General features: G+C 42.7%; 15 protein-coding genes across 18 annotated transcripts in view; 7 read left to right on the top strand and 8 right to left on the bottom strand.

The window, feature by feature from the left end:
• Positions 1-19,561: 19,561 nt before the first annotated feature.
• On the bottom strand, positions 19,562-22,494 carry en1b (engrailed homeobox 1b). Its single transcript, XM_069675576.1, has 2 exons — positions 21,957-22,494; positions 19,562-19,952 (listed from the first exon to the last, which is right to left on the bottom strand). Exons 1-2 carry the CDS (start codon positions 22,492-22,494, stop codon positions 19,633-19,635), a joined length of 858 nt encoding a protein of 285 aa, XP_069531677.1. The 3' UTR covers positions 19,562-19,632.
• Positions 22,495-42,083: 19,589 nt separating this feature from the next.
• LOC138603563 (complement C1q-like protein 2) lies at positions 42,084-43,423 on the bottom strand. Of its 2 annotated transcripts, XM_069675413.1 has the most exons (3): positions 43,190-43,336; positions 42,737-43,156; positions 42,084-42,263 (listed from the first exon to the last, which is right to left on the bottom strand). In XM_069675413.1, exons 1-3 carry the CDS (start codon positions 43,334-43,336, stop codon positions 42,084-42,086), a joined length of 747 nt encoding a protein of 248 aa, XP_069531514.1. The 2 variants fall into 2 exon arrangements, with proteins under 2 accessions (XP_069531514.1, XP_069531515.1); XM_069675414.1 differs by having other exon boundaries at positions 42,737-43,423.
• Positions 43,424-47,561: 4,138 nt separating this feature from the next.
• Positions 47,562-54,724, top strand: LOC138603593 (metalloreductase STEAP3-like). 2 transcript variants are annotated; one of them, XM_069675461.1, is made up of 7 exons: positions 47,562-47,585; positions 48,226-48,269; positions 48,365-48,606; positions 50,184-50,450; positions 50,531-51,058; positions 51,151-51,315; positions 53,172-54,724. In XM_069675461.1, exons 3-7 carry the CDS (start codon positions 48,379-48,381, stop codon positions 53,457-53,459), a joined length of 1,476 nt encoding a protein of 491 aa, XP_069531562.1. In that variant the 5' UTR covers positions 47,562-47,585; positions 48,226-48,269; positions 48,365-48,378; the 3' UTR covers positions 53,460-54,724. The 2 variants fall into 2 exon arrangements, with proteins under 2 accessions (XP_069531562.1, XP_069531561.1); XM_069675460.1 differs by having other exon boundaries at positions 47,569-47,591.
• A 161-nt stretch (positions 54,725-54,885) lies between these two features.
• Positions 54,886-57,239, top strand: LOC138603594 (acyl-CoA-binding protein-like). The gene is made up of 4 exons (XM_069675462.1): positions 54,886-54,982; positions 55,253-55,370; positions 56,709-56,771; positions 56,996-57,239. The coding sequence occupies exons 1-4, from the start codon at positions 54,977-54,979 to the stop codon at positions 57,067-57,069; spliced, it is 261 nt and encodes an 86-aa protein (XP_069531563.1). The 5' UTR covers positions 54,886-54,976; the 3' UTR covers positions 57,070-57,239.
• Positions 57,240-58,286: 1,047 nt separating this feature from the next.
• Positions 58,287-63,260, bottom strand: LOC138603713 (secretin receptor-like). The gene is made up of 13 exons (XM_069675607.1): positions 63,192-63,260; positions 63,016-63,115; positions 62,635-62,754; positions 62,298-62,408; positions 60,746-60,848; positions 60,508-60,640; positions 60,199-60,352; positions 60,052-60,112; positions 59,902-59,971; positions 59,166-59,257; positions 58,681-58,819; positions 58,557-58,598; positions 58,287-58,472 (listed from the first exon to the last, which is right to left on the bottom strand). Exons 1-13 carry the CDS (start codon positions 63,258-63,260, stop codon positions 58,287-58,289), a joined length of 1,380 nt encoding a protein of 459 aa, XP_069531708.1.
• A 995-nt stretch (positions 63,261-64,255) lies between these two features.
• cfap221 (cilia and flagella associated protein 221) lies at positions 64,256-78,582 on the top strand. The gene is made up of 23 exons (XM_069675696.1): positions 64,256-64,382; positions 64,523-64,623; positions 64,797-64,883; positions 64,976-65,071; positions 65,213-65,313; positions 65,406-65,509; positions 66,900-67,059; positions 67,689-67,927; positions 68,114-68,225; positions 69,866-69,953; positions 71,778-71,864; positions 71,987-72,082; positions 72,255-72,342; positions 72,482-72,567; positions 72,659-72,739; positions 73,634-73,741; positions 73,850-74,002; positions 74,763-74,848; positions 74,954-75,032; positions 75,117-75,217; positions 76,729-76,818; positions 76,918-77,010; positions 78,417-78,582. The coding sequence occupies exons 1-23, from the start codon at positions 64,256-64,258 to the stop codon at positions 78,580-78,582; spliced, it is 2,529 nt and encodes an 842-aa protein (XP_069531797.1).
• A 3,182-nt stretch (positions 78,583-81,764) lies between these two features.
• On the top strand, positions 81,765-88,065 carry LOC138603634 (gamma-crystallin M3-like). Its single transcript, XM_069675508.1, has 4 exons — positions 81,765-81,796; positions 87,150-87,168; positions 87,319-87,585; positions 87,787-88,065. Exons 2-4 carry the CDS (start codon positions 87,160-87,162, stop codon positions 88,063-88,065), a joined length of 555 nt encoding a protein of 184 aa, XP_069531609.1. The 5' UTR covers positions 81,765-81,796; positions 87,150-87,159.
• On the bottom strand, positions 82,944-83,802 carry LOC138603785 (gamma-crystallin M2-like). The gene is made up of 3 exons (XM_069675695.1): positions 83,781-83,802; positions 83,394-83,653; positions 82,944-83,219 (listed from the first exon to the last, which is right to left on the bottom strand). The coding sequence occupies exons 1-3, from the start codon at positions 83,800-83,802 to the stop codon at positions 82,944-82,946; spliced, it is 558 nt and encodes a 185-aa protein (XP_069531796.1).
• On the bottom strand, positions 84,360-86,552 carry LOC138603631 (gamma-crystallin M3-like). The gene is made up of 3 exons (XM_069675503.1): positions 86,538-86,552; positions 86,187-86,435; positions 84,360-84,638 (listed from the first exon to the last, which is right to left on the bottom strand). Exons 1-3 carry the CDS (start codon positions 86,550-86,552, stop codon positions 84,360-84,362), a joined length of 543 nt encoding a protein of 180 aa, XP_069531604.1.
• A 1,952-nt stretch (positions 88,066-90,017) lies between the features above and the next one.
• Positions 90,018-90,963, top strand: LOC138603635 (gamma-crystallin M3-like). Its single transcript, XM_069675509.1, has 3 exons — positions 90,018-90,032; positions 90,234-90,476; positions 90,688-90,963. Exons 1-3 carry the CDS (start codon positions 90,021-90,023, stop codon positions 90,961-90,963), a joined length of 531 nt encoding a protein of 176 aa, XP_069531610.1. The 5' UTR covers positions 90,018-90,020.
• Positions 90,964-93,428: 2,465 nt separating this feature from the next.
• LOC138603633 (gamma-crystallin M2-like) lies at positions 93,429-94,124 on the top strand. The gene is made up of 3 exons (XM_069675507.1): positions 93,429-93,437; positions 93,518-93,760; positions 93,855-94,124. The coding sequence occupies exons 1-3, from the start codon at positions 93,429-93,431 to the stop codon at positions 94,122-94,124; spliced, it is 522 nt and encodes a 173-aa protein (XP_069531608.1).
• Positions 94,125-94,507: 383 nt separating this feature from the next.
• On the bottom strand, positions 94,508-99,660 carry LOC138603632 (gamma-crystallin M2-like). 2 transcript variants are annotated; one of them, XM_069675505.1, is made up of 4 exons: positions 99,635-99,660; positions 95,485-95,497; positions 95,102-95,344; positions 94,508-94,783 (listed from the first exon to the last, which is right to left on the bottom strand). In XM_069675505.1, the coding sequence occupies exons 2-4, from the start codon at positions 95,491-95,493 to the stop codon at positions 94,508-94,510; spliced, it is 528 nt and encodes a 175-aa protein (XP_069531606.1). In that variant the 5' UTR covers positions 95,494-95,497; positions 99,635-99,660. The 2 variants fall into 2 exon arrangements, with proteins under 2 accessions (XP_069531606.1, XP_069531605.1); XM_069675504.1 differs by lacking the exons at positions 95,485-95,497; positions 99,635-99,660 and adding an exon at positions 98,163-98,171.
• Positions 99,661-102,021: 2,361 nt separating this feature from the next.
• On the bottom strand, positions 102,022-107,149 carry LOC138603784 (DNA-binding protein SATB2-like). Its single transcript, XM_069675694.1, has 11 exons — positions 106,969-107,149; positions 106,713-106,880; positions 106,429-106,555; positions 105,576-105,681; positions 105,359-105,446; positions 105,161-105,211; positions 104,404-104,882; positions 104,133-104,309; positions 103,825-103,974; positions 102,796-102,981; positions 102,022-102,615 (listed from the first exon to the last, which is right to left on the bottom strand). Exons 1-11 carry the CDS (start codon positions 107,147-107,149, stop codon positions 102,022-102,024), a joined length of 2,307 nt encoding a protein of 768 aa, XP_069531795.1.
• Positions 107,150-109,513: 2,364 nt separating this feature from the next.
• LOC138603783 (voltage-gated delayed rectifier potassium channel KCNH8-like) lies at positions 109,514-130,698 on the bottom strand. The gene is made up of 15 exons (XM_069675693.1): positions 130,629-130,698; positions 122,062-122,295; positions 121,852-121,988; positions 121,632-121,772; positions 121,120-121,378; positions 119,844-120,001; positions 117,282-117,489; positions 116,835-117,185; positions 116,503-116,702; positions 115,995-116,244; positions 114,828-115,042; positions 111,116-111,363; positions 110,751-110,854; positions 110,603-110,655; positions 109,514-109,927 (listed from the first exon to the last, which is right to left on the bottom strand). Exons 1-15 carry the CDS (start codon positions 130,693-130,695, stop codon positions 109,514-109,516), a joined length of 3,039 nt encoding a protein of 1,012 aa, XP_069531794.1. The 5' UTR covers positions 130,696-130,698.
• A 2,073-nt stretch (positions 130,699-132,771) lies between these two features.
• LOC138603496 (protein FAM184A-like) overlaps positions 132,772-140,104 on the top strand; it is a 33,256-nt gene continuing 25,923 nt past the window's right edge. The window contains exons 1-2 of the mRNA XM_069675309.1: positions 132,772-133,075; positions 137,326-137,403. Coding sequence (XP_069531410.1) covers positions 132,911-133,075; positions 137,326-137,403 — 243 coding nt within the window. The 5' untranslated portion in view covers positions 132,772-132,910. The remainder of the gene's footprint in view (positions 133,076-137,325; positions 137,404-140,104) is intronic.

Genomic DNA, 140,104 nt, shown 5'->3' with positions numbered 1-140,104 from the left:
TTACTGCTACTTTAAAATTGTGATACTTGGATTACGTTACTGATTAAATTTTTTAACAGGTAATGAGTAATTACCAATAATGTCATTGTTGAGAAGTTACCGTTACAGAGCACAATGCAGGTATTTTCTCAATGCTGTTGCTCTGAAAATTAATATCCTCTCAGCTGTCTTCCCCGTTTAAACGCAGGCTTAAGGACGGAGAATCTCAACGTGACAACCACTACATGCTTGTGCCAGAATGTATTTGCCGAGACGTCTCGCACGACAAACATAAAATCCATGTCTTCTGTCATTCTGCTTGTAAAAGAATAATTCGCTCTCGTCCGTAGCTACACCTGTCACAGGGCCACGGTGTCACGCCAGTGAAAAAACAGCTGTTGTTCGCTGCACGTACAGATTGAGAGGGAGCTGCTGCTTTGTGCTGAAATGGGCCAAGGTCGAAATGATGCAGATTAAGCTTGTAAAATATCTTTTAAGCCCAAATTGTTCATGTGAATTGATAAATGTTCTTTGGGCTGACAGGCGGTGCCAAAATAACACCTGCAACCAGTGGATGTTGAAGGGCATTTTTTGCAAGGTAAATAAACAGCAGTAGCTTCAACTATAACACATAGCTTGTTATCGTCTAAGGCAGCGTTTTCCAGGGTTACCTTGTCCACCACCACCTCACACCTCCCCAGCAGCTCTGCCTCGCCAGGTGGTTTGACTTTGCAGCCACTTTTCCACTTGAGGACTTAATGCAGACACACAGATCCAGCTGGAACCCATTAAGGCCCACGGCCCAGCCAACTAGGTTTAAAACACAACACCAGCTCAATCAGCTGGTCCGCGAGGCCTCCAACAGACAGGAACTTGAAACCAATGAGTGTTTTAACGTTGCTCCCGAAAAGACGTCCACTGTTGTAATAAAAATGGACTATAATGGAATTCACCCAGGCTTTGCGATGTTGTATTATTATGTGATGCAGTTTGATTCAGCTAAAAGATAAGAGGAGAGAAAGTGACCAAACCATTAAAGCTGCAGACCATAAAGCCACAACAAAAAGGATAAAGATGCTAAAATTATCTGTCGCTAAGGGAAACAGCCGACTTCTTCATGCCTGTACAAACTCAGCTGTTGAATGCTACTTAAAAAATGCTACTGTCTGTTATTTTAAACATGTAAGACAGTTTGATATTAGAGGCGTAGAGGGTTTTGGTTGGGGGTTTTGGACGTCCCCAAAAAACATAGGACCGTTGCCTAGGAGACTGAGGTTCCGAATCTAAATGTTGGGATATTGTTGTAATCTCATGTTGTTTTATTAAATTTATTTATTTATTTTTGCCGTAACCTGACAAGAAAAGATTGTTTGACGTCGACCAGGTGATTGACAGGCGATCAGTCCAGGGTGTAACCCCGCCTCTCGTCCAATGACAGCTGGGATACGCTCCAGCCTGGTCGACTTTAAATGTGTGAAAGACAACGTGTCCTGGACATAAAGGGTACTATTTCTTTCACTCTTTTTATTTTAAATTACATTATCATTACTATTACTTATTAAAGAGATGCTTTAGTCCATTTCGTAGGTGTGTTTTTGGGGGTGTGAGGTAATTCAGTCTGGTCTGCATTTTGTGAGCTCTGTTTTGAGGGTCTCTAAAGGTCTGGGGAGGTCGCTGAAGTCTGAGTCAGGCCGAACAGGGAGACATCTGTCCGGGCCTGGAAGGATTTCACGCTTCTGGCCGTCCAGATGATTTAGGCCCTCGAGGACTACCTGCTGGGAGAGGCTCCCAGCGGGTTAACCTGACACAGATGGATCCCCACGCCGACACTGAACACACACATGGACAAACACACACACACACACAATCATGTGCTCGCACACATGTGAAGGTAAAGACAGATGCAAGTGTGGACACATAGGAGCAAAAACACACTCATACAGAAACCCACAAATCTGATATGTACAACAGTGAAAATCTCACACATGCACACACTGTAGAGGCCGTTGGACCACAGGGACAACACAGATGCACACTTTCCATTTATCAGTCTGACAGGCAGACTGATGTATGTCATACCACACAGGCGTAACTGAGCTAGCAGCAGTGGACAAGGAGAAGCTATGAGAGGAAAAGTAGTGCAAGTAGTGTACACACTTTTAATTGGTTGGGAATTACATGAACATTTCTAAATAGCTTCAATTGTAAGGGAGTCGTTTGCAGCTAATAAATGGACCTGAAGTGTGTGGTCGATTACATGCAGTCAGCATCATCATTGTTCAGAGTCAGTATAATTTCAATGATCTGCATTTTGACAGACCTTTCGTTAAAGTTGTCCTTATGGGAAATTTAAACCACTCTCACATCTGTCAGGAAAGTATGGAGCTAAAGCCGTGAGACAAAGACAGACAGAGACAACGAGTGGACGCTAGACTGTTTCACAGTACTTCAAGTCTTCAGCTAGGCTTAGCAAAAGCTAGGTAAATGGTTTGATTGTTCTGTCCACAAATAAATCTCACTACCATTACCTGTAAAGCTAACTAATTACACACACACTAAAGCCGTGTCCCAATCCAGGGGCTGCATCCTTCGAAAGGCGTATTTGAAGGCCGTTCCTTCAGATGCGGCCAACAAATGCATCCTCCTTTTCCCAGGGCAGCGAAGGATCCATTCATTACCAAACGTATCCCGAGATTCATTGCGCGCCAATTCAGACTCTTACGCGGCCAAGGAATACTCTTTTAAGTGTGCTTTACACATATAAAAAAACAAAAGGGCCCTTGAAACAAATTATCTTTCAAATAATAAGGTTAAGATATGTGACTTTAGTTATGCTAGCTAGTTAGCTCGCTAACTAACTGCTGCTAGGCAGCAGGAGCAGCGTTTGGTGACGCAAACAGGAAATCCTCCTCAGACCAGACCGTCTCATTTCAGTTCGGCTTTAGCGGTCTACACATCCTCCGTAGACCACCTCCTTCCCAAGTGAGTCACAGCTTGTAGCTTGTTGCTAGCTAGGCTTTCTGTTTCCTTGAGCGCTTATGCTACAATAAGCTAACTCATGTTGGGGATCTTGTGAGGGACAAGGGGGTTAAATTGAGAGATATCCTGACTTTTATCCCCTCAACATTGTTACACAAGAACCAGGGGTGGGTCAGGGTTGATTTTTATGTATTCTGAATGCATACTTTTTTTTTCATCATAAAAGATTCATCATTTTATCAAGCAATATTCTCAGAAAGGAGATTAGAGCTAAATAATACCATGCTAGTCAAACATATAAAGACAGAACCCTGAGGTTACTGTTTAAAAATGTGAGAACACAGCACTTAACAGAGCGCTAAATATAATTTAAATTTATGAATGATACTCAGAAACAGCTGCTCCTCCCTCTCTCGCTCGCTCTCTTCTCTCTCGCTCAGTGCTGTTCTGAATTATCTAAGAATTCACTTCAAATAAAAGTTTGCTCAAATATTGGTCAGGACAGTTCTCCTTGAACAATATTGATCGGGACACGTCCCTGCCACATGCCAACTTATGACTGCTAAATCATTGGATCCTACATTTTTCTTAATGCAACTCATTAGCATTATTTATGAGCCCCTCCCCGTCTGTTAAACCCTTTCTGTCCCCTGTTTGTAACTGAAGCTGTTTTTAGTTTGTCACTCAGATCTGAGAGAGCTCTGGTGGAAGTACCGTGACGTCGCTCGGGGACTTCCAAAAAACCCGAGCTAACAATAGGAGCTGAAATTATTTTACTAAATCTCGCTTGTAGCTTTTTTGACATGTTTTAAAGATTATGTAAATTAATCTGAGAATCTGAAAAACTTATATTTGAACAAATACCACCAAGTGAAAAATAAAGATTTTTTCTTCACAGTCGCCTCTCCTAATTCTGTAAAGCCGGGTGTTAACGTCCCTCTTCTGAGTGGCAGGGATCAGCAACATCTGGCCAGGACATCAGGAAACGCTCGTCTCTCTCTCAAACACACACACACACACACACACACACACACACACACACACACACACATTAAGGCGCACTGGTACTCAGACCTGCACTCCAGTGAGCATGAGGCTCATGAACATCTGGCTTCCCAGACTTCCCCAACGGGGAACCAGCTTTTTGTTGTTTTGAACTTACTGTCATTTCATTTCTGGTTATTCTCTTAGAGTCCAAATAAATTATGAAAAAACTCTGTGTTGTCTTATTTAACCTCCCCTCCTCTTACTGCAACAACGATTTTCCATCAACAAAAGCTGCTTTGCAAGTGTACACAAGTTTATAAGCGGCTGTATTACTTGATCCTTTTTTCCCCCTGTTGTTTTAAAGTGTGTGGCCTGTGCACCATATGAAAACATGGTTTCTTTAAAGGCACCCTTCATGTAGAGTTTATAGACTAACTAATCCATCAGCTAAAGCAGTAACCAAGCAAAACGTCTAGTTTAAGTAACCACACATTACTAGAATCAGTAATAGCTCTGAGTTATACTTAGTTTGTTTTTTAAATTTCATCATTCTCAGGCCTCTAATTGGCAAAGCTGACCTCTGACCTCGTGTAAAAACAGATTAAAAAAACAACAGAGCATCCTTGCAGACCTACTTTACTGTGAGAACACTTTATTGATGACTTATTAGCATGACTAAATAAACTTTGGTCATTAGAAAGTTTAAAAAAAAACACTGCAAAGAGCAAGTTCTTAATAGCATATTGATGTTGGTTTAATGACTTATTGATAACCTGACTGTTAATGACCAAATAGCCGGAGGATTTTTTTTTTAATCTTGCAACTTAAAGATTGTTCCTAACAAATCTATAATGTATCTGTAAATGAATAATCCATAAAGTCACAAATTCAAACTTATAAGAGCTGAATAAAATATATTTTCAAATCGTAAATTGGTTTTTTTTTAGTAGAAATTTTTTTCAAAAATTCAAAAAGATTGCAAATTCCTCTTTTCCCACACATTTGAATGTCTCACACTAATACAATTCAAATTACTCCCTCGCTTAATTCATCTGCAGAATCCCACTCGCGCTCACTTGGACCTCTTTCGGTTTCTTCGGGCAGCAGCGTGAGCCAAATAAGCAGAGGAAGCGAGCTGCTGTGTGGTTTCCTCGGGGAGCGCCCTGCCTCAGCATCAGCTCATCGGGGGCCTGTTCCTGCTCACATTAGTGGTTAATTATTATCAGCCCGCAGCCATAATGAGCAGCCGCATCGACCTGTGGCTATACGTGTAGCTGTAATATTACTTAATGGAAAAACAATCAGCAAGCTTTTCTCATCTAGCAGTTTAAGGAGTTTGCATAGATAATAGTGCATTGATTCGAGTGTGTGTGTGTGTGTGTGTGTGTGTGTGTGTGTGTGTGTGTGTAAGCAGGTTTTGGCTGGAATAAAAAATAAACCCTGTTCGACATATTAAAGTGATTTTTAGCAAAATTATTTTTGAAAATTGCAGAGGTAAATTCCACTAGCATATTAGTACATTTTCACTGAGCAGTAACTTAAATACATTATAACATATGAGAATGCAACTTAGTTTTTTGCTCTACTTAAAGATGACTTGTACTCACCTTTTAGTAGAAATGCCTGACCAGGGACAGGGGTTGCAAATTAGCCTCGGCTAGAAACCCTATATGCAATATATATGTCTCTATATATGTTACTGTAACTGTCACAATGTCTTTGTATTGTCCCTTACAAATAAACTAATAAATAAAATAAAATAAAAAAACTAATAGAAACTTTAATATTAATTATAATCCTCATGTATTCTACATTTACTTCCTGGTAAGCATGAGTATGTGCTTCTTCATTATGAATAGACGACTCACTGAGTTGCTTTCAGCACTTTTACTTACTTTATTGAACTTTTTTATTTTCCAAATGAAGATTTAAGTTCCTGAAATACAGTGTTTTCTTTTTTAGTAAAAAAGGCTGCTTTTTATTCGTTAGAGTTCTAAAAGCAGAGCTACTGCTGTTTAAACTATTTGTTTTATTATTTTATTTAACCTTTATTTAACCAGGAGAAACTGAGATTAAGAACCTCTTTTTCAAGGGAGTCCTGGCCAAGCAAAAACAAAACACAGCTACAAAATTACAAAGTTAATTTTATTTGGAGAAAGGTGATACAAAAAAATGTGTATATAAAGTTAAATTGGATCTAGGAAGAAGCAGGAAAGTAGCCAATTTCCATTGTTTTTATCCACAGGTACATGAGACACATTGTGGTGCATGTTAAGCTCTTTAATATATCTAACATCTGCACCAACTGAAAGCTAGTAGATATAATAACAACAAGCTTTACCAGAATCATTTTTATTGTGTTACTAATTGGAAATACAATCAATGAAGTTGCTATACATGTTATTCAAATGTAGTGTTTTGTTTAAAGTCGAGCTGAAGCGGCATTTCGAGAGTATCTAGCTTCCGTATCGTGACTTATTCCCGAGTGAAACAGGACGTGCAGGCGGGACGTATCATTAGAGGGATTTGATTTGATCGTTGAGAAGTGGGCGTAGACAGACGTTCTCCACAGCGCAGTAGCTAGCTAACTGACCGAGCGTTCTTGGTGCTCTGCGGCTAAATGTTGCAGATTGAAATTGTTTGGTGCTAACTTACGTAAGCACAAGTGAAATTTAGTTTACCAGAAGAAAAAATGATCAGATTTTGATATAAGAATGCGAAGAAATGGATTTTCTGTATTTTTTGGCCCTAGGAGATACACAATATCACCGGGGATTTGATCTAAAAGGATTAAAATGACATTTTTCATTTCACCTCGACTTTAAAATGCACGTTTTGAAGCAGCAGACTGCCCTGCCCTGCTCCCTCCTCAGATCTATGACTCAGTGAAACTCTAAAGAAGTCAAAATGTGGCCCGACTTAACACTATAATGAAAAACCGGGGCTTTGCACATCTGTTTCCAAACACAGCTCGAGCCCAGAAAAGATCTGTGCAGAAACAAATTCAAAATGTGGCTTCGAATGTAGCTTGGATGATATTTTTTGCTGTCATTTGTGAAATAAGGACAGTCTTTCCACAAATACTGTGAAGGCATTTTGGCTGACAGACTGTGAACGTGACTGGGCTGCGGCTCACATGTCAGTGATCTATTACGGCTCGTACTCCATCAGCGCCCAGATAAAGAGTGATCGTGCTGTCTATTGTTATGATCACATTATAACATGTTCCAAAAGAATTGTAATGTGTATTTATGTAAGGAAACTATCTGTCAACGTTGACATAATGGGTTCAAACGCAGATTTAAATGTTTGATTGTTTAATGTTCAGCCGCCCACATAGTTTCAATTAAATTTGACCTTTGCCCTCTTTAAGACACAACAATATTTGTTTGTCCGTCGTCGACCTGACAGAAGATGCACTGATAGGTGCCGACATCTGCGCCGCGGACTGGACCAACGGCTGCTTTAGGAAAGGGCGGTGACTCAGGAGCAATTACCGTAATTCTTGTTGTTAATGTGCAAGTTAATTTAAAGTTAAGAACTTCAATAAAAGTTTGTCTGAGGTGCTGCTTTATTTACTTGAGCAAACTTCCTCATACTTCAGCTACATTTCACAGACAAATACACCACATCACTCCTGTCCTCCAACAGCTCCACTGGCTCCCGGTTCAGTTCCGTATTCAATTCAAAGTCCTCCTGTTAACCACCCACAACCTCGCCCCCCCATATCTGTCCGACCTCCTCCGTGTTCCCACTCCCTCCCGCTCCCTCAGATCCTCTTCCTCCTTACACCTGTCTGTCCCCTCCGCCCGTCTCTGGAATTCATTACAACCCCAACTCAGAAACATCGATTCATTCCCCGATTTTAAATCACAACTCAAAAAGCAGCTGTTTAAATCTGCCTATTCCACATGATGCTAATTGCTTTGTCACTTTTCTTGTTTTGTCATCTCTCTTTTAATGTGTATTTTGTGTCTTCAAATAAAATTTATTATTATTATTATTATAAATGTTCTCTGTAGTCATTTATCTGACAGTTGTTTTGATTTTCAGAAGACATTTTTACATTAAACACAAACTTATGAGCTGATTTACATAAAGAAAAGAATGCATTATGAAAAATGTAACTGGGGTCAAACCTTAAGGCTTTGAATCCTTATAAATACAGTTAGGGCCTTTTGTTATATGTTTCTGATGATGAGTTTTAAGCAGTTATAAATGTGACAAAAAATTTATTCGCTTCAAAAAAAAAAAAGAAAAAAAAAAGTGTTCTGCCTTTATTTCATAGGACAGCTGAAGTTAGACAGGACATGTTGGGAGGAGAGAGTGGGGGTCGACATGCACCAGCACCAAGTGATCGGCAGACCGGGAGTCGAACCATGATCAGTGCGACGAGGACCGTGGCCAGCGCCCCCCAGATAATTTCTGAAGATGAACTTTTTAAACAGTTCTGCTTTCCTTCACCTCCCCTTACAACCTCTCAGGTTCGTCTCATGACCCCTTGGAGGGGCCCGACCCCTAATAATGCAATAATGCAATACATTACAATGTAATAATGTCATATATTGTGATTTCAGTGGCAGGGGATGCATTTCACTTTTGATTCTTTCTGCTTCTAAGACTTTTACTGAGTATGAATTTGAGTCTTCTTGTAATGAACTCTCACTCACACTTCCGTGCTTACAGGAATCATAACATGCTTCTGTGGCCGACTGTTTTCAATCCCCTCCCTCCTGTTGGGTTATATATAAATAAAGAGCCTAACCAGAATGCTATTTCTGAATCTAATCTGATAGAGCAGCGTCACACTGCTCTGAATGTTGTGGATTCCTGTGGAGACAAAATGCGCACGCACACACATACACATGCTGGCTACACACATTTTGAGTTCCCATCAACCAACCAAAAATATCTGACCTTTTTGAGTGCTGAAATATGTCTTTGTCTGTTCTTAGTCGTACTTAGTCATAACACTATACTGCTGGAACTGCAGCTACCTTTAAAAAGCCTCTGAGTAATGTTTGTCGATTCAAGAGCGCTGGCTAATGCTAGCAGACCGGAGCAGAACATTTCAAATGCGTGCAACTGTTTTTCCTCTTGAACAACATCTTTAACATATGGCTCAAAATTCACATAAACAGGTCGGACACACTGCATGAACTTTCACCCCTCCGATTAGTAGCAGCCAACTTGCAGGTGCACAGCCTCACACCTGTTAGCTGAAAGTGGGAAAACACCTGCAAGAAATTTCAACAGATGACCGAGACCAAAAAAGAAAAACAGTTTAATTGTGTCATGTTGTATAAAACTATAGATGATTCATTAACGCAGAGTGTTGTAGCAGTGGCTGTGAGTAGCGCTCCAACATTACATGAAAATGTTACCAACATTTTATTGAAGTCATCTGAGATTAACATTCACCACAAAACACCAGGAAGCGGCTTTTCGGACCGGGCCTCAGATATTTGGAATGCTTCAGCCTCGACTAAAATTATATCGTTTTTATTTTTTTGGCTTTTGCCTTTTTACGACGTTTTTCTCATTTCATCCTACACCCCATCAGAACAGACTTTAGTTATAAATGGAGTCTCTGTATAGAAAGTGTGCTGCTATTTGTTTTGTTTGTTGTTATTTTAAACATGTTCGAAATAAATAAGTTACAAAAACAAAAAAAGATATTGTAACTGTGTGTTCACACTGAGCGCAAATCTGCGACAAGATTCCAGACAACGTCAATGCAATGATGCGAGTAGAAACAAATTGGCGCCAGGCGGCGCAAATGGCGCGATGCGAATGATGGCTTTTATCACAGCTCGTTTAGATTACTGCAATGCGCTCTATGTTGGTCTTAGCCAGAAGTCACTCACTCGACTACAGCTGGTTCAAAATGCTGCTGCTCGACTTTTAACTGGTACCAAAAAACGAGAGCACATCACCTCGGTTTTAGCATCTATTCATTGGCTCCCGGTTCGTTTTCGGATTGATTTTAAATTTCTTCTCTCTGTTTTTAAATGTTTTCATGGTCTTGCCCCTCAGTATCTGTCTGACCTGCTTCGACCGTACGCTCCCTCATGCTCCCTCAGGTCAGCAGATCAGTCATTGTTAGTCGTCCCTAAGACGAAGAGGAAGTCGAGAGGGGACCGAGCTTTTTCAGTTGCTGCCCCAAAACTCTGGAATGAGTTGCCTTTGCACATTAGGCAGGTCGACTCACTTCCTGTTTTTAAATCCTCTCTTTTATTGTCTTCTATTGTTTTAACTGTTTTGTGTTTTTATGTGTGTGTACAGCACTTTGGCCAACTCTGTTGTTTTAAAGTGCTTTATAAATAAAGTTGAGTTGAGATGGCGTGACTTGGAAAAATTGAACTTCCTCAGCGAATTCGCTTCACGTGGTGTAGCGAAAGCCTATCAACATCGAGATTCTCCTGACGGCGTTGGTAACCATGGAGATAGGCCCCGCTTCCTCTCCTCCGTTCCGGAAGCGAAGGGCAAATATTCGCCTGTTATTTAAACGCTTTTTAAATTTTGATCCGCCGGTCAAACTCGCACAAGTAACGCGAGGCGAATATTCGCTTCAGTGTGAACGCACAGTTGGATGTAAGAGTGTGACTTAGTATTTGCAGTAAATCAATTAAATTTCACAGAAATAAGAAATTCTTACATTTTTTACATTTGTTTTACTTTTGTTATGTGTTGTTTTAAAATTGATATTACAGATTTATTGGTAGTTGTCTTGATGTTTAAACAAATGATTTATGCCTCATGATCTCTATCCAAACCTAGACTTGGCAGTTGGACTAGACAACAAGTTGGAGTTAGGGACCGTCTCAAAATTGTGTGTAAAGCAAATTTTTGTCAGCAGATTCTCCCTTTTCTACATGAAAGCTTTAGACTAACTTTATTCTCCTCCCTCCTTTAAACGCACAACTTAAAATGATGCCGTCCTGCTGCTGCTCATGGACAGTTTTGTGTTAGTTACTTTCTAATTGTTTTTCTTCTATCCTCAACAGTTAAGACCAATTTAATTTTTATCAGTAGCTCCCTAAAAGCTCTCCTGACTTCTTTTTTTTCAACTATTATTAATTGGGAAAAAAAGAAAAATATAAACATGATATTGTAACATTTCCAAGTGTACATTTGGCATAAATCCAAACCATTGTCTTATGCTGCTTATTTATATCCACGTTGCATGTGGTGTATTGTATGACATATAAATGCCAGGTCACATTGCATGCACTGTTCAAATGTCAAAATTAACTCCTGTAAAAGTGGCTATGCGTGATATGTGTGTTGTCACAATGAGCAAACACAACTGTAATAATAACATCGCACACACAAAATCATCGAGCAAAGAGGCAGCAAAACAATGTGCTGAATATGAAACACGTGGGCATTGAGAGAGTGACGTCAAACACACACACACACACACATTCAGACAGACAGACAGACACAGAGTTATGCTTTAGATGATATGTCGCAGACCACACACTGTGCCAGCTGTGTGTTAAAGCAGTTATTCACGGTCTCGCATTCTGCTGCTTGGATCCAAAGATGAGTTGCCCTGGTAACCTGAACTTTTGGCCTTTTACGTGTGTATGTGTGCACATTAATGTGTGTTGGTTTTGACTTAAAACTGTTGAAAGTTTCGTCAGATTGTGCTGAGACTTAATTTACAAATCAGTTTTTGAAGTAGTGAAAATCCTGACTTATTTCCCACAGAATTAATTGCTCTTGACTGCAGCAAATTGGATTCACTGTCATATGTGGAGCAGCCAGGCTCACTGAATATGGGAAGCTTTAGTGTCTTTTGTCAAGAGAGGCTTCATAAATAACTTAGACTTCCTCCGCTGGATGACTGCCAGTGGGTCTGCGCTATAAACTACACGAGCTCCACAGCTTTCTCTGGGCAGCCGACTGCAAAATGGACTGCCGACTCTTGACCCCTCGAGGAGTTCAGAGCTGTGTTTGAGCTAATATTTCTGTAAGTAATTGACCAGGCTCTTACCCCCGCCACACACCGTGTGTACGCATGTGTGTGTGTGTGTGTGTACGGAAGTAACCCAAGACGAAACCTGGTAGATAAAAAGGGTTATTTTTTTGACATATAAATGTATTGATTCATTGCTTAAATTCAAGGTCTTCCTTCCATGGGTTTAAGTACAGTGGCAGATGATAAGTTGAAATTTTACTTTAATATGTTTGTGTTTGGAAATATAAGCTATGATATTTAAACTGTGTAAAATTTTTACAAAAAAAAAAAGCCCTGCCATAGACTGTATAAATAATGTCAGCATGTAAGTCAGCATATTAAGAAGACAGGGTGGTGCTCAACAGCAGTGAGGGGATGACGAATGCCTGTTTTTAAAGCTATCCAGACGACAGCCTTGGCTAATAATTTGAACACAAATAGGTTAACTATGGGGTGGGATTCTATTCATGTTGGTAGCAGACTAGAGTTGTTTCTTTATTAGACTGATTGTCTAATGTGATTGTATAGGACCTGCGGTGGGTGAACTAACTCTACCGGGTAACTTAAAGCTACTGCAAGGATTTTTTCACTGTTTATGAAACAGGCTGAAATTAATTCTGATGACTCTATACGACCTACAAAAGCAACCCGACCATCAGCGACAAGATCGATTATTTCTATATAGTTATTTTTAATGCCTGAAACCGCTGGCGGCAGGGGTAGGTGTCAGACGAGGCGATTAACTGCACGCTGCCTTTGTTTACTTTTACAGGGCAAACATTTAAAGTGAGTGATACATATGAGTGTTAAAGAAAAAGAAAAAGAAAATCAGCAAAGAGATAAGAGGTGCGGCTTTGTCCACAGGGGGCGCCAAAATCAAGCTCACAGTAGCTTTAAAAACATATTTTCTCATCTCTATGGCCCACTATCTCCTCATGAGGGGATAAAACAACCCTGACTCTTATATGCACTGGCCACCAGGTATGGTGATCATAGTTACAAGCTAATTAGTCATAAAATGTCAAAAAATGTTACTAGAATATCAAAAAATGTCACATTATTTGTTGGATATTTGCATGAATAAATCCTCATGAGGCACCGACATAGAAACAAGGCTGAGTTTGGTTACTGGAATTAGCTAAAGTGACACCTAGCAGCTAGCGGTAGCCACCTGTCACTCAAAACTGATTTGTCATAACTTGGCTAGTATAATTGTTCCTGTATTTTTAACACCTGCTTATTGACAGCTCTTATATTATGTTCCTTTGATCCCAATTCAACCCTTTTAACCCAGAAAATATAGAACAATGTAAACAGCTATGGGGTATCATGTAGCTGAGTGCTAAACTCACAGAAGGGACAACATATGGGCGAGCAACTTTCCCCCCAAACACATACATGCACACATGCACACAAAAGTGCCGCCCCACATTCATCATAGCACTTGAACAGTGATAGTGCTTCCATCTCAGGGGGGGGAGGGGGGGAGGTGTTCTCCCCGCTGACAGCGAGGAGTCTTCCCATACGCTGGGTGGCCCCAGAGGGCCCCACGCACGGATGACATCAGCGCTCAGCCCTGGAGGAGCCCGTGACAGCCATATGTAAATTGAATATGACTAATCGCTTCCCTGCATCACCTCCAGGACGCTGCGATGAAAGACGGAGCGGGGGGAGGAAGGAGGAGAGAGAAATCTCCACAGGCGCGTCCGCTTTTGAAGTGAGAGGAGAGGATGAGAGGGTAGCCAGCCAGACAGACAACAAGCCAGACGTTGTTTTATTTTTAAAACTTACGTAGAATGAAGCCACGAAAAATCATATAAAAGGAAACACAAAACAGGTCAGTGTTAGCGGCCTGCTGGGGACACATGCATGGTTGCGGCGTCTGCGTCCTCATTACTTAACATCTAAGTTGACTAACATGACAGTCTCCTAAACATGTGGTGTAATGCTCGAACAAGAAATCTTTTGTAGACCTCTTGAGGGGGCAGCGAGGGGAGTGAGTTAAATGACTATTTTCAACTATAGGACCCTCTTCTCACAGCTTTGGTTTCCTCTTGTGGAGTGGTACACACACACACACACAGTAAAAGAGAGGAAGATAAAGTGCTTCCACATGTGGAAGGCCTGAAGAAGAGGCCGAGGTGCATGTGACCACCCATACAACAGGGGGAATCCCAGGTGTCCTTGTCTTTGTTCTCACTGTGTGTGTGTGCGTCTGACCATGAGAGCTAACGTGAATCGTACATCACACACATAATCGTTCGGTGTTTTCCAAAAGTCTACAAACAGCTCAGTGTGATTATAAAAAAATCCTCTGCCAGTCCCCGCTGTTTAACAATCAAACGTCCCTCATGCTGATTAATAAGCTGCTCTGGGACAACACAGATGAAGCAGCGCTAGCAAGAGTTCGAAAGGAAGTGTTCGTTAGCACATAGCTGTGGCCTGAGAAGCCCTGTCATTTCCTAACACGTCCTTTTTAATTAGAGCTGTATCACTGTCCTTAAGTCTGCTGCCTTCTCAGCAGCATGCGATATATTGGAGAATAACATCTTAATCTTCAAACTCCTTCCAAACACATTTTTAAAAGCAAAGGAAACCAGACCAGGATCAGAAGAAGCGTCTTCATATCCAAGGGGGGAAAAAACAGAGTATCAAAATCTAAAAGTCGACTGTTTGCATACATGCAGGGTTTAAGTGATACCCCCCGGAGCTCCCCGCCCGCTCACATCACCCCCTGACGGGCAGAGTAAACAAGTGGCGCTGTGTATATCCTCCATGTAATCGGGATTTCGCTCGGTGAGACCGCGGCCGCGCGGAGGGCAGAGAGACCCCTGGATGCTCAGCTGCGTTGTGGGAGGTTCCCTCTCAATGCCACCTTTGTCTGTTTGAATCTGTGTGTGTGTGTGTGTGCGTGCTTCTTAGACAGTCCAGTTGACAGCCAACAATAAGTGATGAGCAAACGTTTGACATGGTGAGAACTGTATGTGTACTCCTGAAACAAATTCACTTTCTTTGAAAGCTGAACTGAAACATTATTCCAACTATTTTGGTTTCTGTTTGAATAAGAAATTATTATGTCCTCAAAATGTACACTCTAAATGTGTGACAATCTGGAAGCCGCCATCACGCTTGCTGTACTCTCTGCCACAGGGAAACGGCTAACTGAACAGCTCAAGGGAGCTATATTACGGTAAGCTAGCCGAGGAGCTAATCTTTGGTCACTATGGGCAAAGTTATATCAATAAAAAGACATAAAATAAATAAGCATATATTGTCAGTAATCGTCAACGTATCAGATATAAAAACAAAACAACAACTTGTACGCACACGGCCCCCTTCTCTACCAAACAATCTCATGACCCCTGCTACGTGAGCTAGCATGTTCCTTAGCTCCTCGCTAACAAAGCAAAAACAATTTCGCAGTCCTTCTGACTCCACCGTCAGGCTTCTAAAAACACATATGCACTTACTAAAACATATTAAGCCTTTAAAGTTGTGACTTCTAACATAGCTAGCTTACAAGCTAAGTCAGCTTGTGACGTTAGCCGTGTCAGCTAGCACCACAGAGATGGTGTAGCTGTCTCTTTTGTCCTCACAGAGCTGCGTGACATCTGTAAATTCAATATGCGCAAAAGTTACTACACATCTGTTTAAACAATGATACCAGGACATAACCACAAACTAGCCTTATTAGCTAGCTAGTTAAAAGTAAGCTGGAATTAGCTTCTTCCTCTGTGTGCTGTGTTTGTGTGCCGCAGCAGTGAGCTGATAGTTGGGTGTACTAGCTAACAGAAGCTCACCGGATACACTTGTTAGCAGCTTATTGCTTGAGGGACAGGAGGGATGTGATGAAGTGAAATAAAATATGTCATTATCTGACCTGACGTGATGACCTTTGACCTGGGGAAGATGCTAATCCTGGGGACTGTAAATCCCTATTTATGGAAATAATAATGATTCGATTGAATGTTTGCTTGCTTACTCGGCCCTCTGTACACTCTGTCCTCTTCTGAACGGTCAAAACACTCAAGCTGTTAAAAATGCTACTTTACTGCCTGACACAAACTTCCCCCATAGCCTGAACAGCACAATCCCTTCAAAAATGCACCGACACAACATGCCAAATCAAACATGTTGCACACACAGCTGGATGAGCTGCGTAATATCAGTCGCACAATTTTCTAGACGTTAGTCGAAGAGGAAAATTAACAAAAATAGCTATTTTTCTTTGTGCAGAGCGTTGCAAATTAACAATTTTCAACGCAGTCTAGATCCAAAGGGCAATCTTACGTGGGAGTCATTTTTCTTCTCCTATTACGGAGGCAGCAGCTGGGAAGGAATTACTCTAAACTTCTCTCCTCAACACCGCCGCCGTCACAGGGCAGTGATCTAAGAAGCTCTTTTAAATGGGCCTGCGTGTAAACCAAAGGTCTCCTTTCCTGCCTTTTTGCACATGCTTGTATGTCTCTGCATGGGTGCGTTTCTGTGTGTGTGTGCACATGTGTGTCTCTGTAGCTGTAATTGTTTGTGCAAGAAAAGCTTTGCAGCAGCGTCTATCAGAGAAAATAAACAACACTTTGAACACTTTATTCGTGCGGACCGGAGGGGTCAGCCCCTCTTTGTTTGAGTGACAGGTGGTCAGCATGCATGTTTGCGTGCTGGTGGGTGCGTCCACATGTTTTTCTTTTATGAGAAATGTGTGTATATATATTCGACATTGATGCACGCTATTTGAAGTGAGTCTAAAGGGGTTGGATTAAGGGGTTAGTATTATCATAAACAGTGAGGTGTTTTTGGATTCTCTCAGGGGGTGTGTCGTCTGAATTAATCGAAAGAACACAGATCTTTTATACGCACAAATAAAAAGTCATGCAGTCAGGATTGTGCTCATGTAAAGCAGCAGAAAGAACTTTAAAGGCTTTATTAGAGGTGTGTGTGTGTGTGTGTAAGAGAGAGAGAGACAAATCCCTCTTCCCCACTTTCAACTTGTTTGTGCCACTTTCCCCAATAATCAGAATCTTATTTAACTGCGCGGTGACACACCGGTGCAACCTTTGGTGCAGCTTCTGAATATGATATAACACTGTTCCTGAAGAGGCGTCGCTTTGTGCGTGTACCTGCTCCGACTCCAACTCTCTCCCCTTTTTAAACATCAGAGATTTCCAGTGTGTATTCTCTTTTTTATTGCTTTCATTTGCATATAAATTAAATCCATATTGTGCCTGCGAGGCAGGCTGTGCTAACTATGCAAACGATCCCTGGCTTTTCTTTGTTTTACAGATAAACCCTCGGCTTCCTAAATGACAAGGTGGGTGGGGGAGAGAGAGAGATCCTCTCGCTGTTTCATAATTGTATGAATTTTAAATACATTGTCGTAGAATCCTCTTCCGCATTCGCAGCAGGGGATGAAACTATCATTATAATATTAGAGCTGTAGGGTTAGCTGACCGTGAAGAGCCGAGGCAGGCCTCTTCACCTCTGATTACACATGCAGGCCAGATGGCAGCGACGCATCGGGCCTGTTTGTGTTTGCTAACTTCTTTATAATTCCTAAAGGCGACGCACGTTACTCGCTGATGTTTTAACATAAAGACTGAATCTATAAAAAGAAAACTTTTGCTAATAATTAAGCGTTTTGTGTTCATTCCTAATTTCACTGAATAGCAAAAAATAAAGCTGTGGATGCTGCAGAGATGCTGGCCTTACTGGCTCTAATTCTGAACTGTGTTTTAAAATTATATTGCACAATAAAAGGGTTAAAACACTTTAATCCCATCATGCCTTTTCAATTTAAATTAAATCAATGTTGCAGTAATTACCAGGCGCAGAATTGAAGTCGCTAAATATAATTTTTTTTCTTAAAATGGAGCTTTAATAAAATCTGAAACCTGAAAAATAGCACGCTTATTATCAAGCAGCGAGTCCTTAAACGCGTCGTTATTGAAATCAATTACGAACACCGCTTTGTTGTGCGCTTATTAAATCGCAGCTCTGCAGGCCGAGCCGAACGCGAACGCAGCAGCGAAATAATTAAAGCGCCTGGAAAGCGGAGGCCGTGAACTCGCTGCCTTCTGCAGACCTCTGCAGGCTTGTTATCTCTTAATTAAATACGATCAGTTGTGTAACAAACAAGTCGGTGGTGCGTTTGGAGGCAGTCTGAAGAGTTTGCCGGATGGTTTTTTTTTTTTAGGCGACATGTTTCACTTCACAGCCGCCTTAAAAAAGTGTTCACAAAATACTTTCTTTTCTTGCGTATGTGTAAGGAGTGCAAACATGTGACACACAAATGTTTGGAGAGATATTGCGCAAGAAAGTGGGTTCTTAATATTTGGGTAAACGTAACAGAAGCTGAGCGGTGTGTGAGAGAGAGGGCAGTAACGACTAAGGAGGAGAAATAAGTATTTTTCATTAAAGCAATAATCATCCGGTCTTCCTTTAAAGGAGTTTGTGCAGTTGGAGACTTCCATATGTAATTCATACAGTATTTTCTGCCTCCTCACAGGGGGTAAAAAAAGAATCAAATATGACCGTCTTTAATGCTAGCAAAAATTTAATCATGTTTGCATCTGAATTAAGATTTTTTTTCACCTTAAAGTCCCCTTAAAAAACAGGAAATAAGCTGCTATAATCACATAATCAGGCGCATCTATTCAGAGACCCTTAACTCTGTCTGCACTGGCTGGCAAAGCCACACACACACACGCCGTGTCACAGAGTTCACAGCCAGGCTCTATCAAACCTGAACTACAGGTCACACAAGGCCAAATGGCGCCCAAGCGGTTCCCTCCTTAAGTGTCAGGGAGTCATCACAGCTCCTGCAGTTTGTCTGAGTGAAGGTGGAGCGCAGGTGGCGCAAATGCGAAATAGTTTAATAAATGAAATCGCATCTGAGACGGAGAAACAAGCAGATTAAAGATGAACTGGGAAACTGGCGCTGCAAAAAAAAGTCCCTCTCTCTCTCTCTTTTTCTGTGTGTGTGTGTGTGTGTGTGTGTGTGTGTGTGTGTGGGAGGGGGCTGATATATTTTTGTATTTTTGTCTCCTCCTAAATAAAGATAAAAAAACATGTTTTAATAATACAGAGAGGCCGTTTAAACTAAGTGAAAGGTGTGTTATGTCAGGGTGTGCTCCTTTAAATTATAAGCGTTTTATAAGAACATGGGAATATAATTAAATCTGCTCTTTGTGCGGTTAAAGTGGCGCAAAAATACAAAAATCTGCTCAAATAAAATGTAGTTATTGTACCGTCATTTTCAGGTGTTAGTTAGGGTTTTAAAAATAAGTATGTTTTAACGATGAGGAAAAGAACGGAAGGAAAAAAAAGTCCCTTTCTCTTTCTTTATTTCAGACTACACTTGAACATATTAAAATCTTTGGCTTGTTTGAGTCTGCGCATTGATGTGTGGAAGGAAGATGCGGCGCAATTAAAGGGACAGGGGACCACATAAAACAAACCTATCGAGCCGAATAGACGTCCTATAAAAACAGACCCGAAGGATCCAGATGAGATGTGAGCCTGGAATTAAATATACGTGTACAACATGATAGCTGTTTGGCTATATAAACTTTAATAACGATCGTTTATTTATAGAATTATGTCCATATACTGTTACCATTAACAGAAATCTGTGTTTTAAATAGTTTCCCCACTTCCAGTTCATTCTTTCATAAGCTCCAAAAAGAGTCCGATAGAGGCCCTCAGCAGGGGGGAGTCCGGGCCGTTCATTCACTGTCCTCCTTGTCCTCCTGCACGGTGGTCGTGGAGTGGTTGTACAGTCCTTGCGCCATGAGCTGCAGGGCAAGGCCGTTCTTGTAGCCGGTGGCCTTTTTAATCTTGGCCCTCTTATTCTGGAACCAGATTTTAATTTGCGACTCGTTCAGGTTGAGTTCCTGCGCCAGAGACTGTCTCCGCTGCTCCGTTATGTACCGGTTGGCCTGGAACTCGTTTTTCAGTCTCTGCAGCTGCTCGGCCGTGAACGCTGTCCTGGGCCGCTTGTCCTCCTTGGTACTCTTCTTCTTTTTCAGTTTCCGTGTCCTTGGGCCTGGTGTGGAAACAACAGTGGAAATACAATATTATTCTACGACTGGAGCAGGAGCGCAATATTACGCACGAGGCGCAATAAGTTGTTTGACAATTCCTCATCAAAGCTCCAGCTGAAATCGAGCTGCGTCTCACTTATGAGTGATGATTTGACTCTTTAAAGAATATTCTTTAAAGTGTTTGCCCTCTGAATGATGAGGTCAGCGAAAACGGTGCAGACACCCTGATGAAACATTGCGCTCATTTACAAAAACATAACAGGAGAATTACAGATATTTTAAATGCGTCTTGTTCTTTTTTTTTAAATCAACACTATTAAAATGTCTTGCGTAAAACACCGTAAATGTTTCCCCCTCTAACACTTGAGTTCTTTATAAGGTTGCGAACTAATGTGTTGAAGAGAAAGAGAAATAAACGAAGAAGAACCAAGCTCTGCTGAAGGCAGCATCCCAACACTCTGAGGGCCAGCGGCTTCCTCAACAAGCCGCACCTTTCCTATTATTCTTAAAGGTTTGTTTTGGAGCGAATTGTTCGAGGCGTATCTCCGGTTGCTCTCATAAACACATGTGAGGTTTCTGTGTCTGAATCAGCTCCGAGATCGTCTTTGTGTCTGACACAGGCCCGGGGATGTCTGCGTTGTCGCTTCGCCAAAACAAGCTTAAAAAAACCCGCTTCAAATGTTGCTTTTATTTATCCTCCATCACCACCGTGTTTTACAGCTGATAATTACTGCAACGTATACACGTGCGCGTCATATAGAGCTCGTGCAGCAAATTATTGCATTATAGCACACGCTACAATAACACCCTGTAGTTTAGTCTGCTGTATGTGGTGTATGTGGTGACTTCCGGCTGCAGCATTGTGCAGTCTGACAGTAGGACAGAAGTTATCCAACTCATACGCACTGATTATTATTATAGGGAGAGCGTGAATGCATCACACTGGTTTGTTACATCCACTTTAGACATGATAAAGAAAGCATAAGACAGCTGGGAAATTATAAAGTAACGGAAGGACCTTTGACCCTCATCCCGCCCCGTAAGTAGGCTATACACTGTTATATCACTATTAAGGAATAATTAATTATAATCGGCCAATTTTTACATGAGGAATTTACTTATATTGTGTAGCAGCATAAGTGTTATTAAAGAACGCTTCCAGAGGTAAATTACAACCTGACCGGACACTGAATGTATCACCAGGGACTATTTTTTTCCAGCCGACAATCACAAAAGCAGTAAATGGGCTACAGGGAAGTGTGCCTTTTTTAAAAATAAATAATTCCCACTCGCCAACTTTACTTTTATTTTTAGCTCTGAATTAAATAAAACACAGTTTTAAATACATTTGAGTGAGCCTTGTATGGCAGGATTTATAGAGTTTACATAGCAAAAAAAATCTAGTAATATTCAATATTATTTGCACTGTTTGCTGCTGAATGTGACGCTGTTAGATTCCTTTTAAAATCGCATTAATATTTATTTTTATATTTATATTTTAAAGACATTTAATCCAGAAGAGTGCGTTTAATGTACTGGCTGATATGTTTGTTGTGATGCTGCTATAACACAAGACGTGCGGCCTTTCTTAATGCAACAACAGGCGGTGTAGTCAATAATAGTAAGAAGTGTTACCGTCCTCAAACCAGGCATGGAGTCCTCAGGGAAGAGATTTACGCATGATGTTTGTGATGAAATTCTGCTTATTTTTACGCATGTCAGCGCAGGAAAAATCATGAGCCAAAAGCCCTAAATGCGCCTCTGTCGTGTGTATGTGTGTTTGAGGATGTGGCTAATGTTTATTAATAACCTGCATTATTGTTTTGTAGCTCAGTACTTTAAAAAAAAAGGTCAGTTTTTGTTGCGTGAAATGCGCAAACGTGCTCTCATATTAAGAACTTTGAGAAGTTCTCTCATTCCTCAAAGATTTAGAAAATAAAGAAGGCAAAATTCCCCAGCACCAAAACACCCCAGGCAGGAACATTCGGGGACTATTAGCGCCTTACCAGATGAGGGCCGGTCCGAGTATCGAGTACAGTAAACCCAAGCGGGCCACAGCATCTGCTGGCTGTCTTTCGTTATAGGCGGAGAGCCTCCATTGCCGCCGTTCATAACCATAATTGACGAGGGGCTATCCGCGTATCTGCCAGCCCCGTTGCTCGCCGCTTCGCCCTGTTTCGACGAGTTCTGCTTGGACGAAGGCGAGGAGGACGTGGACGACGAGGAGGAGGAGGGCGACGAGGAGGTGCTGTCGCTGCTGCAGTTGGAGTCCAGGCACAGGCTGCCGGCGTGCGGTGGCCTCGCTCCCAGCGGGTTGACGTTCTCTCTGCCTGGCGTCTGGCTCCGGTCGCGGTAGCTCGGCTCCTTCCTGCAGCCGAAGTCCGGTCGGAGGATGTTGTCGATGAAAAAGTTCGTGGTCCTGTGGGCTTGCTGGGCAGCCTGGTGGGGTATAATCATGGCAGGCGAGGGGAGGTTTGGCGAAAGGGACATGCTGTCTTCCTCGGTCGAGTCCCGTCCGCTCTTAGGCTCCTTTTGCTCCTCCATAGCTGGTGATGGTGAGAAAATTCGGCCTCTCCACGCCAAACTCCACTTGTTGCTCGCTCTCCCGCCCCCCTTCGGTATCCAATTTAGACGGACAGCATGTAAAAACGAGCCTTTTCGCTAAAATATTAACGAATAAATACCTGCGTTACTTTTACCTACAGTGGTAGCATGTCGTCTCCTAGCACCCTTTTGAGACTTGGCAAAGCGAGCAGCTCCAAGTGATAACCAGTGCCGCTGCCTCTCTCCGGTGCAGCATAATATCTGTGTATTTGCGCTTCCTAAACTCTCCTAAACCGTTATCTCCCCCCCGTGTGTTTTTTTCCCTTTCTCTTACACCCAGCCGGAAGCACGTGTGCGCGTGCACACGCGGAGCGGACCAATCGGTGGCAAAGATCGTCCCTGTCACAATTGACGGCGTCCAATTAGGAGTCGGGATGGGCTGAGATGGAGCGCGCGCGCGCACAGCACCGCGCGTAGTTCGATCGATATTGGCGGGCGCACGCGTGTGATGTGCAAAGCAAAACAAAAACAAGAGAAACTTTACGCAGGAACACGGATTTGTTTTTGCGTTAAAATACACATTTTTAAATCACATTTATTTTTTAATTTTTTTATTGTTTTATTTATAATTCAGGCCTACTTATTAAATTTATAAGGAGGTTCATTTATAGTTATTTAAACGACTTTATGAGAATTTTAGTCGACTAATTCAACACCTACAGGCTCATTAGCGATTCTAATTATTTCCTTTTATATATTATTATATTATTTGGACACTTAATGAGTCAAAATATGCCTAAAAAGAAGCTCGTAGCGTGACTGAAAAGGTAGAAGAAAGGTCAGAAAATAGCGCGGAAAGTGTTTTGATTTTAGGCGCAAATATTTGCGTCTTTTTTGGGCGCATTTCAGCCTCATTGGCACTTTTTTTTTTAATTTACTGCTCGAGTGTGACACTGATTTAAACATCCACATTTTAGCATCTTTCAGACAACAAAACACTTTTCATTCGTTTCCACTGACGTGAGAATGTTTAAAGGCGCACAGTGAGGCCTGGAAAGCAGAGATGCAGCGCGTGAAAACGCTCCAGAATGAGACTAAAATTGCCACCAGGCTCTAATTGGCGATTTGAAATAATGATATTAATAATTAGGCTATATAAGCAACATCATGGTAGTGGGCACGTGTTGATGTTTAACACCTCCTTAGTGAAATCTTTATCCCACAGGCTGGAGTAGGAAGCCATTGCTACTTAATTAAATTCCAATTAGGACAGTATCAATATGCTGTTTAGCCGCAGCGCCATTGTGCGTAAATGAGCACTCAGACTGCTCTTATCTGGCGCAGCAAAGAGAGGCTGCTCGAGAGGGGGCCGCGGAAGATAATTTATAGCTTTTAATTAGTCTTCATTCTGCCCGATCAGCCCGGTGTTCATCACGGGGAGCGGCCTGAATAAAACCCGAGTCAAAAGCGCTGTCACCGGTCCCTGGCAGGGCCCTTAATCAAAGCGAGGCAGGGGCCGCGCTACAAGCCACCTAATTTCCAAGGTGCTGATAAAGCTTGTTGAATAATAGCGGGGGCCCGCGGAGACACCATTTACAGAAATGACTTTATTGACGGCTTAACGTTGGTGATTCATTTTACCTTTCATGTATTGGGAGCCGAATTGTTCGCCGTAATAGGATGATAAATGCACTGACGGATCGCAGCCCCGGTTTTATTGAGTAGCCTATATACTGGAGGTGTTTCAGCAGACACGCGCGCGCGCGCACATGCGTCAGTGATGAGACTTTGTGGTTGAGAAGCTGTCTGTGGTACAGCAGCAAAACAAGTGCAGAAGATGAAATCATGTCACGTTTTTGGTGTGCACTTGATTATTATCTGCTGGTGTTGATGATTAGAAACAAACAACAAACAAATGGAAATGTATTTCTTTTTTTTCCCTCTTCAGATTTGGTTCTTCTTCTTTCTTACTTATCCGGCAGAATATCTCTTTAAAATAGGTCAACAGCACTCTCAACGCAAACCATTTTCTGCCTATCCTCGCTTTGTTTCTGTCCTAAAAACTATAAATATGTTTGTTTGAATCAAAAACACCATCATTTAATTGCCTATATTAAAATCATAGAAAGGGGGGGTCTATATTTTCTTCCGCCATCCAAAAACACGACCCTTATTCACCCTTCTGGCCACGTGTTTCACTTCTTGGCTTTGTGTTTTCACTGTAGCCATTTTACTTTAAATAAAAGAAAGAAAAAGAAAAAAAATCCTTAAATTGTCAGATTATTTTAAGATGTTTCAGGCTCCAGATGACTACATACCATGTGATGTGAAGAGGAAGGTTGGGAAAGCTGCAGCTGCATGCGCGTGCTGTCACCCAGCGGAGGAAGGCGGAAGTAGTGATCCGTTAAATGATTCAGTGCATCTTCTGCTTTCTTTTATTGTAACAGCAACATACATGTTCGGCAGTTTGTGCTGCAAAAAAAACTTTGAGGAGGTTCTGCAGGTTTTTGTGAGTGCTTTAACGGGTTTAAAGAAAAACGCATGATGTAACATAAAGAAGATGTAAAGAAAAAGGTCTGACATCGGACAAATATCAAACTGTAACTGCTGTTGTATGCAGATTCGACTTCTGCTCTTGGCAACCTCCCGGCTCAGGCATTCACAGCTGGAGCTCAGAAAGTCAGCACACAGTATTGGGCTTTGGTGACATCTCGTGGCTGTGTTGTGTAAGTGGCACGTGCACTTTTTTTTTTTACCTTCCACATAAGACATGACGTTTACATAGCAAGCACGCATAGAGACAAATACACCAACTACATTTCCATTCTTCATTAGTATAAGGTGTTTCCCTTCACCTTCTTTCTATCGCAGAGGGCTTCACTACATTTAACTACAGCTAAAACCACAATTACAACCAACCAATCTGAAAAAAAAAATAAAAAATTATAATAATAATAGCATAGATTTTAATTATTATTATAATTTTTTTAACTGAAATTAGTTTAAAAAAAATTATAATAATAATAGGGTAGATTTATTATTATTATTTTTTTTATTATTATTATTATTATTTTTTTACTGAAATAAGTAAAAAAAAAAATTAATAATAAAAGAGAAGATTTTTATTATTATTATTATTATTATTATTTACTGAAATAAGTAAAAAAAATAAAATAATAATAATAGAGTAGATTTATTTTTATTATTATTATTATTATTATTATTTTTATTAAAATAAGTAAAAAAAAAAAGAAAAAATATATAATAAGCACAAAAATTCAATACAGGAAATTAAATACTGCAAAAATGTAAGGGATCCGCAGTGTTTTCAAAGAAGATTCAAAAGTGGCTAAAGATAGGCATTTATAAAGATAAGGAAAGATAATGTTTGTTTCATCTTTCTAGGTTATATCAGTTGACTGCATCCTAAAGATCTGAAACACCTACTGAAATGTATATTCTCCAAGAAGATATGAATCTGCTTTGACTCTCCAGGCTTTTAATCGATTCAGCCAAGTCCAGTTCAACATTTAAAAACAATCAAATTATATTTCAGAATATTACATATTAAATATCCGTAACTCTAAATTTATTCTAGAGTATTTTGGAATACAACTTATATAATTACAATAATAATTAATAATCATATAATCTTTATAGAGTTAGAATTACTCTTATACTAAAAAATACCCTGGTACACAATATTTTGTATTCTACTGTATCTGTATTCTGTATCTATTTTAACACATTTATCCTTGCAATACTATACTTGACCACTAGATGTCAGAGTCGCGCAGCTGAAAAAGACAAACTGTCTTCACCATTTCATTACAACTAACGAGAGGCCCGAACGGATCAGGGCGCTGGGATTATTGACGTGCAACAAGGATAATGGACACCTTAAAATAATTATATTCACCCAATAAAAGCCATCAAAGCCCCTTTCATTTAAAATGTCGCCAAAATAAAATGCTACGAAAAATAATTATGTCAAATATCTCTGAATGTCTCACAAGGAATCTCTGCTGCAGTGAGGATGTGGATCAAGTCAACCAAAATTGCAATGATAGTTCTAAATGAAATTCTGCTCGAGCTATCATCTCATGGACTCAGCTTCCAAACAATGAATCGATAATGTATTCTTCTTTTTAAGTGTTTGACATTTCACAGCTGTGTGCTACAGGTGTCAGGTTTAAGCAGATGTGTGGTTCTGTGAGGTGAATTTTAAAGAGCAACACAAAAGGATGGATTTTTAACTGTGTGACTCTCAAGCCCATTATTTTCCACCATACACACCCCTTCAAATATCGAAATGCCAGCAGACGACATGTTTGCATATTAAACGTCAATTATCATTCACTGAGTTTCCTCTCTCTCTCTTTTTTCTGTCTGTCTGTCTCTCTCTCTCTCCGAGGTCCAGGCTCTCTCCAGTAATAATACATGAAGGGCTCCTCTCCCTCATCCATTAATCAGGAGGGAGGCCGAGGTAAAGGAAGGCTGATCTTTGGCCTTACACACATACACACACATACACCTATCATTAATAATGGAAGGGATAGGCCTATTAATGCAGATAAATAATTAAGCTGAGGGGGATCACTTTAGAGTCTTAATGAGAAGACGAGGACAGATAGCTCTTCTGTCTTACGCCTTGCTGAGAAGTTTGTGAAAGCTTAAGGTGATGATAAATGGGCCCCATCGTAATTAGCAAATTAAATCGATGCAGGATTGTGTCAACAAAATTATCTATCTTGCCTGCCCTAAGAAGTCATCTCCCCATGGCTGGGCCTGTCTGCTTTTAAACTGCAGCGTACCAAGGACAGGCTGAACAACACGTTTTCAGACTGGCAGGGTTTGTGATGTCACAAACCTAAGGAGCCAATACCATTAATGGACGGTGTGACGCTATGCATATCATTATGTGCTACCACTTAGGTGATGCGCGAGCCAGCTGTAACCGTCATCTTCATTTTTGCAAACTCTCTACTTAGATCGTGTTAGCAGTCTGAGGTCAGTACTTAGCTCACAGTGTCACTGAGCATATTTGCTCAAGTCCAAAGTAAGTCTCGAGTCATTTTTTCTTAGGCAAGTCAAGTCAAGTCCTTAGTTAAGGCAAGTTAAGTCAAGTTAAGTCAAGTCCTTAGTTAAGGCAAGTTAAGTCAAGTCAAGTCAAGTCCTTAGTTAAGGCAAGTCAAGTCAAGTCAAGTCGAGTCCTTAGTTAAGGCAAGTCAAGTCAAGTCAAGTCGAGTCCTTAGTTAAGGCAAGTCAAGTCAAGTCAAGTCGAGTCCTTAGTTAAGGCAAGTCAAGTCAAGTCGAGTCCTTAGTTAAGGCAAGTCAAGTCGAGTCCTTAGTTAAGGCAAGTTAAGTCAAGTCCTTAGTTAAGGCAAGTCAAGTCAAGTCCTTAGTTAAGGCAAGTCAAGTCAAGTCGAGTCCTTAGTTAAGGCAAGTCAAGTCGAGTCCTTAGTTAAGGCAAGTTAAGTCAAGTCCTTAGTTAAGGCAAGTTAAGTCAAGTCCTTAGTTAAGGCAAGTTAAGTCAAGTCCTTAGTTAAGGCAAGTCAAGTCAAGTCAAGTCGAGTCCTTAGTTAAGGTAAGTCAAGTGGAGTCAGGTCAAGTCGAGTCCTTAGTTAAGGCAAGTTAAGTCAAGTCAAGTCGAGTCCTTAGTTAAGGTAAGTCAAGTGAAGTCAGGTCAAGTCGAGTCCTTAGTTAAGACAAGTTAAGTCAAGTCAAGTCAAGTCCTTAGTTAAGGCAAGTAAAGTCAAGTTAAGTCGAGTCCTTAGTTAAGGCAAGTCAAGTCAAGTCGAGTCCTTAGTTAAGGCAAGTCAAGTCAAGTCCTTAGTTAAGGCCAGTCAAATCAAGTCAAGTCAAGTCGAGTCCTTAGTTAAGGTAAGTCAAGTGAAGTCAGGTCAAGTCGAGTCCTTAGTTAAGACAAGTAAAGTCAAGTCAAGTCAAGTCCTTAGTTAAGGCAAGTCAAGTCAAGTCCTTAGTTAAGGCCAGTCAAATCAAGTCAAGTCAAGTCGAGTCCTTAGTTAAAGTAAGTCAAGTGAAGTCAGGTCAAGTCGAGTCCTTAGTTAAGGCAAGTCAAGTCAAGTCCTTAGTTAAGGCAAGTTAAGTCAAGTCCTTAGTTAAGGCAAGTCAAGTCAAGTCAAGTCAAGTCAAGTCGAGTCCTTAGTTAAGGTAAGTCAAGTGAAGTCAGGTCAAGTCGAGTCCTTAGTTAAGGCAAGTTAAGTCAAGTCAAGTCAAGTCCTTAGTTAAGGCCAGTCAAGTCAAGTCGAGTCGAGTCCTTAGTTAAGGCAAGTCAAGTCAAGTCAAGTCCTTAGTTAAGGCCAGTCAAATCAAGTCAAGTCAAGTCGAGTCCTTAGTTAAGGTAAGTCAAGTGAAGTCAGGTCAAGTCGAGTCCTTAGTTAAGGCAAGTTAAGTCAAGTCCTTAGTTAAGGCAAGTCAAGTCAAGTCCTTAGTTAAGGCAAGTCAAGTCAAGTCAAGTCAAGTCGAGTCCTTACTTAAGGTAAGTCAAGTGAAGTCAGGTCAAGTCGAGTCCTTAGTTAAGGTAAGTCAAGTGAAGTCAGGTCAAGTCGAGTCCTTAGTTAAGGCAAGTTAAGTCAAGTCAAGTCGAGTCCTTAGTTAAGGCAAGTCAAGTCAAGTCGAGTCGAGTCCTTAGTTAAGGCAAGTCAAGTCAAGTCAAGTCAAGTCCTTAGTTAAGGCAAGTCAAGTCAAGTCAAGTCCTTAGTTAAGGCAAGTCTAGTCCCGAGTCAAGTCACTTTTTTTCAACCGAAGCTCCAGCACTCTTACCTGTAGTATCCGGACAAGGTGTTAGCAGCTCGTCTAATAATGATATTATTTGCCAATTTATATAACCTGTTCAAAAAGTATGACAATGAATTGTATTTGTATTATCTTGGCACATGTCCATGACGATGGTCTGCTCTGAGACCGTATTGAGTAGTAACGAGTACGACTGATGAGGCTTCTCTTTGGGGGATTTAATGTTGCATGTTGTCATAGCGAGGAGTTTGACTGACAGCCAGACCACCCAATCGTGACAATCACATACTTTTTGAGTCGTCCAATCATGACTCCCAGTTTGCGCTGCATACATACGTTATAGTTAGAAACTTGACAACATTGAATTATATCATTTTATATTTAACAGCTAACATTCAAACTTATGGACACACACAAGTCAGTTGTTTTAACAGCAACAATTTGAACTCCTGTTACATCACCTGCGAGTTATCTGTGGACGTATGACTATGTCTATCATACCTAATTTAATGGGACATATCAGGAAGTATGCACTACCCAATGTAAGCGTGACTGAAGAGATCTTAGCGTTTGAGTGTGTAAGTGCGTGTGTGTGTGTGTGTCCTCATCAGCCATGCTGCTTAGGGCCACTCTAACCTTTCAGAAGACTCTCAGAGGATTGTCTCTCTCATCTCACATATTCAGCCTGTCACTGCCATCAGCCACAGAAGAAATGAAAGATAAAGTCCTCGATGGCTTTGTTACAATAAAAGTCGCCCGCTCCTTAACCTTTACTCCCCTATATTCAAAATATGACAGAGTGCGTGACACGTAAACCATCTTAAAGACACGGTGTTCAATTAATGATGTCAGATGATATCTTACACAGTTTGAATAATCCAAGTGAAAGCAGAAGCAACTGGAAAGCAGTTAGAATGTGTTGGTGTACTCCAGGTAGAAGAAATATGTGTCCTCGAAGATGATCTGAATTGCTACCCGGCTGCTGTGATAGTTTGTAGGGGGATGCAGGACAAATATAACAATGATATAAGTGACGATATGTGTGTGTGTGCGTGTGACTGATCTCTGTGCAGTCTCTTTAAGCCTCTCATTACAGCCAGAACAAGGTCGAGATGTGTTTCTGACAGTCCTGCCATTTTCCCGACTCCCTGCAAATCATCACTGTGTGTGTGTGTCTCTGACTGTTATAAAATCAATTGTTCTCACTAAGGTTAAAGAAATAGTTTGACATTTTGGGGGGAAATATGATTATTGCTTTGAGAGAGTAAAATGAGACGTGTACAGAGACAGCTTAGCCCAGCATGGAGGCTGGAAGCAGGGGAGAACATCTAGCCTGGCTGTGTCATAGCGCACAGATCTGGCAGTGGTATGTTTGTTATCATCTAACTCTCAGCATGAAAAAAAATAAGTGTTATAATATCAGGCTCATGCTGTAAGTTCCAGGGCAGCTCCTTTCTTTAAGCCTGACAATATTCAGTAAGTATACAACATTGATAGCAAAGGCCTAAGTGCTCAGGTCTATGCACAATGTCACGGTACCGCCCACAGGGTGATTTGGCCGATACGCTACGCAGGGTGATGGACTATGATTGGTTGGGGAAGTTCAGATGAATGGCTGTCGGGGGCGGGACTGGGGAACACCATGACAGTGACCGGCGGTGACTCGGGAGATGGCGAGTGACGCTCAGGAGATGGCCCCTTTCTTTTGTTTGGTGGATTATGTTTGTTTTAACGAACTGAAACCGGTGGAACGCGGTGGGAAAGCAGGAGCCGGCCAAGCGCCAGGAGACGAAGCGGGGAAACACGGAAGAAGCTACCGTCGGTGAACGCCGCACGTGGAGCGCTGGGATAAACAGGTAAGTCCACTCCCTGGTAGTTAGCGTGCGACCAAACCTGTTGCATCTCATAATTAATACATGTACGGCGCCGCGCTCTGGACACCCCTAGACTGGCGACCGACCCAGGTTTTACGAATTGAAGCAGAATTCACGGAGCTGGCCGGTGACCGTGACAACATTCATACCCGATTGCTGCGCCACCGGGAGCAATTTGAGGTTCAGTGTCTTGCCCAAGGACACTTCGAGATGTAACTGTAGCAGTCAGGGATCGAACCCCCAACCTTCCCATTGAGACACTGATCCACAACCACCACAAAATGAGTTGACTAATTCCAATTCCTAATTTCCAGATATATTCGATTTAGCATTATAGAGAACAGATGGAAAACAGTGAAACCTTTATTTTAAGTGATAATCTCGATGATCTCACTTTTGGTCTCGTTGGCGACACCTATGGCGATAATCGGTAACTGCAACTCTTGATTTTCCTCGCTGTCGGTCGCTTTCCTTTTTAGACTGTTTGCCTTCATCTTAGCGTCCAATTTGTTATTTTTTCTTTGGATTTTCCTGGATTGAATCTGTAGTCATCGATCTTTTCTTTGTTTGTTCAGCCATAGTAGATTACTGTTTACTCGCAACACTTGCAGAGACCAGAAAAGCAGGCGCTTAGCTCCGCCTACCCTCTCTGGCAGACCAACCACTGCTGGCTGATGGAAAACGCGTCACTAACTGGGCATCGCTTGTGATTCTTTCCGCGAAAGTTTCCACCGACACAAAGTCTGTCTTTGGCGATAGATAGTGACTTCACAGATATTTATTTAAATGATAGCAATTCATTGGATCTTAAGATTATTGCATTCCCACCACGGCTCTCTTAAATGTTTTAAATGAATGAAATTCACCTTTTGTCAAGTGCCACTGTAGTATTTCTGAGGTCCATTCAAGTGTAAGCAACAACAATAGGCAGCAGCTGAGTATTTATCAAAGTGTGGCCCTGAAGGCAGCGATACAATCTGTGGAAATCTCAGACGCAGAGTGGGAGAAAAGAGGCAAAGAAAAAGGTACGTAAGGCCACACAAATACTGTACAGAGTGGATAAACACTCGTGTAATATGCTTGAAGCTTATTGTCTTTGCAAAACCTTCCACTACTTTCTAAATAAGCTCTCCAAAAGCTGCGTTTGTTTTCTTCATTTGTCAGTTTTATTTGCCTCAATGAGAAGAAATCCCCTCCCCGTTTCCCGTTGTCCTCTCGCTCACTCCCATCTCTCTGCTTCCCTTCTCTTTCCCTCGTTTGGCCGATTAAGCTGCATAAGATATGTAATTTTCAAAGCGCACACTGACAGATGAGGTGAGTCAGCTTTCGGCTGAATCATTATCCAGCGTATGAATCGTAACGCCGAGAAGAGATTCCGCTGGAGTAAGGTTTGTATCAGTGTCTCTGTCTTGTTTGTGTTTGCCCTCAGAGAGTTTAACAAATATCGAGAAATCAAAGTAAAAAATAATCGTTCCTATCATATAATTTCTCTTTCATATGAAAAAAATGTTTAATGAAGCCAATATTTAACAGTAGCTAAATACAGAGGTCAACTTCCGGTCACAGTTTAACAGGTGTTGAATTAACTGGTGAGGGTCACAGATGTGTGTGGGCGTGGCTTATGAGTCTGTTGTACACAAACGAGGAAATAAACGACTCAATTCCACTTGTGATTTGTGATAATGTAGAAACTACAGTCAAAAGAGTTCATGACAGTTACTTCTGGAGGCGTGTGTCAGTGCTACTGGCGTCAAAAAAACAAGCTGAGATCGCCTTCGCTACCACAGCTGCCGCACACAGCAGAGCATCACAAGTTAATTCAAACTCCAGTGGGCCAGTTAATTTCTTATTTTACACTGCGGATAAATACCCTTTTGATTGTCCCCTCTATTTACTGTATGATTCTGTGGAATAACGTCATCTTAAGAAAACAGAAGCAGAGACGACACGTTTGTAGCCATCAGCAGTGGCGAGTGAGCGGTCCACTATAGTCGTATGTTGTCCACAGAAACGGCTCAGCAAACTGTCGGTCGTACACGGTCTCAAAAGACAACGATTAATTGAGGTGAAGCAGAATCATTATTTCCTCGTTTGTGCACAACGGACGCATAAGCCACGCCCACACACACTGTGACACCTGTCGCCAGGTCAGAGGAAGCTCTGCGACGAGATTCAATGAACCTCCCTCACGGGTGCGTGCGCTCCATTATTGTTGTGGTTTAACTGACCCGGAAGGAGTACATTGACTTCTCGCAAAACCTTTCCATCAACTTTGCGAGATCTCGCAAAAGTTTTGCGAGATCTCGCAAAAGATCTCGTGAAAATTAATCTTTCTTTTACATTTTTTTTTCAACCTTTTTCTTCCCCATGTCCCCTCTCGGGCTCCTCCGGGCTCCTTTCCCCCCCAAGCAGTTGCCAACAAGCTTTGAGGCGCCTTACATCCACCAACTGGACTGGAACCATGTGAGAGGATCTGGAGCCAGCGAGGAAAATTTGGCATAACGATGGAATAAGTGGTCGTAAGCACTAATCGGTTTGACCAAATAGTTGCCATGATGAATTGGAATTTTTTGTGAAGGTATCATCACAAGTTGATGCTGCTATAATTTTGGCAAACACAAAAAATGATGAACATTTTAGCAACTCTCAGCTTGTAAAAATTAACTATAATGTAAGGGGAGGCTGAAGTATGATATAATACAGTCCCTAAAAACGTCTCATACAAATGATGGGTTTATCTACAAGCAGTCAGACAGACATTGTTCCAGAGACACAGTTACATCTTTAATGGACAGGCGCTTAGCTTTATTCTTCTCTCCCAGCTGCGGGATTTGTGAGCACACCAGATTGAATCGCACTTAAGACGAAGATAAACAGCAGGTGTCAATTACAGGGGGAAAATCTTTCAGATGTTCCTTTTTGATATTTCGCTCATGCAAGGCTTACATTTGCATCACAGGCATGAACGTGGATCAATCATTGCACGGAGAAAATCAGCGGGGTGAAAGACTGAGAGGTTTTAAAAAAATGTCCCAATGATTGGCTGCTTGTACCGAGAGCTCGTCGGCTGCAATTTTTCACGTTGACTCGGCAATCAGATGCTTAAATCAACTGAGGCGGGCCGCTCTTTGATGCTGAAGACATGCGTGTGAGTGGCTGGCCGAATGTAAACTCTGTTATTAGATTAAAATCATAGATAATGGTCACGAGGGTGGATGTGCAACTGTGGGAAAACACAGCTCGGAAGCTTAAGTGCCCCAGTGCTATCATTACTCCAACATGATGACTGTTGCTCAGCTGCCTGTCAAGCCTGAACACAGTGTCTGTTTGTGTGTGAGGCCTTGTCCCACTTATATCATCCATCAGAGAATTCAACTCCTCCATCTGTCACTCAGCAATCCCTCACTTGTCACCTTGACTGGGGGGGGATGGAGCAGCCTGATCATCTATTGTGTTCTTAAATATACAGTTTGTGTGTCGGTGTGTGTGTGTGTGAGCATCAGTCTGCTTGCCGGTGACACTTACTGCTGTTGATGTCTCAGTTGGTGTCAGCGGCTTCACTTTTCATCCTAAATGTGTCTGCGACGGGGGCTGAGGGGCCTTCACAAGGCCACATGCATTGATCTTTAAACATTTTAACGCAAAGAAAATATAAATGAATAAATGTTGTGGTCAAGACTTTTTACCTGTAATCCCTTTCTCAAGCAGGAGGCTAATCAAGCCTGGTTGTATTGTAATAACCTGGGTCATCTTTAATCCTTCACCATCTGTGTGATGGGATTATTCGTTCATCCATTTTTTCATTAACCAGTGATGAAGCTTCTTCATGCACCGCAGGGACGTGGATTTCCGGGAAGGCAAGTGTTCTGTTTGAACTACGCTTGTAGTCCGAGTAATATTGACCAATCACGTAACAGCAGGCTGCTGTCAATAGGCTTGTTCGAGATGACTGCCGGCTCGCCTCGACAACAGGCGAGAGTAGCCGATTGAAGTCGGGGGAGGAGTCATCAAGTCGGACACTTCTTTGTTGACAGAAGTTTGCCGCTCGCCTCGTCAAGTATCTATAATACGAACACCTCACTGTAAATTGCAGTGAATAATGTCTTAATTTGTTGTTGTTGTTATTATTACTATCATTATTATTTTAATTGGATACAATATTAAGTTCTCATTATATTTTATTCAGGGCTTATTTCGATATAAACGTCATTGCATTTATGTTTATTAAGACAGCGTTCATGAATGACACTTTGATAAAACCGTTTGGTGTCTGTCTGACACTTCATAAATTTAATTAATAATCATGAATAAGACAGAAGTCTCATCACTTCCTTGTGGGGAGTATCAAAGCTTTTTTCAGCCAATAGGCGCTTCACTCAAACCAGAGTAAGTCGTTTCCCATCACGCATGGAGTAGTGCAGTCGGTGGAGAGCAACTGCGGCGCCTGGCCCTGAAAACTGCGGCCGCCTCGCTCGAACAAGCCTACGGTCAGGAGAGCAAAAGCAGGCGGAACGTACTCCGACATCAGCATGTAAGTTCAGCTAACAATCTGTTCTAGATCTAAAATTTTACTTGAGATGAATTCCCTTGACGCTGTGTCACAAAAGCCGTTCAGCGTTCAAATTTCCCGACTTCCTCGAATGCATCAGATCGATCCGACCTCCGTTCAACAATCGAGCATTTTAAAAGTTTTCTTCTCCTCTTGAGGACAGACCTGACAAAGCTTTAATTTTTACTACTTACAAATCTGCATTATGATGTTGAAATTTCGGCAAAGGTAAGACCCGTTAATAACAAGTACATCAGAACAAACTGTTTTCTCTTTCTGTAATAATGCAGCACGCGGAAAAGGAAGTCTTGACAGGAAGTCGTTTACCGCTTACCGCCTGGCACGATCACCGGTGTTCCCAGAGGCTGTATCGTCCCAGACTACAGCCAAGGGATCCGAGATTGTAAGTAACCTAGTGTTACAGCCTTGTCCAGAACCTTAGCTTCCCCTGTGTTTTCCTGTGTTTCCCCATCCCCCTTGAATCTGTCTGTCTGTGTGGCACGCATAGCTGATCACTCTTAAGTCCTGCCTCCTCGTTACAAAGCCTGTAAATGGTAAATGGACTGTACTTATATAGCGTCGGCCTCTTGGATAGTGAATTCAAGTTTTGCTTCCTCTGTGAAAGTCTAACACATTCTCTTTTTCGCCCTAGTGTTTTTAGTATCCAGCGTTTGGTGTGTTGCACTCGGGTCCAGCCTTCAGTTTCATCGTAACACCTGGGACAATAATTTACATGGATCCAAAGCCTGTAGCTAGGCATAAAAAAAGTGGGACGAATTTCTCCACAACCTCAAAATTCATACATCAAATGTACAGCTATAATGAAGTAATATTTAAAATGTAAACATAAGCTGCATTACATCACATGCAAACAATACCAGCGCACTTAAAAAGCACAACACCAACATACACCCAAATCAAACATATTGGTTATAACTCAAAGACAACAGTGTACTGATATAGAGTATAACAGCACACTGCTGGAACACTTCAACAATATAGTAAGACTACAGGACAATGTCTGGGTTGCTTGGCAACAGTCTATTTCCAAGGTCAAGTTGTGGAATAGCAAGTGTCTTAAGTTTTCAAAATGGAAAATTCATAACATATCAGTCCTACTTAGTTTTTTCACATAATCATGAAGCATTTCTTTTCCCCCAACACATTGAAACTGATATGATTTAACTGAAGCACATGCAACACACCAAACACAGGAGCTGGTTTTAAGAGGTTTTATTGCCCCAAACGAAGCAGGAAAAGGTGGCTAATCCAGCTGAAGAAATGGTGGTAGGCGGGCAGGCAAAAAGAGGTAGACTTTCAAAAAAACGTCAATTTTCACAATCCAAGCGGCCGACTCTCATTGATGAGCAGACAATCTGGCGAAGAGTGGAAGAAAGGCCAGGGTTGATTGTGGATGGGAAGCAGGTGTGCGGCGAGGAGAAGGAGGTGGAGAGGCTTGACCAGGTATCAAGGAAGCAGGACTGGAGAATGATGAGGCATGCCTGCCACACAGACAGACACAGAGAGACACGAGGGGGATGGGGGAACTCAGGAAAGCTTCCTTTAATAGAAAGTTCTAGATCTTTGTTCTCGTCTTTTAAATCTCAGTCAGTTTTTACTTTTAGCAGTTCACATCAAACTTTTTTTAATAAACTAAACCTAAATCAAAACTGTATTAAAGAGTTATCAGAATCCATCCCATACATTACCTATACCGCTTATCCTGTTCAGGGTCACAGCGGGCTGGAGACTATCCCAGCTGTCACTGGGCGAGAGGCGGGGTTACACCCTGGACAGGTTGCCTGTCAATCACAGGGCTGACTCGTATACATTCAAAGGCCCAATCTCCACACTCACGGACTCGCAGACTTTGAGGCGCGTTGCCGGTGCGTGTAAGTGACTTTTCAACGCCAAATTACAGACTTTTTGTGAGTTCGCATATCTGCAGACTTTCCTGGGGGATTTACCCAGGGTTCATAGCGAACTTGGTGACGTATACAAACATGATTGTCCAGCCCCCCCACTAAATATAAACAAATGTTCGTACATTGAAGTAGTTCAATGAAGTTTGACAAAAAAATAATAATAAATGTAAATAATTCAAGTGTGGACGGTGACGGGAACCGCAAATATGTTTATCTGTAAGTGATAATTAAATATTCGCAAATGATTAACATTAATGCCTTTCTGACTTTTCATAGTTTGTTAAATAAAGTTGATCTTATCTAAACACTGTAAGACACACAAATACATGCTGCAGGTCGGCTTTTTTACTTATTAAATGTAATGGCTCATCTGGTTTCCAGGCAACGTGTGATGTCATGATAGTGCCTCCCATTCCTCATTTTTATGGAGTTCTCAAACCCACACAGACTCATGCACTGCACGCCTGACGCCGTTAAAGTCCGTGAGTGTTCAGTGCTCAGGCTACTGAGCTATTTCCACATCTGCACAGAAACTGTCCCTTCCCCGTCATATAACTTTGAGGACAACTATCTCCATATTTGTCTCTTCTGGCAGGTCCAAGAGGACAACAATGCCATCTTAGGAGAACAGAGTTAGTTTGCAGAGTGCAGGAAAATAAGCCAACACCTTAATAGAGGTTTATCAAGCCAGACATGCTAATATTTGTTTTCCAGGATTTCCATTTAAATTGACAGGAGTTGTGTGTAAACAGCTGGTTTGTGTATGTCCCTGAGGGGACAGGATAAGGAGAACTCAAACACATACAAGAAAGCCATAATCTTAATGAAGGCTTGCAGCAATGTTTGAGTCTGGTGAAGCATTTGGCAATCCCAATACAAGTTAATCAACAGTGAGACAAAGGAGCCGGCAGCTAATGGCTTCCAACCACAGGGATGCACCAGGTATGTTTCCTTACCGTACTTACAAGAAACTATATGATGACTGGGGATAAACGTTACAATATATACATATAGTCAGTAATAGAATATAGTCGGGGACATACACTCACACTTTTCCTCTCCTTGTTAACATGGTGAAGAAATTCCTCCTGGACACACGGCAGGTGAACTTCCCAGTGTCCAGGTCGTAGTGGTCTCCATGCTGTCAAACTTCACACCTAATACACCTCAATTGTAACAAATACATACAGACACATTTCATGTAGAATGTTTGCAGAATTGTGGCTCTGGCCTTGATTAAATAAAACACAAAAAACAATCGCTTTTATTGTTTGGCAGTGAAAATGAGCTCTTTGGCTGACAGGTGACTTTTAAGAAATACCCCTTGATACCACAGGATCCGTCTCTGGCGCGTTCCGTCGGCACTGCGTTTCTGGTCCGTCAACAGCGCAAGCCCTCACCCACAGGAAGCGTGTCTGGTCCGCAGCGGAGCGCTGGCCCAAACAGCTGGATTCACAAGATCACAAGATTGCGGGAGAAATCACGCGATAACATCAATGTTAGCAGAGCAACACACAAACTACAGTTCAGTTTGCGTCTCTGAGGTTGATTATCTGCTCATTTGGAAATCATTTCCTGATTTTTGTGCTTCTACCATGGCTGAGTACACTACTTCATTAAAAGTGTTCTTTTTTCAAGTTTCAGTTTGTTGATCTTAAAATAAACGGAAAAAAAGGGGAGTCTGTACCGGTCTGAACGTGGTGTTTTATTTTGAAATGACCGGATGCTGTATGCTGCTTTCGTGTGTGACTTCTTTTTTGGAACGATCTGCTCTGTTCAGCTTGACGCGTGTTTGAAGCGGCCTCCGTCAAAAATAGAACCGGCGCGTATCTTTAGCGGAGTAGAGCGTAGACACGCTTCTGGGACGCGCTGGAGTCGCGTTGCGGCGCATGCTGAGGAATCACTATCATTGACTTGAATGGGCGCGATCAACTCCGGAGGTCGCGGTGCACATGGAACGCGCCGGAGACGGATCCTGTGGAATCGAGGGGTTATATTCTCAACTTGCCTGGGTGAGGGGGGATGTGCGAGGCATATTTAATACCATGTCATTCTTTCACTTTGCTTCGCTTAGTCAGAGATTTTCACACAACTTTTTGTCAAACAATATTTATTTGCATATATGAGAACAAAATCGAACTTATTCAATATGAATGCAAGACATCAATATGTATCTTTCATGTTTGGTTATTTTGTGAAACATTGTACATTACTCAAAGCACCACATTTAGCTCGTCAAGGTGACCTGTACTAGGATAATGTTTGTTGCCTCTTTTGTAACACATTGAGAGTATGACGTCTGATCGCTTTGGCACTTTTCACTGACCCAGTCAGAGCATTGTAATTGATCATATCTTTCAAAAGAGTCCAGTTTATCAAGCTAAAGTAATAGTCTCGAAGATTTTCATTTAAATAAATGTCTGTTAAGTCACTATCTACGGCTGACTGAGGTAACACAACGGTGATTGAGCCTGTGGTCCACTGATGAAAGCCTTTGCATTTGCAGTATTACGGACTGGCTGTCGTGGCGACCTTCGTGGAAAAAATCACAAGCGGTGCCCAGTTAGCAATAGGGCTGTGCAAAAATATCATGACACGTTAAGAATATTTTCATATGATGTGTAATGGCATCATTCTATTCAGTGTGTTCAGTGAAACTGTAATTCAAATATTGTTCTAATAAATTCAAACAGAAATTTTGAATTAAATAGTTTGAATTCAATTTGTGCGCTACCCAAGTGGTACACAGCAAGCTGTTTTCTCAGTTCCACTTTTAAATTTTCAGTAAATGATCGCAAAGTAACGCAATACATATCGTATCTTGACCCAAGTATCGCAATACATATCGTGTCGTGACCCAGGTATCGTGATACGTATCTTATCGTGACCCAAGTATCGCAATACATATCGTGTCGTGACCCAAGTATCGCGATACATATCATGTCGTGACCCAAGTATCGTGATACGTATCGTGACCCAAGTATCGCAATACGTATCGTGTCGTGACCCAAGTATCGTGATACGTATCATAGCGTGAACCAAGTATCGTGATACGTATTGTATCTTGACCCAAGTATTGCAGTATGTATCGTAACGTGAGGTCCTTGCCAATACCCAGCCCTAGTTAGTGACGCGTTTTCCATCACCCAACAGTGGTTGGTCTGCCAGTGTTGCGAGTAAACAGTAATATACTATGGCTGAACAAACAAAGAAAAGATCGATGACTACAGAAACAACTTCAAAAATAAGTGAAAATCAGAAGAAAAATAAACTAATTTGACACTCAGATGAAGGAAAACAGTTTAAAAAAGAAAGCGACTGTCAGCGAGGAAAATCAAGAGTTACAAGCGGAGCACACATGCAACACTGTTTGGATATCTGGGAAGTGTGCTCCCGCAATTACCAGTTATCGCCACAGGTGCCGCCAAAGAGAACAAAACTGAGATCTTCGAGATTACCACTTTAACGTACAGTATGCATGCTTCACTTGTGGCTCCCATTTGTCAATTAATGCTGACGATGTTCTTGCTTTGGGACAAAAAAAAAGAACTAAAGCACCAAGAGAATGTTATTTTCAAAACAAAAAGGTAACAGGAGGTGACACATATGCACTTTGTCACAAAACAAAATGTTGCATAAGCTTGATGACGAACTGAACACTTGGTCAACTATTATAGTTGGCCTTCTAACTGCTAATATGCTAACATGCCAGCAACACAGTAGGAACAGTCACTAAAGCTCTCGGACCTTCTCTGTATAGTGCTGTTTATTCCGCCCCATCATTCTGTTTTTTGGACATTCAGTAGAATTTTGTATAAGCTTGCAAGCCTAGTAACTCTGTTACAAGCTAGCTTAGTTGTTAATAGGAGAGTAAACTCACAGTTTGTTTAAAGATTATCTGTACAACTGACATCTTCTCTCGCTACCCTTTCAAAGGGAAGTTAAAGCAGAAAACTTGAAATCATTGAGAATTGAACTGACCTGCTTTGGCAATAATTATTTGTTTATTCTAAATGCTGGTGTAAAAAGGCTTTTAATTCAAACACTGCTGCCTAAGGTGCCCTCTTTAAGCTTTCATTTTAATAAATTTCCTTCATCATCTGGGTCAGAATTATTACATAGGCTACCATTACTTCACAGTGCTTCATGGGAACCTCTTAGGAGCCTATTAGGAGCCAGTTCTTTGACTCGAAAGCTTTTTAATACGTGTCCACTATACTTCAAAGGAATTTATGAAACAAGTTGATTTTCCAGCTCAAGGCATTTACAGGTTGGTCTGCAATCTCTGGCATGATCTCTGTAGCTGATTGTAAGTAGATATATAGACTACTCTGCTAAACTTAAATTAAATAAATACAAAAACGTCTCTAACAAAACAAACTGAACAGTTGCAGATAAGCTGTGCGTTCAAAAGAGGAGAAACATATCGAACTGTATAGAAACATAAGAGCTAGTTGTGTCCATGGACCTGCAGTGGCCTGATTAGTCCGGATATAAGATGAATCCAGAGAAGGTGCTGTACTTGTTGTTGTTGCCTCCGTGAGCCTTCCCCCCGTCCAGTTTGACGTAGATCTCGTCTCCGGAGTCCAAGTGCAGCACGGCGCTGTTGCTGGCGTAGTCGTAGTTTTGGTCGGCGTCCTGAGCTATCGCGCTGGCCCGGACCTGTGCGGGGAAAAGAGGGCGAGACTTCCTGTAATGAGCATTGGGTTTTAGGAATTCAGTAAAACGGAGTGGAAAACTGTTAAAATGTGCGAGGAGCTGTGTTGTTTTTGGCGCCCCCTGTGGACAAAGCAGCACGTCTTCTTTTCGCTGATCTTGTCCTTTAAGTCCTGTTATCCTTCTGCTTTCTTTTAACAGTCAAACCCATCACTCACTGTGAATCTTTTTGTGAAAAATGTAAGGCAGTTTCTGCAGCGTGGGGTTAATCTTTTTTTAAACTTCCTGATTGTCTAGTTTGCTTTTAGGTCACAGAGGGATCACGGTTATTTTCAGTCTGTGTTATAACCTGTTAAAAACTCCTCACACAAGCATAAAGAACATATTTTTTATAGTATGCTTTCTTATAATCATTTTATTAAAGTTTTTGTAACCACCACGAGCAATGTTGTGAAGGTGGGTGTTTAATATTAGCCTACCTGTCCGTTTTTGCACAGGTCTGCCCACATGCTGGTCCCGTCTCCTCCCCGCATCAACACATGGTAGGTGAAGAAATAGATCCCGGACACAAGGCAGGTGAACTTTCCGGTGCTTGGGTCGTAGTGGTTCCCCAAGTTTGTAATCACGTCGTCAAACTTTAACACCTCGTAACCCTCGTGTGGATTCTTCAGACCCACGTAAAAGGCGATTCTAAAACTGTTCACCGTGGTGTTCACGCCGTCTGCATCGCCGTTAGCTGCCTCTGCAGCTCCTGTTAATGCGGGGAAGGCGAGTTTACCGTCGCCGCGCCCTCCCGGTGGCCCCCTCGGACCCGGAGGTCCTGGTTCTCCCTGTGGGCCCCTAGGTCCTGGTTTACCCGGTCGCCCCGGCTCCCCACGGCCGCCTTGCGCCATGGGCGGCTGTGGTTCGACACCGTTCATGTTCTGGATTACCTCCATAGCGGTGGCGCCTCCCGGTTTAGGGGTGTACGGGTCACAGACCATCCGACAGGTGCCCATCATCTCATAGTAATGAGCGGAGGTCTCAGAGGTTCGCAGCAGCATTAATGGGACAGCAACGGAAAGAGCAAGCAAAACCATCGCGATGGCAGTCACCAGAAGGATCACCGACCTCTTCCTGCGCGCGGTACCGGGACCAGTGGACGGCAGAAGATCCGTAGAGCCGTTCTGAAGGGGAATTATGAACAGAGATCTGGGGGCTTTCAGGACCCCAAAGTAAAAGAGATGAAGTTAATTAAGTACACATCCCTCGGTCTGGTGGTTTAAATTGGTGGCTTCGAGCCCCTGGGCAGCGGCGCCTGTGACCAAGCGGCTGCTTGCCTGGATGGATGAGTGCGCGCGAACAGCTGCGTCCAGCTGCAGCCAGCTATCCAAGTTAGCGAAGATATGACCGGAAGATAAGGCTTTTGGCCTTCAAATTAAAACAGCAGCGTCCGGATGTGTTGGCAAATGTAAAAATATTGTCATTATTAAAGAAACAGAACAGCTGCTATTTTTTAAAGACCTGAGGCTGCATTGTGGTGCATATTATCATGTAGGCCTATTTTTAAAGCCTACACTACTTTTATAGACTACTTTGCTATCAGAGCAGGCATTAAGTTGTACTGAATAGTAGCCTACAGTGCAATGTTAAGACACTATTTTGATGTAATTGTACTGTTACTGTAGTATTTAATTTTTCACGTTATATTTTCATGGAAATTTACTTTTCACATTTATTTGAAAGCTTGTTGTAGATTGATATTAAACATACAATCAGTTATTAATATAGTGCAATCGATGATTGATCTACAGTAGGCTATAATCATTAAAAAGTGAATCTAGCTGACCAAGTAATACAAACATCAGAAAACAAAGTTGTTCGTCATAAAAAACAGCGGGTTTTATTTTGAAATAATAACAGGAAGTGCTCTTCTAAAGCTTGAGTGGCTTGACAAGGGGACTAAGCACAGCCGGTGCGTAAAGTAGAATGTTTTAATTAAAATGTCACTTCATGTTTGGTGCGATGAAGAAAAATATTCAATTCTGAAACTAGGTTTAAAATGCCAAATTATTGGTAACAACACGTGAGTTTAAAGGAATATTTCGACAAACAAAAACATATTTCATCTACAATTTCATCCACACATAAAGAAAAATACATTTTTAAATCAATACTTTTTTATTTTCAACTAAATGAAGCCAACTTGGAATAAAAATGTATGTCAAAGTTAGAACTTGTCTGAGCAGCAGCCAACTACATGAACAGACAATGAGAGGTCTTTTCAAAGTCAGGACTAATAGCCGAGGGCAGGTTCATGTTGACATCAAACGACAACAGCGTGGTCACTTTACACACATGCACACAGACAGAGGGGGAGACGAAAAAGCAGACCAGGGGAAGAGGGGAAGGAAAGCAGATAATATATGCGGGAAGTGGACCAGAGATGTCTGACTGCTGTCGACACCTTCAGCTCTAAGCTCCCTGGCTGCAGGGACATATTTGATGTCTTGTTTCAGGGGGTGGAGAGCCACAGGCCTTGAATTTCGATTCTTCAACAAATTAAAATTCTGGCGGCGCACCGACAATCATTACTCTATTGCATACAGATTTGTCTTAAGTGCCTCTTTAGCCTTTTTTCCCCCCACTGAGGCCACTTCTATGAGCACACCAGCTGAATGAGACTATTATTAACGCCTTTTATTGGATATTTCTATGCAATCTTTTAGACACTCCATAAAGACAGCCTTTGCTTACTGAAAATAAAAGCATCTATTGATTTTTTTTTTTCCCTCAAGCAACAAAATTTCCCCAATAGACCTAAAATACTTCAAAACCGGGGTCGGGAACTAAGCACCTGGAATTGGAGCGCGGGCCCCACATCCACAACAGAGGCTTTAGAGCTCAAGGTGATGTTGAGAAATCTTCAGAGGCCGGAGAAAAGGCTTAGCTGAAGCCCTACGGTCAAACCGCAGAAGATCCCCCACACACACACTCACGCTCACACACACACCACCACCAATTTCAGCTTGTGCTCAGCTCAGCTTTAACTCCAGCTCCAGCTGGGCTGCCCATGTCTGAAGGTGAGAGAGAGCGCATGAGGAGTCATGTGAGTTGGGTCAAACATAAAATTGAGGTTGAAATTGGAGGATGTATAATATATATTATGTCGTAATACTGGCAAAGCTGGATATGGTTTGTTATATTTATAATCCACTGCTCACTGTACGGCAATGCAATTAACAAAACCCTAGAAATCAGTATGCAGAAAGGCATATAGAGAACATTGCGCTCTGAGACTCCACATGTCTGTAGAAATGACCTTTACTCGGGATTAGTACATTGAACTGTATCTCTAGGCTACGATGAGCCATGCGCGACGCATTGTCCACATTGTGCACAGCCGTTGCTGAGATGATCCCGCCCCGCAGTGCTGCCATACTTCTAAACTCACTGCGTATCCGTGGACTGCTGCGTCACACAAACGACCCACACGGTTAGAGCAATGAATCAGTTCATCGTTAGCTGGGTTCGGAACCTTCAACTGTATCTGCGCAGGTAAACACTGAAAGATGAGGATGGTGATATCTTCTCATACATCTGTAAATGAAAACTTCAGCAACAAAATAGTCTCTTCCAACAAGAAAGAAAAAAAGAATCGTGTGACATTAAAATATGTAGCCACGGCTTCAGTAAAGAGAGAACTGGATGTGCTCTCACAGCAGATGACACCACTTTGATGGTATTCCCCAGTGGTAAACAATGCTTTGAAGAAATGTTTTATATTGTCTGCAATCAAGTTTATTTTGCCTGCAAACTCTTTGAACTCCAAACACGCGTGGGGTCAAGGAGGGGACAAGATGCACCTGCACTACAATGTTTTACTTTTGTCTCAGTTCAATCAGTAGCACCCACAGTGTCAATTTGTCATGTGTGTGTACGTGTGTGTGTGTGTGAGAGAGAGAGAGAGAGTATTTGCTTGCAGTTGGGCTTCTCTTGGGATGTTTAAAGTCGAGGTGAAATGGAAAATGTCATTTTAATCCTTTTAGATCACATCCCCATAAATGTTTTCATCAATTTTAACACTCTTTAAGTTGCAGGTTTGCTTCAGCTGTATGTTGAGTTAGTAGGGACACAGAGTAGTAAGGATGGCCATCTAATTAATCTCTAATTCTCATAAAGCTAATAGATAATGAAAAGAGGAAATACTTATTACAGGGTGAATATCGGTTAAAATAATTGCAATAATTTTTCATTAGCAAAACATACTGTAAAGTGTCACTGGGTATAACTTTAAATCTGTACAGAACCTTCACTGAGACACAGCAGGACGGCAATGACAAGTTGCAACATCAGCTCCTGTCATACCATGTGACCCTAATCCTTGATGAAGTGCACTAATGAAACCTTGAAAGCACAAAAGCAAATGTCTTTGTCTATACAACGATTTGACAGTGAAGTCCTGTCAGATGCTAATGTAGCTGTACCTGTCCACCTCAGGCTAACCGTTTATGACCATGCTTTACTTCTCTGCCAATCCAATCACATACTTTAAATCATGGTTAAACAAGGTTTTATTTTTGTCTTTTCAGCTGTATATATATACACCGGTTTTCAGATGTCATGGAGAGTATAGAAGAATCAAATATTTTCTGGATCAGCCTACAGATTAGACGTGTAAGCTCAATGGGTTATCACACCAGGAGACAGTAACTGACGCCTATGAGTAAAAGAAGTCTCAAAAAGAGATATCCATGTCAAGGACTGTGAGCTAAGAGCCTTGTAAACAAACATGGTGCCATGGCCTGGAGAGTGTGAAAGAGAGGATGGCATGAGTGCACTGTGTGTCCATCTGTGTCTGCGGATGTACATGTTTGTGTGCGGTGGCACTGATGTGGCGCTGCGAGCAAGGGGGATTCAACCTTTTGCAAGTGGCAAAGGCAGACTTGATGAAGTCATGCTGACAGTAAGTAACCTCTGGTCAGATATCTTTTTAACATGATTTTGACTTTGCTTTTTATTCTAGTCCCATGGCGAGCTTATCAAATACACCAGTTCAACAGCAGCCGATGGAGTAACCACAATGAAACAATATGAACATGTTACATTTTTCTTCTTTTCAATTGAATGTTTTCAATAATGGTGCAATAGTAAATCTTTATTGCATAAGTAATTACATTTTTACAGTTGTGGTGTGGCATTGTTGTAGGCTATTTGTGGCGCCCACTGCTCTTTTTATACTGTATTATCTTCTGCACACATGTGGGGGCGTGGCTAGGGCGGGGCGTTTGGCAAGTGCGTCAGCTTATCAGGAAGAAACGCACCAGTTTCCAGAGAGCGGACAAGACGGTGTGAGTACGTGTTTGTAAAGAAGTAAAAATAGCGCTAAAAGTTCTAACAGAAGCCAAATTATGTAACAAAAGCTGTTTTTTCATTCGGTAGTTCATGTTTTTGCTCTTCTGTCGTCTTGTGTCACGTCTTGTTAAGTAAAGTAACTTCGTTTGGAAGGTAGGTTTCCACGAGTTCAGCCAAGGACAACCAGCATGGTAGCTTCAAAACGCGTTTTAACCGTTAAAAGAAAGTCAACATATTCCCGTTGATTCAATGCGTTTTTGGCAGTAGGTCAGCTTTAATAAATGATACAACAATAACTGAAACAATGTCTTATTAGTCGCGGTTTTGCCGATAAGTTCGGCACGTAACTGTATAATAACCAGAGCAGCACTTTTAAAATGTACATTTTTACTATTTTCTCTGCGACACACGGCAGGTTAAACCGCATTAGGTGTAGGGAACTCAAGTGAGTCACAAATACAGCTATGCATGAATGGTTGACGTATGTTAAATGTGCGTTTAGTTTACAAGAGCCATATAAGAAGAATCATAGTTCTGTGTAATGAAAAAGAGCAGACAAATGGTAGTTGGAAACAAACTGTCCCTCATCTGTATTTTTTCTCTCTCTTCAATTACTTTATTTTCTTTATTTTAGGTCCCATGGTAGATGAAAATCAAGCATCTATGTAATCAGTCTATGTAAGTAACAACATTAAAATATCAGCACTATGAAAAAGTTATATGGTTGTATGCAAACATAAACCCAGTTACTAAAACATGGCTTCTCTCTATAGTTCGTCAGTGCAGTATGCCTGATGAGATGGCGCGGCCTTTAATCCGAGGCAGAGGCGGAGGAGCGGGCTCCAGACAACTTGAAGCATCTATGTCTGAACTTGGCGCTCCAGTTATCGGCATTCTGGGTACAGGGGATTTCTCCCGCTCTCTGGCGAGAAGGTTGGTGGCCTCCGGCTACCAAGTGGTGGTGGGGAGTCGGACACCCAAACGCTCTGTGGCCCTGTTCCCTGAAGAGGCAGAGGTGATACACAGAGACACTGACACCCACGTTCAAACTAACAGTGTAATTGGTGTTTATAGAGATAATTATATATTTACTCTGACTTAGCCAGTTAACCATGATAACTGTTTTTATTATCCTCAGTAGATACCTAACAGATCATCTTAGTTAAAGGTGAGATGTGGGAATGGGAACAGAATAAAGCAGTTAATCAATCAAGTCTTACCCTTCACTACTTGCATTAGCATCTGCTCATACAGGATCTCCCCAAAACTATTTATCATTACATTACATTTGAGGTTTGTTTTCCTGTGAGAGTCAGATGAAAACAGTCATGCCGCGTCTAAGTTTCATTATTAACGCTGATGATACCATTATTTATCCTTCTTCGTCTTCCTTAACTAGCGCAACAAATGACTTACAAGCCGCTTTTAATGCTATGCAAAGAAATCTTTGGAAATTAAGACTTGTTCTTAACCCAAATAAGACAAACATGATGTGCTTCTCAAGGTCAAAGCGGACTGGAACAGGAGGTTATCAGATTACTACATCTAAGGACGAGGTTATTGAACGTGTGACGACATATAAATATCTGGGTTTCTTACTAGAGGTATTTAATAATCATATCGAGAGCCTCACAAAAAAACTGAGAGTGAAATTAGGGTTCTTCTACAGAAACAAACGCTGTTTTTCTTTTGTTGCAAGAAAAAAACTTATCAGTTATTGACTACGGTGACATTCTTTATATGCACGCGACCTCATCTTCACTGAAAATTATATAATCGCAGGATGGAACATTGGTACATCTTCCTTTACAAGGCGATACTACATGATCTGCCTTCTTACTTATGGCCGCATCCTTCGGTCACATCATGTTTGTCATTCCTCGAACTCTGTCGTTGGTAAAAGTGCTTTTAATGTCTTTGCTCCCTCATCATGGTTGGAGCTACAGGGTCACCTCAAACTGGAGAGATTAATTAATCTTTAAAAGCCGAATTAAGGAGCATTTGATCAGTAGATCCAATTGTCCTAGTGCTGAATGCCATTGGGCTATTGGTTGATGAATGTCTTGCCTGTCTTAGTCAGTTGATTGTTCTGTATTTTAAACGTTTATGTTGCTGTCTTAAATCTGTTGTCTGTTTGTGTGAAACTTTTTATGCTGCCATCTTGGCCAGGACTCCCTTGTAAAACAGATCTTGCATCTCAATGGGATAATTTCCTGGTAAAATTAAGGTTAAATAAAAGCTAAATATGAGGCTAAAACAATTAGCCTAACTTAGCATAAAGTCTTGAAGCAGGGGAAGCTAGCTTTCTACATTATACCATGTTTGTTTCATCCGTACAACAACAAAAATAATGATGAAAACAAGTCGTTATTGAGGGATAATGTGCCGCACTGTTATATACTAGTTACATGAGGATATTGACACCACTCTCAGGTATGAATGGCGTACCAATCTTCTCATCTAACCTTCTAAAATGTTACAAGGCAGGAAAGTGTTCCAATTGGAGTGGATAAAACGGATAAACAGATGTGGTAGGATAACACACTTTGCATCTTCATGTGGAGTATAAACATTTGTGCATGTGTCTTCCAGGTGACGTCCCAGCTGGAGGCAGCCAGTCAGGCAGACCTGGTATTTGTCGCCGTATTTCCCGAGCACCATTCCACACTGATGCCCCTGAAGGCGACGCTAGCCGGAAAGACACTGGTTGACGTCAGCAACGGTTTGAGGATCAACCGAGATGGGCCTTCAAACGCCGAACAGCTGGCCGACCTGTTTCCGGAGAGTTCTGTCGTCAAAGGGTTTAACACCATATCAGCCTGGTCGCTCCAGATGGGACCTCGGGATGGAAGCAGGCAGGTGGGATACGTCAGGAGTTAGGACGAGAAATAATTCTAGTAATAATCTCTGAGCTAAACCTTTCTGCCATTCTTTTAAAGGTCTTCCTGTGCAGTAACAGCAACAAGTCCAAGAGCGTAGTGATGCAGCTCTGTCGGAGAATGGGCTTCATCCCTGTCGACATGGGCCTCCTCTCCTCGTCTCTGGAGATTGAAAACCTCCCTCTCTATCTATTCCCCTCCTGGCGCATCCCGATCATCTGCACCCTGTCCCTGTTCCTGTTCTTCTACTTGTACAACTTCATTCGGGATATTCTGCAGCCCTTCATAACGGCAAGGAAGAGCCTATTCTACAAAATGCCAATCGAGACTGTGAACGTTACCCTTCCTTCTGTGGCCTTGGTGATGTTCGCGCTGGTCTACCTGCCGGGTTTGATCGCCGCTTTCCTCCAGCTGTGGTGGGGCACCAAGTACAAGCGCTTTCCGAATTGGCTGGACAGATGGCTCGCTGGGAGGAAGCAGTTTGGGCTGTGTAGCTTCCTGTGTGCTGTGCTACATGCTATATACAGCCTGTGTCTTCCCATGAGGAAGTCTGCCCGCTACAAACTGCTCAGCGAGGCCTTCAAACAGGTGAGATTGTCTGTGCAGGACAATTCACACACACCCTAAACTCAATCCTCACATTGTCATATTCACCTTGCACACATTATTGTATTGTACAGGTGAAGGACGGGGTGGAGGACTCGTGGGTCGACGAGAAGGTGTGGCGGATGGAGCTGTACCTCTCAGCGGGCATCCTGGCCCTGGGTCTCCTCTCTCTGCTGGCTGTCACCTCGCTGCCCTCAGTGTCCAACACCGTCAACTGGAGGGAGTTCAGCTTCATACAGGTACACGCACACATGCAGGCAGTGATGTACATTTTCTTATAAACTTACACTGCCACAAGTATGGGCTTGTATTGCTCTTAGATACAGAGTAGGGAGTAGTTGTTTGCACTCCCGCAGCTGCCCCAGACTATGACAAAGCCATCAGGGGTGTTGTGACTCAGTACACACATACTTCCTCCTCTCCACTCCCCTCCTGCTTGACTCCCCCCCCCCCCACTGAAGCCTTCGTTTCTGCGGGACTTGTGACCCGTCTTTTTCCTTTCATCTTCCTGTTAAAACTAATCCGCTGGCCGTCAGATTAGTCACATGCCGACAGCCGGGGCGATGAAAGGCAACTTTGTGCCGAGAGGATGTGGACATGCTGCGGGGTGTGTGCTGCTGTGTGTGTGGATGAGATTGTGTGTACATACATGTTTGTTGTAGTGTTTTTGTTCCTTTAAGATACTGACTGCTGCATCAATTACTTTATTTAAGATGCAACAGTAATGATGACTGACAAAATGTGATGCTATGTTGTGTTACCTAATTTGATACAGATGTATTGTATTTTATGTGCCATGTGAGATTTTGATGCCAAAATCAGCTGTTTTTTCTCTTTATTGTGGCCAATAGAAACTCACAAATGAGCCGTAGCAATTCTAAATACTGGTGACCAGAGGGGGGTTGAGCTTGTGTCCACTTGCAGTCTGGACTTCACTGGTTATTTGTACTGATTGCCTTAAAAAATATCACAAGGAATTATCTCTCTAACAATTTCCAAACAAAGACTGTGATGTAGTGACTTGTTTCAAATGTTATACACAAACTGTTGGTAGTACAAAGAAGAGCCAAGGGAAGAGGGTTCTATACGACAGGGGTTCCTGGGCCGTATGTTGTTCATCACCGGGCCACGAAACCCAATAGGCGTCTGTGACATTCCAAACATTCGCGGAGTCAGAACCGCCGAATGGGCTGTGTGAAGTGTGCAACCACGCAGGGCCTCACGCCTCTAAAGACACGCCCAATTCAGCTGGAAAAACCGCAGACCTGGCAACCCTGGCTTCGCATCCCATGAAACTTCTATCAAGAAGCCTGATGCCCCTCTAAAGCTCTGTGTTTATCAGTGAAATATATGAACTACACAGCATATGGACATATGACAGCCTGTGGAGACGAAATTTATACTTTAACTGTGCGCCTAAATATCGCAACGTTATTGATTCAGGTATGAGCATCAAAACACACACGGGTCTGCGTCATATCTGCTCCTCTCTTAACGTCTGTCTCCTCCCCGCGCGGCATGATAACTCTGATAAACTCCGGCTCATCTTAATCACAGCGTGTGAAGACGTATTTTATGCTTTATAAAGGGTTTTCACGGAAATACGGGACCGATCACAACGCTATTAAGTCAGGGGCAGAGCCTGAGAAACACACAGATCAGTCACTGCGCTGCATGATTATAAACTGCTCACTGCTGGATCACATAATAAATTCAGATAAACTGTAAGGATCACACTATGGATCATATGGATCGCGCTGTCCCTCTCGTCGGCTCGTCCCGTATTAAAAACTTAGTCAGAAAGGTTGGGAACCCCTGCTATACGACGTAGAGCAACTTTTCCTCACGTGCAAAAAGCCACCAGTTTATACGACTTCAGGTTCTTGGTTCAACTGTAAAAGTGAATGCGAACTTTGACCATTTTTACCAGTTAGTTGTTGTAGTGGGCTGTCTGAACTTTGACCTGTAAAGTACTCACTTCAGCTGAAAATCTTGCAATATCTTTTTTTATACAGTGTGGGTCATATAAGTGGAGGAAAGCACAAATGTAAATGTACAATATTGTAACCTGACACCCTTCTTTCTCTTCCTGTAGTCCACACTGGGTTACTGCGCCTTGTCCATGGCCACCCTCCACACACTCCTCTTTGGCTGGGATCGTGCTTTTGATCCGGCCCGATACCGCTTCTGCCTGCCTCCTACTTTTATGCTGGTCCTCATTCTCCCCGTCACGGTTCTGCTGGGTCGCCTGGCTCTGTTCGTTCCCTGCGTGGCCGGGCGGCTCCGGCAGATCCGTCGCGGCTGGGAGAGGAGCCGGCACATCCGCTTCGTCCTGCCGGAGGACGGCTGCCACAATGGGCTGGAGGATATCAGTAATGTTTAATACACACACCGTAAGAGGAGCCCCACACACACGAGCACAAGAATCAAAGGCTTATCTTTTAGGCTGATCGAGCTTTATTTTAGATATCTGTCTTGTCAACAAAAAAGCAGGTCGCTTCTTTGAGATGTTTGACCGGCAGAGCTGTAGTCGTCAACGTTTCTGCACTATGCAAAGTGTTTAGCTGGTACTCAATGTTGTTGTTGTATTTGAAGTTTAAATCCAGAACTGAAGGAAACAACAAGCATCTTGTTTAACTGATGAAAACTTCCCTTCTAATGAGCCTGCCTATGACTTTATCACTGAAGCTGTACAAGTGAATTCTGCATTAGCTCAAGTTTTTCATTCTTATTTAACATGTATGTTTCTAGTTCATTAAGAATGTCCTGTGCTGTCATTTTCCTTGACGTGTTTAGGGGCTGTATGAAAAAGGGAAGAATATAAACCTGAAGTTTAACTATTTATGTTCGAGCTAATTTTGCTAAACGCGTAGCTGCAAATAGCTCCGGTTTCACACATATACCAATCCGTTTTTATATGCAAAGTGATGCATAGATACCTTAAAGTGTCTTGGTTATGGTTTATATAAGTCAGCATCCCCCTTATACTTTTTGTGCAGTCCCTAATTCAGGTGTTCAAACTGGAAACCCTTCTGCTGCCATATTTGCCTTTGTGTTGGTTCGCATTGTCCACTGCTGTTTTTTTAATGGTAACTACTTGGTTAAATTGTTCTATATATTGTAATTAATTTACCTTCTGATAAGTACCCGTTGGTACACATTTATGTCAACACTGTTACAGAAATTCCGAATTATTTTCATTATGATCAAGAACAATTTAGTTGCTGCAGTTTTGCATTTGTGTGTTTTTTTTGTGTGTGTTCTTGCCAAAGATGATGCACTGTTTTGTGATTTTAATCTGATTTAAATCATAGTAGTGTCTTGATCATTAAGCAGTGTTTTTCCACGTAGCCAAGAATGTAAAGAAGCCGATTGTGAACAAAAAAAGACGTATTTTTGTCTTTAATAATATTACATGGATTTTTTGGCTAGAACTGACTGAAATAAACATTACTGTCTTCGTTATTTAAAACTTAAAAACGACAATTACAAAATATAAATCTAATTCGGTTGACCCAAAGTGTTTAATAGCACTCACCAGGGTCTGAAATGTGTCGCTGCTGCCATCTTGTGGTGAATAAATAAGCCGACAGTTTCTCGTCTACAAAAGCGTGACACATTTTTCAACACATGTGAAAACACCACAATGGAGTCCTGAGAGGCTAAATAAATAAATGAAAGCGAATGTAATCTATCAAATACATCAACCTGAAGATTCAAGATAAGGCAGTGCCTGATGGGTATCAGAGATACTGCTGTCGTCGCTGATAGTCTGGTTTAAAGGAACACCCCACCCACTTTACATTAAATTCCGACAGTGACACGCAACAGGACGAGTTGGACAAGCACTAACTGAAAACTACGAGGTGAGCTCAGCAGCAGCAGCAAGGTGTGCCTGTCATGACTGTAAGTACCGTCTCTTTTGAGTTTAAGACTAAAATGCAACATAAAAATGTGTACTATAAAAGTTTTCTCTTTGGTTGTTGACTTCTCCACATTAAAGGGGATGTTACACAGCAGGAATACTGGTTTAGCTATACGTGCACAGTCTCGTGTTAATAAACGGGACATTAAGTCCCAACCACGTTTTGCAATGTAAAAGTAGGGGTTCGTTTTTAGATGAGAACATTTTTTAACACTTTCATAAAGATGACTGGCAGCTCTGTGTTCCTACAGGATTCATTCGAGCGAGCTGCAGAGGAGGTAATGGTACTGAAAAACAGACCAGACTACGGAGATATTGCTGAAATATATGGCTTATACAAGCAAGCCACGATAGGTGAAGTTAATATAGGTAAGTCACTTACGCTCGACCTGTTTTGAATACGATTTTAATGTTGTTTTATGAATAAAAAAACACAAACGTTAAGTTTTCCTGCACTGCAAAGCAAGACATCCAGTAGGGTGAGGTTGAACAAAATCAGGTCTGACAGGTTGTGTCTGTTTAAGATGCTTAAACTGATATGGTTTGGCAAAGCTTTGTATTTTCCTTTAGCTACTGTCTCATAAAAAGAAAGCACTGTGAATACATGTATATTTAAAATAAGTATTTTAAAGCCATTAGGATTTTTCTTAATGAGTAAAACAATCACGCTCACAGGTGAAGGGGAAAGTTAGAGGTTAACACCAGAGCAGAAATGAGACGCTGTAAATGTTTAAGTCCAACCAGTGAAAAAAAAGACATGTCATGACTCATGTCAAATGAACAAATCTGAATTAGTGAATTTATGTAGGGTCCCATCATTCATACAGTAGGTGAATGCACCATGAAAGTAATGTACAAAAAATCTACTTTAGTATTTTGATTTTACGCTATTGTACTCCAATCAATAATATTTACACCTTTACTTCACTACATATATTTAGCATTAAGTGACGCCACAGATTAAACACATCGATGCAAAAAATAGTTCAGAAAGCTCCTCTATGACCAACTAACAAAGTTTAACACTACTTAATAATGCGTTAGTAATAATTATCCAACAATATAACATATAATAACCAGAGTTCAGGGACACTGACGTCAGGCTAAAAAGCCCCAGATTCCAACAAGAGACACTTAAGACATGTCCTCACTGTTTGCTACATGCATGAGAAATTATAACATTCATTGTGGCAATTTATTTTTTTGCATTCAGTACTTTGCATGCTGCATTTTCCCAATATGCTTAGGTGTATTAAATACTTCCATTTAATATTGAACTATGCGGCTCCAGTACGAAGTAATTGGCTCACTTCTTATGCAAATTATGGGCACAATTTTTAAGACACAATACAGTGAACAATACATCTGACTTTAAGAGTATAAATAAATAAATACAAACCAGTATACATTTGACCTGCCAAACAATTTTCAAATTTTAAAGGATAATAACCTAACAACTGGGTACATTAAGGTCTCCACTAAAGTATGATTCTTGTATATTGTTCTTTAGAAATGTATTATGAGATATAGTCTGCAGCTTGTCTAGTCATGGTTGTTATCAATGACTCGCAATATTGAGTTCATAACATGCTTTTACATCGAGCTCAGCTGTGTGACTTTCCATGAGAGGAATAAAATGTTGCATTGGTTGTCTGAGGAAAAAAAGTATTAAAAATGAAAACTGAAAGTTGCTTTTTACATCCACAGAGCGTCCAGGGCTGTTTGACTTCAAAGGACGAAAAAAGTGGGACGCATGGAATGACAAAAAAGGTCAGTAACATGAATGCCTAAATATAAAAGAAAAACAACATGTTCTTAAAATGTCTTAAAATGTTCCTAAGGGAAGACTAAAGAGGAAAAAATGCCAATGTTTAGAGTATTGTCAATTGTTCCCAAAACCATACATGTGTCAGGATTTGTATCTCTACCTGGATTGGGTGTTTTTTTTTTTCCTGCAAAAAAACTCTCCACTGATTCTGTTTGTAAACCAACAGGTATGTCCAAAGATGTCGCAATGGCCCAGTATGTTGATTACGTGGAGAAGATGAAGGTCAAATATGGAATCTAGAATCTGACAAATGCATCGTATAATGGCAATAAAGCTTTATTACTGTGCTAGACAATATGTTAAAATGGTAAAAAGCAATGCAATGTTGTTTACTTTTTGGGTACTGTACATTTTTTTTTTACAAACAAAAATGTGTGTAAAAAATTTGGTTAATAAACGTATTTGCTTGATTTCCGATTGCAACGATTATTAAATACGAAGCTAGAGCCTGCAGGGAATTAGCTGTACTAAAACAGTTGGACAACCTTTAGACGCAGCCAGGCTATCTGAACCCATGCTAACACTCTATATGCTAAGCTGAGCTAAGCTGCTAGCTTTAGATTCATTTGTAGTTAAGAAGTCAAAAGTCAAAAGTTCCAGATTTGAACATTCGCAAAATTGTTGCCGCACTTATTTTGAGACATTCCTTAGCATACCACAAACAAGTAAGCAGCTAACTAACCTTTACAGTAGGGATAGACAGATTATCGGCCGGGCTGATTATCGGCGCCGATATTCGGCATTTTGACGCATATCGGCATCAGCCTTTTTTTTTTAATCCGACGGCCGATAAGAGATCAATTTAAAACTGGGTTATTTTGGCTCTGATGCAGCCGCGCCTCTCTGTCTGCAGTCACTACTCTGTCTCCAGCATTGTCCCACCCACAGCACTGATTGGTTACACGCAGAGCCATGGCACAGGTAACAGCCAATCAGCAGTGAAAGCTGTGCATGCAGAGTGCTCACACACACGGCGGAGAGGAGAAAAATTTCATTTCTTTGCAAATTTTATTTAACTTTGTTTTATTTACTTAATAAAACTTCAGGAAGTTATTTATTTATTTATTTAAATTTTCAGTTAACTTTATAAGAGATGCTGCTGAGCCTGGGAACTCCCTGCGCTTTTTGTTTGTTTGTTTAATAAACATATGCTTAAAGGCATTTAAACAAAGTTAAGTGATGGAGTTTGTATTATTCAAAATTTTGACTCCAATATTTTCACTTTTACTGCAAATGAATATCGGCTCCAAATATCGGTCTCCTGAAAAAACCATATCGGTCTATCTCTACTTTACAGTGCATTTTATATATATATACATATATAGAAAACTCAGGGATTACAAAAATATTTCCTCTGTTCCACTACAATAAACACATTAAGAGGCTTTTTAACACCAAACCCGGACACATGATGTATTACTGTGAAGAGTGAGAAAATGAGCCAATCCCAGCTTGAGTCACATCTCCACAGTATCCACTGGGAGTCCACCGGTTGTTACACCGCTTGGAGAGTAGGGCAGGAGTGAGACCTGTGTATGAGGAGAGCCACTGTGGCTGATGGAGCCATGGTGCTGTCTGCGCCGACTTGGGAGGTGCTGAGTCAGCCTCCATCTCCTCCACCTCCTCTGAAACTCATGCTGCACCTGGAAAAGTACATAAATTCCCAATCTGTTCTCACATTCAATTTAACTCTGGAACTATACATTTTGGCTTTAACCAGTTCTTACCTCTCCATTCATGAAGCAGTAGAGCACGGCAACCACACAACCCTTAAACATTTGAAGAGAGAGTTTCATTTGTCAATCAAACTGATTTGACCCTCTACCTCACACATATATGAACTTAATTTACCTGTGTGGATGACAGAGCCAGCTCGGCAAAGGTCCATATCTGAAACACCGAGCTGCTTACTTCAACAGGTAAGAAAACAAACAGGATGTAATGCAGACCGAAGAGAGCCACCAGAAAAAATGTGGATTTTATCAGCCTCCTGGTGGAAAAAAACAGGGATGTATTTGTCCTAAAATGATTGTTTTTCCAGCTGTCATAAATATTTTCTGTGCATTTGAAAAAAATGTAGATTAAATTTTCTCTACAAAATTTTCTCTAAAAATTTTCTACATTTTCTCTACAAAATAAAATTTTCTACATTTTCTCTACAAAATAGAGATCCACATGGAAACCATCTCACAATTAGCTTAAAAAATGACAATTTTCTTTACCTAAAATGTTTGTGTGTCTGTTCCTCTAAAATGAACTTAAGTGTTTACTTGTACCCGGATTATCAAGGAGATAAATACAGCATTACAGCCCACCACAGTGTGATCAATACTCACTTGTACTGGCTGAATTCATTCCACTGTGCATCCGGCATTCTGAGTTTGCTCATCAGTATCCTCAAAATGCCCAAGAAAAAGATGAGATTTACCTGAAAGTATTAAAACCTGTGAACCTTACTGGTATGTATTACTGTAATGCAAATACTTTAATATTTAAGTAAATACACTTATTTCTTTTCTCGCCAAAGTAAAGATAAGATTTCTGTTATTTTTAAATCTTCACTTTTTCATATGTGGAGTTTTTTCCACTGAAATTTAGATTGTTTTGAATGTACAAACCATTTACAGGTTTAACCACACCCACACACATGATTTGATATTTACTGTTACAGGTGTATTTTTGTGTGAAACAAAAATGACACCACTCTCATTAAATATGTATATTAACCAGGAAGTGTGTGCAAACAGTTGGTTAGCGTAGCATTGCATAAAGAAAGAATACTCTTCAATAACGCCACACCATCTCTTTAGTATTGGTGTATTGGGCTGATACAGCACACTTATTTGTGGATGGGTCACTGTTAAAATTCTGGGCAACCAGCGCTCACTAAAATAATTCGGAGGATAGAGTTGCTAAAAGAATTTTTGTTTTTGCACTTTTTGACATCAATCATCTTATCTAAATCTTGGCAAGAGGGTGAATAAGTGTATTTCCGTAAATGCTGAACAAATATTATTGAAATACAAATAAAAAACACTGAAATATAAGAAAGAGTGTAGTTTGTTTTTTTACAGATATTGTCAGAAGAACAGGAACTCGAAGTATCCACCAAATCCACTCATGTCTCCTGGATTCCCAACAGCTTTGGCAATAAGAAAATAATAATAATCATATCACTTTCATCATTTTGTAAATGCAAATGAATGATTGAAACACTCTTACCCTTCATCTTCATAGAAGTACTTGGAACAACCCCAGGAGGCAATAACAACCACTGGTAAACCTGTGGCATGAAATACATATAGTTTGAACCCTAATAAGGCCAATAGTAATTATTAGAGGTCTGAATATGTGTACGAGTCTTCCTACCCCAGCTCAGAGCGATGTACCAGGCCAGGTGTTTCTTCAGGGAGAAGAAGGAGCGGCTTACCAGGGTGAAGAGGAAGTGACCCTCCGCCAGCAGCCAGCTGTAGTTCGCCAGGATGGAGTAGTTGGAAAACAGCAACACAAGCTTACACGCGACCTGCCACATAGGAGAGGAGGTGAGTTAATCAGGCATGCTTAGGTTTGTGTGGAAAAAAAGTACAACACATTACCGCATTAGTATTGTGAGATGTGGGCAATATTTCAAACAGGACTACTTTAAAGCAGTTTAATTTACTGATTAGACAAAGCTACCGGGTAGTAGTCACAGTGGTAGAGCTCTTCGTTAGTAAATAGCAGAGAGTCCCTGATGAAGATGAAGACGGCTCTCAGGATGAAAGACACAAACATCTGGATGTGAATATAGTTCCTTGTGCAATGCAGCTTTCTGAAAAACAGATTAACATTCATAGTTAAAGGTTATTGCTATTTTTTAAGTCTTTAAATGGTTGAAGGACAGAGAAAGGGATGATTAAAAAAAAACATGTCACACCTGAACAGACAGAATATGGTGATGGCAATGGTGAGAGAGATGAGAGAAAGTGTGTATCCGACTGTATACATGGTCTTCACATAAGAGAAGTACAAGTGGTAATCTGAGGACTGAATAAGAGAAAGAGAAGTTAGCCTTATCACCTTCAAAACAGCGTGATTTGAGAATTAATCGAAGAATACCAACTACTTTTGTCTCCTCCGGACTTTTTGTTGTTGTTTTTTTTACTTTATTATTTATTTTATTACATTTAAAAGGAGTTAGATTAACTGTTACATTAGTTGCTCATTTTAATATACATTGTTATGGACAGAAACAGGAATGCAGTGTAGATATGGGGTCCCTTGAGCTAAATTACCTTAGTTTAACTCCAGGTAAACCATATCATTATATATTTATATTTCAGTTTATGTAATGATTAAACACATTAGAGATGCCATGTTGACTAGCTGTAGAGGTGGTTAGCGTTTAGGCTACCCAGCTAGCAGGGAACGTCCCCATAACATTAGCTAACATTACGTACAAGTCCTAATTACGTTTGAAAGAAAACGTTTTAATCTAATATTAAAAGTTTTAAGGATGTTTATCATTTTATATAATGTTCTTGTAACGTTAAAACTTAAACTAAAACATGACGTATTAAAGAACAAAACATTTCTAGCTGGGTAGCTGTTTCCGCTGCTAAGCTAAGCTAACCACCTCCTGTGTCAAGATTCATATGTAGCGTAGTGACGAGATAATTCCTGTCAACCCATCCTAGTTTCATTCCGGTACGGCAGGGGTCGGTAGAGAAAAGAATACAACGCCTATTCACTCCACACATGCCCACAAGCACTTGATCAATATTGACTGTAACATCTACAAGTAGTTCAGTCCAACAGCACCCACCAAGAAGAAGAAGAAGACACACATGAAGAGGAAGAAGGACAGAAGAGCACGGACTCGAGGATAAATGTGAGCATGAGTGGTTGTCTGCCTCAGCCTCAAAGACATGACTGCAAAGCCCTGTTGAATGCTTTTTTATGTTATGCCCATTTTTTTTAATCGTTTGCCCTGTTTTACCAACACACTAATTCTGATTGTGGCCTTTTTTTTTTGCATTATCCCTATGCTGTTGCTCGTTTTGATTTACCTTCTTGCACCCACCAGGGATTCTAAACATATAGTGGAGTGACAGTGGGCTATAAAATGCTAATGACAAATTAAAAAAAATAGGGTTCTGATTTGATGGTTAATTGTAGGATAAACCGACAAAACCGCGGTTTGCTTATTAATCCTGATCCATTAATATATTAGTTTTTCTATGAGTTTTCAACAATTTTTTGTTCCTGTGGATTTCAGGGTGCGTAATATTATATGACCATTAGATTTCACTATTGCGCTATTTATTAATTCATTTGGGAACTCACCAGCGTTCTGCATACAATGTAATTAATACAAAAAAACTGTATAACCCACTTGTTGCTTACTGTGACTTAAAATGTAGCAAGTCTTTTCAGAGTTGTAGTTATATTGGATAAACAACACGTACTGTATGCATTATAGTTCCCACCAACCTCTCCGAGAAAGTGGAGTGTCTCATTGAAAGTGTAGCTGCATGCATCTTCGTGCGGGACAAGCAGGTCTGACCAGCCATTAGCACTGCAGTTGCGATGCACTTTACCTACAAAATAGCAAAAAATCATGTGTCTGTCACTTCTCTCTGAGTATGCAATTGAGCTTATAAATCTGTAAATCTGTAAAATTATGGCTTGTGGGGATGTTTTTCCCTGTAGATTTGCGAGTTGCAGTTGCATTAAACACTGTCATTATCATCTCCCAACATTAATGTAGCACTCAAATATATTACCCCGTGATTCTAAGTGCACAAGCATTTTATGACACCTCACCTTCAGAACTGAAAAACTCATGTATTGGACACGGTTGAGTGACAGTTTCTCCGAGAGAAGCGGGTGGCCAGCAGTTCAGGTCATCCCACATTCCCTTACAGTGTACAATGGTGTTGTTTTCTGAATGAATCGGAATGGAAAATTACATAATTTGTATGTAATTGCAAGGAGTCTGCAGATATTTTATAAAACGTTATAAGAAGCCAGTCAAAAAAAAGGCTCTGATTTGATGCTCTAAACACTGCAGAAGCACCATATCCAGATTAATCTTGACCATTTATATGGAAAAAATATATTACACATATACATTTTTCACTGAGCGGCAATATACATCAAAGTATATACATCAAATATACACCATACAGAAATATTATAACCCACCTGTTGCTTTGCGTGACTGAATAAGTAGCAGATCTTTCATGCATTTTTCCTCCTCTTTCACATGATTAACATGAGGATGACACCCTGATAACGATTTTGCCTGCAAATAAGGAGACGATAATGAACTTGTTCTTAAGATTCGTCATAGATTTAAATCATGCATCTTCTTGTCTCACCTGGACTAACAGTAGCACTCCAATGATTCCAACTTTTTTCATTGCGTCAGACGGGTTCCTTTTTCCCATCATGATAGTCGACTACGTCCAAAACTCAGCTCGCCTTTCTGATAAGAATGAAAAGCAAGCATCTGATAAGAATGAAAAGCAATCATTCTGCCATGCAGCAGATATATGAGGTCTGGAAATCAAACATGAGCCAAGTTAGAGTGCTGACAATTATGCAAACCATGCCCATAGGAAGCTGCAATCAAACTAAAACTTCCTGTTTTTACTTTCAAAATAAACCCATGGCACAAGTTTAGCCTATAGGACTCGTTCATTCGTGTTGAAAACGAGCAAGCGTGGTAAAACAGGAATAGTTAATTAAATATTTGTTAATATAATCTCTTTTAACTCTATTCACACACATAACAGTATGCTTATTCCATAAGTCCAGACTTTTGCTTTGAAAGTCGAGGCTAGCTCTGGGTCTTATTTTGGGTGTTTTGACGGAGCGTGCTTCCAACAGTTACCCACAGGACGTTAGCCCCGCCCCCTTGGAGTAACGTCCCTATGGCAACGACAGTGTTTTACACACAGGCGCTTCTCATGAAAAAGATGACAAAGTGTCTCGTCGATGGATGAAATATGGCTGTTCTGAACAATAGACAAACAAACAACTCTTAAGTAAGTTTTGAAGTTCGAATGTCTTAAAGTTTTTACAGAATAAGCTGACAAAACAGGCCAGGAAACCTCTTAATAAAGTAACGCTAGGTATGGTCAAGCTAACGTCTACAATACCTGCCATCTTTGCTTTTGCTATTGTTAGCCTGTTTGATCACATTACTCATATTAAGATTTGCCACACCTCTACTAATCAAGCCTATAAAAGGAGAATCATTTATTCTGAGCAGACTATCTTTCGGTATCTTCTTTTTAAGAAAGTCTTAAATATGTAACGCTTGTAGTTTGGATCATAATGCCAACATTATATTTATTTATATACACACCACTCACTCCTTGACTGTCCGCATGTTTTCTGTCATTTATCTAATGAGGAGCCAGAGCTGACTATAGCGAGGATGGAGGTGGCTCTCTCTGACCCGCAGATACTCTCAGAGCCCCTCAGGAGGGGGGCTCCGCTGCCTTTGAGCCAACTGGTGGAGAGCAGGAGCAGATCCAACATTCCAAAACATCTATTGGAATCAAGTACAAATACGCTTGACATCTAAAGCCCTCTTAGGGGCTGCAGTTACTTTAGTTGCATTACAGACGATAACTAAGGGTGCATTAAAAAGTGTTTTGCTGTACTTAAAGCGTATTACATTTAGTATTTATCCCCCTAACAGAAATCTATGCCAAACTGAAAAGCAACAGCCTGATCCAAGCAGAGCCCCCGGAGCTTCACTTTAGAGGGTTTGAGCCGGGGAAGGGTTACGTGAAGAGTCTGGTGAGGAAAGACATTCATTCATATTTCACTCTCCAATTCACAGGCTACATCGGATAGCTAATTTATTGATTGGGGAGATGTTTTATATTGTGTGTCAGTTGTGCTTTCTGCTGGGGGCAGGCTTGTTTAGCTATGGAAGTCTTGTGAAGGACAGTGGTATGGTTTTTTCTCAGAAAATCATCAACATCTCATCTGAAGTGATGAATATTCACATCATTCCAACCCAAACAAAGCACTTTGAAACTACTTATACCAAAAAGGTACTTCATTTTTTATCACAGATTGCTCACATGAGTATACTATTACGACCTCACTTTTGGTTTCAGCTGTGTTTCATCTGTTTTCCCTCAAGTATCGACTCATCCCAGGCCTTGCCTACGCGCTGAAGATCAGGTTCCGTCCCGATGAGTGGCGTTACTTCTATGACAGCGTTCGGATCCACTGCAAGGTTTGGCTCCAGCAATCTGCCCCCCCTCTATGTGTGCTGTACTGCAGTTGGCTATGGCTCCCTTGCAGCATGCTTATGTGGTGTATTTTAACACTTTTTCTCTTTGTCTTGTTCATTCAACCCTCCTATGTCCTTTCTAAGGGGGAAGACAACCTGTTAATCCCAGTTCATGCCTACCCGGTCATCGATGACCTGCACATCCCTCCTCACATCGACCTATCAGCTGTACCGCTTGGACAAAGGTGAGTGTATATACCATGTTTATACCAATGGGCAGATTTTTCAGCTGTTCATCATATCATAAAAAAGTAATCTCATCCCTTTTTGTCTCTAGTGTTTGTCAGGCTATCCCTCTGAGATGCAGCTGTCCCATTGACTTTGAGTTTCAGGTGTTTGTCATTCAGCCCCATGAGGCCTTTTCCATCAGTCCTCTGACAGGTATGGTACAGTTTTATGTAACAAAATAATGCAAATGGATTAAGAATGCATAATGCACATTATTTCTACAATACATTTTATGGCAGTTTTTCCCTTTTTCCGAATAAGATAACACTGAGCATTTGTTTGCATCGACAAAAAAAAGTTGTTTTTCCTCATTCACCTCATTCAAGAACCTGAGGGATGCCGTCCACACAACACAGCGTGTGCACACAGTGACACTAAGCAGTATTCACGGTCTGGAAAGCATCACAACACATGGCGGAACCAGCACTTGAGATTTAGATTACATAAGAGAAACAAATGAGTTTCTTATTTTGGACCTGCTTCCTATGTTTAGCTCTTTCCTGTCTGCGTACACAATAAAACAAGGCCACATCAAAACACGGCCAGGTCACAATATGAAAGGTCTTCACACTGCAGCCAACAGTGGTAACTCAGCATTATATTATTTTAAGGCAAAATTGAGCTGTTGCTTTTTTCAAGCTATTTTAACTCTGTATCGGTCAGTATTAGCTTAATATGTCAACTATTACAACTGTTTATTCAGTAGGTTTAGCTTCCTTTTCAATTCTGTATCCACTGCTGTCAGCTATTTATTTCTTCTACTACTTAAAGGGAGATCATTTTTAGGGACTCACGATATTATCGGCACGTTATCGGTATCGGCCGATATTGGCTTAAAAATGAACAGATATCGGCCAACACACCGATATAATTAACCGATAAAATAATTGGCTGCTGCATACTTGATTAAATGCCCGACCTCGGCGCAATGTCCCCGGCGCGAAGAAGACCTGCGCGGCGCAGCGTGATGAGATCACGTGTGTCTACCTGCAGCATGAGAGAGTTAGAAGCCAAAATGTCCGTGGTGTGGAAGTTTTTCAAAGTGTCCGAAATAGATAGCAAAACTGCTGTTTGCAATGACTGTTCAGCTTCGGTGATGTCTTTCAACACTACAAACTTGATTAACCATCTCAAGACCCGTCACCCCGACATTGTAACAAATGTGATAAGAGTATCACCATTATACTGTACGCTAATTCCAATACAGAAGAGAGTTGATGATCTCTGCAATTAGGTGTGCGGGAAAAAAATATCGGCTAAATGAGTTGTAAAATATCGGCATATCAGATATCGGCAAAAAATCCAATATCGTGCATCCCTATTTTACTATTTTATGTTTATCCAGTTATCCAGTACTTACCTTCTTATTGCAACCATTTTTAATTAATTTAGCGATTTGTTCCGCTAACTTGCTAACAGGTTTTAACAGACGGTGTTCATCAACTGACTCAGCTTGAAGGAGCTATGTGTGCGTTTAGCTCGTTTTAGCTGGTAACTAACTACACAAGTGATTAATCCCTGTTGTCTTTCCCTGCTCCTCCAGGTGTGATACCAGCCAACGGTGAAGTGAATATTATTGTGACCTTTAGGCCTTTCCAATACGAGACTTCTCAGGTCACCATCCAGCTGATCATTTCACAGTTCAACACTAAACCCTACCTCTGCACGATCACCGGACGTTCCGCTCCTTATCTAGCCCGCAGGTAATAAGAGAATTGTTGATGTAGTTGAAAATTGACCAGTCAAATAAGCATAACTTTGTGTTTATATATTTTTACTAGCTTCTATACAAGTTTTTATGTGAAAATAAACTACCAAGCTAGGTGGTTCTTTTGGGGGTAAAAGTGTGCAGTCAGCTGAATTCCGTGTGTGCTGATGTTTAACCCTGTTCCCATGAGAAAGCGGAATGCCATCCATCACACAGTGGTATCCATCCAGTGACTGTCTTGGTGTTATCTCTCCCGAAAGTTAATAATTCATGAAAACAGCTTGGTAGCAGGTGCAGTAATATCAAGATTGATATGCCTCCTGATAGATGTTTAGCATATAAAACATTCTCTCTCTGTTTGTTGTTCCCTGCAGTAGAACCAAATAAAAGATGAGATATGTGCAAGAAAAGATAAGGAGATATATGCTAGAACGTATGTTCTGATAGACGCTCTACTAAAAGTAATTGCAAGGCCTTAATTCTGGTTCTACTAGTATGAACTGTGCAACCTTTTATTAGTCGCATCATACTGATGAATCTGTTACAAGTGAGCATGTGGTAATTCCGTCAAGGTAAGAGCAAGTTGCATAATATGTTCACTTTATGTACTTCTTTATTTGACAGTGAGTTTGGAAGAAAGCCTGGGAGTGCACGTGCAGTGCCTGCAGATGAGGAATTACCTTCACCTGCACCCCAAGTGCCTCAATTTAAAACCAAAAACAGGTCAACCAAGGCGGGTGAAAAGTCAAAGGTACAGACGTCCAATCCTGGACTGAAGCCTCCGGTAGATGTCTGTACCCATGCAGGGGTTGCAAAGATGCTGATTAAAAACACAGATAAACATGGCTCTAAAGATAGGGAAGGTAAATCACACCCAATCACACTTTTTATGAACTTTTATTGGCATGCATGTCACTTCATCAATCTCATTAATTATTGCATCCGAGTACTGTTCCATTTCACATTGCTCTTCCACTTGTTCCCATGAAGTACGTGCAATTTCGGTACAAATAAAGTATGTCTCATGTCTGTCATTCCCTTCCCTTCAGCATCATTCTGTGGCAGTCTGTCTGCTATGCAAAAGAGGAAGATAAAGGAGGCCCACTTTATGAAGAAGGTTCGACAAAATGTGAAGGAGGAGCAAGCCAACCGCCTCAGAGGGTAACTGGAATTTACATATTTCTTTTCTGTTCTGTGAATGTTTGGAGTTGCTTTTAAAATCATATATTTATACAGATGTGTAAAAGCAATACAATCACATTGGATGTTTTTTCCTATCCCGCCATTTTTTTTTCATTCATTATTTCATAAGTTAGCTCCCCGACGGATGGCAGGCAACAGACCGCTTACATTAAAAAAAACAGGTGAAATGTGTAACGTTGCGCTTTGGTTTTGGACAGAACCACTTCTTGGTTTGGTTAACAAATAAGATCTCAGTTTGGGTTAGAATAAGTAAGTAAGTCGCATTAGCAACATCACATATGTGGGTCAGCTTGGAAAAGTAACTTAATAGTTTTTGTAGTTTTTGTACCCAGTTACCAAAGTAACTTAAAAGTTTTTGTAGTTTTTGTAGTTTTTGTACCATGTTACCAAAGTAACTTAAAAGTTTTTGTAGTTTTTGTAGTTTTTTTTACCATGTTACCAAAGTAACTTAAAAGTTTTTGTAGTTTTTTTTTACCATGTTACCAAAGTAACTTAAAATTTTTAGTAGTTTTTGTAGTTTTTGTAGTTTTTTTACCATGTTACCAAAGTAACTTAAAAGTTTTTGTATTTTTTGTGTTTTTTGTACCATGTTACCAAAGTAACTTAAAAGTTTTTGTAGTTTTTTTACCATGTTACCAAAGTAACTTAAAAGTTTTTGTATTTTTTGTAGTTTTTGTACCATGTTACCAAAGTAACTTAAAAGTTTTTGTAGTTTTTTTTACCATGTTACCAAAGTAACTTAAAAGTTTTTGTAGTTTTTTTACCATGTTACCAAAGTAACTTAAAAGTTTTGGTATTTTTTGTACCGTGTTACCAAAGTAACTTAAAAGTTTTTGTATTTTTTGTATTTTTTGTACCATGTTACCAAAGTAACTTAAAAGTTTTTGTAGTTTTTGTAGTTTTTGTACCAAGTTTCCAAAGTAGCTTAAAAGTTTTTGTAGTTTTTGTACCAAGTTTCCAAAGTAACTTAAAAGTTTTTGTAGTTTTTGTACCACACAGGATTAAGACTTTGGTCTTCTTCTTTGACCCATCCATCACCCCCAGAGACCCCCTGAAAAATGACATCAAGATGAAGCAGTTTCTTGCACATGCTGAAGGACCCCAGCCTTCTCAGAAAGTACACATGCCTCTGCCCTTTCTTCCAAAGAGTGTCTATGTTAGATGTCCAGTCCCGCTGCAGCCCTAGATGTTTGTAGGTCCTGACCACCTCCACGTCAACCCCCTCAATGGACACTGGTTGCATATGTGGTCTGTTCCACCATCTGGAAGTCCTCCACCAGGCTCCTGTACTCCCCCTCCTGTCCATTCCTGACACAGCCAGCGATCACAGTGTCATCTGAGTATTTCTGCATGTGGCAGAGCTCAGAGTTGTGCTGGAAGTCAAAGGTGTAGAGGGTGAACAAGACAGGGGAAAGCACCGTCCCCTATCTCTGTCAGCTTGTCTCTCAGGGGTAGGGGCTGGATAGTTTTATGGTTGGACATACACTGAAGGGGCTCCCCGAGTTTAGCAGAACAGGCCTTGAGCATCCTTGGACACACCCCGTCCGGGTACACTTAAATTAAAAACTTGATTAAAAATATATATTTGTTTCTTTCAGGCAAGTTCGCCTTGGTGAGGACCCCGTGTCAGAGGACACTAGGCGGCAGATAGCAGAGGAGAGAGATATTGCACTAAATGAATACATGGTAAGATTGATATTCATACAGCAACAGAGCAATTTAATGTCGAGCGGGGGCTTTTATTTACCCTGGCTCCCCATTTTGTCCAAGTCCTACAAACTTACAAACTCTCCTGGCTTCATGGCAGTAGAGCTTTGCATGTAAGGTGTTTACTTTCCTCTTCGTTTAGACATGACATTTACTGGACATGTTAGTCGCCAATCACTTATGCCGCACATGATATGCATACCGATTGTTTATAAGATTGAAATATAAGTGTGTGTGTGTTCCTTTCCTTTGGCATGTTATTTGAACACTTGACACAGACATGTAACAGCACTTCCTCTCACATCTGTAGCGTTTTATGGTCAGGGAACCTATGCCTTACTACAGAGGATAAACATGTTCGAGTTCCAGACCTTCTCTCATGATGGAAGAGAGGGTATATACATTTGGAATGTGGAATTTGTTTTACAGATTAAAACATCAATCAAGATGAGATCTCCACAGGTCTGTTTCATTCGACGCTACCAAAACTGACTCAGACTTTCTCTGACTACCGTGTTTAAATGGTGTAGATCAGGTCACTCTTACTTTGCAGTGACGTTCGTATTAACACTACTGTTAATAGAACTGCATGCTCAACATTTTCTTATTGCGCCTCGTGTTTGCTCAAACTTTAGCAAAGCATATGACAATGCAGCTAACAAAAGCATTTCATTTCATCGCTAACATTTTGACTGTTTGGTAACAGAAAAACTTTCAGTAAGTACATGCCATGTCTGTGAGAAGGTGTGTGCAAAACCATGTCACCTTCCCCCCAAATAAGGGTCAGTGTTTGATCTCTAAGTGACCAGTACGTGCCAACAATGTAGCAATTCATACCTGTGATGCTTTCAAGTGCTTATTTAGGTAATATCAAGATAAAGATTTTACACTGTTCTACCAGCAGGGGGCATTATAGTTAGAGTAAAACATGGTTTCATACAATTCTCCAATAGCTCCAATAGCTCTACCCTTTGCCTTCTCTTTAATGTACTATTCATAGACAGTCATTGGTACTATTCTATTATGACCAAATTCAGTTAAAGTTGTGCGCACAGGGGTGAATACAGAAGTCTGTTGCTTTTGATAAAATTCAGGTTGGTGAAAAATTGCTGCAGAAGCAATTTGACTTGAACCTGCAGCTACAACTGTCGGACAGGTAAAAACACATTGAACTCACAGTGGGGCTGTGAAGAAAACAAGATGGCTTTTTCTGCAGGTTTTGCTTCGAGCTAAACTCCATCCATCATTTTAATGTTTCAATTCATCTGCATCCAAATATAATAGTTGTACAAATGTCATTGCCTCATCGTTAAGAAGGTGTGTAAAACAGCATGCCTCCACAGTCATGCCGAGTCAATAGCTGGTGATTAAGGTGGTGCGTTTGGTATGTTTTCATGAACTTATTGAGGTCTTATCAACTCATAGATGTTCTATTATGACCATGTGGTGTTTTACAGCAAAAAACTAAAACCTCTAAAGCTCTAAATTTTGTATAACCACCTGAAAAATCCTCGAACAACTCAGGCACATAACATGACACTCGCTGCATTCGCCTCGCAAGCCAATCATTGCCATACTTTGAATTTAGCTTACACCTTCTGCCATTACCAGAACTCTGAAGGGCCTTGCAAAAGAACACGGCGTCTACCTTAACTTTTTTACCACATACTTATTACACTGTTACATTAATAAGCTGCGTTCTTACTAATATTGACAGTGTTATTGCTGCGAGTATTGCCGTCCTAGCACATTGTTACATAGTTGTGTCCTGCATGCTGTGTCCTTTAACTGATTATTTTGCAGGTAAAAAGGGGAGAAGTAAGAGATGAAGACTTTGCTGCTGGACAACAGAAACCTTCCTCCAAAAGGGTGCTTGTTGAAGCCGGACAGGTAAACCCCAGTCTTAAATTAAATGAATACATTACTTACAGTCATGCCTGATATTTAATTAAATCTAACATGCAATTCTATCAGAGATTTCAGCCAATTAAAATACTGCTAACCTTCACCAGGCCTGTGAGGGAGTCCCATCCTTCCAGTTTCACGACAGTTTTCAGCAGGAGCGGAGACAAAGAGCCCTCACGCTGTTTCAGCAAGCAGCACGCAAGGTACAAGTAGTGTGAAGTCACTGAATGCACACATGCACGAGCATTTTGTAAGATAACAAACAACCAGTCAATTCAATTTTTTCATGACACCTCTTTAGAGATTACAAGAGATGAATGTCAGTGGTCACTACCTTGGATAATAATAAATAGCATCCTGTTCTCGTACTTCCAGGTCGTGATCAGATGTCGGATGAACCGCAGGCTGGCTTGTTTGAAGAAACTGTCAGACAGTCTGAAGAACGTGACCACGTCAAAAAAAGGTTCGATCACTGTGTCATGTCAGCACAGCATGCATGATTCATTTTATTCCTCCAGAAAACAAATGGAGTGAAACCTCCTTTGGTCATTATGAGCTTCTTATAACATTCAACATAACACTTTATGTCTCATCTCTTTCAGATGAGATGACGAGTGAGCAGAGAATCTCGCCAGACAGAGTCTTTCCGTTTGCTTTCCCCATTTTTCAAGAGGAAGACGATCTGTTGGTGAGTACTTTATTTTATCTGTGTAAATCAGAGGAAAGGCCTTCGTATTCAATCGAACGAGCGATGCTATTTGTCTCCTTCATATGTCCAGGCTCACAGTAGTTTGGACACACTGCCTGTGGATTCCACTGATGTGACTGTGACGACATGTATTCCTTTCTTCAGCCTTCAGGTAGGTCATCGAAAATTCAGGCTTAGAAATCAACAGGTAAGCACTGAGCAGCCACGGCGGAGAGAAATTAAGTACATTCCTGAAGTTGTGCACTCGTTTTTTTTCATGTGTCACGTCACCATGTGCTTAAACTACAACATTTCATAAGGACATATTCGTCTAACAGCTCTAATTTACTTGTTTTAAATTTATTTCCAGATTAAAAATGGAGGAATTCACTAAGAATTGCGGCAGAATCGAGAGATGTTTTACTAGTTTCCCTCTCTGTAAAGCAGCTTCATATTTTAACCAAGCGCGCAGCAGCAGCTCATCCAGATGTCATAATCCCCGCCATGTGTCAAGTGTGCCTGATTGGTCTCCTGATTATAACAATAGTGGCAAAATATTCTTAACCAACTGAATGTACAATTTTTGATTTAAAAAAAAGTTTTCATGATCACTGTAAACTCTGAGCATGACAGCCCTTATAATACTGCGCCACAGTTCCCACCAGCTCTCTGCAGACAGTAATAATCTCACTCTAACTGTGCGGTGCTGTTAGTGCTGGCGTCTGTGACTTAGACGCTTTTTGATAACTAAGCTTTTAATAAATTAATTTAAATATGGCAAACAGCACCGGAGCAGAGACACGCTGTTTGCGCCGCAGCGCACTTTGAGGTGCGTGTGCTTCAAGAGTTTGTCCATTTGTGTCATTTGCACAGGTTTAGCGGGTGCAAAAGCGGCGCAATCCCTTCATGAATTCCCCCATAAAATGTTAAAAATGTCAAAAATCAACCCAAACCTTTTTACTTGCAACCCCATACGAACTCAGTCAAGTCAGTCTATAAGCCATTAACTTATCTGTGTCTGTGTTCTGTTGCTATTAAAACATGTTGGTATGGTTTGTCACTCTAGGCTCCTCAGCACTACAAGCTTATGGACTACCGGCCTTTGTCAGCCTGGGAGGCTTTTAATTCTTACAGCCCCACCACTCTGGCCAGACCACTTCGCACTGCAGCTCCAGTAACTATGCAGAACCTAAACATACAGATTCAGCCAATTTAAGAGAAAGATATTTATTCATTCTTCATATGTAATATTAATTTCTCTCCCTGTGTTGTCACATTTTAGGATCATTTGGTACATAAGGAGCCCAAAGCACGGGATGAACAACAGCATGACAATAAAGAGGAGGATGTCACAGCATGGGAGGCTTTCAGTTTCACCTCCAGTGCCCCTGAAACTCTGCTCAGGCCTTTTCCAGCAAATCCACTCCGGATCTTTGTAAGGCTCGTCCTTAAAATCCAAAGTTAAAGGTGCTATATGTACCTTTTAGAAAATCCTCATTCCTTCGACACGGTCGGCCGTTAAATGCCCGCTCTAACATAAATACACGGCATCACTCCGCCATTGTGCTCCGTAACCAAACGGCAAATTTCGCCGGCGCACCAGCAAATCATCACAAGCATTTGCGAACATTAGGCAGTCAGGGCGGCTGGAGAGAGCTGGGATGTGCTGTGAGAGGAAAGAACGCTGCACCCGGTGAGAGAACGCTGCACGCGGGTTTTGTTGCTATGACAACAATAAGTTGTGGGTTTGTTTTGATTGCCAAAAGCAATCGAAGGTCACCATGATTCGCATGCCCTGCCGATGTTGACTCTAGTTTTCCCCCTGATGTCAATCACTTCCTGTTTGGTCAGACGGGCTTAACTAGCTAAAACTTTGTTTTTTATTCTTGTGTGTAGTTTGTGTTGGTGTTGTAGTTTGTTGGCATTATCCATCTCCATGTCACAGCTTGCGTTGTCTCAGTCTGTTGACTGTAGTGCCGTAGTATGAGCTCTCTGCAGAGGTACTCGATAACGCGCAGGTGCGTCACATCCTCTTGTTTCCTGGAAAAACCGCCCCGAGTGCGTTACATAAAAATCTTTAAATCTTACATTTAAAGTCTGAAAAAGAATGATTTGTGTTTCTGTGTAGGATACATGATGTATATTTGTAAGACAGTATGTTTACACTTCTGTGTTTATCTCATCCCTTGCTTAAGAACCCAGCTCCAGGCCTGCACAGTTACAAAACAACCCCTAAATACCTCGAGAGTGACCTTGAGTTTCATCTCTGCCCTATGCCCAGGTAACAACAACACATCTATATTATACCACACAAAGACTAAACAAAAACAAATCACTATCCCAACATTATAATGAAATCAGTAAGAAAGTGTGTCTGTGCGTACAGGTATACAATCCCTGAGAGCAAAATGGCTGACATGAGGAAACAAACCTCACACACTCAGAAGACGCGTCTGGATCGCCAGGTAATTTTCAGAGACGTAGTAATTTTACATCTGTTTTGTTTGGACTGACGGAGATATGTATTCTTTCTTCTTCCCCAAAAACAGGAAGTGATCCGAGGGCTCATAACATGGAAGAACTTTGATCTGATTGCCTCGTACTCTCTGTCCAACAAACCTGCTCACAAATCTGACCGTGCCCCACACAGGTAGGCAGAACTAAACTTGATCAACCAACCAGCTAATCATAATTTCTTGGCATAGAAGAGATACTTCTTGATCTAAAGCTGTTTATCAAAAATACTGACGTCCTTTACATGTCTGGGACATTCAAACCTCGGAATCAAATGACTTGCTGAACAGCTGGTGACTTGGAGTAGAGAAGATGATGTAATAGACCTGAATGAAGACACAGCACAGCTTGGTATTTAATTCATCATGTCACATAGAGAATTACAGAAACATGACGTCTCACAGTCATCCAAAATAAAGGTGTAATAGACATGTTCAGACACCATCTAGTGCCAGGTAGAATAGTTGTCCAGCTGGCTGTACCTTTATTTTGCTCTGATAGCTGGCTCTGATTTAATTTAGTTTTTGTAAAGTTGTTTTCTTCTTGTATTCCCCATTTCTACTTTGTAAATGAGTCCCTAAGGTATTATTATTAAATAAATAGTGAGTGATGAGATTAGTTTGTATCCCTCAGGATTCACTTGATTGCAGTGCAAATGACAATCTAGTTTCAGTTTGAAGCAATTTGTGAAATTTTGATTATTTAAGAAAAATGTGATTTTAAAAACATACATAAATGATTTTAATAATACGGCAGCACGGTATGCTCATGAAATAAGTCTTTCCTTTGATGTGATACACCTCAAGCAGAAAACGTTCAGTGTGTGTGCAGAATACAGAAATACAGGAGGCACTGAGCCCAACACACTGTGTTCCTTTGAACCGTGAAATAATAACTTATTTAGTTTTTTAAAATACAAACAATATGGTATTTGAAGGTTGCCAGAGCCTAATGGGGAAAAAAACTCCCCAGAACTCACCTGAAATGTAATGATAGTGTTTTAATAATGATGTGCATTAAATGTTTTAAATTGAATTTATAAGTAATTTAAAACAGTATTCATTAAATTACAATCTCTTGTGCTAGCAATGTCAGACTAGACACTGGTCAAAAAACCTGCCAACACGTGGCTTCATTGCTTAGTTGGAAAGGTTACAGTCAGCATTCAGACCCGGGTCAACTGACTCTGCAGTAGACCCGGGTGATCATTGCCTCAGCTCTGATCGGCAATGATGGGACCACAAAAGAGTTTGATTAACAGACTGAATGAGTGATAGATACAATAAAGACCTAACCACCGTAACATCTTCACTGGCCTCCATGCTGCTCACCAAAGAATATAGTTTTATGTTAATCTCCAGTATGCATCGGACCAGTCTACCTCGCCTACTGTATCCCACAATGCAAAGCGCTGGAACGTCACTGCAGCAGTTTTAATCACGGACAGCAGAAGTGGGCGCTATAGCTAAAGAAGCAGCGGTTATTGTTTACTTCCGCCTGCCGTAGCATACTGCCAAATGAATTTGAAAAGCTCCTCCATACTACATACTACTGCCAAACGCAGTATGCAGTATAAAGTATATAGCATGTAGTATGTAATATGTAGTATATAGTACAGCATTTCGAATGCTGTGTTGTCCTCTACAGATCAGTCGCCTACAACACAGATATACTGACAGAGCCTCCTCCTCCTCTCACCGGCCCTCAGGATGATCTGGATCCACTGAAGGACGAACCGTAAGCACATCTATTGATATCTGGTTAGAAGCCTTTTCTCTGCTGTTTAAAGCTACATCGCTGCCTTCATGCTCAGATTATGTGTTTGTCTGTGTGCAGGTATCCCATCGTCCAACTTACACCAGAAATGATCAAAGCGGAGTTTTTGCCTGGGAAGGCTCTGGTCTCCAAGGGCAACCTTACTAGCGGCAGGTGTGTGTACTGGCGTTATGTGTGGGTACCCCATACCCCCGAACCGGGGTTTGAACCGGGAACTTCTGACTGTGAGGCGACAGAACGGTGCAGCCCTACACTTAAGATAAACGTCCAGATTTTGTACCTGAAGTTTCTCCAACAAAAACACGAACACATTTCATGATGCCAATTTTTGTATTATAACATAACTAACATAGTACATTGAACTGTTAGAGTGAGGCACCATAGGCTTTGGTGAACAGGAATGTTAAAGACGCTTTAAAGGATGTTAGAAAGCCAGATTATTGTGTGACTGTAATGAAAGGACGGAGTCCAGAATGACACCCAGGTTGCAGACTTGGTGATTGGTAGATTGAACAGCCGTCCACGTTAAGAAGGCAGCCGTTGGTACCCAGAGCCATGAGCTCTTTGTTATTGTTGTTCAGCTTGAGTTGGCTGGATGATATTCAGATGGCCTGTCCAGTGGAGAAATAGGGCTGTGATATTTAGTCGAAGCATCAGAAGCTCATATGTAGACCGTTCAGGCGCAGAATGTATTGTTTATATGGCTACAACTTTAGGGCACATACTGCATAGAGTTGTGTGAGTAGACAGGCAATAAGAAGGTGATCTTTTCCTGCCAGGGGTCTGACAGTAACTGCAGATCAAACATTAGAAATGGTAGATTATGTGTAATTAACAAAACTGCGACACTTTAGTCAAACTATTTTTTCACAATTAACTCTCCGCCTGTTCTCTCGTCCATACCAGTGTCAGACAGTCGCTGACAGAGGGCTTAATCAAGCTGAGGGAAGTAGAAGGGGGGTTCAATTGTACATTTGTACATGTAATAATAGACTGCATGTGTCCTGTAAAATGATGGGCCACAGGGTCGGAAGGCAGACTTTGACCAGGAATTTGGGCCACATGTGATTTTTAATTGTTAAAATAATGGTATTTTATCATTTGTTTTGGCACGTTTTAAGTAGATTATTCGAGCAATTTATGCCATTTTCAACTTTTTGAGTTTGTTCTAGCTCTTACACAGGTCCTAAATGTCCTCAATCAATAAAGGATGATCTTATTTGATGTGGCATAGACAACTTTTTGCTTACATTCAAGGCTTTATTTAATATATTTCTATCACTATTCCTGGGAAATTATTAAATTTTCATGATTTTAAAATCTTTTCAGAAAGACATTTCATCACATTTTGACAAGTATTTTATGATACGGTTACGACGATGATTGACAATGATTTTCTGAAAAGACGTTCTGCATTTTAATGTCTTTATTTTATGACATTGGTTATATTCACATTGATAGTGGTTTGGGTGCATCATATCTGCTGAAACTTGTTTCTAAATGAGCTATTTGAACCTCCTTATTTCTTTCCTCAATAATGCAACATGTTTCTGTCACAGGCACAGGGGGGAGCGTCAGGCTGAGGCGTCCCACAGGTCTGAGTTTAACCAGATGGGAAGAAGGGTGATGACCAGGCTAAAGCAACTTGTAGCCACTGACAGAAATTCTGAAGAGGCCTGTGGCAAAACAACCCCCACTCACTCCCAGAAACACACTTCAAAATAGGCTTCGTTCCAACACAAACATGCACACACGCACGCAAATGAACACAACTGCTGGACTACGAATAAGCATACTCACCTGTACCAGATGCTACATTGTCTGCCTCCCTTCCACCAACTAAAATTACCAGTAAGCATCCTCGTTGCTATAGCAACGCTTTATAATATTCTAACAAGCTCCATCACATTACTGACAAATGCATCCAGGAAAAAGATTAATTCTAAAGACACATGACATGTACATACACTGTTTGAATGAGGGCTGACCCACACAGGAATACTGAAGACTGTAGCTATTATGCTATTATATGTATGTATAACATTTATAACATTATTTAACATTTTTCTTTTTGCATGTCACTTTATTGTCAAGCTTGTGCCCAGTAAATGTACGTTAAATTATTTTATTCTTTCTGTTTTTAAAGCACTCACCATAAACCCAATGTGCAAACAGGAGTAGTTATGATTCAGCAGGCCTAATTCGTGCGTCAACACACAGCAAGAAATCAGCCTTGTCCGTTTCAAATGTTCACCACACCTGACCATCCTGAAAAAAAAGAAAAAGCATGAAAATCCTATGGCAAGTATTTTTTGTTGTGATGCAAAGAGCCTTAACATGAGTAAGTTTGGATATTATCTTTGTGCCTCTTCTGCCTTAAATATCACAAGAAGGGTTAAGTCGTGAATAATATTGCTTTACTTGTGTATATAGAGTGACATAAATTTCATTACGGATTTTACAAGTTGGACTGAATTTGAGCAACATGTAAGTCCAAGCAATGTTTTTTATGGAGACTATTTTCGAAAGGATAGCACAGTTAAAATCGACATATCTACATTTGAAGTTCTCTCATAGTATAGCAAAGTAAAGAAATTCAAAAATGGAAGGAAAACAGTTTCATCTGAATTGAGATGCAATGTTAAAAAGACAATCAAAACATTTTATATTAACAATTTTCAGGTTACATTTCTTGCTGCAAAAATGATTGTATTAGTAAGCAGTGAATCGAATCCACCAATGAAAAAATATATATATATGAAAGTTATTTATAGTTCGTGTCATACTGGATTCGATCTCACGAAAGCAAAAATAAACTGCATCGATCTATCTACATAATCCATCAGTTTATCCCCTACACCAACAACTCCCAAACATGGCTACCATCCTGTGCCCCATCACTCACCTATGTCGACGCTGTGTAACATTTTGTTTTGTGCTGATATAAAACTACTGATTACCTTGAGCGAGTGAGGAAACAAACATTTTTATCAAGGTGTTTTGTATGTACCTCAACTAGTAGACCTACATGCTGGATAAGGTGGTAAATACGCTACTATGCCATCTTTTTGTTTTGTCATATTGTAATACACATTAACACATTTTGAAATACTTTAGAGACGGTGTACACTGGTGAAAACTAAAAAACACATTAAATACATGAAATAATTCTTATCGAGGAGCAACAGGAACATTATGCCAGTGATTATATTCCACCCACAACACAGCGCGACAGCATCATGTAGGGATGTACAGAGACACTAAATCTGCAGTTAGACTTCCTATATCCCATTGAGTTTTTAGTATACAGTGATCTTAGTGACCAAGCATGTCTTGTTTTCATTTATCACACTGGACAGTGTATTAATATCTATGGGCATCATTGTTGTACGGCAGTGTTCCACCACTTTTTGTCAAACAACTTCATAGTTTTAAAGGTTTATTACACCAAATGTCTAAATTCTAACAACAATTTATAGTTTTATTCCAGCCAAATACTAATGATATTAAAGTTTAAAGGTCAATTACACTGAAATAATTAATTCTAACAACAATTTAAAGGTTTTAAAGGCCAAATATATATTTTTTATATGTATAACATTCACATTTTCATGAGAGCAAGATGTAGTGATAGAATCTTTATTTATAAATATGTACAATGAATGCTGTGGGCCTCTGAACAGACAAATATAGTAAGGAATGTCTTAAAATACACACTGCATTGATAATTTGATATCAGATCGTCTACTTAACCTACTAAAATAGAGCTATTTACTTTCAGCTGTTGTGAATAAAGGTGGAGCAGCGCCCCTGTGTGGACTTCCTCTGACACTGCAGTCTGCACTCTATTGAGGCTGCCAGAAAGATCTTTCTAAATGTCCCTGACAACCACTTCGAAAGATTTTGAATTAATGCTGATGGCTTGTTGGGAAGCACATAAACATTACAATGTAACTCCAAGTCAATCACACTTCTGGGATATCAACCTGTCCAGTTAGGAAGCAACACTGATTGTGAATCAATTTCACCTGCTGTTGTGCAAATGGAACATCCAACAGGTGGACATGAGAGGCAATTAGCAAGACAACCCCTATAAAGGAATGGTTCTGCAGGTGATGGCCACAGACCATTTCCCTGTCCTCATCCTTTCTGGCTAATCCTCCCCCCCACATTTTATAACATACAATTCTATATAATAATTCATGCGAGGTTAAAATTGAATCATTAAAAAAGTACATCAAATAAATAATTCAGTTGTTTAAAATTCATAAATAAATAAATATAAGTTAAAAAATCCTTATATAATATTAACATCAATACTAATGCATTGAGAAAGGGAATTATAGGGTTAAGACGAACATACAAAGTAAACATGGACACAATTCATTGCAACACTTGCAGGGTATAAAAGCAACCAAGCTCAGAACAGAGCTCACTTTTGCTCAGACCATCAACGAGACAACATCTCTCTACGTAGACAGTCTACAGCCAGCTACCTTTCATTTTTTCAGTGTGTGCCTTGGCCTGAAGAAGACCCACAATAGGGTCGAAATGTCGCAACCTATAGGTACACGGATTTTTGTTTAAAACATTTATAAACAATTTTAATTTATTTTTATTTCTTTAAAAAACAAAACAAACGAACAAACAAAAACATTTTTGGTGTTTTTATTTTAATTCATTTTAGATTAAAAGTTAATTTGAACATTAATAAATATATATAAATACAGTTTCTACTACTTTTGGTTTTACCTTTGCTTTTAAATCTTTATTAAATATACTGTAACGCTGCTGTTTCACCACCAGGAGGCGCTCATGTTTTTATTATATCTTCTCTGATCTGATCTTTAACATCAAACATATTCGAGCACAAAAACCTTAACTCAAGGTCCTCTGACCGTCTCGTCCAGAGCTTTCAACTCAGCAGCTCTCATCATGTGTTCATACAAACGTCACGGCGACCTCCAGCATCGCTGAGAACTCTTTAAGATGAAGACCATGAGATAGAGCTGAAGAAGCTCGTAAGTGAGAATTAGATTACGACACAAAATTATCTGTGAGTGAATTTTAAACATACTCAGACATGTAGCTGTTAGACACAACCATAAAAAATACTGAATAAGTTTATCTCTTTTTCTTCTGTTCATCATAAACACACAGTCTAAAAGTCTGATTCTCTCTCAGAGAACCAAACTCACCACATCTCTACTCGATTACCCAGAGTTCTCTCTGCTCTCATGGAGAAGCACATGTGCTGGAGTCTTTGTTGACTCCGGAACTTTCTTTGTCCTTGAAGAGAATCTGGCAAAATGTCAAAGACTTTCAAAGAAGCACATTTCATTTAAATACACACATCAGTCGTTGTGTTTAATTACATTACCTTTGTGTTTTATATATGTGAAACAAACCTTCATATGACTCTCAAAGTGAAACATTAAAGCATCGTCAGTCTGTAACGTTTGTAGTTCTCTTTGTGTGGATTAAATTATCCGATTTTTATTCACACTGTTCTGAAGAGTGTTTCTCTGAACAACACAAAGGCATGCAAAAGAAGTGGTCAAAACCTCTTTGTTTTAAAGGTCAATACAGAAGCACGTTAAAACTGCATTCTCTCCAATGTCCAATGGCGACTCCACTGATTGTAAGTGTGATTCTATAGAAGTCTATGAGAAAACGAGCCTACTTCTCTCTTGATTTATTACCTCAGTAAACATTTTCCATCTCTATTTTCTTTTTATAGTTTTTAGAACTTTTAACGTGTTTTTTTTGAACAGTTGGAAGACTCCGCCCCTTTTTCATGTGTAAGAACTGAGAACATTTGTAGCTATTAGAACTTTAGAGGAACTTTATTAGCTCTGTCTTTAGACATGGTTCTTTCTCAGCACAACAGGAACCGTCAGTGATTTAAGTGTGGAGTGATTGGTCAAACTTATTCTTAAAAATGGAACAAATCTGTATATATATGGAATGATGATCTATGAGATGCATTTAGAGAAAACCCAGAAGAAGAGTCACAGTTTGCTTCTCTTTATTGACACTGTAGTTTCAGTGGAATCAGTAAAACATTTGGAATCACGGCGTCGGATTTAAAACTCTGTGATCCTGCGGAAAGACCCGACCCCGGGCGAAGACGCCCCCCAGTCCCCGTGCTGCCGGTACTCTCCCCGCTCCAGGAGGAACTGATGCCCCCTGTAGTTCGGGAGGTCGAAGAACACCCAGGCTCCATCGGTCACCACGCAGGAGTACGCCTCACGCAGCTTGTAGGTGTCGAACACCGAGGGACAGTCGTCAGAGCACTCCACCATCTGACCGCCGAAGTCTGGCCGCTCGTACAGCCTCAGCCTCCACGAGCTGCCGTACACCTTAATAACAGAAAGGGTTAAAAATATTCAAATATATATGATACTGTATTTATATATATATATATAACCTCCACAAACTGCTGCTAACCTACAGTTAAAGAAACGTATCGCAGTAAGCGGCTCTTAACAAACTTAACAGACATTAACAAACTTCCTGAATCCTTTGACTCTTACATTCTTGACAGCACGGCAGGACTTGATGCTGTCGCTGAAGGCCATCCACTGCTGGTTGTCGCTGTACTCTCCCGGACACAGGACGTACTGGAAGCCTTTGTAGTTGGGCCTCTCGTAGACGACCCACACGCCGCTCTCCACCCGGATGGAGTTGCAGCGGCTGAAGTACGAGTGCAGGTCGGCACAGTCGCTGCTGCAGTTGTAGCAGCGACCTTGAAACTTCTTCTCCTCGTAGAAAGTGATCTGAGGCAGCAAAACAACTCCAATATTATATATATAATGTATGAGTATTTGTGTATATAATGTGAGCATTAATTGAGTGTATAAAACTTGGCGGCTGGTGTAGCAGGCCTCATCTCACCTTCCCCATCCTGACGCTGTGCAGACCTCCTCTGTGCTGCCGCTCCATCAAAGTATTTATCGATAAATAAAATGTGCAGAGTCAGAAAGGCTTTGATAGTCAGATGAGGCAGATTTACATATCAGCAGAATGTCTGAGAGCCGTTTGATTCGCTTTTGTTCAGTGCGACGATGAGTGAATCAAACACCTGCTGGAAGAGAGACGCTCACAGTCACACAGGGGATTCGAGTTTGGACTGTTTTTACAGATTCATACAGAAAATGATCTTTTCACCTTCCTGTTGACTTTTTTTGTGTTTTTTCTGTTGTTTTTAAAACTTCAGTCTCACAAACTGAACGTCAGAAAGTTTAAAACACACCAGCAGGGAAGAATCTCCGTGAAGCAGCTGTTTTATCATGAAAGAATAAGTTACCTTTAACAGGAAATAACATTCACTGATTGATTGCTGAACTCTGATTTTCAGAACATGCAGAGGTGAAATTTAACAGCCAACCAGCAGGGGTCGCTGTTCACTTTGGATAAAGGTTGCAGAAGAACAGACAGGAGTCAGGATCAGTGGATATCTGCTTTATTTTTCCACCTGTACATTAATAATGTAGCGTCAGTTAACACGAGTCCATGATGCGTCTGATGGAGCTGAACCTCGACATGTTGTTCATCCCCATCTCCTGCAGGTTCCTGTACTCTCCTGGTCTCAGGTACAACATCCGGCCTCTAAAACCGGGCTGCTCAAACATCAGCCAGTGTCCTTCCATCACGTTACAGGACTGACAGTCAGACATGCGGAAGCGATCCATCATGCTGTCGCAGTCGTCCACCAGCTCGTGCATCTGGCCTCCGAAGTTCTCCCTCTCGTAGATCCTCATCTTGAAGGGCCCACGGTGCTGAGGAGGAGTAAACATTAGAGACACGTTAGAGACATTGAGCTTTAGTTTGAACCAGTTATAATAAGAGAAGTGAAGGAAGAGCCAGCAGAGAAATAAGGAACTGAAGGCTGGTGAATGAAATCTGAACACTGGAAAACGTCTAAACTCAAAGATTCCCAGGACTTTATCCATTTCTGTCAGAGCAGAAAAACTGGTGTCACTGTCTAAACAGAGGTTAGCTACATGCTAAATCAAAACGAACTGAAACCACTGGAAAACTTGAGAGACTGTGGCGCTCCACCTACATGGAAGAATCTGGTTTAGTCCGGAAAGAGTCTAAATAAATACAGGAAGGACCTACGGCATGCTCGAGGTGTCTACTACTCCTCCCTTATAGGAAGAAGAAAATAAAAACAATCCCAGGTAACTTTCCGGCACTGTAGCCAGGCTGACAGAGAGTCACAGCTCCATTGAGCCATGTATTCCTATAGCCCTGAGCAGTGATGATTTCATGAGCTTCTTTAAAGACAAAAAGATCAGAGACAGAATGTGTAACCTCCTGCCGTTAACCAGTGCAGATGTATCTTTGGAAACTGCTCAAAAACCTGATGTTTACCTCGACTTTTTTTCTCCAACTGATCGTCCTGAGCTAAATTCCATCAACCTGTCTTTGAGCCACGATTTCAACCAAGCTGCTTTAGGAAGTCTTTCCCTCAATTTGCACTTCTTTACTAGATATGATCAATATGTCTTTATGGACTGGTTCTTTTAAACTAGCTGTAAGCCTCGTCTTAAAAAAGCCTACTCTTGATTCAGGCACCTTAGCTAACTGTAGACCTATATCTAACCTTCCTTTTATCACAAAGATCCTCGAATAAGTAGGCGCTAATCAGTTGTGTGGCTTTCTTCACAACAACAGTCCATTTCAGGACTTGGTTGGTAAGTTGGTTTAAATCTTATTTATCAGATCGATCTCAGTTTGTCAATGTTCATGATGTGTCCTCTATGCACGCCAAAGTTAGTCCTGGAGTTCCACAAGGTTCTGTGCTCGGGCCGATTCTTTTTACCTTATATATGCTTCCTCTGGGTAATATCATGAGGAAACACTCCATTAACTTTCATTGTTACGCAGATGATACTCAATTATACTTATCAATGAAGCCAGACGAAACCAATCAGCTATCTAAACTAGAAGCATGCCTTAAGGACATAAAGATCTGGATAACTAGAAACTTTCTGCTTCTTAACTCAGACAAAACTGAAGTTATTGTGCTCGGCCCCAAACACCTTAGAGACTCTTTCTCTAACGATATAGCGGCCCTAGATGGCATCAGCCTGGCATCCAGCACTACTCTTAGGAATGTGTAGCTAAAATAATCTAATCTAATATGTAGTGTAACTTTCCAATCTCTGTATCTAATCTAATATAATCGAATCTCTTATTTATACAATGTAATCGTATGTAGTATCTAGTGTAACAGTCTAATCTTGAGTGTATCTAATGTGATATAATACAATTACTGGTGTATCTAATCAAATCCCTGGTTCGTGGTGCGGCATACGTACCGTGGGAATCATGCGGCTTGACCGGATGCAGTCACTCATACTCATGCCCATCAGCCGCTGGTTGTCGGGGTACTCGCCCCTCCTCACCAGCATCTGGTGACCCATGAAGTTCGGCTTCTCGTAGACCATGAAGAGGCCGCTCTCCACACGACAGGAGTTACACCTGCTCAGGTACGAGGTGAGCTCGGGACAGTCGCTGCTGGTCTCGTAGGAGCGACCCTGAAAGTTGCGGTCCTCGTAGAAAATAATCTGCAAAAAACATTTAAAGAGTTATTTGGACTCTTTTTGACATTTGGCCCTTTTTAATCTTATTAATCTTTGTCCATCAGTTGATTTGTAAATTGCACTTACCCTCCCCATGGTCATGATATTTGGGAGCTAATCTCAGATGTACAGCTTCTACATCGACCCTTTTCCCTTTTTATACATTACACAGCCGTAGTATTTCCACATGGCTTGTGCTGAAACCTTTGAGTCATCACTCTATATTGTGGCAGCGGGCAGCTCTATAGGATAGCAGACCTCACTGTATGTTGGAATCTGCTGTAGTTATTGTTGGCTGAATATATGGGTTTAATGTTAGCTCCATCATCTGTTTGATTCATAACTTTTCTGTAAAATTCTCCAAAGAGTTCAAATAAGATGTGAAGATGAAGTCAAACTTTCTGGAAACAAAGTTCAGTAATAGAGAAGAAGATACACGACAGATTCAAAAACACATGCTGGTCCTGTAGGTTTACAAAAGTGAAAATTTAAATGTATTTAAAATTTTGACCTTTCATGACCTCCATTACCTACATTCACCATACAATAATACGTATTCAGGTGTGCTGTAAAATGAATGCGGGCCCACATGAAGCTGGTGATGAGTCATGATGTTTCAAACAAAGGTGTGACAGGTGGTCTGCGGCCCACGGTCCATATAAAAGCGGAACCTGCGCTGGCAGCATGTGCAACAACCAGAAGCATCATCATGGGTCGAGTACGGTGAACATGTGTTTGTCTCATGTTGTAGAAGTATAACACTGATTAATGGTTACAGATACTGTGTGGACATTGTTCTACATTGGGTCAGAAATAAAATGATTCTGAACTGTCTTCCAGCCGTCATAACCTTCATTTTTTTCTGCAGATTATTCTCTACGAGGACAGGAACTTTCAGGGTCGCTCCTATGAGTGCAGCAGCGACTGCTCCGACATCCACATGCACCTGAACCGCTGCAACTCCTGCAGGGTGGACAATGGCTGCTTCGTGGTGTACGACCGCCAAAACTTCATGGGAAACCAGGTGTTCCTGAGGAGGGGCGAGTACTCTGACCTGCAGCGCATGGGGAGCATGATGGGCATGATGGGAACTTCCATGATGGAAAACATCCGTTCCTGTCGCATGATCCCCATGGTAAGAGAGTTTGGTTGATGGTCATAATTTAATTCTCTGTGAGGGATGTCGCTAGGAAGTAAGTGGCTTAATGTCGTCAAACTCGGGACTCTCTTTTCTAAAGTCCAAAGACAACAACCTGGTGAACATCCAGAAAAGGCTCCAGAACATAAAGGTCTAGAAATTGATGGGCTGATATCATGTCTTGTGTTCCTCCTGCAGCACAGGGGACAGTTCAGGATGAGAATCTATGAGAGGGAGAACTTCGGAGGAAAGATGCAGGAGCTGATGGACGACTGCGAGTCTCTACAGGATCGTTACCTGATGTCTGACTGTCAGTCCTGTAACGTGATGGACGGACACTGGCTGATGTTCGAGCAGCCCGGCTTCAGAGGCCGCATGATGTACGTGAGGCCTGGAGAGTACAGGAACCTGCGAGACATGAGCATGAGCAATATGTCATCCATCAGCTCCATCCGACGCATCATGGACATGTGCTGATGTTCTGTATGTCACTAAAACTATGGATAAAGAATAAAAATCATATTTTGAAATATCTCTTGTGTTCTGAATTGTCTTTATGTGGAGTGAAATTAAATACTTTAAAATGAATAACTGTTGAAAGAGACGCAATTCAAATATAGAAACTGACAGTCAGACATCCATTATTTGCATCTGCCCTGGTAATAAAGTTATCAATACATCAGCCCTGGTAAAAAATGATAACAGATACAAAATCATTCTTACAAATTATAAAGTGTCTATTAAAATTAGTTGACAATTCTTTGCATAGATCAGGTATAACTCAAGTTCCTGAAATGTGACTCATCACAGTTAAAACGTTATGAAAGTCTTTTATTTAGAAATTTGGATATAACAAAAAGCTGTTATCTTTTCATTAAAAAGTCTCACTCACAGATTTATTAAGACTGTCCTATATTGTCCATATTTTACAAATAACAATAACAACACTGGAGATCAACTCAAAGGCTCAACTTTGTCATTTCACTAATAATTAACAATAGTGGAGCTAAAAATGTCCATTTGTCCAGTTGGAGGAGCCAAATGAAGGTTGTTACACACCATTGTGGTAATGCTCGTTTTGCACCAAAGTAGTTAAGCTCTTGTTTTCAAAAAAATATGGTTATGTTCTTTTCTTAAACATACTTGTTACACTCTTGTTTTGCACAATTGTGGTTATGCTTTAGTTTTGCACCAGCTTGGTTTTGCGCCAACTTGGTTATGCTTTAGTTTTGCACCAACTTGGTTATGCGCTTGTTTTGCACCTTCTTGGTTATGCTTTAGTTTTGCACCAACTTGGTTATGCACTTGTTTTGTACAAACTTGGTTACGCTTTAGTTTTGCACCAACGTGGTTATGCTTTAGTTTTGCACCAACTTGGTTATGCGCTTGTTTTGCATCAACGTGGTTATGCTTTAGTTTTGCACCAACTTGGTTATGTGCTTGTTTTGCACCAACAAGGTCACGCTCTTGTTTTGCACCAAAGTGGTCACACTCTTGTTTTGCACCAACATGGTTACGCTTTAGTTTTGCACCAAAATGGTCACGCTCTCGTTTTGCACCAAAGTGGTTACGCTTTAGTTTTGTACCAAAGTGGTCATGCTTTAGTTTTTGCACCAACTTGGTTTATGCGCTTGTTTTGCACCAAAATAGTTACACTTTTGTTTTGCACCAACATAGTTACACTCTTGTTTTGCACCAAAGTGGTCACACTCTTGTTTTGCACCAAAGTGGTCAGGCTCTTGTTTTGCACCAAAGTGGTCAGGCTCTTGTTTTGCACCAAAGCGGTCAGGCTCTTGTTTTGCACCAAAGTGGTCACGCTCTTGTTTTACACCAACATGGTTGCGCTTTAGTTTTGCACCAAAGTGGTCACGTTCTTGTTTTGCACCAACATGGTTACGCTTTAGTTTTGCACCAAAGTGGTTACGCTTTTGTTGTCAGTAATGTCAGTTACACAGATATCCATTCAAAGTTTGCGAACACAAGTTTCTAGAAGCTGCTGATCAAACTAGACCAAATAGTTGTGCAGCAGTAAAAATAACTGTGGTGAACAACAACTTAAAAATTTATCTTTTTATTTACAAAATAGTGGTAGTTTTTTTCTCTTTTTTAAGAATTTTAGCTTTAAAAATGATTCTTATACTTATTGTCTCCCTGTTAAGAGTTTTACAAACAGGCTCTATAATGAAAATGATGACACTAAAACACAAAAGTAATGCAATAACTACAGTTTGCTTTGTCACTAAGAAATCTGCACCTCTACAGTTTAATGTAAGTGAGTGCAGTGTGCACAATTTTTTCTGTACAGTACAGTAGGCTCGAGATGGGCTGACTCAGTCATTCTGTACAATGCAGGACAGATTCTTTTGATGTCACATGATGCATAAAAGGCAGCGCGCCAGTGCCAAGAACAACACAAATCAAACAGTGTGACCATGAGTGGAAAGGTACCGGAAGGCAGAGATCACTGCTCATGTACAAACTGCCTCAAGCTTAATGATAAATTGCACATGTTCCAAAAATACTGCAGCATATCACCAAAAGAACACACATCTCGATATCCTGTATTAATAACAGAAGTCACCTGAACATTTAGCATTGAAGGTTTGCTAACGTTGTGCAAACACAGTCTGTGTCTTTCTCTCCAGATTGTCTTCTTCGAGGGGAGAAACTTTGAGGGCCGCTCGTATGAGTGCATCAGCGACTGCTCTGAGCTCGCCTCTCACCTGAGCCGCTGCAGCTCCTGCAGGGTGGAGAGGGGCTCCTTCATGGTCTACGATCAGCCCAACTTCACTGGCCAGCAGTACCTCCTGACCCGGGGCGAGTACCCCGAGTACCAGAACGCCATTGGCTTCAACGACTGCATCCAGTCCTGCCGCATCGTCCCAGAGGTAAATATGTGCACAACAGATAATTCCACTGATTCCACTTTATAATCTGGTCTACTTTAGGATGATGTTTAGCATTTTACTCTATGGGAAAGTTAACAGCTGTTTCCTTCACCTTCATTTGTTTTTGTATTACCACGTTAACATCACAGAAGCTGCTTGCCATTTAAAATATCACCATGTTAGATTTCATTGATATTTCATACTTCAACAGCACAAGGGGCCCTTTAAGATGAGGATCTACGAGAAAGCAAACTTTGAAGGGCAGATGCAGGAGGTGACCGATGACTGCGAGTCAATCAAGGATCAGTATCAGATGTCCGACCTGCAGTCCTGCAACGTGATGGAAGGCTACTGGCTGATGTATGAGCTGCAGAACTACGAGGGAAAGATGTTTTACCTGAGACCAGGACAGTACAGAAACCTGAAAGAGCTGAGCAGCAACGATCTGAAGTTCAATTCAATCAGACGCATCACAGATATTGTCTGATGACTTATTTATCAGGACTTATGAAGTTAGTGGTTTAGCAGCTTTGTTTAATGAAGAAGTTGTCAAAGTGAGAGGCAATCCGAAGGAGCCTTGTTTTTATCTTCAGACTGTGATTTGTTTTAATGTAGTTGTACTGTGTAATCCAGCCACCAGACATTTACCTCTTTACTGTGTGAAGCGCACAATAAAACTATCTGCTGCACATTTGTCTGAATTATTTCTGCACAGTTTCAATCACTGGTGTTGATTCATATTAGATCAACATAAGTCGTTTTTGCGTATGAACTCTGGACAACCAGGTCTGGACTTTTCCTTTGATCTATGTAGCACACAACAGGAGGCAGTCAGAGTGGGGTGGGGGGACTTTGGTGGTACGCTAACAACTTTAGGGTAAAGCTTGACGAGAAGATTTGAAAGCAAAACAAAAGTTGCATCCAACATCTGAAATATGACTTTAAATTGTACATAGGCCAAACAACAGGCAGAGACTTCAGAAGAACACTCGACCACAAGGACTCAGATTTAATTGCAACCTTTATTTCAGAAATGCAAATCAAAATGGGGATCTTGGACATTGTCTACCATAGGAGAGCTACTAAATCCACGCACGGCACTGGTTCTAAAATCCTGGTGAGTTAGTGCCCCTTCTGTTCCAGAGTTGCCCAGGGTGAGGGATGTGCAGTGCAGGTGTGGGAATACTCACAAGTCCCTGGCTAAGTGCTGCTGTGGTGGAGTTCTCCTCAGGGAACAAGATGGACATTCATATGAGTCACAGGTGGAAAAGCTCTGATTGGTTTGTTTATTATGCACCAAAAAGCGGTTCAGACTACAGTGCCTTGTTTGAGTCACAGGGCAGAGAAACTTGAGTCTATAGTTTTAGATGGGGACTTCAAAGCCCACATGGGCAATCATGGAGAAAACTGTTAGGGCATAGGATGATTCATAAGTGTACCTGGTACCAGAACACACTGGACTAAAGGTTGATGATCGACTTTGTTGTTGTATCATCAGATCTGAGTCTGCATGTCTTTGACACTCGGGTAAAGAGGGGAGCAGAGCTGTCTGTTGATCACCCCCTGGTGGTGAGTTAGATCAGATGTGGGAGGCTATGGAGAAGGACTTTAGGTTGGCCTCAGGGAAGTATTGGTAAACTGTTAGGAGGGAAAAGCAGGGCTTCAATCTGGTTGTCTTCAACACGGAAGGAGTACCGCTGACCTAGACTGGGGAAATTGTGGAGCCGTGAACGAACATCTCAGTCTAACCAACAAGTCTTCTGATGAGGAGGCCCAGGGAAAGCCTTACCAATATCCTTGGCAGAGGTTACTAAGGTAGCAAAGAAGGTCCCAGCTGCAGGGTGCCAGGTCTAGATGATATAGATGCTGAAGGTTCTGAAGATTATTCGGCTGTCCTCTATGGGGCAGGGGGGTTGGGGGTTAGGGTATTCAGTGTCGTGCTAAGGTCTGAAGTGTCAAGTTTGGGGACTTCAGATTTGTATCTCACCTTTTTGCAGATAATGTGGTTCTGTTGGCTTCATTAAAGTGCGACCTAGCAGGGCACAAGTGGGTTTTGCAGCCCAATGTGAAGTGGTTGCATGTGTACCTCAAAACGTGCATGTGCGTAAAGTAGGCAAAAGTACTTTTACGTGTGTTTGTGAAGACTTTTTGTCATGTTTTACTGTAAGTAACATCCTAACACCTCCGTGTTTACAGCTGTTTCTGTCTCTACTGTTTGTCGAGCAGCTCTGCTGTATGACATGAGCCACGTGTAGGCTGAACTGAAACACATTCTGGGGCTCGGCCCATAGAGAAGATAACAATATGAGGGATGAAGGAAAACAAAGCTGAACCGACAGAACAAGTGACTGTGTAGAACAAGCGCTGCTGACATGAAGAACATAAGGCTGTCTGATAATAAATCTTATAAAAGCTGCTGCTGAGTTCAGAGGACAGACAGAGCTTATATTCACTTGAGCAGAGCATGTTGGATACTCAGTCCAACACTTTTAATGTTACAATGGTGTGAAATGTTTTTAAAATAGTGTCATGCGTGTATAATCTGTTTGTAAAGTAGCATTCATGATTTCAAGAGGATAACATTTTGTGTTGTACAAACAGGAAGTAGAGAACAAATAAACCTGAAACAAACAAATATGAACTTTTCACAAGTTTTTCATGTACTCACATATCCTTCATTGTGATGATCAGTTATCATTGTAGATATTTAGCTGATATAAATGTGGTGTAAATTTGAGAGTTTATCCAGATCAGATTGAAAGGGAAACTTCTGCTCACACAAATCGGCTTATTGGCTCATTGAACACACTCAACAGAAGCAGTTTGTTGTGTAGAAAGAGCTGACTAGCTAAGTCTTTGTTGTCACCACAATGACTTGGGTCATCTGAGGGTTATAAATGCAGCATGGAGCTCACAGCTGCTGCTACAGTGTGACCACAATCAGCCCACACAATGGGAAAGGTAAGGCTGCTTGTTTTTCTGTTCATCTTTTGATCTTTTGCATTCCTGCGTGGATTATTCCTATGTTTTGATCCCTACAGATCATCTTCTACGAGGACAGGAACTTCCAGGGTCGCACCTACGAGTGCAGCAGCGAGTGCTCTGACCTGCACTCACACTTCAGCCGCTGTAACTCCATCAGGGTGGACAGCGGAGACTGGATGGTCTATGAGAGACCAAGCTACACGGGCTACCAGTACTTCCTGAGGAGGGGGGACTACCCAGACTACCAGCGCTGGATGGGATTCAATGACTGTGTGCGGTCCTGCAGGATGATCCCTTCAGTAAGAATCATTTCAGAGACATCGCTTTACAATAAATGAATCTTGACTTTACCTCACTGCTGTGGAGATAATAAATGTCCTTGTGTCTTTGCAGCATCAAGGATCTCACAGAATGATGATCTACGAACGCCCGGAGCTCGGAGGACAGATGAGGGAGTTGACTGATGACTGTCCCTCCCTGTTTGAACGCTTCCAATCTAGTGACATCAACTCCTGCAACGTGATGGATGGAAACTGGATCTTCTATGAGCACCCTCAGTACCGGGGACGGCAGTTCCTCCTGCGTCCTGGTCAGTACAGGAGGTTCAACGAGTGGGGAAGCATGAGTCCCAGAGTGGGATCCATCAGACGGATCTCTATGTGAGGAATCTGTTAATGTCAAGGACTGTCAATAAAGCCTTCCAATAACACTCTGCTGTCAGCTGATTCTTTCTTTAGGATCTTTAAGTCGAGGGGTTTGGTGGGTTCAAGGTTTGGTGAGTTTGAAAGTTTGCTAAGTGGGTAAACTGGGTCGCTTGTGTTATGAAGCAAGTATCACTAGGGTCCAGTCCAATATGGAGAACGTTGTTCAAACCATATTATTAATTTGTGATTTGATCAAATGTTCGAGGGAAGAAACTGCAATAAGACACATGACAGAAACACCATCTTCAAGTCTTTCAGATACAGAGACACAAACACAGTTTAAGCCCAGCATGTTTATTGAGAACAGAGAAGAAGAAGAAGAAGAAGAAGGTTCAGAAGCTTTTAGTTGAAGTCAGTGATTCGCCTGAGTGAGCCGATCCTTGGACTGGCTCCGCCCCAGTCGCTGTACCTGCGGTACTCGCCAGGTCTCAGGTAGTAGGTTCTGCCCCTGTAGTTGGGCTGGTCATACAGCAGCCAGTGGCCGTCCACCACATTGCACGAGTTAATGTCAGACATACGCAGGCGGTCCTGCACATTTGGGCAGTCGTCGCTCACCTCCTGCATTTGGCCGCCCATGTCTGGACGCTCATACAGTCTAATTTTGTAGGAACCACGGTGCTGCAGGAAGAACAAGATTTAAATGTCAGTCTTACTTAAGTGATACAGAGTTCTTTGTGGTACAGATAAATCTGTTCATGAACAGTCCTCATGAACTCTCTCTGCGGTATTAGAAAAGTGGGAACAAGTACACCTGAACGGTACGTCTTAACCAGAAGTTCTTACCTTAACCAAGAACTAAGCTGCTAGTGGGACCAGGGGGATATTGTTTAACCTCCAGTGACCCTGATGAGCTAAAGCTAAGCTATCGCAGTACAGCATCCTTCCGATTAGGATACTTTATTCCTAATAAGCCACTTTCTAAAATCCCAAACTTACCATGGGGATCATGCGGCAGGAGCGGATGCAGTCGTTGATGCCGATCATACGCTGGTTGTCGGAGTACTCCCCCCGGCGCAAGAAGTACTGATGGCCCAGGTAGTGAGGTCTCTCATAGACCATGAAGCAGCCGCTCTCCACCCGGATGGAGTTGCAGCGGTTGAAGTAGGGATGAAGGTCAGCACAGTCGCTGATGCACTCATGGTGCCGACCCTGGAAGTTCCTGTCCTCGTAGAATATGATCTGTAAATGTTTGACAGTGTAAAAATGTGTAAAAATAAACTTTTTGGGGTTGTATTCTGTGTTTTCAGTAACAACACACATTATCTTTAAACATTTTAAATGTTTTATTTTGTATTTTCAGTGACAACACGTTAGCTTACCTTTCCCATTGTTCTTGGTGGGGGCAGACTGACGCTCCATAGACGCTCTCTGTGCCACTGGCCTTTTATATTAAGTAGCTGTGTGATGGCACAGCATAAAGTATTGTCATTATAACACAGATCTGGTTATGTATAGCCCCGCAGTACAGTGTGATGATGAGTTATTGTTGTGCACTTTTCACATGTTCATCACTATTGATCAAAACAGCTTCAGTGTGTATGTGACCCGGGGTCAGAGCGACCAGAATCATCAGAACAACAAAAACAACAGCCGTTATCTGTTCTGTCATTCAAAAAGAGTCCTCATGTTATACGACAGGGACGGAACGAGCCTTTCTCAGTCCTGATCAGAAACCCCCCTCTGACCCCCCCAACATGAAAGAGTGCTTTAACTTCAAACAGAAACTTGAGATGCTAAAGACTCTTTATGTAAAAATTCTTTCTGATTAAAAAAACAAACAGCTGTTTGATTATTTGTTTATTCAACAAAGAAAGTTATCATTTGTACTCTTACATGATAATCAAACTTGTTAAGCCATGCAAGCAGCACAATAGTGCCAGTCTACCTCTTTAATCCAGGCTAACGCATTAGCCGACATGTTCCCCTGAGGATGAACTGTAAAAACTTGGCATCCAGCGCCATCATCAGGTCAACATCATGACCTGCCCTGCAGAACCAACCACATTCAGCCTCAGGTGGACTGTTTTTACTGCCAATTAGCTGTTAATGCTAATGCATGCTAATGTGTTAAAGTAACATGGTGAGCCTCTCAACGTTAAACATACATAAACCCTTAACTGCTAAAATTAATGTGAAAGCTTCTTCAAGTCAGAACAACAACAAAATGTAGTATGCGTTAAATGAGGATCCATCTTCATTTTTCTGACTGTGAGGGCCTCACAGTAATATTTATATAATATATGGCAATGTACATGCAGTACTGTATTTACTTATAAACCATGCACACAACTATGTCAATAAATGATAAATACTTCTGGGCCCCTAAGCATGATTTAATCACTTCCTGTTTCTGCCCACTGTTGAAGTGTTATCCAGGGGACCCACAGAATCTATTAATGACACTTTGAAAATAAACTGAATGTTTTTATATAAAATCAGAATGTGTGAAACTGATCCTGAGATTTGTTAAATCCTGTGTTTTCTTTGTGAAGGTCTGTTAGCTTTAATCTCTGCAGTGTCACCGGAGACCCTCTGACTTCACCGGCACGCTGTGTTTATATACATGCTCTGCTGCCCCCTGCTGTCCACTGTCCTGCAGTAATCACAACCGTCAGCCTCACCCTGCAGTCTGACCCCCTGACAAACACAACAAGCCCTCACTCCCCAACAAAGAAGAGTGCTGGGGGGATAAACAGCACATACATGATACAATAACTTTGTTACACCTGATAGTGATGCTAACGGAAGCTACAGAGACCTGTAGGCCTCTGATCTGAGTCTCCTGAGGAAATACAGGCGGCTCTGTGGACACCCAGGTACTTGTACTCCACAATGTCCACCTCCGCTCAGTTGATGCTGACTGGTTTTGGACTGGTCCTTCGTCTCCTAAAGTCCACCACCAGCTCCTTTGTCTTTGTGACGTTGACCTTCTAAACAGAATATTAATGAAGAAATTAACAGGTGCAATGAATACAACGATGAACAATAAATGATATTATCGGCACGTTATCGGTATCTGAAGATAATGGCTTGAAAATTACATATCGGCGATAAAACAGCACTTTAATTCTGCCTAAATGATCAGTGATTCACAAACAAACGGCGATTTCATTTTATGTATTTGTTCTGTGCAGCAGGTAAAATTTGCCCTGGCTGTGGCTGTTGTCAGGATAGTCTCAGGGAGAGCGTCATCCAACCTGTCGAAGCTGTTTGAATGTGACAGTTTGATTAGAAAGAAAATGTTACAAACAAGTAAATATGTCATTTTGTACATAGGTGCTTTACTTATGTTGCCCAGTGAATGTGCACATTTTAAAAAGTAGGCATGATATCAACTCCATTACAGGGGAGACTTGATGTTCTTTGCAATTAGGTGGAATTAGGTCTCTGTGTGTGTGTGTGTGTGTGTGTGTGTGTGTGTGTGTGGGCGTGGCTATCAATTACCCTCCTGCTGCCAATCCACCTGCACACCTGGCATCCATTCACTCATCAGCTCCTGCAGTACATATACCCCGGCTCTTCGCACCAGTCTGTCACCAGTTCAGATCACATCAGTGGTGCTTGTTTTTCTTGATCTGTGGATCTTTTTGGTGTTTTTTTGACTCTCCACTAACTCTTGGTTTGCCTTCTGCTGCTGCTGCCAACATGACTTCAAAGTAACTTTAAACTGTCTTCTTCTGTCTCTGCTCATGGGTCCAAGTGCTACACACCCTGACAAAAAGGGCTGGAAAATATCGGCATAGCGGATATCGGCGAAAAATCCACTATTGTGCATCCCTAATATATAAATATATATATATATAAAGCATCACTTTGTTACCTAACTGGATGTTTTCCATTAGATGGTTCATCTGACAGATAATTAACTCTGATTTATTTTTTAAAAGAGATGAACATAATGTGGAATTTAGAGAGGTCACTGAGCAATCACACGATTATTAACAGAGCATGAAGTAATCCTCTGCTGCTGTAAGTGACCTCGCAAAGGGTTAAAAACTCTGTTCATCAGATCAGACACACGTGAGGTCTGACTCTGTCGAGTTTAACCAACAGATTACATGATGTTATGATTTTCGAACATGATTAGTTTTTAATAAAAACACTACGAGCGATCACATCGAGGTTATGGCCGCACGCTAGAAAGTCACACGCAAACCTGCTCCGCTACAATTTTAAATAAATGCTGATATATTCTGCAGACCCTTTCTTGAAAAGTACAGGCCTTCACGCTCGACTTAAGGATGCTACATACTGGAAAGACAAGCAAAGGTAGAGGGAAAACACCAACGCAAGTAAAGTTAACTGACAGCAGCACAGAACAGAACGAAAAGTTAGCAAGGAGGCTAACATAGAGTCCCCCTGAGCAAAGTGGAGGTGAGCTCTCCGAGGCTAAAGAAGAAGAATAAATAATTTAAAGTCTGACTTCACGGGCAGATTTCAAGAAGAATAAACAAAGAAAGATTTAGCTGAGTGCACCGAACGAATGACTGACGAAACCGACCTACGGGATGCTGTTCAAAGTGTAAAGAGGAGAAATAAAGTTCTGGGAGAGAAGCTAACAGACAAGGAGACGAGGTCTCAACTGAACAACCCTGAGGTTGGTAAACCTCCCAGAGGGGGTGGAGGGCCCGGGTGCCTGCTCATTTTTGATCATTTGGATACCGGAGGTACAAGACATGGCTCCTCTGAGGCGCTGAGAAGCAACCCTACATATGAATGGTCTCAGGATGCTTTACTGTTGGCATGACACAGGACTGATGGTAGCGCTCACCTTTTCTTCACTGGACAAGCTTTTTTCCAGATGCCCAAAACAATTGGAAAGGGGATTCATTAGAGAATATCCAGAAGAGGTTTTTATATTTTAATAATATATAGATGTTTACTCAACATTAAATAATAAAACTTTCTCTATTAGAGTTTAATGAGTTTATTTAACTTGAATGTGTTTTCGTGGCTTCACGAAAAAAACGCTGCTCAACATGATCACATTTGTGTTATTTGATTTAATGTGGGTCTGTTAACATCTAACATCAACATGTGCTGAAAGTGTTACCACGTGCATCATTTAAGTCTGAAGAGTATTTGTACGAACACGAACGTGTTCTTTGTCGAAATGTAACGTGATAAAGTCATGAGAAGTTGTTAAACGCTGATGCTTACTTTTCTGTGTTGACGTTACGTTTACACAGGAGGTTTAAATATCTCACTTTACCCCTCTGTTAAAGTGAGGCACACACACACACACACACACACACACAGCGTGTTGTTTTGTTCAATGGTGTGTAAAGTGCTGTATTACAGGGACGCAGGTGCTATGTGGGCTGATATTACCCAGGATGCTCTGGGTGGGGGGTTATTGGGGGCTCTCTGTGGACACACAAACACACCTGTGATCCCCCGCTAACACACACACACACACACACACACACCTCTAGATGCTCCTGTATCAGCCTGTGTGTCTCTAATAGCAGCTGTGATGATGATGATGATGATGATGATGTTGAAGTGGAGCGAACACTCACTCACTGATGCAGTAAAAGACAACATGAACAAACAGGAGAGTTTATACCATCATGAAAACTCTACTGTTAGCTTCATCAGGGCTGTTAGCTAAAACAGGCTGTTAGCTTCATCAGAACTGTTAGCTTCATCAGAGCTGTTAGCGTCATCAGGCTACTAGCGTCCTCAGGCTGCTAGCATCATCAGGCTGTTAGCTTCATCAGGCTGTTAGCGTCCTCAGGCTGCTAGCATCATCAGGCTGTTAGCGTCATCAGGCTGCTAGCGTCCTCAGGCTGTTACCTTCATCAGGCTGTTAGCTTCATCAGGCTGTTAGTGTCATCAGGCTGCTAGCGTCCTCAGACTGTTAGCTTCATCAGAACTGTTAGCTTCATCAGAGCTGTTAGCGTCATCTGACTGCTAGCGTCCTCAGGCTGCTAGCATCATCAGGCTGTTAGCGTCATCAGGCTGTTAGCGTCATCAGAGCTGTTAGCGTCATCAGGCTGCTAGCGTCCTCAGGCTGCTAGCGTCCTCAGGCTGTTAGCTTCATCAGGCTGTTAGCGTCATCAGGCTGTTAGCGTCATCAGGCTGCTACGATCATCAGGCTGTTGCTTCATCAGGCTGTTGCTTCATCAGGCTGTTAGCGTCATCAGGCTGTTAGCTTCATCAGGCTGTTAGCGTCATCAGGCTGTTAGCTTCATCAGGCTGTTACCTTCATCAGGCTGTTAGCTTCATCAGGCTGTTAGCGTCATCAGAGCTGTTAGTGTCATCAGGCTGCTAGCGTCCTCAGACTGTTAGCTTCATCAGAACTGTTAGCGTCATCAGAGCTGTTAGCGTCATCTGACTGCTAGCGTCCTCAGGCTGCTAGCATCATCAGGCTGTTAGCGTCATCAGGCTGTTAGCGTCATCAGAGCTGTTAGCGTCATCAGGCTGCTAGCGTCCTCAGGCTGCTAGCGTCCTCAGGCTGTTAGCGTCATCAGGCTGTTAGCGTCATCAGGCTGTTAGCGTCATCAGGCTGCTATGATCATCAGGCTGTTAGCGTCATCAGGCTGTTAGCGTCATCAGGCTGTTAGCGTCATCAGGCTGCTACGATCATCAGGCTGTTGCTTCATCAGGCTGTTAGCGTCATCAGGCTGTTAGCTTCATCAGGCTGTTAGCGTCATCAGGCTGTTAGCTTCATCAGGCTGTTAGCTTCATCAGGCTGTTAGCTTCATTAGGGCTGTTACCTTCATTAGAGCTGTTTGCTTCATCAGGATGTTAGCTTTATCAGGGCTGTTACCTTCATCAGAGGTGTTAGCTTCATCAGAGCTGTTAGCCTTATCAGGCTGTTATCTTCATCAGAGCTGTTAGCTTCATCAGGCTGTTTGCGTCATCAGGTTGTTAGCGTCATCAGGCTGTTAGCTTCATCAGAGCTGTTAGCTTCATCAGGCTGTTAGCTTCATCAGGCTGTAAGCTTCATCAGGCTGTTAGCTTTATCAGGGCTGTTAGCTTCATCAGGCTATTAGCTTCATCAGGCTATTAGCGTCATCAGGCTGTAAGCTTTATCAGAGCTGTTAGCGTCATTGGGCTGTTAGCGTCATCGGGCTGTTAGCGTCATCAGAGCTGTTTGCTTGATCAGGCTGTTAGCGTCATCAGCGCTGTTAGCTTCATCAGGCTAACAGGAGGTTTAAAGAAACAGGTCAAACTGTCCAAACAGAAAACATTTATCGGACGTCCTGAATCAAAAACAAATGTCAGAGCTTTATTTAGCTGAAACAGATCACATTTATACACACATTTATTGTTCTGTGGCTCTAATGACACACACAAACACACAAACACACACACACACACACACACACACAGTGTACATGACAGCGGCTTAACAAACAAATGATTCTTTGTATTTAACTTGAACTAAACACTGAGATCTGTCACATTTATAAAGACATTTCATATCATAGGAAATAAAAGTATAATAATACTGATAATGATGATAATAATACTTTTAGTGATAAAGTAATAATACTGGAGGAACAGACTCTCAGTCCCAGTTTCATGTAGGGCTCAGAGGATTGAGGACCTCCTGATGTAAAACAAAAACACTGAAATCATTGAAGGTAAAGATGGGTTCAGTTTGGATGGAGGTTCTTCTGTTCCATAAAGGTCTATGTGGTACTGGTGCAGTTTATACTGGTCCCAATACAGACAGTATGAGTTCCGCACTGTTGCACCCTCCCAAACATTCCTGGCAGCATCAAACAAAAAGAACCGGACGTTTCTGAAGGCAGAACTCGACCTGAAGGTGCTTATGGTCAAAGTGATCATTCCTGAAGGTAGCGCTGGTACCCTGAAGGTTGCCTTCACTGTCCTCACTGCTGTTACCTGTGCTGCTCTGCAGAGGAGGGGCTGACCTCACTGAAGGGGAAGAAGGAGGAGGTCACTGGTCCATCACCTTTGTCTTCCCTCTCCATCTCCATCTCCTCCTCTCTTTCTCCTCCCTCTGTTCTATACACCTCCACTGACCCTCTCCCATCCTCACTCGACTCCGCTGATGCAGAGAGACCTTCCTCCCCCCCGACTCCTCCCTCCATGTTAACCCCTCTCTCACTGGGACTGGAGCTCACCCTGTCCTCCCCCGGGTCCGGCTGTCTGGCCTGGCCGTGGTGCTTAACGTTATAGCGCTGGTTCTGGAAGAACATGATGATGGTGTGTTTGGGGAGGTCCAGCTGGGCGGACAGGGTCTGGATGGCCTCCTGGTCGGGGTACAGACCCACATCCCCGATGAAGCTCTGTAGGATCTGCAGGGCCTCCAGGGAGATCCGAGTCCTTGAATGGGCCTTCTTTGGTCCTCCTCCAGGGCCTGGGATCCTCTCATGCTGTGACCCATGCAGGACCAGCAAGGGGACGGGCTGGAGGTCTCCATGAAGTGGAGACAGAGTGGTCAGAGGTGGTAGGGGCCGTCTGCAGAGGGCCTGTAAGAAATGTAGTACAAGCTGTGACTGAACGGCCTCCACCATGTTCTCTAAACGCCAAAGTGAACTCAAACAGGCTCTGCTGAGCTTATTAGAGGGCAGGGGGCCTGCAACCCCGAACACAGGAACCCAGCTGCATAAATCTGTGGTGCATTGAGGACTGTTGTATTCTGTTTGTACCTGCTGGTCTGGGAGGTGCAAGACTCTCCGGTCGGCGTGCTGTGTTCTGGACTCATCCTCATACGCCTGGTCGCGGCCGGTTTGCGGTAACGACAGGAACCTCCGGATGGTGCACAAGTTCTCCCACAGGGTACGGTTCTCAGGACTCGGGTTCTCCTTCCACCTGAGCAGCTCACACAGCCAGCCCTGCAGGAAAGACAAGAGAGACAGGAACAGAGGGGTTAGCACCAGCAGAGACACAGAGGTAGTGTTTACTCTTACCCGTCTGTTTAAGGCCAAACAATTTCAACCAATCAATCTGCAACATTTAGCCACAGAGCACCAAGAACGCTCGATCAGTTAACTAGCTACTGCGCTGTAGAGAACGTCTGTCTACGCCCACTTCTCAACGATCAAATCAAATCCCTCTAATGATATGTCCCGCCTGCACGTCCTGTTTCACTCGGAAATACGTCACGATACGGAAGCTAGATACTCTCGAAATGCTGTTTCAGCTGCCAATCAAATCTGCTGAGCCTGCGGTCAATGACGGTATGTGTCGAGACCCATCTTCTGTTATGACGTGCCATGCGTGCTAACATACAGATTAGCACTCTTACCAGCTGTGGAGGGCGCTCGGATGTTTGCAAAACATAAAGAGCAGAAATATGAATAAATATTTGGACAATTGGACACACTCCTTAACCTGTGTTACAGCTGAAGATGTTCCCTGTGCGTGTGTGTGTGCGTGTGTGTGATTGCATTATCTCTGCTAGGCTGACCCAGGATCTGCCACCAGTTGTTGTTTATGCTCAGCTTCCAGCCTGAAGTAAATGTTGAGAGTGTGATCATCCCTCCATCATCTCTCTCTCTCTCTCCCTCCATCCTCCTGTTCCTCCTCTGTGTCCCCCCTCACCTCCTCACCTGAGTGAACTTCTGTCAGTAATGTTCATCATTTTAGACGAGACCTTGTGCAGTTACAAAAGTTAATCCACAGGGTTTGTCTTTAAACCAACTGTTTCTGACCAATAATGAATAAAGTCGTTTCACCTGACTCTTGTTGGCGGCCACCTTAGCGAACAGAGCCTGAGAGACTTTGGCTCTCTTCATCTCCTGCTGGATCTCCTCGTAGATCTCTGACGTGACCTCAGAGTTCAGCTGCACCTGATGATCTGCTGCAGAGACGCTGCTGCTCTTCATCTGCTGAAAACACTGAGATTAAACATCTAACATGGGACAGATCATTAATCCACACCTGCACAGGTTACCTGTTTCCTGCTGTATTTATCACATTAACTCATGTCGCCAAATATCAGATTAAAATGTAAAATCTTATTTTTGTGTGTGTGTGTGTGTACCTGTGTGTGTCTGCTGGAAACATGGTTATTGCTCCTCTCTCTCTCTTGCAGGTAGATGCGGTCTCGCTCGCCCTCGGGCAGGTGCAGGAAGGTGTTCATGGCCTTCAGGTTAACAAGCAGAGACTGAGAGGCCGAGCGAGGATCCTCCTCTTTACGCAGGATCTCTGACAGCAGACCCTAACCACGGCACACAGTTTGAGAGGTGTATCACAGGTTTATATTCAGGTGTATCACAGGTATACCAGAGATGTATTACAGGTGTACATCATACCTGTGTCCTGTTGAAGGCAACACGGGCGAACACAGCCTGGGACACGCTGGCTCTCTTCAGCTCGTTCCTAACCTGCCGGTAGATGTTCGGAGACACTTCAGCCCCCTGACAGGTGAGGGGGGAGGTGAGAGTTCCTGTGTAGGTGAGGGGGTGCTCTTGGGGGGCTCCAGAGGTTCTGCAGGTCCTTGAGATGGGGGCGTGGTTTAAGAGGACCTGGGGTTGGACCATCAGGCGGCTGATTGACAGCTGATGATTCAGAAGGCGGGCCATGGCCAGCTGATGATGCACCAACTGAGGGGGGAGCTGGGGGGGCAGGAAGCCTCTGTGACCCAGCAGAGGGGGAGGATGGTGGTCTGAGGGGGGAGGCAGGGGGGTAGTCTGAGAGTCCAGCAGGTCTGTTTTCATGGACAGAGGACGTGAGGTCAGGGAGAGGGACAGGGGGGGCCGTGTCCGGAGGGTCAGGTCCAGATCCCCTTCCACTGTCAACACGCACGCACACACACACACAGTCACACATGCACGCACACACAAACACACAACTTTTCATGAGTCAGCCTTGAACACTGAAACATCCTGTAGAGTTTATTTGATATTTATTTAAACTGAGTTTGGTTTCATGGAACATGTTCATGCAGACTGGGACTTTTAACCTTTGACCTCTGACCCCTCTGTATCTACATGTCACAGGTAACCTCCAACATGGCCGCCACGGGCTGCATGATGTCAGAACAAAGCGATAAATAACAGGTGAACACACCTTTGATGTGTGATCGGTCCTGTGATGACATCGTCTTCTGCACGTGTTCACCTGAGAGACATCACAACAGCATTATGGGTAGGTGAGTTTATATCATCATTAAACCTGAATGTGGTTCAGATTCTCGTTCTCCGTGACTAGATGAAAGATAGAGGTTTGGAGGTGTGTGTGCGTGTGTTACTGACACACACAGTGTACCTTGTGTGTGTGTGTTGTACCAGCGTCCAAACCGGCGACACTGAGAGGAGACGCTGCATGAGCCACTCACCACCGCTGAGACATCACTCTGAAAATACACAGAGGAATACACACTGAGGAATACAGAGCGATCATACAGGTTACACAGGTCGATTAAGTCTGATTAAACATCCAGTCCAACATGTACTAATGTATGTTACCTGTATATGTGAGTTACCTGTGAGAGGGGACAGGAAGTGTCCACCAGTCTGTGATCTCTGAGGGTGTTTCTCTCCTGACTCTGACTCCACTCATCACATGACAGATGCTGCACATGAGGAGACCTGAACACAGGAGCATATAGTAAAGAACAGTATAGTTATTGTAGTATAGTGTGTTAAAGTGAAGTATATAGTGTTTACTATAGTACAGTGGAGTACGGTGGAGTACGGTGTAGTGCAGTGTAGCACGGTGTAGGATGGTGTAGGACGGTGTAGGACAATGCAGTATGGTTTAGTGCAGTGTAGTACGGTGTAGGACGGTGTAGGACAATGCAGTATGGTTTAGTGCAGCGTAGTACGGTGTAGGACAGTGTAGGACAATGCAGTATGGTGTAGTGCAGTGTAGTACGGTGTAGGACGGTGTAGGACAATGCAGTATGGTTTAGTGCAGTGTAGTACGGTGTAGGACGGTGTAGGACAATGCAGTATGGTTTAGTGCAGTGTAGTACGGTGTAGGACGGTGTAGGACAATGCAGTATGGTTTAGTGCAGCGTAGTACGGTGTAGGACAGTGTAGGACAATGCAGTATGGTGTAGTGCAGTGTAGTACGGTGTAGGACGGTGTAGGACAATGCAGTATGGTTTAGTGCAGTGTAGTACGGTGTAGGACGGTGTAGGACAATGCAGTATGGTGTAGTGCAGTGTAGTGCAGTGTAGTACGGTGTAGTATTGGTATAGCATAGTAGTTCAGTATGTGAATGGTCGTAGCAGGATGATGTTGGCTGATTCCACAGCTCTGAGCTGAACATAAACATCTGAACCTGCTATAGGTTAAGTAAAGAGGATCTGCAGGTATCACACACACACACACCTGTGCAGGTGTATCGTCAGTGTGATGAGGTGGTAAACATCCTGCAGCATGTCGCCCACTGTGACCTCCGCTTTGTCTGTCAGGTAAGAGAGGAGCAACGGCCTCCAATGACCCACTCTAATCATACCTGAGGAACACAAAGAAAATTTTAATCTGAATACTTAACCTGAGCTAAAACCAGACTAACTTCTCCTCTATAACTAATCTCATATTAACATATATATACTGTATATATACACTATACATATATATATTTATATATACACTATATATGTATAACTCACCTGTAGCGTGTGCAGCCGTGTTCTGTGTGAATCCCAGAGAGGTCACAACTGTTTCCACCAGCTGACAGAAGAGGACGTCTCTGTACACCAACACACACTCTGCTTCACCTTCATCATCACCATCATCATCAGCTCGCTGCACCACACAGAACACGGGGATCATCACACCTGCACGCGCACACACAAATACACACACAGAGGAGATCAGTGTGATCGTGTGTGTATCTGTGTGTTTTTGTTTATCAATCAGTCTCACCTCTGTGCGGTCTCAGGTCTGTCCCAGTCCCTCTGGTTCTGGGGGGTTCTGGTCTCTCATTCACCTCCTGACGGGCCTGTTTAGAAGGTGGTGGTCCACAAGAGGCCGGACGCCCCCCTCCCTCCTCTGAGCTGCTTCTGCCCTGAGGGATGGAGGTCTCTGCTCCTCCTCTCTGCTCCATCCTGTTGAGAGGAGGAGCAGGAGGAGAACACGAGTCCCTTCACATGAACACATGACTTCATTCATATTTATTAAAGTATTTTTATACGTTCATGAGGAAACCGACTGATGTGTCCTCCATGGTGTCCATAAGTTACTGATGTAACCTCTGTTCAGGGACGAGGATGTTCTGGTTTGTAGTCAGAGTAGTATTGACCAATCACGTAGCAGCAGGCTTCGTTGTATGCATGACAGACAGATCGATGAAATGATGGCTCCGCCCTCCGTTCAACAGACGTCTCATGTTAAAGTCGTTTTCTTCTCCTCTTGAGGACAGAGCTGACAAAGCTTCATGTTGACTTGTTACTAATCTGCATCATGATTATTAATAACTGTAATAGTTACAAATGTTTAAACGGGAGGTGTCCTGGTGCATGCTGGGAAGGGCCTCCTTATTATGCTGTAGCTGCTGTACTTTTAGACCGGTATCATTTTAAAGTGATTTAATTAAAATAGTATCTATAATAATATATCTAATAATGTAAAAATCATCTGATCAAATGGAAATCATCCGTCCATCATCTAGCTTATTCTGTTCAGGGTCGGGGGGCTGGAGCCTATCCCAGCTGTCATTGGGCGAGAGGCGGGGTTACACATGGACAGGTCACCTGTCAATCACAGGGCTGACACAGACAACCTTTAACGCTCACATTCACACCTACGGACAATTTAGAGTCACCAGTTAACCTAACGAGCATGTCTTTGGACTTTGGACTACGTCTGAACCTCGGACTCGAACCAGGAACCTTCTAGCGGCGAGGCGACAGCGCTAACCACTGCACCACCGTGCCGCTCTCAAATGGAAATTCATCAAAAAATCAGAGAATCAACATTTAAAGCATCTTGATAACATGAACATGAAGTGTGTTTTTCAGTGTCATCACATGACTTTATTCATAAGATCAAACAGCTACAGAGTTACAGCTAAAGTCAGATACATTTAAATGTTACAAAAGGTTTTAAAGTCTGACATCAACCAATAAAATAAACATGTTATCAAAAGATTCAGTTTCCTGATGACACTCAAATATCCACCGTCTAATGTTTGATTGAAGTCTTTATTATTCTGCAGGTTAGAAACAATAAATGTTGACTCACAGTTTAAGGCGTCGCTGAGCCTGCTGGGAAATAGAGTCCATCCATCAGTGAAACCAGTCTGAATCTGAACTTAACAACGACTCCTTCAAAATAAAAGATGAACTGAAGAGGAGGAGTGATGTAGACTGACTGCTGAATGAGGAGCAGGAACAGTATACATAATGTGGGAGGGGGGGGGGGAGGAGAGGGAGAGAGGAGGGGGAGGGAAACCCCAGGACAGACTGATATAAAAGGGTAGCATTAATAATCTTTAACATGACTGTTTCCTGCTGAAGTGCTGCCCCCCTGTGGCGTCTCTGTTAACAACATGGAGTTTATATCAGTTTATATATTATGTCATTTTATGTGTAATAATGTGACACAGGGGAAAAGTATTAAACACATGAAGAAAGGGAGTGCAAAGAGGCAAGACACCAGCTTTAATCTATTAGTAATTAGACAGCAATCCTGCCCCTTGTCAGTGCAAATTAATATCAGCTGGTTGAGTCCCACCTGATGGCCTATAAAAAGGTGTCTCATGAGCAAGGTGTCACACAAGAAACATCTCATGATGGGTAAAAGCAAAGAGCTCTCGCAAGACCTTTGCAACCTTACTGTTGCAAAACATACTGATGGTTACAGAAGGATTTCTAAACCACGACCAGGTGCTCCTCGCAAGATGTCTGACAGCAAGTGAAAAGAATTATCAGAGGAGTTGTCCAAGAGCCGAGGACCACTTGTGGAGTGCTTCGGAAAGACCTGGAAATAGCAGGTACTTATTTTACCCGCTGTACATGAGGGGGCCAGAGTATTAGGAACATGAAACCTCTGAATATATATATATACCTGTACATACAGGAAGTGTGTTACTGAGAGGAAACAGATCTTATGAAACATCAGTTTTATTGTCTCTCAGTTCTTCTTCATTATTTGCTTTAATTAAATATATTAAACATGGTATTTGTTCACATGCTGAACTGAACTCCTCATGCAGAATGTGAGACATGCAGGTCTGTCTGTCTGACCCTGTCTGTCTGTAGGACCCTGTCTGTCTACCAGTCCTGATTCTGATCCAGAGTCCAGATCTTCGCTCTGATTGTCCTTCATCCATGGAGCAGAGCTGTGCCCCCCCACTAGCTCCTCCCCTCTAGCGTCAGGAGGGACCATCAGAGGGACTGAGGATCAAACTGGGACTGGGACAGGAAGTGGGGGCGGGGCTTAATCTGTGGCTCACATCATGATGAGTCGACTAAACAAGGGGGGAGGGAAGACGAGAGAGGAGCTGTGTGCTGGAGGGAGGAGCTGCTGAGTAAGGAGGGGCAGGGCTGTGATTTTCTGTGGGGGCGGGGCTATGACGTTCTAGGGGGGTGGGGCTGATGGTTCTGGATGATGCACTCTGAAGCAGATCAAAGCCGTCCTGTAAACTTGTCATCAGGCTGAGGGGAGGAGAGGAGCAATCAGGGTCCATAGAAGGAGTGTTGTCTGAACACTCCACAGGCGCATGCTGAGTCAGAAGGGGCGGGGCCGGAGAGCAGCTGGGGGGCGGAGTCACAGCCTCAGGTACAATCATGGGGGAGGAGTTGATGAAGAGCGGCTTGAGAAGAGTTGTCACCTCCTGCAGCTCCTGAGTGACAGCGCTCACCTGACGGGACAGGACGACCATCTGAAGGAGACGAGAGAGACATACAGGTGTGACATCGTCACACAGGAAGACAGGTGAGTTACTGGGTTACTATGGTTATCTATTGCACAGGTACAGCTTTAGATGGAACTAAGTCAACTCTTAAACCCTTTCAGTCTCCAGCCAAACATGGTGTTTTTATCATAGACTGTATATAACAAGTGGGTGTGGCCACATCAGTTCTTTCATGTAAAGCTTTTTTTCTGAGCCTGAAGTGACCATATCTGGCCGATAAGTTACGTTCAGTGACTGAATTAGCTGAGGTGACAGCTAGAAGCTCCCAGCTGTCACTCAAAGAGGCCACGCCCCTAATGCTGCATCACTTTAAGCCTTAATATAATGTAAGCAGGTGAGTTGTATAAAGATTCTCCCCGTACAGTTGTCATGAAGAGAGAAATGAGCTATAGAGACCCAGGCTGTAAACATGTTTATTTCTGCTGTAAAGGTTAACATGGGGCTCTATGGGGACTGACTCACTGCTGGAGGCAGCCTCAAGTGGACACCAGAGGAACTGCAGGGTTTGGACCTTCAGTATCATCTCTGCAGTATTCTGATGGCTTCCATTAAACGTTCATTAAATTAAAATATGGAAATTTACTTTTGATAATAACAAAAGATGTTTGAAATAGTGAGTGAGTGAGTGAGTGAGTGACTCACCTCATGTTTCAGTCTGTCGATCGTCTGCAGAGTCTCAGCTTCATCACAGAACCCTAAACACACAGAAATACTCCTCAGCCTGCCTGTTTCACATATAGGTGTGTGTGTGTGTGTGTGTGTCTGTGTGTGTGTGTGTGTGTGTGTTTACCTGCTGCAGATGGATCAGGACTGGGGGGGAAAGTAGTACTGGGAGAGAAATCAAAGTGTGGAGCTGAGCTAGTTTGACTTTCTGTCTCGTCACCGTCTACAAACCTGAAACACACACGCACACACGCACACACACATGTTGACATGTTTAGATTAAAGAACACTTATATTAGACTCATATTTAGCTCATTAGCTCCCCCTGGTGGCAACAGGCTGAACAACATTTAGAACAGGATGATACAGCTCTCCATCCTAGGTAAAACCCACCTGAGCTTTGTGACACATTACCTGAGCAGGTGTTTGTACTAGGAGATAATGAAGGAAGCGAGGTGTGTGTTATAATAATAAATCAGTAATATTTCTCACCACGGGGAGTGCTCCCCCTGCAGGCCGCTGAAATTCACCACAGGGACCTGCAGGCTGAGGGGGGTTCGGGGGTCACTCCTGGGGGGTAGGAGTGGGGAGCGCAGAGGTGAGCGCAGAGGGGAGCGCAGCCCTCGACCAAGCCTGCCGGGGGGAGGCATGGGGGGGAGGGGGGAGCGCTCCCCCTCTGATCCTGATCCCTCCTCATCCTCTCTGATGGAGGGAAGCTTCTTCGTCACCTCCCCGTCGTCCTGAGAGAGGGAGAGAAATACCTGCATTAATACCTGTGTTTAAAGGACCGTCAACGCCTGCCTGTTTCCACAGAGACCACAGGAAGTTCTCTGTCGTTAGACCTGTTTCAACTGCAGGAACTTTCACCTTCTGAGGTACCCACTGTGTTTCCTCCACAGAAGACAGGGGACCGGGTTTAAAGAGGACCGGGTTTACAGAGGACCGGGTTTAAAGAGGACCGGGTTTACAGGGAACCGGGTTTAAAGAGGACCGGGTTTACAGGGGACCGGGTTTAAAGAGGACCGGGTTTACAGGGGACCGGGTTTAAAGAGGACCGGGTTTACAGAGGACCGGGTTTACAGGGGACCGGGTTTAAAGAGGACCAGGTTTTAAGAGGACCGGGTTTAAAGAGGACCGGGTTTACAGAGGACCGGGTTTACAGAGGACCGGGTTTTAAGAGGACCGGGTTTACAGGGGACCGGGTTTAAAGAGGACCGGGTTTACAGGGGACCGGGTTTAAAGAGGACTGGGTTTACAGGGGACCGGGTTTACGGAGGAACGGGTTCACAGAGGACCGGGTTTAAAGAGGACCGGATTTACAGGGGACCGGGTTTACGGAGGACCGGGTTCACAGAGGACCGGGTTTAAAGAGGACCGGATTTACAGGGGACCGGGTTTAAAGAGGACCGGGTTCACAGGGGACCGGGTTTACAGAGGACCGGGTTTAAAGAGGACCGGGTTTACAGAGGACCGGGTTCACAGGGGACCGGGTTTACGGAGGACCGGGTTAACAGAGGACCGGGTTTAAAGAGGACCGGATTTACAGGGGACCGGGTTTAAAGAGGACCGGGTTCACAGGGGACCGGGTTTACAGAGGACCGGGTTTAAAGAGGACCGGGTTTACAGAGGACCGGGTTCACAGGGGACCGGGTTTACAGGGGACCGGGTTTACAGAGGACCGGGTTTAAAGAGGACCGGATTTACAGGGGACCGGGTTCACAGGGGACCGGGTTCACAGGGGACCGGGTTTAAAGAGGACTGGGTTCACAGGGGACCGGGTTTACAGGGGACCGGGTTTAAAGAGGACCGGGTTCACAGGGGACCGGGTTTACAGAGGACCGGGTTTAAAGAGGACCGGGTTCACAGGGTACCGGGTTTAAAGAGGAGTGGGTTCACAGGGGACCGGGTTTACAGGGGACCGGGTTTAAAGAGAACTGGGTTCACAGGGGACCGGGTTTACAGAGGACCGGGTTTAAAGAGGACCGGGTTTACAGGGGACCGGGTTTACGGAGGACCGGGTTCACAGAGGACCGGGTTTAAAGAGGACCGGGTTTACTGGACCGGGTCTACATGAAGATTGGTCAGCCTCAGATCTGAGCAGGGACCTTTTACCTCCTAACAAAGAATTATAGGGGTAAAATTAACCTCCACTTATTGTGGATCGCAGCTTTAACTGAGTCCCAGTTTGATTCCACAGGAGGATTTTCACTGAATCCAGAGCACCTGTGCACCTGTGTGACTGTTCACCTGTGCACCTGTGTGACTGTTCACCTGTGCACCTGTGTGACTATTCACCTGTGCACCTGTATAATTGTGCTGCTGCCTGTTGGAAAACATGTTTTAACAGCTATTTAAATGAAGCTTTTTCTTCTTCTCTGAGATCCATCTTTTTGTCCTCGGTATTAATCCTGCTCTTAGAGGGAGTGAGACACACCGAACACTTAAACTTGTTCAGGCTCACTTCGTGAAGTTCAGCAACATTCAAACTGTAGTGTCACTTCCTGTCCGTCCTGTAGGTGGAGCTGCTGATCCGTTCAGACCTCTGAATCATTCACAGCTGAGTGTCTCTTCATTCAGCTTCTGTCTCATTCAAACAAACATGATACCATTCACTCTCTCTGACTGTTCTGAGGTTTACTGTTAAACATGAAGACCCCCTTCATGACCCCTCACAGGTCACACTGTCCTTTCAAAGTAAAAGCCCTGCAGTCAGCATCTTTCTGCTGGTGCATTGATGAAAGTTATCAGACTGTCTGCTTCTACTGTGGACGAAAACAAATAACTTCTTCTTCTCTTCTTCTTCTCTTCTTCCCCTTCTCTCCTGCCTCCTCTTCTTTCCCATCACACCCCCCCCTTCTCCCCCTTCTCCCCTCTGTTTGTCTCCTCCTCTCTTCAGCTCACGTGCAGCCGCTATTTTTAGATCACAGAGGTTTAATTTTAGAGCGGTGTGTGTGTATGTGTGTGTGTGCATGTGTGTGTGTGCAGCACGTGTCGTCCTCTGTCTGCAGCATGCAACTAAAGGACATCGAGTATGAGTGTGTGTGAGTCTGTGGGTGTAAAGACGCGTGTGTGTGTTAACATGAGTAAACATATAAACAGTATGGTGTGTGTCTGTGTGTGTCTGTGTGTGTCTGTCTGTGTGTGTGTGTGTGTGTGTGTGTGTGTGTGTGTGTGTGTGTTTGGCATGTAAGTCACATTCAACATGCTGTGTGATGTTATGTGACAGATCTTTGCTGCCTGCAGTAACAGTGTGTCTGTGTGTGTGTGTGTGTGTGTGTGTGTGTGTGTGTGTGTGTGTGTGTGTGTGTGTGTGTGTGTGTGTGTGGTGGCACGTGAATGCTAATTTAAGCCCCCCCGCCCCTCCCCCTCCTGCAGCTTCTTTCATCCTGATGTTTCTCGTCTTTTTCTGGTTGTTGTACCCCTGACAGAGTATTTATAGCCCCACGCTGCCTCACTGCTGGATGTGTGTGTGTGTGTGTGTGTGTGTGTGTGTGTGTGTGTGTGTGTGTACACAGGCGTGAGATTGAATTTTATTTTGAAGTAACGTAAAGTTTCAGCTAAAAGCTCACAGTGAGGACCAGAGTGATCTCTGTGTGAACAGGTAATGACAGCTCATGCGTGTTTACCCGTGCAGGCGTACGTTTACCCGGTGTAGGCGTGCGTTTACCCTTGCAGGTGTACGTTTACCCGGTGCAGGTGTGTGTTTACCCGTGCAGGCGTGCGTTTACCCGGTGCAGGCTTGCGTTTACCTGGTGCAGGTGTACGTTTACCTGGTGCAGGCGTGCGTTTACCCGGTGCAGTTGGCGTTTACCCGGTGAAGGCATGTGTTTACCCTGTGTAGGTGCGTGCGTTTACCCGTGCAGGTGTGCGTTTACCCGGTACAAGCGTGTGTTTACCTGTGCAGGCGTACGTTTACCTGGTGCAGGCGTGCGTTTACCTGTTGTAGGTGTGCGTTTACCCGGTGAAGGTGTGTGTTTACCCGGTGCAGGTGTGCGTTTACCCATGCAGGCGTGTGTTTACCCCGTGCATGCGTGCTTTTACCCATGCAGGCATGTGTTTACCGGTGTAGGCATGTGTTTACCAGGTGCAGGCGTGTGTTTACCGGTGTAGGCATGTGTTTACCGGTGTAGGCATGTGTTTACCAGGTGCAGGCGTGTGTTTACCCGTGTAGGCGTGTGTTTACCCGGTGCAGGTGTGTGTTTACCCGGTGCAGGTGTGCGTCTCTCAGGTTATAGGTGAGGTCGTGCTGGATCTCGGTGATGAACTTGTGGCTGTAATCGGGGTACAGGCTCAGGACCTCTCGGAGACCTTTCAGACTGATGTACTGCAGGTCGCAGTACGTCAGAGCCTTCACACACGCGTTCGTCTTTATCACCTCCTCCTGAGTCAGACAGTCACAGCCAATCAGATCGCCCCGACCTGCGAACACAGGTAGCATTGCTGATAAAAAGAGTTGTGGAGATGAAAACATGTTGGACATCTCCCTCAGGAGCGGGTGGAGAACACATCGGAGCTAAAAGTCAGACGTGTACTCGTCAGGACGACAGAAACACAAAGAAGCTAATGTTGCTGCGTGTTTTGAACAGGAAGCTGTTGGCTAACATGTTAGCATTAACTGCTCTAAAATGTTGTGATTACAGTTTGTTCTGAAGTTAAATTAGACTAATGGTGGTTATGTCTTCCTCTTCTTAAATATATAAATAAATCTACCGTCCTCAGTAGTTAAAGCTAAATTTCTGCTCAGACTGACTCACAATAACTTTAAATTAACCAAAGAATGAGTGACTCACAGTTTCCTGCTGGTTTATTCATTTATTCTTGTGTTGCTTTAAATCTCTTCATGGTCTCTCTGCATCAATCTGAGCATTAACTTAATATTCTGTAGTCAAACTGTGCCACCTTTTATTATAGAGCCTCTGGAGAATCATTTTATTTCTGATTTTGTGTTTTTCTTTAACAGTTTAATCCTCGACAGAAAACGATTCAGGATTTGAATTGTCTGTGAAGCACCTGATCAGGTGTACCATAAACAGCACTTGGAACTGTCTGGATGGAGCCCCCTGTAATAACTCAGCGTGGGAGTGGGCGCTGTCCGTGGTGCTAAACCTCCAAGCTGTTCGGTATGAGGATGTGTTCTGTGTTCTATATAACTATGTTTCAATCATTGTACATGTGCATTGTTAATGTCAACATGTAGCAGCATGTTTTATTACACCACACCTGGAACACACCTGGAACACACCTGGAACACACCTGTGACGGCTGCTGTGATTCTACTTTATGTTTCATTGTTCAGAATCTGTTTTAACTCCTGAAATCTTTTTGAAATGTTTCACTAAATTATCATTTAAAACAAGTTAAAGTTTGTTACCCAGGATTGCGAGCACGGTGTTGTCCTTCAGCACCTCCATGGATCCCGAGCAGACGAAGTAAATGGCCTGCAGTGCATCACCCTGTCGGAGCAGGAACTCCCCAGGAGCAGAGAAGGAGGTCCTGATGATGAGGGACAGGGAGCGCAGGCACCCCCTGCTGGCCGACTCAAAGAGCGGCAGCTGCAGCAGCTCCTGGTTCAGGTGCATCGCGATGTCGGCACGAAGCTCGTCGGGGAAGTCCTTCAGGAGCTGGACAAAGAGGAGGAAGAGGAGGAGAAGATGTTTGAACTCGATCATGTGTAGGAAGGTCATGTGACAGAGCGTGTAGGAAGGTGGAGCTAACAGGCTAATAAAACCTTCACCTTCCCATCTTGTCACAGGTGTTACATCACACATGAAGAAAACAGGTTCTGGAAGTAGGTCTTCCTTTGCACATCTACTTTACTGTCTTTGAAAACAGCCTGGATGTTTACCTGACAGACAGGTAAACAGAGATTGTGCTCGTACCTCGCTCACGTCGATGCCGTTGTTCACTGCCCAGGTGGTCTGGAAACACTCCATCATGCGTTGCTCGAGGGATTTGGGCAGCCGGTGCACTCTGATGAAGTCCTTCAGGTCTTTGGTTCTGGTGTGATAGAGGGAGCGGCGAGAGTACATCCTCTGGATGATGGCCGTCACGTTCCCAAACACCACAGCATGCATCAACGCTGCAGAGGAGACGGACAGAGAGACAGGAAGTGTTGATCTCTATGAGATGTGTCTCTGTCTCGAGCATCATCACACCCTGACTTCTTCTTTGAGACTCTCATATGTTTTCATGCCTTGGTTCTTAGACCCACCTCCGACCAGCATGGTGCAGATGGAGAAGATCTTCTCAGAGTCGGTGTTGGCCGAGACGTTTCCAAAGCCCACGCTGGTCAGGCTGCTCAGAGCGAAGTACAGAGACGTGACGTACGAGCTCCTGACCGATGGGCCGCCGCTCAGACTCGAACCATTTAGAGAAGACCCACTGAGAGTCCTGGTTCTGGTCCTGCTGCTGTTCCACTGACCCAGAGACCCTAAGACACCACTGTGATTGGTCAGTCCTGTCGCCATGGTGGCCTGAGGAAGGTCAGTGACTCCAAAGAGAGAGGTCAGAGGTGACAGGAAGTACGGAGTCCCCAAACGTTTGGCCAGTTCATGCAGCCAGCCTGGAGAAGAGAGAGAGAGAGGACTTCACTTGTAATGTGTCCCATGAAACTGTGAATGAAACACACACACAGTGCAGAACACACTCAGACACACACCTATGTCCCAGGAGGCGGGGCTATTACTTTCAATCTCGCTGCGTCCGATGAAGTACCAGACGCAGGCCATCCAGTGAGCCAGCAGGGCGAAGGTGGACATGAGCAGGGTCAGGACCACAGCGCTGTACTGGGAGTACCGGTCCAGCTTCTGCAGGAGGCGCAGGAGGCGCAGGAGACGCACCGTCTTCAGGAGGTGCACCCCAAAGTTCTGTAGAGAGAGGAGTCATAAAAGAGAGATTATCAGGATCAGATACACCTGAACAGGTTCGCCTCCTGTGGAAGTCATTAAAACTTTCTCATGTTTGATCCTGAAAGTTTCTTACGTAATTAGAAATTACCCATGATGCACTCAGGTGGACTGTGTGCTCTCTGGGATCACAGGGCAAGTTTATTAGAGAGGCATTAGAAAAGTGTGTGTGTGTACTGGAGTAGAACCGGTCACACAGCTCCAGGTTACATGAACGTGAGTTGTCAGAAGATCCACAGAAGAGAAAGAGAGTCCTGGCGTCATTTACTGTCAGGTTTTCAATGAAGCTTGGTCAGATCAAACTTCACTCTGATGAAGTCTGGATCGATTAGCGTTTTTAAGGTCTACATGACCATCTCAGGAGAATACAGGTATTGAAACTGTTCAAAGAGAGACTCCGTCTTCTGATTTAAAGGTGTTCAGGTGTTGATGAAAGAGCTGGGTCTTTAGCTTCTTCTTAAAGGTGGAAAGGGACTCATTCCACCACCGGGGGACTAATGAGGAGAAGAGTCTAGTTAGAGACTTAGGGCCTGTTGTGATGGGAGTACCAGGAGGCATTCATTGGCAGAGCATAGGCAGGAGACGATTTTGTTGCTGTTTTGTAAGCAAGCAACAGGACTTGAATTTGATGTGAGCGGCAGCTGGAAGCCAGTGGAGGGATACGAACAGCGGAGGGAGCAGTGGAGGGATACGAGCAGTGGAGAGATACAAGCAGTGGAGGGAGCAGTGGAGGGAGCAGTGGAGGGATACTAGCAGTGGAGGGATACAAGCAGTGGAGGGAGCAGTGGAGGGAGCAGTGGAGGGATACTAGCAGTGGAGGGATACAAGCAGTGGAGGGAGCAGTGGAGGGATACAAGCAGTGGAGGGATATGTGCAGTGGAGGGATTCGAGCAGTGGAGGGAGCAGTGGAGGGAGCAGTGGAGGGATACTAGCAGTGGAGGGATTCGAGCAGTGGAGGGAGCAGTGGAGGGATACAAGCAGTGGAGGGATATGTGCAGTGGAGGGATTCGAGCAGTGGAGGGAGCAGTGGAGGGATACAAGCAGTGGAGGGAGCAGTGGAGGGATACTAGCAGTGGAGGGATACAAGCAGTGGAGGGAGCAGTGGAGGGATACGAGCAGTGGAGGGATATGTGCAGTGGAGGGATGCGAGCAGGGGAGGGAGCAATGGAGGGATACGAGCAGTGGAGGGATACAAGCAGTGGAGGGAGCAGTGGAGGGATATGAGCAGTGGAGGGATTCGAGCAGTGGAGGGAGCAGTGGAGGGAGCAGTGGAGGGATACTAGCAGTGGAGGGATACAAGCAGTGGAGGGAGCAGTGGAGGGATATGAGCAGTGGAGGGATTCGAGCAGTGGAGGGAGCAGTGGAGGGATACAAGCAGTGGAGGGATATGAGCAGTGGAGGGATTCGAGCAGTGGAGGGAGCAGTGGAGGGATACAAGCAGTGGAGGGAGCAGTGGAGGGATACTAGCAGTGGAGGGATACAAGCAGTGGAGGGAGCAGTGGAGGGATACGAGCAGTGGAGGGATATGTGCAGTGGAGGGATGCGAGCAGGGGAGGGAGCAATGGAGGGATACGAGCAGTGGAGGGATACAAGCAGTGGAGGGAGCAGTGGAGGGATACGTGCAGTGGAGGGAGCAGTGGAGGGATACGAGCAGTGGAGGGAGCAGTGGAGGGATACGTGCAGTGGAGGGAGCAGTGGAGGGATACGAGCAGGGGAGGGAGCAGTGGAGGGATACGTGCAGTGGAGGGAGCAGTGGAGGGATACGAGCAGTGGAGGGAGCAGTGGAGGGATACGTGCAGTGGAGGGAGCAGTGGAGGGATACGAGCAGGGGAGGGAGCAGTGGAGGGATACGAGCAGTGGAGGGATACGAGCAGTGGAGGGAGCAGTGGAGGGATACGAGCAGGGGAGGGAGCAGTGGAGGAATAGGAGCAGGGGAGGGAGCAGTGGAGGGATAGGAGCAGGGGAGGGAGCAGTGGAGTGATACGAGCAGTGGAGTGATACGAGCAGTGGAGGGATACGTGCAGTGGAGGGATACAAGCAGTGGAGGGATAGGGACTTTCTGTGTTTGTAGCATTAAACAAGAAAAAAGAAACATGATGATTTGGTTTAAAACAACTTAACTCGTTGTGACCCTTTAGATCTCTGCTCAGCTCTCAGTGTGAAACAGTTTACAGGTTCTGATCAGCAGCTGCTTCACCTGCCTCCGCCTGTTACCAACACTGAGCTCCATCACCTCGTTACCTGCTAACTTTAGCGAGTTCATGCTGAGGCCACGACTGAAAGTGATGAGACTGTATGTGTGTGTGTGGACCCACCACGCTGATGTTGAAGGCATACAGGAGGTCAAAGGGCAGAGCAGCCATCAGGTCAACAAACAGCCAGGAGGTGACGTAGTGAACACAGATGGAGCGAGCGTCGTACACCACTTGACCCGAAGAGCTCACGAAGGTCGTCCGGAAGTTCAGCACGATGTCTGCACACAACACAATACACACAGCAGCAGGTTAGCTTAGCTTAGCACAAAGACTTTAGGTTGGGGTAACAGCTAGCCTAGCTCTGTCTAAAGTAAATACATCTTTAAATTCTCCTGCAGTCAAACTTCACACACACAGTTTCATCTTTATAGTGTTGGTCCACAGCAGCAGGTGGTCTCCTCATCAAGCCATCAGCCTGCAGTCTACAAATACCCTGGTCCTTCAGTCATTCATTGCCAGATCATTCATTCTACATCTGTGGTACTAAGTATTTTCAGTGCTGTGTAGTGTTCCTCGTGAAAGTAATCTTTTTCTCCTTTGCTTCAGGATCGCCTCTGAAACCAGACAGCCCTCCTCAGCTCTCAAGACACCGGTTCATCTTTACAGCCACTCACTAAGGGATTTTCTTCAGCTCAACGCCAGCAAGATGAAGGAGATGGTAATTGACTTCAGCAGGAAGACACCCCAGACTGCACCGTTGAACATCAGGGACTGGACATTGAGAGGGTGGAGACCTACAAGTTCCTGGGTGTTCACCTCAATAACAAACTGGACTGGTCAGACAACACAGACGTCCTGTACAAGAAGGGCCAAAGTCGTCTGCACCTGCTGAGGAGACTGAGGTCCTTCGGGGTGTGCTGGACTCTGTGAAGGACGTCTGCAGTCTTCTATGAGTTAGCTGTTAGCTGAGACTATTAGCTTATACCGTTAGCTGAGACTGTTTGCTTAGACTGTTAGCTGAGACCGTTAGCTTAGACCGTCAGATGAGACTGTCAGCTTAGACTGTTAGCTGAGACCGTTAGCTTAGACCGTCAGATGAGACTGTCAGCTTAGACGGTTAGCTGAGACTGTTAGCTTATATGGTTAGCTTAGACTGTTAGCTTAGCCCAGCAATCTGCTGAAGATACCAAATCTGTGAATAAAGTCCGTCCTGTGCCCTGATATATATTCTACGCCTGACCCTCACAGCTGCTCTGGTGTTAAAACTCATCAATGGTCTGAAAGTGAAAAAAGTCAAACACAACATAGTGTTTCAGAAGCATCTGTAGACCTTTCTATGAATGTGTTCAGATCGTCATGACGGAGGATAAACGGAGCCCTGTGACTTGGCCCTCACCTATGATGAACAGGATCTCCACCAGGATGTCGCTCACGCTGGGGGGGTTTCGAGCCGCTAACCCGCCTTCCTCTCGGACCTCCGCAGCAATGAAACAGACGTTATACGGCACGGTCACGGCCACGTAGAAGGTTGCCAACAGAATCAGCCAGTCCCAGCCGGCCTTGAAGGCACCGTAATGGAGCAGGATGAAGCGGGACTTCTGGATGTCGGCCATCTTGTACTCTGGGATCGGGGTGGCATTGGCTCCCAGTACACTCTGCAAACGCAAACACATCATGATGAGGAGTTTATACAAGAGTCTGATCAGCACTTCCTGTCTCAGTAATCATGAAGAACAGCCGAACACTATAACTATGGTTATGACGAAGAGCTCTGGTGATGCTTCGGCGGGGGGGAACATGATTTTGATTGATGTTGGGACTAAAGGGATGTGTCTACATTGTCTCTACAAGGTGAACAGGGATGATACAGGAGGTTAGGTGTTACAGATTAAAGCAGGTAGTCCTCACGTGGTTGATGCTGATCTTGCTCTTACTCTTGTCCGCTCTCTGCAGGTGTCCCGACAGCTGGTAGAGGACGGCTCGACTGCGACGACGCTCTCTGTTGAAACCTGGAGGATGACTCACCTGTTGGACCTGCACACCTGTCTCCTCACCTAAAGACAACAAGGAGACAGATGTCTCATGTCTGCACTGGGATTATTTCATCCAAGTTTTAGATTATAGATGCTGTTTGTGTGTCACCAGGGTTGTTGGGGTCCAGGTCTTTGTTCTCTGTGATGTCTTTGTGAGAAACCAGGAACAGAACCACCTCGCTCTTCTCGTTCTTTATCGGTACAATGTCCAGCAGACACCAGAACCTGCAGCCTGAGCACAGAGAGCAGATTATAATCCAGATTAAAGTAACCAGATGATAGTAAAAGCATATTATGAGTCTCACCACTCTTCTTGTAGAGGACAATCTCGGTCTTGAATTCGCGGCGTTCATCCAGAGCCGTCTGCATCTCCGCGGTGAGGCGTTCGCTGGTCTCGTTGCCGTACAGGAAGTGACACATGCAGCTCTTCTGCATGAGCTCGCCACGAGCGAAGCCGCTCAGCTCGCAGAAACCGTCAGAGCAGTAAACGATGGGATAGAGAGTCTGAACCTGAGCGTTCCCCAGGACAAAGTTACTGTCTGAAGGCAGAGGGACAGAGAGACAGACAGGAGAGTGAGGCAGAGAGACAGACAGGAAGCAGAGAGACAGAGAGGAGGCAAAGAGACAGAGAGACAAAACATATAACAGGGTTATGATCATCATTAAAGAAGCTGAGCAGTCATCAGTCAGAGCTCCACAGACGTTCGAAGGACATTTCTGTCGACTTCTCCGACTCTTTCAGGACCAAACGTCTACATCACAGCAGCATGGGGACAGTGATATGTTGCGTAGGTGGAAGAAGGCAGTCTGGGTGATGTTTTTTATGTTCAAAAGAAAGAGTGCTGTCACCACCTTGGGCTGATGATCTTGATGGCAGGTTGCTTAAGCCGATAACCTCAATAATTGCTCCTGTGGTTGCACATATTATTAATCACTGTTTCAATGAACATGTATGTCTGCATGCTTGGAAAACATCTAATGTAGTGCCAATACCGAAAAATACAAAAATGCAGTTCTCTGAATCCAATAGTCGACCAATAAGTCTACTTCCAATTCTTGGTTCTGTTTATGAACCGATTCAGTCTAATGTTTTCAGTAATAATTTAAGATAAGATGAGATGAGATAAGATAAGAGAGTGGCAGAGAGTTGCAGCACTCTTAACAGGAGTGTTATTGCACATTGTGTCCGTTTGGTGTGAGTGTTGACTGTTGATTATAGAGTCTGACCACGGTGGGAAGAAAAATCCTGCGGTATCTCTCCGTGAGACACCGTGGGTGAATGAGCTCCCCAGTGGTATTATGGTCTCCTGCAAGGGGTGTGACGTGTTGTCCATCAAAGACGACAGCTTGGCCATCGCTCTGCTGTTAGGGTCAAGAGGGCAACCCAGGACAGAGCTGGCCTTCTTCACCAGTCTGTTTAGTCTCTTCCTGTCAGCCGCAGAGATGCTGCTGCCCCAGCAGACAACGCCCAAAAATATGGCCACCTGTTACGTCTGTATGTGCTCCCTGTTCTGTTTGTCCCTTTTCCCCTTCGGTTCTCAACTCTGCAGGTGAACCTTATTGCAATGAGGTGCACCTGACCTTGGATCAGTAGCCTATTTAAGACACCAGCACTGACATCAAGAGAGGCTTCTGGAGTGGGGACTGCTGTCAGACTGGGATTCTGTGTTGTGTTCTAGTTGCTTTTTAGTTAACTTCAGTCAATTGATTGTCTTCAATAATTGTCTTCCCTTGGTTTAGACTTTTTTAAGGTTCCTGTGAGTTTATTGGGTGGGATAGTTGTATGCCCCATAGGGCTGCCTTAGGGTGGGGTGTAACGCCACCACAGAGTCAAAGGACTTCAGAAGACCTGAGTCTCCTGAGCTGATAGAGTCTACTTTGTCCCTTCTTGTAGAGGTTGCGTGTTTGGAGATCCACCACCAGTTCCTTGGTCTTCCCTGTATTGAGCTGGAGGTGGCTTCTCTGGCACCAGACTGCAAAATCCTGGATCAGTTCTCTGTACTCCCTGTCGCCCCCTTGGGTGATGAGGCTGACAATGGTCGTCAGAGAACCTTGCCTGCAGGTGGCAGTTTGCTGTGTTGTGGGTGCAGTCTGCAGTGTAGAGGGTAACCGGAACGGAGCCAGAACCGTTCCCTGGGGAAACCCAATCTTCTATGAATCAGACCAGAGTGTGGCATCAATATCGAAGCAGCCTCATGGCACTCAGGAGTGTTCACACAGATCTTTAAAGAGGAGAGAGGACTGTACCAGGACCAGGTGTTCTGCTTCGCCCATTCTGGCTGCTCTCCATGTCCACCTAACGTTTGCCAACTTTGGTATTAATCTGATGTCAGAAGAACCATCAGAATCCCTGTGGTCTAAAATATTTGGAGAAAAACATAACCCCAAATATTTCTACCAGAGTACCGTCGACAAGGCCCTACAGAGTCCAAACGGACACCTGGACTTGTTCCTCCGCTTCCTCCTGGGACTTTCACTGGAGACCAATCAGACTCTTCTACATGGCCTCATGACAAGAGGAGGAAGTAACTTACAGACCATTCAGAAAACAGTCAGATACATCAAGGATAAGATTGTAGAGAAAAGCATCATCATCATCAATCTGTTCCACTGTTTAAATGAACAACATGATCGCTCTTAGGATAAGATAATCACTCATTCCACTGCCACTGCTGACATGAAGGAGAGGAAAATAATAGGTGCAGTTATGCTTAATAATTGATCACGAGCTAGTGTTGAAAAAATGAATATGTTGTGGTTTCTCTCAGTCGACATTATTATGGAGCAACAGAAGAAAATCAGTGTATTTTAATGGAAGCTACTAAGATGAGAGGTTTGTGAAAGTGCCTCAGGGTAGTTGTCTTGGGCCACTTCTGTACACCATCTTCACTATCATTGTTCTTTACTAACATCTTTACATCTGACATTACATGATGTATTTATATATTTATATGTTTATACGTTTGTGAAATGTACAGATGTTTGTTACCTGTTTGTCCTCTGCCATGCTTGAAATCCATCTTTGAATCCAGGAAGTACCAAACAGACCTGGAGCCTCTCATTGGCTGATAAAGGAGGTGTTTCAGAGGTGTTTCAGTGTTTCAGTGGAACACTAATGTGTTTTAGTACGTTGTAATTGCACGTGTGTGGATAACCTGCAGACAAGGTGTTTGTGACCAGGGGTTTCTACCAGGACATCCTGAGCAGGCTGCTGAGGGATTTCAAAACTGACCTTCAAAGCATCACAGAACAGGTGAGAACAGGTGAGTCTTAGGGCGTTTTCAAACCTGCCTTGTTTAGTTCGGTTGAATAGAACCCTGGATGGTTTACCCCCTTGGCTCAGACTAAAACAACCGGACATAGACCTCGTTGAAGAGGTGGTCTCAGTCTGATTCCAAATTAACTCTGCTGCGGTTCGTTTGTGGTAAGAACGTGATCCGACCTCGTTCCAACCCAACTGCTGGAATCATAGCGCATTTTTGGATTAAACAAGGTGCTGTGGCCAGCTGCGCTGTATACTAGGCACACACTGGCTGCACTTTGGATAGATTTGTGGCAGTCACCCATTTTCTGGTGCTTGCCATTGTTCCCATTTTCCCACTTAATTTTGGCTTGGAGTTACTAAGTTGATTAGAGGGTTATTCAGTTCACCTGTTGCACAGGGTATAGGGAGCCGGCTCCTAATGATTAACTGAGAGCAGCTTGGTGCATTCTCCTCATGGCCAATCAGGGTGTGATGACGCCCTTCTTTAGTTTTTAAAAGAGGTGGAATTGCACTCCCCGGTGTCATTCTAATCCTTCCTTGGACGGAAACAGTTTAAACGGTTTAACAGTTTGAATGTTAGAATGTCGTTGTATGTGCTCATATGTGCTCTCTTCTCCTCTTTCCCTGACTAAATGCAGTCTTCTTCGCATAACGTGAAGCAACACATTGTTCTCTAGAAGTTGCCGTGAAGTGCGTTCAAATGTGCCATTCTGCTTGCATATTTTGGCTTGGTATATGGCGACGATGGCTGTGAACAAATGCCAGTTCTGCCGATGGTCCATTTTGGACAGCTATCCCGTAGAAAATACCAAAAAATAAAAACTCCTTTATCCGCCTGCCGACCACACGAGATTTCTGACCAATTAACGGAGTCACAGCTCCCTCTCGGCTTTTTTTGATATATTTTGGTTCGCTTTAAATTTTGCCGTGTGAAACCAAAACGAACCGAAGTGAAAATGAACCAAACTAGCAACTCATCCACAGATTCGGACCAAAACAAACGGACTAAAGGTTTGAAAACGCCCTTGGTCGCCTGCTTAAAGAGAATGTTCTTAAAAGTGAAACTTTATTCAGTTAAACTTGGTCAGTGCTGCTCAGGTGAACACATGCTGCACATGGAGGGAAGAAGAAGTGTAGATAATAAGAATAATTTGAGAGTGATGGACTACATGTCGCACATTATTCCAACTCGTTAATGAAACGTGAGGCTGAAACCCACCTGTCTGCAGGTGTAGTTTTAGGTCAACCTGTCAGCAGGTTGTAAAATAAAATAAAGGGTTTTACAGGCTGAGTTCTGCTGTTGAATAATTCATGATAAAGTGAATAAGGTTTGGTGGGAGACAATTCCTCTGAGGTCATTAAAGGTCAAACATGATGAATGTGGAGGGGGGGGAGCAATGAGGACGAGAGAGCATTGAAATGAATGAAAGAGAGAGAGAGAGATGAATGTGTGAGCAATAATGGACGAGAGAGAAAGAGAACAAATGAATGAGAGAAAAAGAGAGAGGGATGAATGAACAGAAAATGTGAGCAATAAAGGGTGAGAATGAATGAATAAGAGAGTGAGGGAAGAGATGGAGATGGGATCATTCCTGCATTAATAAAAAGGGTCTGGTGTTAATACTGGAGGATTTTAAAGGAATACACACACACACACACACACACACACTCACACTCACACTCACACACAGACACACACACACACACACACACACACACACACACACACACACACACACACACACACACACTGCTGTTATTCAGCTGACAGCATGAACGCTGATTGGTCGATGTAAAACTGTCAATCATGTGGTCGGTTTAAAGTTATAAGTTGTCAGTTATAATCAGCTATAGTCAGTTATTATTAGTTATTATCAGCTATAATCAGTTATCACTTATAATCAGTTATCAGCTATATTCAGTTATTATCAACTATAATCAGTTATTATCAGTTATAATCAGTTATCAGCTTTTTTTAGTTATTATCAGTTATTATCAGCTATAATCAGTTATTATCAGTTATAATCAGTTATCAGCTATTTTTTTTAGTTATCATCAGTTATTATCAGCTATAATCAGTTATTATCAGCTATAATCAGTTATTATCAGTTATAATCAGTTTTTTTAAAGTTATTATCAGTTATTATCAGCTATAATCAGTTATCAGTTATAATCAGTTATTATCAGCTTTTTTTTTAGTTATTATCAGTTATTATCAGCTATAATCAGTTATTATCAGTTATAATCAGTTGTCAGTTTAAAGAGGGTGTTGGTACAGAGCAGAGACGAGTTTATCACTGTCGTTAATCGTCTGTACTTGGCTGTGACCTGCACACAGCAGGTGAATCAGACTGCAGACCACCATCAGTGATTGTGTTAAAGGTTTGTGAGGTTTGTTTTGTGTCTGTGTGGATGAGCAAACATAGGAGCCACAGAGCACTGAGAGGTCGTTTTAATGACATATACACAGATGGATGTGATGTGGCAGCAGACACTGTCATCCACACGTTCTGCAGCTCATCTCTGATTCAACAACATGCAGCGTCTGATTGTGACACCACAGTCTGATGAATCACAAGCTCTCACTCAGATCATTAATTGTCAGAGTAAAATAATATAAATTATGAGCACAGAGAGCTCGTTGTGTTGGACCCAACATCCCAGCTGTTATCATTTCAGCTTCAGCAGCAGAACGCCATCGATAAATAAACTGCACACAGGAACAGAGTCCTGTTTGAATGTATGTATGTGTAGCTCAGCGTAAGTTCAAGAAGGAAGACTGTTTATACTCATTAATTCATCCATTAGCCATCATTCATCTTGTCACGTTCTTTCTCTCTCTCCATCTCTGTCCTTCCTGTCTGGTCATCCGCTGATTATGGGCGTATACTATTTAAGTACTAAACCAACCAGATTCAGCCTCGACATCTGTCGACCAATCATCTATCATGCTATCCTGCTCTCGGCCTCTCGACACCTTCAAGAACATGAAGACATCATGATGGAGTCTAATCGCCAAAGACTTTGCACATTTCATTCTTTCCAAACTTGTAATTTGTTCAATCTTAATGACGTCTCTCCTGATTGAAGTATATACATATACACTATATATGTATATATATACTGTCTATTACAGCCCTGTGTCTATGTATGGTGTCTATATTACAGCTAACATGGACACTTTTCAGAAGAAAGGGCAGAGCCGTCTGTACTTTCTCAGAAGGCTGGGGTCCTTCAACGTCTGTGGTGGCCAGTGTTCTCTTCTATGCTGTGGTGTGTTGGGGAGGAAGCAGCACGAAGAGGGACGCTGCACGGCAGGACAGACTGGCGAGGAGGGCTGGCTCTGTAGTGAGCACAGAGCTGGACTCCCTGGTGACCGTGGCAGAGAGAAGGACCCTGGATAAACTGTTATCCATCCTGGACAACGCCCACCACTTTCTGCACAGCACATTCACCAGGCAGAGGAGCCTGCTCAGCAGCAGACTGCTGTCCCAGTCCTTCTCCACAGACAGACTCAGGAACTCTTTTGTCCCCCCGGGCTTAAGACTGTACAACTCCTCTCGGTGATGGCAGGGAGACGCAAAGAACGCACAGACTGAAAAGTGAATTTACACCAGGACTCAAAGCATTATGACACTTTAACGCTACCTTATGTATGGTTATAAGTCTTTATGCACATTTGCACCATACTGTTTTGCACTAATCATCAAGTTTAAATTCCCACCACCACCAATGTTGCAGAGTATATTTTTAATTTTAATAGCCTTTATTTTAATTTAATTTTGTCTCTAATTTTATTATTTTCTCACAGGCTTAAGGGGGGGTAGGGGGTTGACAGATGTGTGATTTCATATGTCTTGTAAGCTACTGGATGCCTAAATTTCTCTTGGGATCAATAATCTATCTATCTATCTATCTATCTATCTACGGTATGAATGTAAAGATGTCCACCTCACACCAACATGAACATTTAGCCTCTCAGACGTGATCTGTTTCACAAACACTTCCTGTACTGATTCATACATTTCCTCTGCTCTGTGTTTCACACACAAACACACACACACACACGTTTGCTTCCTGCAAAATGGTTGCATGTATTCTCTGCAGGCTCAGACCATAAACTGACAATGATTGATGAAGTGAAACACTGCAGAAGTGCCGAATAAGAAATGTGATACAAAGAAAAAGAAGCTCAAACTGACACAGCTAACACAACTAACACAGCTAACGCGGCTAACACAGCTAACACAGCTAACACAGCTAACACAACTAACACAGCTAACGAAGCTAACACAGCTAATAGCGCTTTGAATGATCTTTACAATAACAAAGGGTGCACATTTTAAATGTGTGATAGATAGCATTCAACAGCAAACCCTAAGTTATCAGCTAACGCTAACACTAGCTTAGTTAGGTAAGTCCATCTGTAAATAACGTAAAGTTTGACATGAATGTGAATGCTTACTCGGGCTAGCTAAAAACAGACTGTAAGCAAACTGAAAGACCGAAGCTCTTCTGTTGGGCTGATCTGCAGCATGTTTCAAATCTGCACATTTCTCCTGACGGAAATCTGCAGTGTTTGGGAGGGGGGTTAACAAGGCCCTGACATTAAGACTGATTCACCCTGAAGCTTTGATTGACAGGTGCAGCTCATAGCAGAGTGTGTGTTAATTAATGCTCTGACACATTTACATGAATAAATACATTAATGTTACAAAATATTATACAGCTCCTATAACAGTATACATGTTAACATTATACAGCTCCTGTAACAGTATACATGTTACTATTAACCATGTTAACAAATACAGATAGGACAGGAGTTTAATTATACACATTATATACAACATACTGTAGTTTTTACAGATGAAATATTTACATTAGGCTGAATAATTAATCACTTAATAATAATAATAATATAATGATGTTAAATATATGCATATTAAATATATGAATATTAAATATTAAATATATGAATATTAAATATAATTATGTTCAATATAATAATATTAAATATAATCATTTTAAATATAATAAAATTAAATATAATTATATAAAACATAATAATATAAAATATAATTATATTAAATATAATGATGTTAAATATAATAATGTTAAATATAATAATATAAAATATAATAAAATTAAATATAATTATATAAAATATAATAATATAAAATATAATTATATTAAATATAATGATGTTAAATATAATAATGTTAAATATAATAATATAAAATATAATGATATGAAATATAATTATATAAAATATAATAATATGAAATATAATTATGTTAAATATACTGATATTAAATATAATGATGTTAAATATAATAATATTAAATATAATGATGTTAAATATAATAAATGCATTTATTGACTGTGACTAAACATGTTTCTATTTTTCTATGTGAGCAGAGTTTTAAACTGAGAACAGCAAGAATCATTAGAGAAACACCAGTCCTGCTTCACTCACTCATTCATATATTCACTTATTCATCCATTCATCTGTGAGCATGCTCTAAGTCTGTCTCTGTCTCTGTCTATCAGGTCTCTACCCTGTTACCGAAACATTCCCGGGTCACAGGTATGAACAGGTGTACTCACGGGTCCCGTCGAAGCGCGTGGCGATGGTGTCCAGGAAGGTGTTCTGTGGCGCGATCAGACCCCGCATCACCGGCAGCCTGGACCGCGTGGACCCGCGTCTCTCCCGCCGCTCCGAGCCGCCATGACCGTCCCCGGAGGTGGCAACGAAGCCCGGCAGGAACCGGGACGAGCTGCCCGGCGCTCCTCCTAACCCCTGCAGGAGGGCGCCGAGCCGGGACGCCCGGGACTCCAGGGTCCAACACCGGGGAGGAGAGGAGGAGATACGGGTCAGGAGGAGGAGAACCGGACTAATGGGAGGAGGTTCGGACTGAAAGGAGGAGATCTGATCCTGACTGAGAAGAGGAGGTCCCGGTCAGGAGTAAATCCTGAATGAGAGGAGGAGAACCGGACTAAGAGCAGAAGATCCTGACTGAGAGGAGGAGAAGTGGACTGAGAAGAGGAGATAGGAGGTGATGTGGGACGGAGGGATGAGGGGAGCACGGTGGTTTGGTCACATTTACGCACGGGTGTTCTGCAATGTGCTCTCTCTCTCTCTCTCTCTCTCTCTCTCTCTCTCTCTCTCGCTCTCGCTCTCTCTCTCATACACAAACCATCTCCTCCTCTGCTCCCCCCGTGTCTCTACCTTCTTTTACTCCCTTCTCTCCTGTGTTCAGCAGCCTCTCCGTCTCTTCTTCTCTGTTGTTATAAAGTGCTTTACACAGTTTCCCATTTCACAGCTGAATCTGTAGACGGGGGTTAAAGGAGCTCTTATTGTGAAAATATGTTCATAAATATTCACACATCCCGTGAACATAACGGTTGAGCTCTCTGTGATGTGACTCTGTGTTTCATTCACAGTGAAATTCACACCAGCAGTAATAAAAGTAAGCAAACAGCGCCCTCTGCAGGACAGGCAGCCGCAGTGCAGCAACAGGAGTTACGAGGAGCAGTCGGTGTTTATTTCGTCTGACTACATCTCGAGACGGGCCTCCTTTCTCTGAGTGAGGAGGAGGAGGAGGAGGAGAGGGACCAGAGGAAAGAGGAGGAGGAGGAGAAGGAGTAGTAGGGGGAACAGGAAGAGGAGAAGTAGCAGGGGAAATAATAGGAGGATGAGGAGGATGAGGAGGAGAGAGAGGAGCTGATTCTTTTATTTAAACGCTGTTTGTTGTAGATTTCATGAACTGCTCCTTTAATGAGTCCGTTGCAGTTCATCTCACCTCCAGCAGGTGTCAGTGCAGGATCAGTCACAGCTCATACAGGGTGACGTCATGCTCTGAGTGGGAATCAATACACGCTCACAGAGGTAATAATGAAGCTACATTTACTCTGATACTGCTAATACGTGTTCAAAGTGAACATGTCTGTCACGGTCAAAATAGAAATAACAAAAACAACAACAACAATAATAATAATATTAATAATAGTAATAATATTAAACATAACAGTGTTTCATTCTCATGACGTCTCACAGGTAACAGATCTTTAATGTGCACATATCTCATTTTACTGCTCACACATTGTGGATATGTTCGTGCAGCCCGTGAACGCATCATATGTTTTGTACTAGTTATTGGATGGCTACTGGTAGCATTGGGGGTCCCACATATCATATTTTCTGCAGCCCATGAATGCATCACACTGCATCCTATCATCATGTGTTCATGGCTGGTTACTGGATTTACTGGTTACCCTGGTTGGATATGTTCCATATTTCCTGCAGCCTGTGAATGCCTCATGTGTCATATCGGTTAGGCCTACTGGTTGTTACAGTGGGTTTTTTTCACTGGTTACACTGGTTGGATAGGCTATATTTCATATTTTCTACAGCCCGCGAATGCATCATGTGTTCATTATTTCCATAGTGGAGAGGTTAGTGTTTACTGTTTAAACTCCTCTGATGGATCCCATATTTCCCTTGGCCCATAAACGCAGCACGTTTCTATTGAAGATAAGTATGCCACTGGTTATTGGTTTCACTGGTTTATTGATTCCCATATTTCCCGCGGCCCGTGAACGCAGCGCGTGTTGTCCATCAAACATCTGCATTGAAGCAGCGTAAAACTATCGAACCCGTGCGCGCGCTCTGAGCATCTGGCGCGCGTCTCCGCCGCTCTGATCCCTGTGCGCGCGCTCCCGGTGCGGGTGCACGTTTTGTGTCGGTGTATCGCGCGGCTGGTCGGTGTCGCGGGGCTCCGTGACTCTGTGTAGCAGCAGATCAGAGGCGGACAGCAGGATGGGAGGATGTAACGAGCCGCTCCATTTTCTCTGAACCACCGCGTCCTGGCCGCTCTCTACCCGGGAAAATGGCGACGGGGGCCGGATGGCAGCCTCCGTACAACCCCCCCTCCACCTCCAGCTCCAAGTACACCCCCCCTTCCCCCTCCGGCATGTTCTACGACGGACTGACGCTGGAATACACGCAGGACCTGCACCTGAAGATGAGCAAGAAGATAGCTCAGCTCACCAAGGTGTGTGTGTGTGTGTGTGTGTGTGTGTGTGTGTGTGTGTGTGCGTGTGTGTGTGTGTGTGTGTGTGTGTGTGTGTGTTTGTGGAGCAGGTGGGGGCGTGGATGGAGGGGCTGCTGTGTAAACATGCATGTGAGGAGGATGCGGAAGAATTTCTCTATCTCAGGTTATATTAGTAACAGCTCACAGGTTTATTTGTGTGTGTGTGTGTGTGTGTGTGTGTGTGTGTGTGTGTGTGTGTGTGTGTGTGTGTGTGTGTGTGTGTGTTAAAGGCTTACAGTTGTTATGTAATGTCGGAGCGATGCAGCGGTTTGGCAGAGCTGCTCTCCGTTTCCACCTGAGCTCAGAGACTCAGGCTGCTGCTCTGTAGTACTGAGCTGTAGTGCTGTAGTGTAGTGTAGTGTTGCACTGTAGTACGGTGGTCCGATTCAGTGGCTGGTTCTGATGAGTTTTATTCACTGCGCAGTGGAGAGATGATCAGAGCAGGTTGTAGAAAACCTTTCTGACTAGACTCAGCACTGGATGTATTCAGGGTTACAGGACACAAGAGGCTAACCAAAAGGTCCACGCTCATTCAGATAAAGCAACTAATGGGCAATACACAACCAACATGTAAGAAGCTACAGTCACTCTAGTCAGAGAGGGTGTCTGGGGGACCCAACTAGCAATAAGGTTCAAAGTAGCTTCTGGAGGCCTATACAGTGGTCTGAAGGGTGCTGGAATAACATGGTCTCACAGCCTGATGGATAAACAAACGTGTAAAAAGGGAGATTGCCGCAGGGGTTCCACAGGAAGCTTCAAAATTGCAACTGAGCAACACTTAAGTGAAGCTCAGGGACAAATCAATGCACTGTGATCCACATGTTGTCCTGAAGTTATCAGACCAACCTGACAATTTACACTTGAAGTTTTAATGTAAAACAAAAGTAAACCGAACCATAAATATTTACAATTCTGACAATTCTGACTCCATTACTGTACTGTAGTGTAGTATTGTAGTGTATTATTGTATAAGTGTAGTATTGTATTGTAGTGTAGTGTAGTATTGTAGTGTAGCAGTGTAGAATACTATTTAAGTATTGTATTGTTGTATTCTAGTGTAGTGTAGTGTATTATTGTAGTATTGTATTGTTGTATTGTCATGTAGTGCGTTGTTGTAGTAGTGTAGTGTATTATTGTAGTATTGTATTGTTGTAATGTAGTGTAGTAGTGTAGTGTAGTGTATTATTGTAGTATAGTAGTATTGTATTGTTGTATTGTAGTGTAGTAGTGTATTGTATTATTGTAGTATTGTATTGTTGTATTGTAGTGCAATGTAGTAGTGTATTGTAGTATTGTAGTGTAGTAGTGTACTGTAGTAGTGTACTGTAGTGTATTATTGTAGTATAGTAGTATTGTATTGTTGTATTGTAGCGTAGAAGTGTAGTGTAGTGTATTATTTTAGTATTATATTGTTGTATTGAAGTGTAGTAGTGTAGTGTAGTGTATTATTGTAGTATAGTAGTATTGTATTGTTGTATTGTAGCGTAGTAGTGTAGCACTCTGCTACAGTATGATGATATTAGGTGTCAGAACTGTCGGGCTTGTTCAGGCAGCAGTCTGACAGTACAATTGTTTTCATGTAAATACATCAGTTGTAACATGATGAGACATCCATCACTCCATGTCTTTTGTTTCTGTGCTGTCAGCTGCGAGCAGTCAGGGAAACACAACAGCGTAAAAGTAATAACGTGTAGATTCTCCTCATCACATGTGGATAACATAACATGAGCATGTGCAGCGAGAAATGAGCACTTCAGTGCCATTCACTTTTTACACATTTTATTTGTGATCTTGACACAGAAATCAACAGGAAGTGATGTCAGAAGACAAACAGATGTCTCAGCCAATAGATGGCTGTATTGGAGCTAGTTTGCCGCTCACAGTGAATGTGTGGAGAACATCGAAACATCACAATGTGCAACTTTTTAAAGAAGCTGCCATTAGACTGGGTTCTGCCCCAGTGCATGCTGGGAGTGTCTGATCATGAATCAGGTTTCAGAGAGCTAATCAGAACACATCAGACTGTGTCTGCAGCTGGTCCCAGATCAGATCCTGGACCTGAGGTCAGAGGTCAGAGAGAGCAGGCTGTATGACAGGCGAGGTCAGAGGTCAGAGAGAACAGGCTGTATGACAGCAGTCTTAGAGAATAAATGTAGTTGAGGAGACTTTAAGGAAAGTTTTAAGGAAAACAGACGAGATCTCTTTCAAACTGCAGCAGAGATTCACCTGAACGTTCATTCATCCTCTCATAACAGGAGAGCAGAGCAACAGGCTGCTGCAGAGATTCTCCTGCAGATATTGAGACCTTTATTTTGTAGTTTAGTTCTCCTGCAGTTATTAAAGACCTTTATTTTGTAGTTTAGTTCTCCTACAGACGTTAGAGACCTTTATTTTGTAGCCGCAGAGAGGAAGTGGTAAGCAGAGGCCGATGTTTGTATCTTGTAATGACTGTTACTGTGATATAAACAATAAGAACAGAGGTATAATTTCAGTTTGGGATCAGTGTGGTGTTCGATGTCTCGGACGAGCTGGGAACTGCTCACCTGCTGAACCCTAACTCCCCTGCTCTATATGACTGTATGAGCCTAATGTAGATTCATTAACCATTTGTTGTTGACCTTCATCAGACCAGAGGTATCAAATATTTCACACACAGAACTTCATGCCCCCCCATCTGAGAAATGACATCATCATGCACCAAACAATACGACAAATGTTTTATTTATCTTTGACTGACTGTAGTTCAGAGAACACTCGGGTTACATCATCAGAGCTGTCAGGTGAACAGAGACAACACGAAGGTGTGATATTTTGAGAAGCTGGAGACAGCATCTTCATCATCTTCATCATCATCATCATCATCATCATCATCATCATCATCATTTTTATCATCATCATCTTTAACATCATCATCATCATCATCATCATCTACATCATCATCATCATCTTCATCATCTTTCTCATCTTTCTCATCTTCATTATCTTCATCATCATCATCATCTTCATCAACTTCATCATCATCTTCATCATCTTTCTCATCTTTATCATCTTCATTATCTTCATCATCATCATCATCTTCATCAACTTCATCATCATCTTCATCATCATCATCATCATCATCTTCATCATCTTCATTATCTTCATCATCATCATCTTCTTCTTCATCATCTTTATCAACTTCATCATCTTTATCATCTTCATTATCTTCATTATCTTCATCATCATCTTCATCATCATCATCTTCTTCTTCATCATCTTTATCAACTTCATCATCTTCATCATCTTCTTCTTCATCATCTTTATCAACTTCATCATCTTCATCATCTTCATCATCTTCATCTTCTTCATCATCTTTATCATCTTCATTATCTTCATCATCATCTTCCTCATCATCTTCTTCATCATCATCTTCTTCATCATCATCATCTTCATCATCTTCATCATCATCATCAACTTCATCATCATCTTCATCTTTATCATCTTTATCATCATCATCATCTTCATCATCATCAACTTCATCATCTTCATCATCTTCATCATCATCAACTTCATCATCTTCATCATCATCAACTTCATCATCATCATCTTCATTATCATCATCTTCATCATTATCATCATCATCATCTTCATCACCTTTATCTTCATCTTCATCATCTTCATCATCTTCATCATCTTCATCTCACAGTCATGTAACAACACTGTAACAGACAGAGAGAGAGAGCAGAGATGAAAGGATGGAGCAGAGCAGCAGATGAAAGCAGCTGCATCATTAAAATAATCATGTATAATTGAAGGAACATGGCTGCTGCTCTGCTGAGAATCAAAGAGTCACAGAGAACAGGAGGCTGGAACACACCTGAAACACCTGCTTCTGCTGCACACCATGTACAGGTACCTATATAATATATATAGGTCTATGATAAACACGGTGTACAGGTAACAGCAGCCATGTTCTGTGACTCTTGTGACTGTTTTGAGATAAACAAACCAAAATGATCCAAAATAAGTGACCATGTTACACATTCATAGTCTAACAATGCATCAGGTTTCTGCTGGTATGAAACACACTGATGTACTAATCTGAGGTGGGTCTCTGTCCTTGGATCTTGTTTAATCAGAATGTAGATGATGCTCTGGTGTTATTGATTGTCAGCTGCAATGTAAAATATTAATATAGAAAGAGGTAATAACATCTCTGTGTCTGTCTGCAGGTCATTTACGCGCTGAACACCAAAAACGATGAGCACGAGGAGGAGATCGAGTCTCTGAAAGAAGCTCACGAGGACGAGGTACGATCATCACAGTCAGCACAGATCAGCTGAGGGGCAGTCAGGGTCTGTCAGCTGCTGCCATGTTTTTCTCCCTCACACTGGAGAGCAAAATCACAGCCTCTTCGTGCTGCTCCTCGTTTCTTTTTAGGCACTTTAAAGTCTCACCTTCAGCACCTGGAAGCAGCTCACAGGTGTGCAGCTCTCCAGCTGTGTGAAGGAGGAGAGTGTGACACTGGCACACTAACACACTGTCTGATGTAGATTCTGTTCCTGAACATCTGCCTGTTATTTATTGTGTGTTTAGATGTGTAACACCGCTTCATGAGTCACTGCTCTGTTTGGCTTCTTCTGCACTGACTCAGCATCATTATGATATCATAATCTATATCTCACCTGAAACAAATCTGCACACTGACACCTTCAAGCTTCTTCAAATTAAAGGAACAGTTCACGTTCACGCTGACTCACAGGTGAAATAAACACCTGTAAATCTGTTTCCCCTTGTCTCCAGTCTTTATGCTAAGCTAAGCTAACAGGCACTGACTGTACCTTCATACTTGAAGAATCAAACAGATTTTCTCTTCCAACTCTGCAACAGAGAGTGAAACTCAGATATTATGGTTGATGAGATCCATCCATTATCTTCCACTTATCCAGGGTCGGGTTGCAGTGACATTAGAGGCATTAGGTGACCCAGGCGTCCCTCTACCCAGCAACGTTTTCCAGCTCCTCCTGGGGGATCCCGAGGTGTTCCCAGGCCAGACGGGATATATAATCCCTCCAGTGGGCTCTGGGTCTGCCCCTGGGTCTCCTCCCAGTTGGGCGTACCCGGAAATCCTCCAAAGGGAGGCACCCAGCCTAGCATCCTGATCAGACGTTTGAACCACCTCAACTGGCTCCTTTTGGTGTGAAGGAGTAGCGACTCTACTCCGAGCTCCCTCTAGATGTCTGAGCTCCTTACCCTCTGTCTAAGGCTGAGCCCAGACACCATGCAGAGGAAACTCATTTCAGCCTCTTGTATCCGCGACCTTGTTCTTTCAGTCACTACGCAAAGCTCATGACCACAGGTGAGGGTTGGAACGTAGAATGACGAAATTGAAAGCTTTGCGTTCAGGCTCAGCTCCCTCTTCACCACAACGGTCCGGTACAACACCCGCATTACTGCTGATGCTGCACCGATCCTAACTCTCATCTCAACCGCTTCACTCTCTGCAAACTGCCTCATTGCCATAGCTCTGGTCACAGCTTGATGAAGCCAACAGGACAACATCATCTGCAAAAGGCAGAGATGAAATTCTGAGGTCCCCAAACTGGAAACCCTCCTGTGCCTTGAGATCCTGTCAATGAAAATCACAAACACAATCATTGACAAGGGACAACCCTGGAGGCCAACACGCACCAGGAATGACTCTGACTCTGTTCTGAGGATGCGGACACAGCTCTCTCTTTGGTTATTCAGAGACCGGATGGCTCGTAGCAACGCCCCTAATACCCCATACTCCCGCAGTACCCCCCACAGAACCGAGGGACATGATCGAAGGCCTTCTTCAAGTCCACAAAACACATGTAGATCAGATGAGCAAACTCCCATGCCCCCCAGCAGCTCTACATGGGTAAAGAGTTGGTCCACTGTCCTGCGGCCAGAACAGAATCCATATTGTTCCTCCTGTATCCGAGGTTCGACGATCGGCTGGAGCCTCCTTTGAGCACCCTAGAATAAACTTTACCCAGGAGGCTGAGAAGTTGGAACACACCCTCCGGTCCCCCTTTTTAAAATGTGTCTACACCCATCCACCCCGGTCTGCCCCTTACAGGTACTGTCCCAGACCCCCATGTGACACTAAGAGGTGTGTCTGCCAAGACAGCCCAACCATGTCCAGAGCCTTCAGCATCTTAAGACAAATCTCATCTACACCAGGCGCCCGGCCACAAATACAAATATACTACATATATATCTAAATATACAACAAATATATAAATAAACTACAAATCTATAAATATACTACAGATATACTACAAATACAAATATACTACACATATATCAATCAATCAATTGTTTTGTTGTCATGTATACAGATAAAAACAAGTTCCACCGTACAATGAAATTCTTACTTTGCTCTTCACCCTCAATGCCTCTCTAACACTAAAACTAAATAGATAAAATAGAAAAGAAAAAAACTATACAGTATACACACAAGATAAAGTAAATGAGAAAAGATAAAGCGCATTCAGGTAGTTATGTATATTGCACAAGGAAATGATTGTTATTGCACATGCTGCAGGGCATGTGTGTGTGTGAGAAGGGGCTTCTGCGTGGTGGCGGTGGGTTATGGTGGGGGCAGTGGTAGTGGATTGCATCTGTTAATGAGTCTGATGGCTTGTGGATATAATATGTCCTTCAACCTGGAGGTCGTGCACTTTACACTCCTGTATCTCCTACCAGAGGGCAGAAGAGTGACGAGTGTGTGCTGGGGGTGCGAGGGGTCCCTGATGATGCTGCAGGCTCTCCTGTGGACTCTGCGGTGGTAGATGTCCTGCAGAGAGGCTTAGCGGCGCCCGGACAAACCACACTATGATGCAGCTGGTCAGGATGCTCTCAATGACAGCAGTGTAGAATGTCCTTTGAGTCCTCTGAGACATCCCAAACCTCCTCAGTCTCTTCAGGAAGTACAGCCACTCATGAGCTTATGTGACCAGCTGGGTGATGTTGAGTGTCCAG

Source organism: Semicossyphus pulcher, unplaced genomic scaffold, assembly GCF_022749685.1.
Source record: "Semicossyphus pulcher isolate SPU_LCO1_2020_fin unplaced genomic scaffold, fSemPul1.0.p SCAF_24, whole genome shotgun sequence".
NCBI lineage: Eukaryota > Metazoa > Chordata > Actinopteri > Labriformes > Labridae > Semicossyphus > Semicossyphus pulcher.
Note: the sequence above shows the minus strand (reverse complement) of the source record. Positions and strands in the feature narration are given on the sequence as shown.

Excerpts from the sequence above, each read along its gene's own strand:
- en1b (XM_069675576.1), bottom strand. The coding sequence starts at position 22,494 with ATGGAGGAGCAAAAGGAGCCTAAGAGCGGACGGGACTCGACCGAGGAA. Across the intron at positions 19,953-21,956 it reads CTCGGACCGGCCCTCATCTG|GCCCAAGGACACGGAAACTG; the intron begins GTAAGGCGCTAA and ends TTTCCACACCAG.
- LOC138603563 (XM_069675414.1), bottom strand. The coding sequence starts at position 43,336 with ATGGTTTTGCTTGCTCTTTCCGTTGCTGTCCCATTAATGCTGCTGCGA. Across the intron at positions 42,264-42,736 it reads ACCTGTGCAAAAACGGACAG|GTCCGGGCCAGCGCGATAGC; the intron begins GTAGGCTAATAT and ends TTCCCCGCACAG.
- LOC138603593 (XM_069675461.1), top strand. The coding sequence starts at position 48,379 with ATGCCTGATGAGATGGCGCGGCCTTTAATCCGAGGCAGAGGCGGAGGA. Across the intron at positions 50,451-50,530 it reads CTCGGGATGGAAGCAGGCAG|GTCTTCCTGTGCAGTAACAG; the intron begins GTGGGATACGTC and ends ATTCTTTTAAAG. Across the intron at positions 51,059-51,150 it reads TCAGCGAGGCCTTCAAACAG|GTGAAGGACGGGGTGGAGGA; the intron begins GTGAGATTGTCT and ends TGTATTGTACAG.
- LOC138603594 (XM_069675462.1), top strand. Across the intron at positions 55,371-56,708 it reads GATAGGTGAAGTTAATATAG|AGCGTCCAGGGCTGTTTGAC; the intron begins GTAAGTCACTTA and ends TTACATCCACAG. Across the intron at positions 56,772-56,995 it reads CGCATGGAATGACAAAAAAG|GTATGTCCAAAGATGTCGCA; the intron begins GTCAGTAACATG and ends GTAAACCAACAG.
- LOC138603713 (XM_069675607.1), bottom strand. The coding sequence starts at position 63,260 with ATGGGAAAAAGGAACCCGTCTGACGCAATGAAAAAAGTTGGAATCATT. Across the intron at positions 59,258-59,901 it reads CTGTTCTTCTGACAATATCT|GTAAATCTCATCTTTTTCTT; the intron begins GTAAAAAAACAA and ends TAATACTTTCAG. Across the intron at positions 58,599-58,680 it reads TGGCTCTGTCATCCACACAG|GGTTGTGTGGTTGCCGTGCT; the intron begins GTAAATTAAGTT and ends CAAATGTTTAAG.
- cfap221 (XM_069675696.1), top strand. The coding sequence starts at position 64,256 with ATGGAGGTGGCTCTCTCTGACCCGCAGATACTCTCAGAGCCCCTCAGG. Across the intron at positions 64,624-64,796 it reads AGGGTTACGTGAAGAGTCTG|AAAATCATCAACATCTCATC; the intron begins GTGAGGAAAGAC and ends GTTTTTTCTCAG. Across the intron at positions 72,083-72,254 it reads TTCAGCAAGCAGCACGCAAG|GTCGTGATCAGATGTCGGAT; the intron begins GTACAAGTAGTG and ends TCGTACTTCCAG.
- LOC138603785 (XM_069675695.1), bottom strand. The coding sequence starts at position 83,802 with ATGGAGCGGCAGCACAGAGGAG. Across the intron at positions 83,654-83,780 it reads GGAGCGGCAGCACAGAGGAG|TTGTTTTGCTGCCTCAGATC; the intron begins GTCTGCACAGCG and ends ATAATATTGGAG. Across the intron at positions 83,220-83,393 it reads CCTGCCGTGCTGTCAAGAAT|GTGTACGGCAGCTCGTGGAG; the intron begins GTAAGAGTCAAA and ends TCTGTTATTAAG.
- LOC138603631 (XM_069675503.1), bottom strand. Across the intron at positions 84,639-86,186 it reads CAAGCCGCATGATTCCCACG|CACCGTGGGCCCTTCAAGAT; the intron begins GTACGTATGCCG and ends ACTCCTCCTCAG.
- LOC138603634 (XM_069675508.1), top strand. Across the intron at positions 87,586-87,786 it reads CCTGTCGCATGATCCCCATG|CACAGGGGACAGTTCAGGAT; the intron begins GTAAGAGAGTTT and ends TTCCTCCTGCAG.
- LOC138603635 (XM_069675509.1), top strand. Across the intron at positions 90,477-90,687 it reads CCTGCCGCATCGTCCCAGAG|CACAAGGGGCCCTTTAAGAT; the intron begins GTAAATATGTGC and ends ATACTTCAACAG.
- LOC138603633 (XM_069675507.1), top strand. Across the intron at positions 93,761-93,854 it reads CCTGCAGGATGATCCCTTCA|CATCAAGGATCTCACAGAAT; the intron begins GTAAGAATCATT and ends GTGTCTTTGCAG.
- LOC138603632 (XM_069675505.1), bottom strand. Across the intron at positions 94,784-95,101 it reads CCTGCCGCATGATCCCCATG|CACCGTGGTTCCTACAAAAT; the intron begins GTAAGTTTGGGA and ends TTCTTCCTGCAG.
- LOC138603784 (XM_069675694.1), bottom strand. The coding sequence starts at position 107,149 with ATGGAGCAGAGAGGAGGAGCAGAGACCTCCATCCCTCAGGGCAGAAGC. Across the intron at positions 105,212-105,358 it reads GTACAACACACACACACAAG|GTGAACACGTGCAGAAGACG; the intron begins GTACACTGTGTG and ends GATGTCTCTCAG. Across the intron at positions 104,883-105,160 it reads GGACCGATCACACATCAAAG|TGGAAGGGGATCTGGACCTG; the intron begins GTGTGTTCACCT and ends GCGTGTTGACAG.
- LOC138603783 (XM_069675693.1), bottom strand. The coding sequence starts at position 130,695 with ATGCGGGGTCTGATCGCGCCACAGAACACCTTCCTGGACACCATCGCC. Across the intron at positions 116,703-116,834 it reads CTGCACCATGCTGGTCGGAG|CGTTGATGCATGCTGTGGTG; the intron begins GTGGGTCTAAGA and ends TCTCCTCTGCAG. Across the intron at positions 110,656-110,750 it reads TCCTGATCCATCTGCAGCAG|GGTTCTGTGATGAAGCTGAG; the intron begins GTAAACACACAC and ends CTGTGTGTTTAG.